The sequence below is a fragment of the Cebidichthys violaceus genome, unplaced genomic scaffold (assembly GCF_023349555.1).
Source record: "Cebidichthys violaceus isolate CVI_PGR_0920_01 unplaced genomic scaffold, fCebVio1.0.p SCAF_1, whole genome shotgun sequence".
NCBI lineage: Eukaryota > Metazoa > Chordata > Actinopteri > Perciformes > Stichaeidae > Cebidichthys > Cebidichthys violaceus.
Window position 1 is genome coordinate 13057045 of NW_027176262.1, and position 144179 is coordinate 13201223.

Genomic DNA, 144179 nt, shown 5'->3' on the forward strand with positions numbered 1-144179 from the left:
AGGTGTGGTGACTGAAACGTGCAGTGAAGATGAATGGATGATGGACAGAAGGCTGAGTGAATAGACAAATAGATAATGGACTGGATGGTTTGATAGTTGGATAGATGAATAGATAGATGGATGCCATATGGATGGATGATTGTTAAATGAGTGGATGGATGATGATGGACAAATGGATGAAAAAATGAATGGATGAATATATAGATGGGTGGTAGGATGGACAAAGCAATATATAGAGGGACAATCAGTGGCTGGGTGGATGGAGAAAGGGATGGATAGAGAGATGGATGAATGGGTTAAAACAGGACACTGTAACTTTCTGTTCCAGCTAATTTGGACCTGTTCTCACAAAGAAGGAAAAGGCAAGTCACTCAATACAAACTATGAAATACCTTTATCACACATTAACATGAAATTACATGATGTGCCTTCATCCAAACATTCAGGACACATTACATAATATTGAAAACACTTAGATCTGTCTTAGATATGTCTGCACACTGTCCTGGAAGACAGTTTAGAAAATGCAAACTGAAGATGAAATCTGTTCTACTTAATTGTATTGTCCTGTTTTTGCTTACCGGTGACCGCCAGCGTAGGTAGTTACACTAACGACTCACAATACAGCTACTCACTAGGTTAGCTGTGGAATCAAAACATGTGCGTGTGTGTTCTGCCTGGAACTGTCTCACCATAAGATGCTGGGTCTGGTAAGCATCATTTCCTCCTCCAATTGAATCACAGAGAAAAAAACGTGCTCCTTTCCACAACAAAATAAATTAATGAGGTGTTGCATGCATGTCGACCTCTGGCTTGATTTTTTAATGCTCCAGCATCCGCTTACTGATGGGAACTTGAACAAAGAATGTCACAATTTTCCAGAAGAGAACTCGTGCTTCACTTAAAATTTTGACTAGAATCACGAAACATGTGGAGCCCAGGGAGGTATGATCTTGGCTGTATTGATTTCACTCTTTCACCCCAAATTGAAAACAGAATGTTAGTGGTGACAGAGACTTGAATGTGAAGTTTAAACTTTAATCTGAAGATAACTGATTATGTAAAAGATCACATTTAACGTTGTGTGTGTTGTCGTATTTCAAATATGCAGCCAACACTGTTGGTCCAACTCCACGAAGAAACTCTGGACAGCAGCGTGTATGTGTGTGTGAGAGAGAACGTAAGATAGATGCATATTTTGTTACTTACACGGTCTGATTGCCGATAATTGTTGAGTGCTCCTTCTATAATTATTACAGTCTGTTTTCATCGATTGATAAGTATCAATTCTGTAAGAAATGTTAATCACCAAATTATTTAATGAGCCAGAACATGTTTTCAGCCATGCACGTCACGATGTCCGAGAGTTTTGCCTTCCAGGACGTCAAGTCCTTTTTTGTGTTTGATCTTACTTTCAGAAAAGCAGTGATGCAAAGCAGGTGTTGACTTCCACAATGGTAAATGCTGTTCAATGAGCCGGAGTTGACCCTGAGTGTAAAGACTTAACATGGAGACAAAGACAGGCCGGCTGCACAGGCTTCTAGCACATGTAAGTGCATGTAAGCTTCCCCGACTTCCCCGACATTAAAAGCATGAATTGAACAGTTTAGCAGTAAGCATAGATGCTTCTTGTTACTCTCAGCTAATATACAGCTGATTTATGTGGTTTGATTAAAGCAAAGTCCTTCAAAATAAACAGGACTCAAACAAATTTCAAAGTAAAGTAAGACAACAATTCAGTTTACCTATTACTTTCTTTATTAAATTATATACTTTTTGAAGGAGTGCATTGCTTATGAATGACCTATTTACCCAGATGTTGTAAAATATAATGTGGTGAAAGACATTTGACAGGCATTAAGTAACACACCCACAGATATGGTAGAGTGGAAATCTACACAGAAACAGACAGAGCTTTCCCAATCCTGTAGACAACACATGAGTCTTGTGGAACATTGTGGAATTTGAAGATATTTTCTGTGTTCTCATGCAGAACATTGCTGGACAATGAATCTAAATTTCATCAAAATGATAATATGGCACAATACAAAAACATAAGAAAACATCTTTGATTGGTACAGATCCCCGCAAAAATCACAACATAATCATTTTATAATTTTTTCCATTAATATGAGAATAATGATTTGTAAAAATGAACATTCCCTCTAGTATATTGTGAATCATATCGCAATTGCAATATCAGAAAATAAAAAATTATCACAATTAAATCTTTTTTCAACAATTTCTATTACTTTTCATGTTTACAAACAAATGTAACATAATGCATGCTTCGGAGGAGAGACTTTTTGAACGAGTGCATTGTTTTCCTCATAGCCCTTTTTGTAAAATTCATTATGTCAAGACCACAACGACACCAAATTCTTGGGAAGAGATACTGGAAGCAGTGGGATGCAGTCAGGAAGAGGCTATGATGGCAGGTTTTGCTCGTGGACATTTGGAGCACTTACAGTATAAACACTTCAGCCTACACATGCAGATAGAAAACACACTGTATAATCTAGTTAGTATATATATAGAATATTGAGGCCATTACAAATCTTCTAATCTATGCATTGTAAGCATAGAAATGAAAAATGAAAGACTAGAAATTCCAGACTACTTCTGCTGAACCCTTTAGCAGATGTACATTATTTGCCACAAAGTGAAAGAGAAAATACTCTACCAAAGTGAAATATCACTTCAGTCTTCCCATGCTCTTCAAGACCGGAAGAAGAAAGGTTACAATTCGTGGTTCCCCTTTCTAGTAGTGTTGAAAGAAAAAAACATTTTCACTTCTCTTTTCATTCTCTTTCGCTGCACCAGTATTAGACAGTTAATACAATTTAGAAGCTGAGACACTGTCATTCACTGCTCTCTATATAATAGAAACTGAATAGAACACATTCTAATCATCATCATTTTGTGTCATCACTGTCAGAGTCCCACCAACACGTTCTCATTCCAACTCGTCACATACTGGCTCTTTGTCAGACCTTGGCCTCACTTTCTAACGCATTGGGTATCCCAGCGCATGGTTGCAGTAAACACATAAATTACGTTGTGAATCCAAACAATGACACTTGCTTAGGTTTAGGCAACAGAACCACTTTAACTTGAAACCATATCGAACATCGGTCTGCTGGTTGAAAGTCCTGTGTTTGTTTGATCCATCCACCCTGTGTGGGTCATTATGACACATCAGAATCCGGAGCATTTTCTCAGAGCATCTTATGAAGACGCAGATAGTTTTATATTGTAGTTTATTGAACGCCTGGTCTCATACAGACGCTAAAGGGTGACTTGTGTGTCGATAGCATACGCAGAGAGGCGTGACATACCGTCGGTAGTTGACACTCTGGGAATGAGATGGGGCTGGTCGCACAATGTTACATTTCAGTCGGGTTTCCATCAGATATGATCAACATTTAGCCTGCAGCAGGTCTCCGTACATTAATGTACTAAAAGGCACTACTCTCGTCTGTAAATTAGTCAAGACGTTGCTTGTCTATTCCAGTTTGTTGAGCTTCTTTCAACTATAGGTGAGCCTTGACCTTTGACACAGCAGTTGACAAAACAAAACTCAACTCAAGGTCTAGGTACTTGTTCTGGAGCTTTTGACTGTACCTTGTGGTCTTCATCAGCAGATAAAGCTAAATTACCATGGATATGTATGCTCAAACTTTTTGTTATGCTTGAGAGCTTTTAGGAGAAAACTAAATTGATTGATTGAATCAAATGTAAAATACTTTCTTGCATCCAGAATGTGTTTTAAAAAGTTCTCAGAGTGATTTTGGTGCTATAGTTTAGCACTTTTCACTAAATACATTTGTTCATCAGCCAATATGGTATTTTGGACTGGATTTTGAGGTTACTAGACACACATCACAGCTTCATACAATTCAAGAAACAAACAGAAAGCCATTGTGGTGTGTATTTAGTAAACTGGACCTGGGAATTTCCAATTTAAAACCACTTCACTGACGTATTGATAGAGTAATAACGTTCTGAGAACCAATCTTTGAAGGCCACGGGAGGATTTTCTCAACATTCATAGTTTCTTCTATGAGCATCGATTTGCTTTATTGATTGAAGCTCATAGTTTCCCAGGGATGACTCATCCATAATCCCATTTTAAATCCCATCATCATTTTCTGAATAGTGGCTATTATTACATTGTGTTTTATTAACATTTGGTTTAAATCCACCATCCGTCAACCCAGAGTGATTTTCATTTTGAATCAACTCAACTCATTTAGCGATAGTGAGCTACAGTCATCAAACAGCACAATCAGGCAGTGATAGCACACAGCAATGGCTGAAATGTTGTGCAAGAGACAGTCTAATCACTATGTAATCATGTATGTGGTCAGTGATATCACAAAATGTTATGCTGACAATCTCAGTCTGGTATTCTGTAGAGAGCTCTTTTCGTGACGTCCTTTAGTCTCAGCTTCTTCCCTCTGGCTGTGAGACTCCTTAATTCATCCTCCACCCTCCACATATGTTTTCATTTATTGTAAAACAAGTTCAACTGCTTTTGAAGATTAATTTTAGAGAATTAAACTGAACACATTTTTACAAATTAACAGCAGTCATCTACCCAAAAACTTATTAGGGTGCAAAAGTTGCAGAAAAGGCACAAAGGACAGTGTGATTAAGTACAGTTTGACACATAAATGTGACTGAAAAGAAAACAAGCGCATCTTACTTGAGAATGTCCTTGAAATTATATATATATTACTTAATTTGCCACTGGTCTTCTTTATCAAATTGTAACGGGTGGTGTATGGACCCAATTGCAGTACAAAGCACTCAGAAGACAGAGGTAAAAAGTTCAACGTTTTACTTAGACTCCGGCAGACAGGCAAACGGTTTAGAAACCGGCAAACAGGAATCAGGAGAGGACAGGCAAAGTTCTTGGTCAGGGACGGAAGGCTAGGTCGAATAACCAGGAGGCAGATGAAGCAGGGAATCAGGGACAGGCGAGGTCGGTACCGGGAAGACAGGCAGGAGAACGCTGGAAAGACTCGCATGGCAAAGAACAATCTGGCAAAGGAGTGAGTGTGGAGCTGGTGACTATATGCTGGGCTGATTGCATGTGATGAGAGGCAGCTGTGTGCACAGGTGAGTGGAGTGAACTGACGAGGTGGGCGTGGCTGACAGGTTGAGTGGGGCAGAGGCAGGATCAATGGAAAATTACTGATGGCTGGATGACTGAACTGTGACAGAACCCCCCCTTCAAGGGACGGCCCCTGACGTCCCCAAAACAAGTCCAAGGAACCAGGGTGGGAGGAGGGGGAATTGGAAGGTGGGCTAAAACTCGGGAGAACCCGAGAACTCCCCATCCTCAGGCTGTGAGGAAGGCGAGTTCGCCGGCGGGTCCACTGCCTCCTCCTCAGACAGGGAGTCCTCCCACTGGTCCGGGGCAGTGGAAGGGCCAGCAGCAGGTGTCCTATGGCGACGGCCCCTGCCGATGTTGCTGAGGGAGGGCTGGTCCGGATGTTGCTGGTGAAAGTCTCGGATGAGACCCCGGTCCACAATGTGTTGAGCAGGAACCCAGGATCTTTCCTCCGGACCGTAGCCCTCCCAGTCGACGAGGTACTGGCAGCCCCTTCCACGTCGGCGAGAGCGGATGATGCGGCGCACAGCATAGATGAGTCCCCCTTCAATGAGGCGAGGGGGGGGGGTGGGGGTGGAACAGCAGGCACCAGCGGGCTCTCGCTGACCGGCTTGACCTTGGACACATGGAATGTCGGGTGCACCCGCATAGACCGAGGGAGCTTGAGCCGGACTGCCACCGGGCTGATGACCTTCTCGATGGCGAAGGGCCCGACAAACTTGGGAGCCAGCTTGTTGGATTCCACACGCAGAGGAAGGTCACGGGTGGAGAGCCAAACCTTCTGGCCCACCTGGTACTCTGGAGCTTGAGAGCGACGACGGTTGGCTGCTGAGGAGTACCCGTCTGCCGCCTTCAGGAGGGAGGCCCTAGCACGGGCCCAGGTCCGACGACAGCGACAGATGAAGGCTTGAACTGAAGGGCAAGAGGCTTCCCCTTCCAGGGCTGGGAAGAGAGGAGGCTGGTAACCGTAGGCACACTGGAAAGGAGACAAACCGGTGGCGGAGCTGGTCAGGGTGTTGTGGGCATATTCCACCCACAACAGATGCTGGGACCAAGAGGATGGGTTCTGTGACACCATACACCGGAGGACCGTCTCCATTTCTTGGTTCATCCTCTCAGTCTGGCCATTAGATTGAGGGTGGTACCCGGATGACAGACTGGCGGTGGCTCCCAAGAGGCTGCAGAACTCCCGCCAGAACACTGATGAAAACTGGGGCCCTCTGTCCGAGACCACGTCAACAGGAATCCCATGAAGGCGAAAGACATGGTTGAGGAGCAGCTGGGCTGTCTCTTTAGCTGACGGGAGCTTAGGCAAGGACGCAAAGTGGGCCATCTTAGAGAAGCGGTCCACAATGGTAAGGATGGCCGTCTTCCCATCCGATGGTGGCAGGCCTGTCACAAAGTCCACTGAAATGTGGGACCAGGGGCGATGTGGCACCGGGAGAGGCTGCAGGAGGCCGGATGGGGCTTGGCGCGATGGTTTGTTCTGGTTGCAGGTCTGGCAGGCTCTGACATACTCCCGGGTGTCCTCCTGTAACGTGGGCCACCAGAAACGTTGTAGAAGGACATCCCGGGTTCTCTGGATCCCAGGATGGCAGGTCAACCTTGAACCATGGGCCCACTGGAGTACATCCGACCTCAGAGCTGCAGGCACGAACAAGCAACCAGTAGGGCATGCACTCGGACCAGGCTGACCCTCTGTGGCAGCTCTCACTCTCTCCTCAATTTCCCAAGTCAGGGATGCCACAACACACGGGAACGGAAGGATGGTGTCAGGAGCATTGGCGCCATCATCCTCCCTCTGGAACTGACGCGACAGAGCGTCAGGTTTGACGTTGCGGGAGCCGGGTCTGTAGGAGAGGGTGAAATTAAACCTGGTGAAGAAGAGGGCCCATCGTGCCTGTCGAGAGTTGAGTCTCTTCGTGGTTCGGATGTACTCCAGGTTTTTGTGGTCCGTCCAAACCAGGAAGGGCTGCTTGGTTCCCTCCAGCCAGTGCCGCCACTCCTCCAGGGCCAGTTTAACAGCTAGGAGCTCCCGATTACCAATGTCATAATTTCTCTCAGCTGGGGAAAGACGCCGAGAGAAAAAGGCACATGGGTGGAGCTTCTGGTCACTGGCTGCTCGCTGGGACAGCACAGCCCCTACACCCATGTCAGATGCATCCACCTCCACGACGAACTGCCGTTCGGCGTCGGGGACTTGGAGGATGGGCGCAGAACTGAAGCGGTCCCTCAGGGTCTGAAAGGCCGTATCTGCAGGATGGGACCATCGGAAGGAAGTCTTGGAGGATGTCAGGGCTGTGAGAGGGGCAGCGATGGAGCTATAGTTGCGGATGAAGCGCCTGTAAAAATTGGCAAAGCCCAGGAACTGCTGCAGCTTCTTACGGGTTTCAGGGACTGGCCAACACCTAACTGCATCCACCTTGGCAGGATCCATCTCCAGGTGACCCGGGGTCACAATGTAACCCAGGAATGACACCGACTGTGTGTGAAACTCACTTTTCGGCCTTCACGAAAAGGGAGTTCTCCAGCAGGCGTTGGAGGACCGTCTGGACATGGTGGATATGCTCTTCGCGGGACTTGGAGAAAATGAGGATGTCGTCTAAATAGACGAAAACATACTTGTTGATCATGTCTCTGAGGATGTCGTTGACCAAGGCCTGGAAGACTGCCGGGGCATTGGTGAGGCCGAATGGCATCACCAAATATTCATAATGTCCGGTGGGCGTGTTAAAAGCAGTCTTCCATTCATCCCCCTCTCGGATGCGGACAAGGTGGTAGGCATTACGGAGGTCGAGCTTGGTGAAGGTCATGGCCCCTTGAAGTAACTCAAAGGCTGAGGAGATGAGGGGAAGAGGGTACCGGTTCTTTACAGTGATGTCATTAAGTCCCCGGTAATCAATGCAGGGGCGCAGTGTCTTGTCCGTCTTCTCCACAAAGAAGAATCCTGCCCCAGCAGGAGACGAGGAAGGTCGGATAATACCGGCAGCCAGGGAGTCATTTATGTAAGACTCCATGAACTCCCGTTCAGGACCAGACAGGGAGTACAGACGCCCCTTGGGAGGTGAAGTGCCAGGCATCAGGTCAATGGAACAGTCATAAGGCCGATGAGGGGGCAATGAAGTCGCCTTAGCCTTACTGAACACCTCCCGGAAGTCATGGTACTCGGCAGGAACTCTGGACAAGTCAGGACAGGAACTGGAGTGCGTTGTCTGCTGGGGTACGGAGGCCTCTTTAAGGCAGACCTGGTGGCAGGAGTTCTTCCAACCAAGGATGGCCCCTGTGGCCCAGTCGATGTGGGGGCTGTGTCGACGGAGCCAAGGGTAGCCTAGGATCAGTGGAATGTTGGAAGATGACAGGAGGTGAAACCGGATGGTCTCATGGTGGTTACCGGAAAGTAGCAAGTGGACAGGAGAAGTCTGGTGAGTGACAGTCCCCAGAAGATGGCCATCAAGGGCTTTGGCAGGAATTGGGGTGTCAAGCGGAACCCTCTTAAGTCCCAGTTGTATGGCTAAGCTCTCGGCCATAATGTTGGCATCTGCACCAGAGTCTATAAAGGTGGGCAGGGTGTGTGCACCACCAGGAAGGAGGAGCTTGACTTGGAATAGGGGGCGTAAGCTTGAGGAGGAAGACTTTGCTGCCGTGTGACTCACCAGGACTTCCTCACTCACTGGTGAGCCCTGTTTCTTTAACGGGCAGCGGGCTGGGTCGAGACGACCATGAGTGTTCTGTCTCCTCTCCCTTCTCCGGGCCTGGATGCGGAGGTCCAGCTGGACAGTAAGTTCAATGAGTTTATCAAGTGTGGAAGGTAGAGGATAGGAAACCAGTTCATCCTTGATGTAGTCTGCCAGACCATGCAGAAAAGCATCGCGCAGAGCCGCAGTGTTCCAGTCGCTCCGACGGGCCCTGGTCCGGAAGTCAATGGAGAAGTCAGCCACTGACTGGTTCCCTTGGTGCAGGGAGAGCAGATCACGGGCGGCATCAGATCCGGAAGCGCCCAACCCGAACACCTTGCGTAGTTCCTCAGAGAAGGCCTGGAATGATGCACAGGCGGGAGTCCGCCTCTCCCACTCTGCTGTTCCCCAGAGGAGGGCTCTGCCGGTCAGGTTGCTGATTACGTAAGGATAGGATTTCCATCATATCGCTCAGGGGTTCCCACTCGGGGCTTGGAGATCATCCTGGGCTGTGGCAGAGCTGGAGCAGGAGGTTCCGGTGTGGGGACTGGAACTGCAGGAGGGCGAGTGGACATCTGCTGTTGCAACTGGGTGGAGAGGGCTGCAAAGGCGTTGGCGTTGGCCTCTGCAGCTCGTCTGGCGTATGCATCAGCCTCCTCCATTCTCTGCTGATGTTGCATGAGCGCGTTCTCAATCCTCTCAAACCGATTCTGTGGTGAGGGTGGTCCTGCTGGGTCCATGTCTGGCCAGATTGTACTGTAACGGGTGGTGTATGGACCCAATTGCAGTACAAAGGACTCAGAAGACAGAGGTAAAAAGTTCAACGTTTTACTTAGACTCCGGCAGACAGGCAAACGGTTTAGAAACCGGCAAACAGGAATCAGGAGAGGACAGGCAAAGTTCTTGGTCAGGGACGGAAGGCTAGGTCGAATAACCAGGAGGCAGATGAAGCAGGGAATCAGGGACAGGCGAGGTTGGTACCGGGAAGACAGGCAGGAGAACGCTGGAAAGACTCGCATGGCAAAGAACAATCTGGCAAAGGAGTGAGTGTGGAGCTGGTGACTATATGCTGGGCTGATTGCATGTGATGAGAGGCAGCTGTGTGCACAGGTGAGTGGAGTGAACTGACGAGGTGGGCGTGGCTGACAGGTTGAGTGGGGCAGAGGCAGGATCAATGGAAGATTACTGATGGCTGGATGACTGAACTGTGACACAAATCATTAAATGGAAAATTAAAGTTCATCAGATATTTGCGTTAAGTAAAAATGTGTCTAGTATTACATCTGGTCTCAATGCAGTGGTACGTGCTGCAAATGAATGCAGAGGTTGTGTGTTCTTCTAGTGCAATTTCCAGAAAATACATGAAGGGGGGCATCCCGGTGAAGTGGTTAAGATGGATACCACATAACCATGGCTATGTTGCATGTCATAACCCTGTTTCTCTCCCTCGACTATCCAATACACACAGGAATGGCCAAAAAAAGGATCTTAAAAAAAAAAGAAAGACAAGATTTAGGTGTTCTCATAATAAATATGTTGTTTTTCATATCTGACACATCCATCAAATATGAGTTAACATACTGTTTTCATCTCAAAGGCAAAACTTACACAAAGGAAACATAGTACAGTGTATGTGGTCACAGGTGCCCCCATCCCATTTCCGAACAACATTACGAAGTGGCCTCTTGGACACCCTTCTAGTTGAGAAAATGTGTTGAAGTGCATTCTCGGGTACTTTCTGCATGCTGGTGACCCACCCTGTGCAGCTGGTGACCTTTCTATATTTTTCCACCGCGTCCTTCAGACAGACTGAGTCACACTCACTAAAACAATTGAAGTAGATGGTAGTCTGAACAAAAAGTCTTGTAGAGCAGTGCTTTCTTAACTGCGGGGTCAGGACGTCTCAACGAGTTGAGAGATGATTAAGAGGGAAGCACATATTTATGCTGTACAGTTTTGTACAGGGGGTCACGAGCAAAACAAGACTGTTGTAGAGGACATCATTTTAAAGAACAGGTGTTTGTAACATGCTGGGCAGATAAGCCAGCCTTTGATCAAGTTTAACCAGGGACGCAGTGTCTGTGTCCAAGAACAAGCACTCAATCGCTGAAATCAAACATACACACCCTAAAAACATACTATGTATCTATGTTTGTTTCAGTAGAAGCTAGAACAGCCAACAATGGTACAGTGGTTGTTGTAGGATGTAATGATTTAAAGTGACATGACACACGAAGTGTGCAGAAAAAAGCACATAATTTTGGTTTGGCAAAATGCAAAGTGAGAAAGGGTGGCAAGAAGCACATGATAGTGAACCATGTCAAAACGGCAGACGTAAGACGAAGAGGGAGATTCTGTTGTAAATGTTTTTGGAAGGGGAGGTATTGTGCGTATACATTAGTTGAACTGTTCAAACATATTATTCCCGAAATTGTAACACACTCAGCAGAGCAAAGTTGACATAATACTCCACAACCACCTCCCCCAGGTAAATAATGAGAATGAAAAGGTTTCTCAAGCTAAGGGGTGGTTAGGTTACACGTGTACACAGTTATGGATAGTGGGTGTGGTGCACCCAAGCAAACACATTAATGTCTTACAATACAATTCATGCACGCATACATGCACACACACTGACACCCATATTCACACACACAAGCCTTATTTATGTATTTAAGAAGAACTGAATTAAAATAAGCTGAATGTATTGAAAATTCTGCTGTTTTTAGTTATATTGTCTCTTCCTTGTCTCAGCCTCACTGTGTGTCCCAAATAAGATGCTAGCAATAGAGTTAGAGGATGTTTAAACAACACCACCTAGTGTTGAAGTTATTGTCAAATCCTCTGCTACCATATGATGTTTGTGGATTTATTTAATGTTTATGGGCCACAGTGTGTATGACTGCCTAGAACTTGACAAACTGAACCTTTACTAATGTAATATTTCAAAGGTATTTCATTAAAGATACCAGTGTGGATCAAAGGCTTGGTAAAAAACTTAATTTATGGCCAACAGTCGTAGAAAGTAATTAAGTACATGTATATCCTGTTGGGTAGTGTATTCTATAATATTGCATCAAATTCTATGAAGTCATGTATGTATAATTGTAGAACTATAGCAACTATGTCCAATTGTAGTGGAGTTAAAAGTTAAATATTTCCCTGAAATAGTATAAAGCAGCACAAAATTTAAATATTCACAAATATAACTAGAAAATGCATTTCCTGCTGAAAATGCGTTGGAATGCTGAAAGCTGAAATTAATTGCAAAAACATTGCTGAAAATACAGAAATGAGAGACTACCGGTCTGAAAAATGTTGAAGCTCGAAAGCATTTAAACTGCACTGCTGAAAACCCTTCTATTTGAAACGTCTAACTATGGTGTCTGTAGCTGAAAGTATGAGAAAGAAGAAGGCTTTGAAAGTTGAAAAACTTTAACAGGATTTGAAGATTTTCTCCATAGATATCCCATTACAAACAAATTGCAAAAAGCTTAATAATTCAAAAAGTTTAAAGATTACAAATATGAAAAATATCACCCCTCTCCTGAAAAAGCTGAATATTTTGATATTCGAACAGCTTCTGTGGCTTAAAAAATGTCAGCAGTAGTGATATTTGTAGTAGTAGAAGTTGTAGTTGTAGTAGAAGTATTAGTAGTAGTAGAAGTATTAGTAATTAGAAGAAGCAGTATAAGTAGTAGTATCAGTAGTCGTAGTAATAGCTGTAGTAGTGGTCGTAGTATTTAATATAACAGTAGTAGTAGTAGTAGAAGAAGAAGTAGTAATAGTAATGGCAGTATTTGAAGTGATAGCAGTAGTATTAGTACTAGTAGCAATCGTACTAATAGCTGTAGTAGTATTGGTACTGGTAGTAGCATGAATAGCAGCAGTAGTGGTAGCAGAGAGAGAGCCAGAGGGAGAGAGGGAGAGACAGAAAGAAAGACAGAGAGAGAAACACAGAATGACAGGATGACAGAGATAGAGAGACTGAATGAATGAGTGTGAGAGAGTGAGAAAGACAGACAGTTATTTGTACTGAGTGAGTGAGATAGGCAGGCAGACAGACAGTTATTTGTACTGAGTGAGTGAGTGAGACAGGCAGACAGACAGTTATATGTACTGAGTGAGTGAGGGAGACAGGAGGACAGACAGTCATCTGGATTGAGTGAGAAGAGCAGACAGACAGTTATATGTACTGAGTGGGAGAGAGAGACAGGCAGACATACAGTTAGATGGACTGAGTGTGTGGGAGAGAGAGACAGACAGACAGACAGCTAGATGGACTGAGTGATTTGGAGAAAGAGACAGGCAGACAGACAGTCAGATGGACTGAGTGTGTGGGAGAGAGAGAGACAAGCAGACAGACAGTTATATGAACTGAGTGAGTGAGTGAGACAGGCAAACAGACAGTTATATGAACTGAGTGAGTGAGTGAGTGAGTGAGACAGGCAGACAGACAGTTATATGTACTGAGTGAGTGAGTGAGACAGGTGGACAGACAGTCATCTGGATTGAGTGAGAAGAGCAGACAGACAGTTATATGTACTGAGTGAGTGGGAGAGAGAGAAAGGCAGACAGACAGTCAGATGGACTGTGTGTGTGGGAGAGAGAGACAGGCAGACAGACAGATGGACTGAGTGATTTGGAGAGAGACAGGCAGACAGACAGTCAGATGGACTGAGTGATTTGGAGAGAGACAGGCAGGCAGACAGTCAGATGGACTGAGTGTGTGGGAGAGAGAGACAGGCAGACAGACAGTTATATTAACTGAGTGAGTGAGTGAGACAGGCAGACAGACAGTTATATGTACTGAGTGAGTGAGTGAAACAGATGTACAGACAGTCATCTGGATTGAGTGAGAAGAGCAGACAGACAGTTATATGTACTGAGTGAGTGGGAGAGAGAGAAAGGCAGACAGACAGTTATATGAACTGAGTGAGTGAGTGAGACAGGCAAACAGACAGTTATATGAACTGAGTGAGTGAGACAGGTGGACAAACAGTCATCTGGATTGAGTGAGAAGAGCAGACACAGTTATATGTACTGAGTGAGTGGGAGAGAGAGACAGGCAGACAGACAGTCAGATGGACTGAGTGTTTGGGAGAAAGACACAGGCAGGCAGACAGACAGTTATATGAACTGAGTGAGTGAGTGAGACAGGCAGACAGACAGTTATATGTACTGAGTGAGTGAGTGAGTGAGTGAGTGAGACAGGTGGACAGACAGTCATCTGGATTGAGTGAGAAGAGCAGACAGACAGTTATATGTACTGAGTGATTTGGAGAGAGAGACAGGCAGACAGACAGTTATATGGAGTGAATGAGACAGGCAGACAGACAGTTATATGTACTGAGTGAGTGAGTGAGGCAGACAGACAGTTATGTACTGAGTGTGTAGAGAGAGACAGACAGACAGACAGAGAAAGCGAGTGTGTGTGTGTGTGTGTGTGTGTGTGTGTGTGTGTGTGTGTGTGTGTGTGTGTGTGTGTGTGTGTGTGTGTGTGTGTGTGTGTGTGTGTGTGTGTGTGTCATTGGTTCCCATGGTGACGACGCAGCAGTTGGAGAGTCTGTGAGTTTATAAACATTAGTAATTAGCTCAAGCACAAACACCTGTGAGCCTGCCGCCTTTTCATGAGAAAAAAACTGGAAAACACCTGTCAAACAAAACCACAAAACTACCATAACCATAGCCCCTATTTCTCCGATATTAAAACTGAAGTGCAAGGATGACTTGAAGAACAGATCATGCGAATATTGGATCTGTAGTGTAAAAAAAAGTGGCTTCAATGGCGATTTAGAAATGGGGTACGGTTGTCTGTGCAAGACTTTTTTGAAGTACGTTTTAACATTGGGGTCTATGGAGGAGAAAGTTGGTTTTCCTCTCAAGTAAATTCTTTTGAGCCAAATGTGTAAACCTGTGGGATTCCAAAGTCATATGTCTACGACAAGGACAAGATTAGCTACGTTTCCATCCAAAAATTATGCATGTAGAGTGAAAATTGAGGAGTCAGTCGCAAAAGACAAATATTTTTTTCACAGGAATCTCAGGCTTCTCTTCACTCTAGCAGTGACATCACGCACTCTAAGCTGCGCAATACACACCCATTATAAAAGCAGAAAAGGACTGAAAAACACATGAAAGCAAAAATGCTACTATTCAAAAAGTGTAAAAGATATCAAAATGATTATAACATACAATCATTGGTCAGGGTTTTCTCAACATTTGAAAGTTTAAATGGTGTCTGTAGCTGAAAGTATGAGGAAGTAGAAGGATCTGAAAGTTGAACAAGTTTAAGAGGATTTAAAAATATTCTCCATAGACATCCCATTCAAAAAATAAGTTGCAAAAAGCTTAATAATTCAAAAAGTTGAAAGATTAGAAAAATTATGAGAAATAGCACGCCTCTCCTGAACAAGCTGAACATTTATATAGTTGAATGGTTTCTGTAGCTTAAGAAATGTGGAAGTTATTAAGTGCCAAAATACGTACGGAAGAAATAGTTGAACTAGAAAATGCATTTCCTGCTGAAAATGCGTTGGAATGCTGAAAGCTGAAATGAATTGCAAAAACATTGTTGAAAATACAGAAATGAGAGACTACCTGTCTGAAAAATGTTGAAGCCCGAAAGCATTTAAACTGCACTGCTGAAAACCCTTCTAGTTGAAACGTCTAACTATGGTGTCTGTAGCTGAAAGTATGAGAAAGAAGGCTTTGAAAGTTGAAGAAGTTTAACAGGATTTGAAAATTTTCTCCATAGATATCTTATTCAAAACAAATTGCAAAAAGCTTCACAATTCAAAAAGTTTAAAGATTACAAATATGAAAAATATCACCCCTCTCCTGAAAAAGCTGAATATTTTGATATTCGAACAGCTTCTGTTGCTTAAAAAATGTCAGCAGTAGTGATATTTGTAGTAGTAGAAGTTGTAGTTGTAGTAGTATTATTAGTAGTAGAAGTATTAGTAATTAGAAGAAGCAGTATAAGCAGTAGTATCAGTAGTCGTAGTAATAGCTGTAGTAGTGGTCATAGTATTTAATATAACAGTAGTAGTAGTAGAAGAAGTAGTAATAGTAATGGCAGTATTTGAAGTGATAGCAGTAGCATTAGTACTAGTAGCAATCGTACTAATAGCTGTAGTAGTATTGGTACTGGTAATAGCATGAATAGCAGCAGTAGTGGTAGCAGAGAGAGAGCCAGAGGGAAAGAGGGAGAGACAGAAAGAAAGACAGAGAGAGAAACACAGAATGACAGGAAGATAGAGATAGAGAGACTGAATGAATGAGTGTGAGAGAGTGAGAAAGACAGACAGACAGTTATTTGTACTGAGTGAGTGAGACAGGCAGACAGACAGTTATTTGTACTGAGTGAGTGAGACAGGCAGTTATATGTACTGAGTGAGTGAGGGAGACAGGAGGACAGACAGTCATCTGGGTTGAGTGAGAAGAGCAGACAGACAGTTGTATGTACTGAGTGAGTGGGAGAGAGAGACAGGCAGACAGACAGTTATTTGTACTGAGTGAGTGAGACAGGCAGTTATATGTACTGAGTGAGTGAGGGAGACAGGAGGACAGACAGTCATCTGGGTTGAGTGAGAAGAGCAGACAGACAGTTGTATGTACTGAGTGAGTGGGAGAGAGAGACAGGCAGACAGACCGTCAGATGGACTGACTGTGTGGGAGAGAGAGACAGACAGACAGACAGACAGTTATATGAACTGAGTGAGTGAGTGAGACAGGCAAACAGTTATATGAACTGAGTGAGTGAGACAGGCAGACAGACAGTCATCTGGATTGAGTGAGAAGAGCAGACAGACAGTTATATGTACTGAGTGAGTGGGAGAGAGAGAAAGGCAGACAGACAGTCAGATGGACTGAGTGTGTGGGAGAGAGAGAGACAGGCAGACAGACAGTTATATGAACTGAGTGAGTGAGTGAGTGAGACAGGTGGACAGACAGTCATCTGGATTGAGTGAGAAGAGCAGACAGACAGTTATATGTACTTAATTGAGTGGGAGAGAGAGACAGGCAGACAGACAGTCAGATGGACTGACTGTGTGGGAGAGAGAGACAGGCAGACAGACAGTTACATTGACTGAGTGATTTGGAGAGAGAGACAGGCAGACAGACAGTTAGATGGACTGAGTGATTTGGAGAGAGAGAAAGGCAGACAGACAGTCAGATGGACTGAGTGTGTGGGAGAGAGAGACAGGCAGACAGACAGTTACATTGACTGACTGTGTGGGAGAGAGAGACAGGCAGACAGACAGTTATATGGAGTGAGTGAGTGAGTGAGACAGGCAAACAGTTATATGAACTGAGTGAGTGAGACAGGCAGACAGACAGTCATCTGGATTGAGTGAGAAGAGCAGACAGACAGTTATATGAACTGAGTGAGTGAGTGAGTGAGTGAGTGAGACAGGTGGACAGACAGTCATCTGGATTGAGTGAGAAGAGCAGACAGACAGTTATATGTACTTAATTGAGTGGGAGAGAGAGACAGGCAGACAGACAGTTACATTGACTGAGTGATTTGGAGAGAGAGACAGGCAGTCAGATGGACTGAGTGTGTGGGAGAGAGAGACAGGCAGACAGACAGTTATATGAACTGAGTGAGTGAGTGAGTAAGAAAGGTAAACAGACAGTTATATGAACTGAGTGAGTGAGTGAGACAGGCAGACAGACAGTTATATGTACTGAGTGAGTGAGTGAGTGAGACAGGTGGACAGACAGTCATCTGGATTGAGTGAGAAGAGCAGACAGACAGTTATATGTACTTAATTGAGTGGGAGAGAGAGACAGGCAGACAGACAGTCAGATGGACTGACTGTGTGGGAGAGAGAGACAGGCAGACAGATAGTTACATTGACTGAGTGATTTGGAGAGAGAGACAGGCAGACAGACAGTTAGATGGACTGAGTGATTTGGAGAGAGAGAAAGGCAGACAGACAGTCAGATGGACTGAGTGTGTGGGAGAGAGAGACAGGCAGACAGACAGTTACATTGACTGACTGTGTGGGAGAGAGAGACAGGCAGACAGACAGTTACATTGACTGAGTGATTTGGAGAGAGAGACAGGCAGACAGACAGTTACATTGACTGAGTGATTTGGAGAGAGAGACAGGCAGACAGTTAGATGGACTGAGTGATTTGGAGAGAGAGAAAGGCAGACAGACAGTTAGATGGACTGAGTGATTTGGAGAGAGAGAAAGGCAGACAGACAGTCAGATGGACTGACTGTGTGGGAGAGAGAGACAGGCAGACAGACAGTTACATTGACTGAGTGATTTGGAGAGAGAGACAGGCAGTCAGATGGACTGAGTGTGTGGGAGAGAGAGACAGGCAGACAGACAGTTATATGAACTGAGTGAGTGAGTGAGTGAGTGAGTGAGACAGGTGGACAGACAGTCATCTGGATTGAGTGAGAAGAGCAGACAGACAGTTATATGTACTTAATTGAGTGGGAGAGAGAGACAGGCAGACAGACAGACAGATGGACTGACTGTGTGGGAGAGAGAGACAGGCAGACAGACAGTTACATTGACTGAGTGATTTGGAGAGAGAGACAGGCAGACAGACAGTTAGATGGACTGAGTGATTTGGAGAGAGAGAAAGGCAGACAGACAGTCAGATGGACTGAGTGTGTGGGAGAGAGAGACAGGCAGACAGACAGTTACATTGACTGACTGTGTGGGAGAGAGAGACAGGCAGACAGACAGTTACATTGACTGAGTGATTTGGAGAGAGAGACAGGCAGACAGACAGTTAGATGGACTGAGTGATTTGGAGAGAGAGAAAGGCAGACAGAGTCAGATGGACTGAGTGTGTGGGAGAGAGAGACAGGCAGACAGACAGTTACATTGACTGACTGTGTGGGAGAGAGAGACAGGCAGACAGACAGTTACATTGACTGAGTGATTTGGAGAGAGAGACAGGCAGACAGACAGTTAGATGGACTGAGTGATTTGGAGAGAGAGAAAGGCAGACAGACAGTTAGATGGACTGAGTGATTTGGAGAGAGAGAAAGGCAGACAGACAGTCAGATGGACTGAGTGTGTGGGAGAGAGAGACAGGCAGACAGACAGTTACATTGACTGACTGTGTGGGAGAGAGAGACAGGCAGACAGACAGTTACATTGACTGAGTGATTTGGAGAGAGAGACAGGCAGACATACAGTTATATGGAGTGAGTGAGTGAGTGAGACAGGCAAACAGTTATATGAACTGAGTGAGTGAGACAGGCAGACAGACAGTCATCTGGATTGAGTGAGAAGAGCAGACAGACAGTTATATGAACTGAGTGAGTGAGTGAGTGAGTGAGACAGGTGGACAGACAGTCATCTGGATTGAGTGAGAAGAGCAGACAGACAGTTATATGTACTTAATTGAGTGAGAGAGAGAGACAGGCAGACAGACAGTCAGATGGACTGACTGTGTGGGAGAGAGAGACAGGCAGACAGACAGTTACATTGACTGAGTGATTTGGAGAGAGAGACAGGCAGTCAGATGGACTGAGTGTGTGGGAGAGAGAGACAGGCAGACAGACAGTTATATGAACTGAGTGAGTGAGTGAGTGAGAAAGGTAAACAGACAGTTATATGAACTGAGTGAGTGAGTGAGACAGGCAGACAGACAGTTATATGTACTGAGTGAGTGAGTGAGTGAGACAGGTGGACAGACAGTTACATTGACTGACTGTGTGGGAGAGAGAGACAGGCAGACAGACAGTTACATTGACTGAGTGATTTGGAGAGAGAGACAGGCAGACAGACAGTTAGATGGACTGAGTGAGTGAGTGAGACAGGCAAACAGTTATATGAACTGAGTGAGTGAGACAGGCAGACAGACAGTCATCTGGATTGAGTGAGAAGAGCAGACAGACAGTTATATGAACTGAGTGAGTGAGTGAGTGAGTGAGACAGGTGGACAGACAGTCATCTGGATTGAGTGAGAAGAGCAGACAGACAGTTATATGTACTTAATTGAGTGGGAGAGAGAGAGACAGGCAGACAGACAGTCAGATGGACTGACTGTGTGGGAGAGAGAGACAGGCAGACAGACAGTTACATTGACTGAGTGATTTGGAGAGAGAGACAGGCAGTCAGATGGACTGAGTGTGTGGGAGAGAGAGACAGGCAGACAGACAGTTATATGAACTGAGTGAGTGAGTGAGTGAGTGAGACAGGTGGACAGACAGTCATCTGGATTGAGTGAGAAGAGCAGACAGACAGTTATATGTACTTAATTGAGTGGGAGAGAGAGACAGGCAGACAGACAGTCAGATGGACTGACTGTGTGGGAGAGAGAGACAGGCAGACAGACAGTTACATTGACTGAGTGATTTGGAGAGAGAGACAGGCAGACAGACAGTTAGATGGACTGAGTGATTTGGAGAGAGAGAAAGGCAGACAGACAGTCAGATGGACTGAGTGTGTGGGAGAGAGAGACAGGCAGACAGACAGTTACATTGACTGAGTGATTTGGAGAGAGAGACAGGCAGACAGACAGTTATATGGAGTGAGTGAGTGAGTGAGACAGGCGGACAGACAGTCATCTGGATTGAGTGAGAAGAGCAGACAGACAGTTATATGAACTGAGTGAGTGAGTGAGACAGGTGGACAGACAGTCATCTGGATTGAGTGAGAAGAGCAGACAGACAGTTATATGTACTTAATTGAGTGAGAGAGAGAGACAGGCAGACAGACAGTCAGATGGACTGACTGTGTGGGAGAGAGAGACAGGCAGACAGACAGTTACATTGACTGAGTGATTTGGAGAGAGAGACAGGCAGTCAGATGGACTGAGTGTGTGGGAGAGAGAGACAGGCAGACAGACAGTTATATGAACTGAGTGAGTGAGTGAGACAGGTGGACAGACAGTCATCTGGATTGAGTGAGAAGAGCAGACAGACAGTTTTATGTACTTAATTGAGTGGGAGAGAGAGACAGGCAGACAGAGTCAGATGGACTGACTGTGTGGGAGAGAGAGACAGGCAGACAGACAGTTACATTGACTGAGTGATTTGGAGAGAGAGACAGGCAGTCAGATGGACTGAGTGTGTGGGAGAGAGAGACAGGCAGACAGACAGTTATATGAACTGAGTGAGTGAGTGAGAGAGAAAGGTAAACAGACAGTTATATGAACTGAGTGAGTGAGTGAGACAGGCAGACAGACAGTTATATGTACTGAGTGAGTGAGTGAGTGAGACAGGTGGACAGACAGTCATCTGGATTGAGTGAGAAGAGCAGACAGACAGTTATATGTACTTAATTGAGTGAGAGAGAGAGACAGGCAGACAGACAGTCAGATGGACTGACTGTGTGGGAGAGAGAGACAGGCAGACAGACAGTTACATTGACTGACTGTGTGGGAGAGAGAGACAGGCAGACAGACAGTTACATTGACTGAGTGATTTGGAGAGAGAGACAGGCAGACAGACAGTTATATGGAGTGAGTGAGTGAGACAGGCAAACAGTTATATGAACTGAGTGAGTGAGACAGGCAGACAGACAGTCATCTGGATTGAGTGAGAAGAGCAGACAGACAGTTATATGTACTTAATTGAGTGAGAGAGAGAGACAGGCAGACAGACAGTCAGATGGACTGACTGTGTGGGAGAGAGAGACAGGCAGACAGACAGTTACATTGACTGAGTGATTTGGAGAGAGAGACAGGCAGTCAGATGGACTGAGTGTGTGGGAGAGAGAGACAGGCAGACAGACAGTTATATGGAGTGAGTGAGTGAGTGAGACAGGCAAACAGTTATATGAACTGAGTGAGTGAGACAGGCAGACAGACAGTCATCTGGATTGAGTGAGAAGAGCAGACAGACAGTTATATGAACTGAGTGAGTGAGTGAGACAGGTGGACAGACAGTCATCTGGATTGAGTGAGAAGAGCAGACAGACAGTTATATGTACTTAATTGAGTGGGAGAGAGAGAGACAGGCAGACAGACAGTCAGATGGACTGACTGTGTGGGAGAGAGAGACAGGCAGACAGACAGTTACATTGACTGAGTGATTTGGAGAGAGAGACAGGCAGTCAGATGGACTGAGTGTGTGGGAGAGAGAGACAGGCAGACAGACAGTTATATGAACTGAGTGAGTGAGTGAGTGAGTGAGACAGGTGGACAGACAGTCATCTGGATTGAGTGAGAAGAGCAGACAGACAGTTATATGTACTTAATTGAGTGGGAGAGAGAGACAGGCAGACAGACAGTCAGATGGACTGACTGTGTGGGAGAGAGAGACAGGCAGACAGACAGTTACATTGACTGAGTGATTTGGAGAGAGAGACAGGCAGACAGACAGTTAGATGGACTGAGTGATTTGGAGAGAGAGAAAGGCAGACAGACAGTCAGATGGACTGAGTGTGTGGGAGAGAGAGACAGGCAGACAGACAGTTACATTGACTGAGTGATTTGGAGAGAGAGACAGGCAGACAGACAGTTATATGGAGTGAGTGAGTGAGTGAGACAGGCGGACAGACAGTCATCTGGATTGAGTGAGAAGAGCAGACAGACAGTTATATGAACTGAGTGAGTGAGTGAGACAGGTGGACAGACAGTCATCTGGATTGAGTGAGAAGAGCAGACAGACAGTTATATGTACTTAATTGAGTGAGAGAGAGAGACAGGCAGACAGACAGTCAGATGGACTGACTGTGTGGGAGAGAGAGACAGGCAGACAGACAGTTACATTGACTGAGTGATTTGGAGAGAGAGACAGGCAGTCAGATGGACTGAGTGTGTGGGAGAGAGAGACAGGCAGACAGACAGTTATATGAACTGAGTGAGTGAGTGAGACAGGTGGACAGACAGTCATCTGGATTGAGTGAGAAGAGCAGACAGACAGTTTTATGTACTTAATTGAGTGGGAGAGAGAGACAGGCAGACAGAGTCAGATGGACTGACTGTGTGGGAGAGAGAGACAGGCAGACAGACAGTTACATTGACTGAGTGATTTGGAGAGAGAGACAGGCAGTCAGATGGACTGAGTGTGTGGGAGAGAGAGACAGGCAGACAGACAGTTATATGAACTGAGTGAGTGAGTGAGAGAGAAAGGTAAACAGACAGTTATATGAACTGAGTGAGTGAGTGAGACAGGCAGACAGACAGTTATATGTACTGAGTGAGTGAGTGAGTGAGACAGGTGGACAGACAGTCATCTGGATTGAGTGAGAAGAGCAGACAGACAGTTATATGTACTTAATTGAGTGAGAGAGAGAGACAGGCAGACAGACAGTCAGATGGACTGACTGTGTGGGAGAGAGAGACAGGCAGACAGACAGTTACATTGACTGACTGTGTGGGAGAGAGAGACAGGCAGACAGACAGTTACATTGACTGAGTGATTTGGAGAGAGAGACAGGCAGACAGACAGTTATATGGAGTGAGTGAGTGAGACAGGCAAACAGTTATATGAACTGAGTGAGTGAGACAGGCAGACAGACAGTCATCTGGATTGAGTGAGAAGAGCAGACAGACAGTTATATGTACTTAATTGAGTGAGAGAGAGAGACAGGCAGACAGACAGTCAGATGGACTGACTGTGTGGGAGAGAGAGACAGGCAGACAGACAGTTACATTGACTGAGTGATTTGGAGAGAGAGACAGGCAGTCAGATGGACTGAGTGTGTGGGAGAGAGAGACAGGCAGACAGACAGTTATATGGAGTGAGTGAGTGAGTGAGACAGGCAAACAGTTATATGAACTGAGTGAGTGAGACAGGCAGACAGACAGTCATCTGGATTGAGTGAGAAGAGCAGACAGACAGTTATATGAACTGAGTGAGTGAGTGAGACAGGTGGACAGACAGTCATCTGGATTGAGTGAGAAGAGCAGACAGACAGTTATATGTACTTAATTGAGTGGGAGAGAGAGAGACAGGCAGACAGACAGTCAGATGGACTGACTGTGTGGGAGAGAGAGACAGGCAGACAGACAGTTACATTGACTGAGTGATTTGGAGAGAGAGACAGGCAGTCAGATGGACTGAGTGTGTGGGAGAGAGAGACAGGCAGACAGACAGTTATATGAACTGAGTGAGTGAGTGAGTGAGTGAGACAGGTGGACAGACAGTCATCTGGATTGAGTGAGAAGAGCAGACAGACAGTTATATGTACTTAATTGAGTGGGAGAGAGAGACAGGCAGACAGACAGTCAGATGGACTGACTGTGTGGGAGAGAGAGACAGGCAGACAGACAGTTACATTGACTGAGTGATTTGGAGAGAGAGACAGGCAGACAGACAGTTAGATGGACTGAGTGATTTGGAGAGAGAGAAAGGCAGACAGACAGTCAGATGGACTGAGTGTGTGGGAGAGAGAGACAGGCAGACAGACAGTTACATTGACTGAGTGATTTGGAGAGAGAGACAGGCAGACAGACAGTTATATGGAGTGAGTGAGTGAGTGAGACAGGCGGACAGACAGTCATCTGGATTGAGTGAGAAGAGCAGACAGACAGTTATATGAACTGAGTGAGTGAGTGAGTGAGTGAGACAGGTGGACAGACAGTCATCTGGATTGAGTGAGAAGAGCAGACAGACAGTTATATGTACTTAATTGAGTGAGAGAGAGAGACAGGCAGACAGACAGTCAGATGGACTGACTGTGTGGGAGAGAGAGACAGGCAGACAGACAGTTACATTGACTGAGTGATTTGGAGAGAGAGACAGGCAGTCAGATGGACTGAGTGTGTGGGAGAGAGAGACAGGCAGACAGACAGTTATATGAACTGAGTGAGTGAGTGAGTGAGTGAGACAGGTGGACAGACAGTCATCTGGATTGAGTGAGAAGAGCAGACAGACAGTTTTATGTACTTAATTGAGTGGGAGAGAGAGACAGGCAGACAGAGTCAGATGGACTGACTGTGTGGGAGAGAGAGACAGGCAGACAGACAGTTACATTGACTGAGTGATTTGGAGAGAGAGACAGGCAGTCAGATGGACTGAGTGTGTGGGAGAGAGAGACAGGCAGACAGACAGTTATATGAACTGAGTGAGTGAGTGAGAGAGAAAGGTAAACAGACAGTTATATGAACTGAGTGAGTGAGTGAGACAGGCAGACAGACAGTTATATGTACTGAGTGAGTGAGTGAGTGAGACAGGTGGACAGACAGTCATCTGGATTGAGTGAGAAGAGCAGACAGACAGTTATATGTACTTAATTGAGTGAGAGAGAGAGACAGGCAGACAGACAGTCAGATGGACTGACTGTGTGGGAGAGAGAGACAGGCAGACAGACAGTTACATTGACTGACTGTGTGGGAGAGAGAGACAGGCAGACAGACAGTTACATTGACTGAGTGATTTGGAGAGAGAGACAGGCAGACAGACAGTTATATGGAGTGAGTGAGTGAGACAGGCAAACAGTTATATGAACTGAGTGAGTGAGACAGGCAGACAGACAGTCATCTGGATTGAGTGAGAAGAGCAGACAGACAGTTATATGTACTTAATTGAGTGAGAGAGAGAGACAGGCAGACAGACAGTCAGATGGACTGACTGTGTGGGAGAGAGAGACAGGCAGACAGACAGTTACATTGACTGAGTGATTTGGAGAGAGAGACAGGCAGTCAGATGGACTGAGTGTGTGGGAGAGAGAGACAGGCAGACAGACAGTTATATGAACTGAGTGAGTGAGTGAGAAAGGTAAACAGACAGTTATATGAACTGAGTGAGTGAGTGAGACAGGCAGACAGACAGTTATATGTACTGAGTGAGTGAGTGAGTGAGACAGGTGGACAGACAGTCATCTGGATTGAGTGAGAAGAGCAGACAGACAGTTATATGTACTTAATTGAGTGGGAGAGAGAGACAGGCAGACAGACAGTCAGATGGACTGACTGTGTGGGAGAGAGAGACAGGCAGACAGACAGTTACATTGACTGAGTGATTTGGAGAGAGAGACAGGCAGACAGACAGTTAGATGGACTGAGTGAGTGAGTGAGAGAGAAAGGTAAACAGACAGTTATATGAACTGAGTGAGTGAGTGAGACAGGCAGACAGACAGTTATATGTACTGAGTGAGTGAGTGAGTGAGACAGGTGGACAGACAGTCATCTGGATTGAGTGAGAAGAGCAGACAGACAGTTATATGTACTTAATTGAGTGAGAGAGAGAGACAGGCAGACAGACAGTCAGATGGACTGACTGTGTGGGAGAGAGAGACAGGCAGACAGACAGTTACATTGACTGACTGTGTGGGAGAGAGAGACAGGCAGACAGACAGTTACATTGACTGAGTGATTTGGAGAGAGAGACAGGCAGACAGACAGTTATATGGAGTGAGTGAGTGAGACAGGCAAACAGTTATATGAACTGAGTGAGTGAGACAGGCAGACAGACAGTCATCTGGATTGAGTGAGAAGAGCAGACAGACAGTTATATGTACTTAATTGAGTGAGAGAGAGAGACAGGCAGACAGACAGTCAGATGGACTGACTGTGTGGGAGAGAGAGACAGGCAGACAGACAGTTACATTGACTGAGTGATTTGGAGAGAGAGACAGGCAGTCAGATGGACTGAGTGTGTGGGAGAGAGAGACAGGCAGACAGACAGTTATATGAACTGAGTGAGTGAGTGAGAAAGGTAAACAGACAGTTATATGAACTGAGTGAGTGAGTGAGACAGGCAGACAGACAGTTATATGTACTGAGTGAGTGAGTGAGTGAGACAGGTGGACAGACAGTCATCTGGATTGAGTGAGAAGAGCAGACAGACAGTTATATGTACTTAATTGAGTGGGAGAGAGAGACAGGCAGACAGACAGTCAGATGGACTGACTGTGTGGGAGAGAGAGACAGGCAGACAGACAGTTACATTGACTGAGTGATTTGGAGAGAGAGACAGGCAGACAGACAGTTAGATGGACTGAGTGATTTGGAGAGAGAGAAAGGCAGACAGACAGTCAGATGGACTGACTGTGTGGGAGAGAGAGACAGGCAGACAGACAGTTACATTGACTGAGTGATTTGGAGAGAGAGAAAGGCAGACAGACAGTCAGATGGACTGAGTGTGTGGGAGAGAGAGACAGGCAGACAGACAGTTACATTGACTGACTGTGTGGGAGAGAGAGACAGGCAGACAGACAGTTACATTGACTGAGTGATTTGGAGAGAGAGACAGGCAGACAGACAGTTATATGGAGTGAGTGAGTGAGTGAGACAGGTAAACAGTTATATGAACTGAGTGAGTGAGACAGGCAGACAGACAGTCATCTGGATTGAGTGAGAAGAGCAGACAGACAGTTATATGAACTGAGTGAGTGAGTGAGACAGGTGGACAGACAGTCATCTGGATTGAGTGAGAAGAGCAGACAGACAGTTATATGTACTTAATTGAGTGGGAGAGAGAGAGACAGGCAGACAGACAGTCAGATGGACTGACTGTGTGGGAGAGAGAGACAGGCAGACAGACAGTTACATTGACTGAGTGATTTGGAGAGAGAGACAGGCAGTCAGATGGACTGAGTGTGTGGGAGAGAGAGACAGGCAGACAGACAGTTATATGAACTGAGTGAGTGAGTGAGAAAGGTAAACAGACAGTTATATGAACTGAGTGAGTGAGTGAGACAGGCAGACAGACAGTTATATGTACTGAGTGAGTGAGTGAGTGAGACAGGTGGACAGACAGTCATCTGGATTGAGTGAGAAGAGCAGACAGACAGTTATATGTACTTAATTGAGTGGGAGAGAGAGACAGGCAGACAGACAGTCAGATGGACTGACTGTGTGGGAGAGAGAGACAGGCAGACAGACAGTTACATTGACTGAGTGATTTGGAGAGAGAGACAGGCAGACAGACAGTTAGATGGACTGAGTGAGTGAGTGAGAGAGAAAGGTAAACAGACAGTTATATGAACTGAGTGAGTGAGTGAGACAGGCAGACAGACAGTTATATGTACTGAGTGAGTGAGTGAGTGAGACAGGTGGACAGACAGTCATCTGGATTGAGTGAGAAGAGCAGACAGACAGTTATATGTACTTAATTGAGTGAGAGAGAGAGACAGGCAGACAGACAGTCAGATGGACTGACTGTGTGGGAGAGAGAGACAGGCAGACAGACAGTTACATTGACTGACTGTGTGGGAGAGAGAGACAGGCAGACAGACAGTTACATTGACTGAGTGATTTGGAGAGAGAGACAGGCAGACAGACAGTTATATGGAGTGAGTGAGTGAGACAGGCAAACAGTTATATGAACTGAGTGAGTGAGACAGGCAGACAGACAGTCATCTGGATTGAGTGAGAAGAGCAGACAGACAGTTATATGTACTTAATTGAGTGAGAGAGAGAGACAGGCAGACAGACAGTCAGATGGACTGACTGTGTGGGAGAGAGAGACAGGCAGACAGACAGTTACATTGACTGAGTGATTTGGAGAGAGAGACAGGCAGTCAGATGGACTGAGTGTGTGGGAGAGAGAGACAGGCAGACAGACAGTTATATGAACTGAGTGAGTGAGTGAGAAAGGTAAACAGACAGTTATATGAACTGAGTGAGTGAGTGAGACAGGCAGACAGACAGTTATATGTACTGAGTGAGTGAGTGAGTGAGACAGGTGGACAGACAGTCATCTGGATTGAGTGAGAAGAGCAGACAGACAGTTATATGTACTTAATTGAGTGGGAGAGAGAGACAGGCAGACAGACAGTCAGATGGACTGACTGTGTGGGAGAGAGAGACAGGCAGACAGACAGTTACATTGACTGAGTGATTTGGAGAGAGAGACAGGCAGACAGACAGTTAGATGGACTGAGTGATTTGGAGAGAGAGAAAGGCAGACAGACAGTCAGATGGACTGACTGTGTGGGAGAGAGAGACAGGCAGACAGACAGTTACATTGACTGAGTGATTTGGAGAGAGAGAAAGGCAGACAGACAGTCAGATGGACTGAGTGTGTGGGAGAGAGAGACAGGCAGACAGACAGTTACATTGACTGACTGTGTGGGAGAGAGAGACAGGCAGACAGACAGTTACATTGACTGAGTGATTTGGAGAGAGAGACAGGCAGACAGACAGTTATATGGAGTGAGTGAGTGAGTGAGACAGGTAAACAGTTATATGAACTGAGTGAGTGAGACAGGCAGACAGACAGTCATCTGGATTGAGTGAGAAGAGCAGACAGACAGTTATATGAACTGAGTGAGTGAGTGAGACAGGTGGACAGACAGTCATCTGGATTGAGTGAGAAGAGCAGACAGACAGTTATATGTACTTAATTGAGTGGGAGAGAGAGAGACAGGCAGACAGACAGTCAGATGGACTGACTGTGTGGGAGAGAGAGACAGGCAGACAGACAGTTACATTGACTGAGTGATTTGGAGAGAGAGACAGGCAGTCAGATGGACTGAGTGTGTGGGAGAGAGAGACAGGCAGACAGACAGTTATATGAACTGAGTGAGTGAGTGAGTGAGTGAGACAGGTGGACAGACAGTCATCTGGATTGAGTGAGAAGAGCAGACAGACAGTTATATGTACTTAATTGAGTGGGAGAGAGAGACAGGCAGACAGACAGTCAGATGGACTGACTGTGTGGGAGAGAGAGACAGGCAGACAGACAGTTACATTGACTGAGTGATTTGGAGAGAGAGACAGGCAGACAGACAGTTAGATGGACTGAGTGATTTGGAGAGAGAGAAAGGCAGACAGACAGTCAGATGGACTGAGTGTGTGGGAGAGAGAGACAGGCAGACAGACAGTTACATTGACTGAGTGATTTGGAGAGAGAGACAGGCAGACAGACAGTTATATGGAGTGAGTGAGTGAGTGAGACAGGCGGACAGACAGTCATCTGGATTGAGTGAGAAGAGCAGACAGACAGTTATATGAACTGAGTGAGTGAGTGAGTGAGTGAGACAGGTGGACAGACAGTCATCTGGATTGAGTGAGAAGAGCAGACAGACAGTTATATGTACTTAATTGAGTGAGAGAGAGAGACAGGCAGACAGACAGTCAGATGGACTGACTGTGTGGGAGAGAGAGACAGGCAGACAGACAGTTACATTGACTGAGTGATTTGGAGAGAGAGACAGGCAGTCAGATGGACTGAGTGTGTGGGAGAGAGAGACAGGCAGACAGACAGTTATATGAACTGAGTGAGTGAGTGAGACAGGTGGACAGACAGTCATCTGGATTGAGTGAGAAGAGCAGACAGACAGTTTTATGTACTTAATTGAGTGGGAGAGAGAGACAGGCAGACAGAGTCAGATGGACTGACTGTGTGGGAGAGAGAGACAGGCAGACAGACAGTTACATTGACTGAGTGATTTGGAGAGAGAGACAGGCAGTCAGATGGACTGAGTGTGTGGGAGAGAGAGACAGGCAGACAGACAGTTATATGAACTGAGTGAGTGAGTGAGAGAGAAAGGTAAACAGACAGTTATATGAACTGAGTGAGTGAGTGAGACAGGCAGACAGACAGTTATATGTACTGAGTGAGTGAGTGAGTGAGACAGGTGGACAGACAGTCATCTGGATTGAGTGAGAAGAGCAGACAGACAGTTATATGTACTTAATTGAGTGAGAGAGAGAGACAGGCAGACAGACAGTCAGATGGACTGACTGTGTGGGAGAGAGAGACAGGCAGACAGACAGTTACATTGACTGACTGTGTGGGAGAGAGAGACAGGCAGACAGACAGTTACATTGACTGAGTGATTTGGAGAGAGAGACAGGCAGACAGACAGTTATATGGAGTGAGTGAGTGAGACAGGCAAACAGTTATATGAACTGAGTGAGTGAGACAGGCAGACAGACAGTCATCTGGATTGAGTGAGAAGAGCAGACAGACAGTTATATGTACTTAATTGAGTGAGAGAGAGAGACAGGCAGACAGACAGTCAGATGGACTGACTGTGTGGGAGAGAGAGACAGGCAGACAGACAGTTACATTGACTGAGTGATTTGGAGAGAGAGACAGGCAGTCAGATGGACTGAGTGTGTGGGAGAGAGAGACAGGCAGACAGACAGTTATATGGAGTGAGTGAGTGAGTGAGACAGGCAAACAGTTATATGAACTGAGTGAGTGAGACAGGCAGACAGACAGTCATCTGGATTGAGTGAGAAGAGCAGACAGACAGTTATATGAACTGAGTGAGTGAGTGAGACAGGTGGACAGACAGTCATCTGGATTGAGTGAGAAGAGCAGACAGACAGTTATATGTACTTAATTGAGTGGGAGAGAGAGAGACAGGCAGACAGACAGTCAGATGGACTGACTGTGTGGGAGAGAGAGACAGGCAGACAGACAGTTACATTGACTGAGTGATTTGGAGAGAGAGACAGGCAGTCAGATGGACTGAGTGTGTGGGAGAGAGAGACAGGCAGACAGACAGTTATATGAACTGAGTGAGTGAGTGAGTGAGTGAGACAGGTGGACAGACAGTCATCTGGATTGAGTGAGAAGAGCAGACAGACAGTTATATGTACTTAATTGAGTGGGAGAGAGAGACAGGCAGACAGACAGTCAGATGGACTGACTGTGTGGGAGAGAGAGACAGGCAGACAGACAGTTACATTGACTGAGTGATTTGGAGAGAGAGACAGGCAGACAGACAGTTAGATGGACTGAGTGATTTGGAGAGAGAGAAAGGCAGACAGACAGTCAGATGGACTGAGTGTGTGGGAGAGAGAGACAGGCAGACAGACAGTTACATTGACTGAGTGATTTGGAGAGAGAGACAGGCAGACAGACAGTTATATGGAGTGAGTGAGTGAGTGAGACAGGCGGACAGACAGTCATCTGGATTGAGTGAGAAGAGCAGACAGACAGTTATATGAACTGAGTGAGTGAGTGAGTGAGTGAGACAGGTGGACAGACAGTCATCTGGATTGAGTGAGAAGAGCAGACAGACAGTTATATGTACTTAATTGAGTGAGAGAGAGAGACAGGCAGACAGACAGTCAGATGGACTGACTGTGTGGGAGAGAGAGACAGGCAGACAGACAGTTACATTGACTGAGTGATTTGGAGAGAGAGACAGGCAGTCAGATGGACTGAGTGTGTGGGAGAGAGAGACAGGCAGACAGACAGTTATATGAACTGAGTGAGTGAGTGAGTGAGTGAGACAGGTGGACAGACAGTCATCTGGATTGAGTGAGAAGAGCAGACAGACAGTTTTATGTACTTAATTGAGTGGGAGAGAGAGACAGGCAGACAGAGTCAGATGGACTGACTGTGTGGGAGAGAGAGACAGGCAGACAGACAGTTACATTGACTGAGTGATTTGGAGAGAGAGACAGGCAGTCAGATGGACTGAGTGTGTGGGAGAGAGAGACAGGCAGACAGACAGTTATATGAACTGAGTGAGTGAGTGAGAGAGAAAGGTAAACAGACAGTTATATGAACTGAGTGAGTGAGTGAGACAGGCAGACAGACAGTTATATGTACTGAGTGAGTGAGTGAGTGAGACAGGTGGACAGACAGTCATCTGGATTGAGTGAGAAGAGCAGACAGACAGTTATATGTACTTAATTGAGTGAGAGAGAGAGACAGGCAGACAGACAGTCAGATGGACTGACTGTGTGGGAGAGAGAGACAGGCAGACAGACAGTTACATTGACTGACTGTGTGGGAGAGAGAGACAGGCAGACAGACAGTTACATTGACTGAGTGATTTGGAGAGAGAGACAGGCAGACAGACAGTTATATGGAGTGAGTGAGTGAGACAGGCAAACAGTTATATGAACTGAGTGAGTGAGACAGGCAGACAGACAGTCATCTGGATTGAGTGAGAAGAGCAGACAGACAGTTATATGTACTTAATTGAGTGAGAGAGAGAGACAGGCAGACAGACAGTCAGATGGACTGACTGTGTGGGAGAGAGAGACAGGCAGACAGACAGTTACATTGACTGAGTGATTTGGAGAGAGAGACAGGCAGACAGACAGTTATATGGAGTGAGTGAGTGAGTGAGACAGGTAAACAGTTATATGAACTGAGTGAGTGAGACAGGCAGACAGACAGTCATCTGGATTGAGTGAGAAGAGCAGACAGACAGTTATATGAACTGAGTGAGTGAGTGAGACAGGTGGACAGACAGTCATCTGGATTGAGTGAGAAGAGCAGACAGACAGTTATATGTACTTAATTGAGTGGGAGAGAGAGAGACAGGCAGACAGACAGTCAGATGGACTGAGTGTGTGGGAGAGAGAGACAGGCAGACAGACAGTTACATTGACTGACTGTGTGGGAGAGAGAGACAGGCAGACAGACAGTTACATTGACTGAGTGATTTGGAGAGAGAGACAGGCAGACAGACAGTTATATGGAGTGAGTGAGTGAGTGAGACAGGTAAACAGTTATATGAACTGAGTGAGTGAGACAGGCAGACAGACAGTCATCTGGATTGAGTGAGAAGAGCAGACAGACAGTTATATGAACTGAGTGAGTGAGTGAGTGAGTGAGACAGGTGGACAGACAGTCATCTGGATTGAGTGAGAAGAGCAGACAGACAGTTATATGTACTTAATTGAGTGGGAGAGAGAGAGACAGGCAGACAGACAGTCAGATGGACTGACTGTGTGGGAGAGAGAGACAGGCAGACAGACAGTTACATTGACTGAGTGATTTGGAGAGAGAGACAGGCAGTCAGATGGACTGAGTGTGTGGGAGAGAGAGACAGGCAGACAGACAGTTATATGAACTGAGTGAGTGAGTGAGTGAGTGAGACAGGTGGACAGACAGTCATCTGGATTGAGTGAGAAGAGCAGACAGACAGTTTTATGTACTTAATTGAGTGGGAGAGAGAGACAGGCAGACAGAGTCAGATGGACTGACTGTGTGGGAGAGAGAGACAGGCAGACAGACAGTTACATTGACTGAGTGATTTGGAGAGAGAGACAGGCAGTCAGATGGACTGAGTGTGTGGGAGAGAGAGACAGGCAGACAGACAGTTATATGAACTGAGTGAGTGAGTGAGAGAGAAAGGTAAACAGACAGTTATATGAACTGAGTGAGTGAGTGAGACAGGCAGACAGACAGTTATATGTACTGAGTGAGTGAGTGAGTGAGACAGGTGGACAGACAGTCATCTGGATTGAGTGAGAAGAGCAGACAGACAGTTATATGTACTTAATTGAGTGAGAGAGAGAGACAGGCAGACAGACAGTCAGATGGACTGACTGTGTGGGAGAGAGAGACAGGCAGACAGACAGTTACATTGACTGACTGTGTGGGAGAGAGAGACAGGCAGACAGACAGTTACATTGACTGAGTGATTTGGAGAGAGAGACAGGCAGACAGACAGTTATATGGAGTGAGTGAGTGAGACAGGCAAACAGTTATATGAACTGAGTGAGTGAGACAGGCAGACAGACAGTCATCTGGATTGAGTGAGAAGAGCAGACAGACAGTTATATGTACTTAATTGAGTGAGAGAGAGAGACAGGCAGACAGACAGTCAGATGGACTGACTGTGTGGGAGAGAGAGACAGGCAGACAGACAGTTACATTGACTGAGTGATTTGGAGAGAGAGACAGGCAGACAGACAGTTATATGGAGTGAGTGAGTGAGTGAGACAGGTAAACAGTTATATGAACTGAGTGAGTGAGACAGGCAGACAGACAGTCATCTGGATTGAGTGAGAAGAGCAGACAGACAGTTATATGAACTGAGTGAGTGAGTGAGACAGGTGGACAGACAGTCATCTGGATTGAGTGAGAAGAGCAGACAGACAGTTATATGTACTTAATTGAGTGGGAGAGAGAGAGACAGGCAGACAGACAGTCAGATGGACTGAGTGTGTGGGAGAGAGAGACAGGCAGACAGACAGTTACATTGACTGACTGTGTGGGAGAGAGAGACAGGCAGACAGACAGTTACATTGACTGAGTGATTTGGAGAGAGAGACAGGCAGACAGACAGTTATATGGAGTGAGTGAGTGAGTGAGACAGGTAAACAGTTATATGAACTGAGTGAGTGAGACAGGCAGACAGACAGTCATCTGGATTGAGTGAGAAGAGCAGACAGACAGTTATATGAACTGAGTGAGTGAGTGAGACAGGTGGACAGACAGTCATCTGGATTGAGTGAGAAGAGCAGACAGACAGTTATATGTACTTAATTGAGTGGGAGAGAGAGAGACAGGCAGACAGACAGTCAGATGGACTGACTGTGTGGGAGAGAGAGACAGGCAGACAGACAGTTACATTGACTGAGTGATTTGGAGAGAGAGACAGGCAGTCAGATGGACTGAGTGTGTGGGAGAGAGAGACAGGCAGACAGACAGTTATATGAACTGAGTGAGTGAGTGAGTGAGTGAGACAGGTGGACAGACAGTCATCTGGATTGAGTGAGAAGAGCAGACAGACAGTTATATGTACTTAATTGAGTGGGAGAGAGAGACAGGCAGACAGACAGTCAGATGGACTGACTGTGTGGGAGAGAGAGACAGGCAGACAGACAGTTACATTGACTGAGTGATTTGGAGAGAGAGACAGGCAGACAGACAGTTAGATGGACTGAGTGATTTGGAGAGAGAGAAAGGCAGACAGACAGTCAGATGGACTGAGTGTGTGGGAGAGAGAGACAGGCAGACAGACAGTTACATTGACTGAGTGATTTGGAGAGAGAGACAGGCAGACAGACAGTTATATGGAGTGAGTGAGTGAGTGAGACAGGCGGACAGACAGTCATCTGGATTGAGTGAGAAGAGCAGACAGACAGTTATATGAACTGAGTGAGTGAGTGAGTGAGTGAGACAGGTGGACAGACAGTCATCTGGATTGAGTGAGAAGAGCAGACAGACAGTTATATGTACTTAATTGAGTGAGAGAGAGAGACAGGCAGACAGACAGTCAGATGGACTGACTGTGTGGGAGAGAGAGACAGGCAGACAGACAGTTACATTGACTGAGTGATTTGGAGAGAGAGACAGGCAGTCAGATGGACTGAGTGTGTGGGAGAGAGAGACAGGCAGACAGACAGTTATATGAACTGAGTGAGTGAGTGAGACAGGTGGACAGACAGTCATCTGGATTGAGTGAGAAGAGCAGACAGACAGTTTTATGTACTTAATTGAGTGGGAGAGAGAGACAGGCAGACAGAGTCAGATGGACTGACTGTGTGGGAGAGAGAGACAGGCAGACAGACAGTTACATTGACTGAGTGATTTGGAGAGAGAGACAGGCAGTCAGATGGACTGAGTGTGTGGGAGAGAGAGACAGGCAGACAGACAGTTATATGAACTGAGTGAGTGAGTGAGAGAGAAAGGTAAACAGACAGTTATATGAACTGAGTGAGTGAGTGAGACAGGCAGACAGACAGTTATATGTACTGAGTGAGTGAGTGAGTGAGACAGGTGGACAGACAGTCATCTGGATTGAGTGAGAAGAGCAGACAGACAGTTATATGTACTTAATTGAGTGAGAGAGAGAGACAGGCAGACAGACAGTCAGATGGACTGACTGTGTGGGAGAGAGAGACAGGCAGACAGACAGTTACATTGACTGACTGTGTGGGAGAGAGAGACAGGCAGACAGACAGTTACATTGACTGAGTGATTTGGAGAGAGAGACAGGCAGACAGACAGTTATATGGAGTGAGTGAGTGAGACAGGCAAACAGTTATATGAACTGAGTGAGTGAGACAGGCAGACAGACAGTCATCTGGATTGAGTGAGAAGAGCAGACAGACAGTTATATGTACTTAATTGAGTGAGAGAGAGAGACAGGCAGACAGACAGTCAGATGGACTGACTGTGTGGGAGAGAGAGACAGGCAGACAGACAGTTACATTGACTGAGTGATTTGGAGAGAGAGACAGGCAGTCAGATGGACTGAGTGTGTGGGAGAGAGAGACAGGCAGACAGACAGTTATATGGAGTGAGTGAGTGAGTGAGACAGGCAAACAGTTATATGAACTGAGTGAGTGAGACAGGCAGACAGACAGTCATCTGGATTGAGTGAGAAGAGCAGACAGACAGTTATATGAACTGAGTGAGTGAGTGAGACAGGTGGACAGACAGTCATCTGGATTGAGTGAGAAGAGCAGACAGACAGTTATATGTACTTAATTGAGTGGGAGAGAGAGAGACAGGCAGACAGACAGTCAGATGGACTGACTGTGTGGGAGAGAGAGACAGGCAGACAGACAGTTACATTGACTGAGTGATTTGGAGAGAGAGACAGGCAGTCAGATGGACTGAGTGTGTGGGAGAGAGAGACAGGCAGACAGACAGTTATATGAACTGAGTGAGTGAGTGAGTGAGTGAGACAGGTGGACAGACAGTCATCTGGATTGAGTGAGAAGAGCAGACAGACAGTTATATGTACTTAATTGAGTGGGAGAGAGAGACAGGCAGACAGACAGTCAGATGGACTGACTGTGTGGGAGAGAGAGACAGGCAGACAGACAGTTACATTGACTGAGTGATTTGGAGAGAGAGACAGGCAGACAGACAGTTAGATGGACTGAGTGATTTGGAGAGAGAGAAAGGCAGACAGACAGTCAGATGGACTGAGTGTGTGGGAGAGAGAGACAGGCAGACAGACAGTTACATTGACTGAGTGATTTGGAGAGAGAGACAGGCAGACAGACAGTTATATGGAGTGAGTGAGTGAGTGAGACAGGCGGACAGACAGTCATCTGGATTGAGTGAGAAGAGCAGACAGACAGTTATATGAACTGAGTGAGTGAGTGAGTGAGTGAGACAGGTGGACAGACAGTCATCTGGATTGAGTGAGAAGAGCAGACAGACAGTTATATGTACTTAATTGAGTGAGAGAGAGAGACAGGCAGACAGACAGTCAGATGGACTGACTGTGTGGGAGAGAGAGACAGGCAGACAGACAGTTACATTGACTGAGTGATTTGGAGAGAGAGACAGGCAGTCAGATGGACTGAGTGTGTGGGAGAGAGAGACAGGCAGACAGACAGTTATATGAACTGAGTGAGTGAGTGAGTGAGTGAGACAGGTGGACAGACAGTCATCTGGATTGAGTGAGAAGAGCAGACAGACAGTTTTATGTACTTAATTGAGTGGGAGAGAGAGACAGGCAGACAGAGTCAGATGGACTGACTGTGTGGGAGAGAGAGACAGGCAGACAGACAGTTACATTGACTGAGTGATTTGGAGAGAGAGACAGGCAGTCAGATGGACTGAGTGTGTGGGAGAGAGAGACAGGCAGACAGACAGTTATATGAACTGAGTGAGTGAGTGAGAGAGAAAGGTAAACAGACAGTTATATGAACTGAGTGAGTGAGTGAGACAGGCAGACAGACAGTTATATGTACTGAGTGAGTGAGTGAGTGAGACAGGTGGACAGACAGTCATCTGGATTGAGTGAGAAGAGCAGACAGACAGTTATATGTACTTAATTGAGTGAGAGAGAGAGACAGGCAGACAGACAGTCAGATGGACTGACTGTGTGGGAGAGAGAGACAGGCAGACAGACAGTTACATTGACTGACTGTGTGGGAGAGAGAGACAGGCAGACAGACAGTTAGATGGAGTGAGTGAGTGAGACAGGCAAACAGTTATATGAACTGAGTGAGTGAGACAGGCAGACAGACAGTCATCTGGATTGAGTGAGAAGAGCAGACAGACAGTTATATGTACTTAATTGAGTGAGAGAGAGAGACAGGCAGACAGACAGTCAGATGGACTGACTGTGTGGGAGAGAGAGACAGGCAGACAGACAGTTATATGAACTGAGTGAGTGAGTGAGAAAGGTAAACAGACAGTTATATGAACTGAGTGAGTGAGTGAGACAGGCAGACAGACAGTTATATGTACTGAGTGAGTGAGTGAGTGAGACAGGTGGACAGACAGTCATCTGGATTGAGTGAGAAGAGCAGACAGACAGTTATATGTACTTAATTGAGTGGGAGAGAGAGACAGGCAGACAGACAGTCAGATGGACTGACTGTGTGGGAGAGAGAGACAGGCAGACAGACAGTTACATTGACTGAGTGATTTGGAGAGAGAGACAGGCAGACAGACAGTTAGATGGACTGAGTGATTTGGAGAGAGAGAAAGGCAGACAGACAGTCAGATGGACTGAGTGTGGGAGAGAGAGACAGGCAGACAGACAGTTACATTGACTGAGTGATTTGGAGAGAGAGAAAGGCAGACAGACAGTCAGATGGACTGAGTGTGTGGGAGAGAGAGACAGGCAGACAGACAGTTACATTGACTGACTGTGTGGGAGAGAGAGACAGGCAGACAGACAGTTACATTGACTGAGTGATTTGGAGAGAGAGACAGGCAGACAGACAGTTATATGGAGTGAGTGAGTGAGTGAGACAGGTAAACAGTTATATGAACTGAGTGAGTGAGACAGGCAGACAGACAGTCATCTGGATTGAGTGAGAAGAGCAGACAGACAGTTATATGAACTGAGTGAGTGAGTGAGACAGGTGGACAGACAGTCATCTGGATTGAGTGAGAAGAGCAGACAGACAGTTATATGTACTTAATTGAGTGGGAGAGAGAGAGACAGGCAGACAGACAGTCAGATGGACTGACTGTGTGGGAGAGAGAGACAGGCAGACAGACAGTTATATGAACTGAGTGAGTGAGTGAGAGAGAAAGGTAAACAGACAGTTATATGAACTGAGTGAGTGAGTGAGACAGGCAGACAGACAGTTATATGTACTGAGTGAGTGAGTGAGTGAGACAGGTGGACAGACAGTCATCTGGATTGAGTGAGAAGAGCAGACAGACAGTTATATGTACTTAATTGAGTGAGAGAGAGAGACAGGCAGACAGACAGTCAGATGGACTGACTGTGTGGGAGAGAGAGACAGGCAGACAGACAGTTACATTGACTGACTGTGTGGGAGAGAGAGACAGGCAGACAGACAGTTACATTGACTGAGTGATTTGGAGAGAGAGACAGGCAGACAGACAGTTATATGGAGTGAGTGAGTGAGACAGGCAAACAGTTATATGAACTGAGTGAGTGAGACAGGCAGACAGACAGTCATCTGGATTGAGTGAGAAGAGCAGACAGACAGTTATATGTACTTAATTGAGTGAGAGAGAGAGACAGGCAGACAGACAGTCAGATGGACTGACTGTGTGGGAGAGAGAGACAGGCAGACAGACAGTTACATTGACTGAGTGATTTGGAGAGAGAGACAGGCAGTCAGATGGACTGAGTGTGTGGGAGAGAGAGACAGGCAGACAGACAGTTATATGAACTGAGTGAGTGAGTGAGAAAGGTAAACAGACAGTTATATGAACTGAGTGAGTGAGTGAGACAGGCAGACAGACAGTTATATGTACTGAGTGAGTGAGTGAGTGAGACAGGTGGACAGACAGTCATCTGGATTGAGTGAGAAGAGCAGACAGACAGTTATATGTACTTAATTGAGTGGGAGAGAGAGACAGGCAGACAGACAGTCAGATGGACTGACTGTGTGGGAGAGAGAGACAGGCAGACAGACAGTTACATTGACTGAGTGATTTGGAGAGAGAGACAGGCAAACAGACAGTTAGATGGAGTGAGTGAGTGAGACAGGCAAACAGTTATATGAACTGAGTGAGTGAGACAGGCAGACAGACAGTCATCTGGATTGAGTGAGAAGAGCAGACAGACAGTTATATGTACTTAATTGAGTGAGAGAGAGAGACAGGCAGACAGACAGTCAGATGGACTGACTGTGTGGGAGAGAGAGACAGGCAGACAGACAGTTACATTGACTGAGTGATTTGGAGAGAGAGACAGGCAGTCAGATGGACTGAGTGTGTGGGAGAGAGAGACAGGCAGACAGACAGTTATATGAACTGAGTGAGTGAGTGAGAAAGGTAAACAGACAGTTATATGAACTGAGTGAGTGAGTGAGACAGGCAGACAGACAGTTATATGTACTGAGTGAGTGAGTGAGTGAGACAGGTGGACAGACAGTCATCTGGATTGAGTGAGAAGAGCAGACAGACAGTTATATGTACTTAATTGAGTGGGAGAGAGAGACAGGCAGACAGACAGTCAGATGGACTGACTGTGTGGGAGAGAGAGACAGGCAGACAGACAGTTACATTGACTGAGTGATTTGGAGAGAGAGACAGGCAGACAGACAGTTAGATGGACTGAGTGATTTGGAGAGAGAGAAAGGCAGACAGACAGTCAGATGGACTGACTGTGTGGGAGAGAGAGACAGGCAGACAGACAGTTACATTGACTGAGTGATTTGGAGAGAGAGAAAGGCAGACAGACAGTCAGATGGACTGAGTGTGTGGGAGAGAGAGACAGGCAGACAGACAGTTACATTGACTGACTGTGTGGGAGAGAGAGACAGGCAGACAGACAGTTACATTGACTGAGTGATTTGGAGAGAGAGACAGGCAGACAGACAGTTATATGGAGTGAGTGAGTGAGTGAGACAGGTAAACAGTTATATGAACTGAGTGAGTGAGACAGGCAGACAGACAGTCATCTGGATTGAGTGAGAAGAGCAGACAGACAGTTATATGAACTGAGTGAGTGAGTGAGACAGGTGGACAGACAGTCATCTGGATTGAGTGAGAAGAGCAGACAGACAGTTATATGTACTTAATTGAGTGGGAGAGAGAGAGACAGGCAGACAGACAGTCAGATGGACTGACTGTGTGGGAGAGAGAGACAGGCAGACAGACAGTTACATTGACTGAGTGATTTGGAGAGAGAGACAGGCAGTCAGATGGACTGAGTGTGTGGGAGAGAGAGACAGGCAGACAGACAGTTATATGAACTGAGTGAGTGAGTGAGTGAGTGAGACAGGTGGACAGACAGTCATCTGGATTGAGTGAGAAGAGCAGACAGACAGTTATATGTACTTAATTGAGTGGGAGAGAGAGACAGGCAGACAGACAGTCAGATGGACTGACTGTGTGGGAGAGAGAGACAGGCAGACAGACAGTTACATTGACTGAGTGATTTGGAGAGAGAGACAGGCAGACAGACAGTTAGATGGACTGAGTGATTTGGAGAGAGAGAAAGGCAGACAGACAGTCAGATGGACTGAGTGTGTGGGAGAGAGAGACAGGCAGACAGACAGTTACATTGACTGAGTGATTTGGAGAGAGAGACAGGCAGACAGACAGTTATATGGAGTGAGTGAGTGAGTGAGACAGGCGGACAGACAGTCATCTGGATTGAGTGAGAAGAGCAGACAGACAGTTATATGAACTGAGTGAGTGAGTGAGTGAGTGAGACAGGTGGACAGACAGTCATCTGGATTGAGTGAGAAGAGCAGACAGACAGTTATATGTACTTAATTGAGTGAGAGAGAGACAGGCAGACAGACAGTCAGATGGACTGACTGTGTGGGAGAGAGAGACAGGCAGACAGACAGTTACATTGACTGAGTGATTTGGAGAGAGAGACAGGCAGTCAGATGGACTGAGTGTGTGGGAGAGAGAGACAGGCAGACAGACAGTTATATGAACTGAGTGAGTGAGTGAGACAGGTGGACAGACAGTCATCTGGATTGAGTGAGAAGAGCAGACAGACAGTTTTATGTACTTAATTGAGTGGGAGAGAGAGACAGGCAGACAGAGTCAGATGGACTGACTGTGTGGGAGAGAGAGACAGGCAGACAGACAGTTACATTGACTGAGTGATTTGGAGAGAGAGACAGGCAGTCAGATGGACTGAGTGTGTGGGAGAGAGAGACAGGCAGACAGACAGTTATATGAACTGAGTGAGTGAGTGAGAGAGAAAGGTAAACAGACAGTTATATGAACTGAGTGAGTGAGTGAGACAGGCAGACAGACAGTTATATGTACTGAGTGAGTGAGTGAGTGAGACAGGTGGACAGACAGTCATCTGGATTGAGTGAGAAGAGCAGACAGACAGTTATATGTACTTAATTGAGTGAGAGAGAGAGACAGGCAGACAGACAGTCAGATGGACTGACTGTGTGGGAGAGAGAGACAGGCAGACAGACAGTTACATTGACTGACTGTGTGGGAGAGAGAGACAGGCAGACAGACAGTTACATTGACTGAGTGATTTGGAGAGAGAGACAGGCAGACAGACAGTTATATGGAGTGAGTGAGTGAGACAGGCAAACAGTTATATGAACTGAGTGAGTGAGACAGGCAGACAGACAGTCATCTGGATTGAGTGAGAAGAGCAGACAGACAGTTATATGTACTTAATTGAGTGAGAGAGAGAGACAGGCAGACAGACAGTCAGATGGACTGACTGTGTGGGAGAGAGAGACAGGCAGACAGACAGTTACATTGACTGAGTGATTTGGAGAGAGAGACAGGCAGTCAGATGGACTGAGTGTGTGGGAGAGAGAGACAGGCAGACAGACAGTTATATGGAGTGAGTGAGTGAGTGAGACAGGCAAACAGTTATATGAACTGAGTGAGTGAGACAGGCAGACAGACAGTCATCTGGATTGAGTGAGAAGAGCAGACAGACAGTTATATGAACTGAGTGAGTGAGTGAGACAGGTGGACAGACAGTCATCTGGATTGAGTGAGAAGAGCAGACAGACAGTTATATGTACTTAATTGAGTGGGAGAGAGAGAGACAGGCAGACAGACAGTCAGATGGACTGACTGTGTGGGAGAGAGAGACAGGCAGACAGACAGTTACATTGACTGAGTGATTTGGAGAGAGAGACAGGCAGTCAGATGGACTGAGTGTGTGGGAGAGAGAGACAGGCAGACAGACAGTTATATGAACTGAGTGAGTGAGTGAGTGAGTGAGACAGGTGGACAGACAGTCATCTGGATTGAGTGAGAAGAGCAGACAGACAGTTATATGTACTTAATTGAGTGGGAGAGAGAGACAGGCAGACAGACAGTCAGATGGACTGACTGTGTGGGAGAGAGAGACAGGCAGACAGACAGTTACATTGACTGAGTGATTTGGAGAGAGAGACAGGCAGACAGACAGTTAGATGGACTGAGTGATTTGGAGAGAGAGAAAGGCAGACAGACAGTCAGATGGACTGAGTGTGTGGGAGAGAGAGACAGGCAGACAGACAGTTACATTGACTGAGTGATTTGGAGAGAGAGACAGGCAGACAGACAGTTATATGGAGTGAGTGAGTGAGTGAGACAGGCGGACAGACAGTCATCTGGATTGAGTGAGAAGAGCAGACAGACAGTTATATGAACTGAGTGAGTGAGTGAGTGAGTGAGACAGGTGGACAGACAGTCATCTGGATTGAGTGAGAAGAGCAGACAGACAGTTATATGTACTTAATTGAGTGAGAGAGAGAGACAGGCAGACAGACAGTCAGATGGACTGACTGTGTGGGAGAGAGAGACAGGCAGACAGACAGTTACATTGACTGAGTGATTTGGAGAGAGAGACAGGCAGTCAGATGGACTGAGTGTGTGGGAGAGAGAGACAGGCAGACAGACAGTTATATGAACTGAGTGAGTGAGTGAGTGAGTGAGACAGGTGGACAGACAGTCATCTGGATTGAGTGAGAAGAGCAGACAGACAGTTTTATGTACTTAATTGAGTGGGAGAGAGAGACAGGCAGACAGAGTCAGATGGACTGACTGTGTGGGAGAGAGAGACAGGCAGACAGACAGTTACATTGACTGAGTGATTTGGAGAGAGAGACAGGCAGTCAGATGGACTGAGTGTGTGGGAGAGAGAGACAGGCAGACAGACAGTTATATGAACTGAGTGAGTGAGTGAGAGAGAAAGGTAAACAGACAGTTATATGAACTGAGTGAGTGAGTGAGACAGGCAGACAGACAGTTATATGTACTGAGTGAGTGAGTGAGTGAGACAGGTGGACAGACAGTCATCTGGATTGAGTGAGAAGAGCAGACAGACAGTTATATGTACTTAATTGAGTGAGAGAGAGAGACAGGCAGACAGACAGTCAGATGGACTGACTGTGTGGGAGAGAGAGACAGGCAGACAGACAGTTACATTGACTGACTGTGTGGGAGAGAGAGACAGGCAGACAGACAGTTACATTGACTGAGTGATTTGGAGAGAGAGACAGGCAGACAGACAGTTATATGGAGTGAGTGAGTGAGACAGGCAAACAGTTATATGAACTGAGTGAGTGAGACAGGCAGACAGACAGTCATCTGGATTGAGTGAGAAGAGCAGACAGACAGTTATATGTACTTAATTGAGTGAGAGAGAGAGACAGGCAGACAGACAGTCAGATGGACTGACTGTGTGGGAGAGAGAGACAGGCAGACAGACAGTTACATTGACTGAGTGATTTGGAGAGAGAGACAGGCAGTCAGATGGACTGAGTGTGTGGGAGAGAGAGACAGGCAGACAGACAGTTATATGAACTGAGTGAGTGAGTGAGAAAGGTAAACAGACAGTTATATGAACTGAGTGAGTGAGTGAGACAGGCAGACAGACAGTTATATGTACTGAGTGAGTGAGTGAGTGAGACAGGTGGACAGACAGTCATCTGGATTGAGTGAGAAGAGCAGACAGACAGTTATATGTACTTAATTGAGTGGGAGAGAGAGACAGGCAGACAGACAGTCAGATGGACTGACTGTGTGGGAGAGAGAGACAGGCAGACAGACAGTTACATTGACTGAGTGATTTGGAGAGAGAGACAGGCAGACAGACAGTTAGATGGACTGAGTGAGTGAGTGAGAGAGAAAGGTAAACAGACAGTTATATGAACTGAGTGAGTGAGTGAGACAGGCAGACAGACAGTTATATGTACTGAGTGAGTGAGTGAGTGAGACAGGTGGACAGACAGTCATCTGGATTGAGTGAGAAGAGCAGACAGACAGTTATATGTACTTAATTGAGTGAGAGAGAGAGACAGGCAGACAGACAGTTACATTGACTGACTGTGTGGGAGAGAGAGACAGGCAGACAGACAGTTACATTGACTGAGTGATTTGGAGAGAGAGACAGGCAGACAGACAGTTATATGGAGTGAGTGAGTGAGACAGGCAAACAGTTATATGAACTGAGTGAGTGAGACAGGCAGACAGACAGTCATCTGGATTGAGTGAGAAGAGCAGACAGACAGTTATATGTACTTAATTGAGTGAGAGAGAGAGACAGGCAGACAGACAGTCAGATGGACTGACTGTGTGGGAGAGAGAGACAGGCAGACAGACAGTTACATTGACTGAGTGATTTGGAGAGAGAGACAGGCAGTCAGATGGACTGAGTGTGTGGGAGAGAGAGACAGGCAGACAGACAGTTATATGAACTGAGTGAGTGAGTGAGAAAGGTAAACAGACAGTTATATGAACTGAGTGAGTGAGTGAGACAGGCAGACAGACAGTTATATGTACTGAGTGAGTGAGTGAGTGAGACAGGTGGACAGACAGTCATCTGGATTGAGTGAGAAGAGCAGACAGACAGTTATATGTACTTAATTGAGTGGGAGAGAGAGACAGGCAGACAGACAGTCAGATGGACTGACTGTGTGGGAGAGAGAGACAGGCAGACAGACAGTTACATTGACTGAGTGATTTGGAGAGAGAGACAGGCAGACAGACAGTTAGATGGACTGAGTGAGTGAGTGAGACAGGCAAACAGTTATATGAACTGAGTGAGTGAGACAGGCAGACAGACAGTCATCTGGATTGAGTGAGAAGAGCAGACAGACAGTTATATGAACTTAATTGAGTGGGAGAGAGAGAGACAGGCAGACAGACAGTCAGATGGACTGACTGTGTGGGAGAGAGAGACAGGCAGACAGACAGTTACATTGACTGAGTGATTTGGAGAGAGAGACAGGCAGTCAGATGGACTGAGTGTGTGGGAGAGAGAGACAGGCAGACAGACAGTTATATGAACTGAGTGAGTGAGTGAGACAGGTGGACAGACAGTCATCTGGATTGAGTGAGAAGAGCAGACAGACAGTTATATGTACTTAATTGAGTGGGAGAGAGAGACAGGCAGACAGACAGTTACATTGACTGAGTGATTTGGAGAGAGAGACAGGCAGACAGACAGTTAGATGGACTGAGTGATTTGGAGAGAGAGAAAGGCAGACAGACAGTCAGATGGACTGAGTGTGTGGGAGAGAGAGACAGGCAGACAGACAGTTACATTGACTGACTGTGTGGGAGAGAGAGACAGGCAGACAGACAGTTACATTGACTGAGTGATTTGGAGAGAGAGACAGGCAGACAGACAGTCATCTGGATTGAGTGAGAAGAGCAGACAGACAGTTATATGTACTTAATTGAGTGGGAGAGAGAGAGACAGGCAGACAGACAGTCAGATGGACTGACTGTGTGGGAGAGAGAGACAGGCAGACAGACAGTTACATTGACTGAGTGATTTGGAGAGAGAGACAGGCAGACAGACAGTTAGATGGACTGAGTGATTTGGAGAGAGAGAAAGGCAGACAGACAGTCAGATGGACTGAGTGTGTGGGAGAGAGAGACAGGCAGACAGACAGTTACATTGACTGAGTGATTTGGAGAGAGAGACAGGCAGACAGACAGTCATCTGGATTGAGTGAGAAGAGCAGACAGACAGTTATATGTACTTAATTGAGTGGGAGAGAGAGAGACAGGCAGACAGACAGTCAGATGGACTGACTGTGTGGGAGAGAGAGACAGGCAGACAGACAGTTACATTGACTGAGTGATTTGGAGAGAGAGACAGGCAGTCAGATGGACTGAGTGTGTGGGAGAGAGAGACAGGCAGACAGACAGTTATATGAACTGAGTGAGTGAGTGAGTGAGTGAGACAGGTGGACAGACAGTCATCTGGATTGAGTGAGAAGAGCAGACAGACAGTTTTATGTACTTAATTGAGTGGGAGAGAGAGACAGGCAGACAGACAGTCAGATGGACTGACTGTGTGGGAGAGAGAGACAGGCAGACAGACAGTTACATTGACTGAGTGATTTGGAGAGAGAGACAGGCAGTCAGATGGACTGAGTGTGTGGGAGAGAGAGACAGGCAGACAGACAGTTATATGAACTGAGTGAGTGAGTGAGTGAGTGAGTGAGTGAGACAGGTGGACAGACAGTCATCTGGATTGAGTGAGAAGAGCAGACAGACAGTTATATGTACTTAATTGAGTGGGAGAGAGAGACAGGCAGACAGACAGTTACATTGACTGAGTGATTTGGAGAGAGAGACAGGCAGACAGACAGTTAGATGGACTGAGTGATTTGGAGAGAGAGAAAGGCAGACAGACAGTCAGATGGACTGAGTGTGTGGGAGAGAGAGACAGGCAGACAGACAGTTACATTGACTGACTGTGTGGGAGAGAGAGACAGGCAGACAGACAGTTACATTGACTGAGTGATTTGGAGAGAGAGACAGGCAGACAGACAGTTATATGGAGTGAGTGAGTGAGTGAGACAGGCAAACAGTTATATGAACTGAGTGAGTGAGACAGGCAGACAGACAGTCATCTGGATTGAGTGAGAAGAGCAGACAGACAGTTATATGAACTGAGTGAGTGAGTGAGTGAGTGAGACAGGTGGACAGACAGTCATCTGGATTGAGTGAGAAGAGCAGACAGACAGTTATATGTACTTAATTGAGTGAGAGAGAGAGACAGGCAGACAGACAGTCAGATGGACTGACTGTGTGGGAGAGAGAGACAGGCAGACAGACAGTTACATTGACTGAGTGATTTGGAGAGAGAGACAGGCAGTCAGATGGACTGAGTGTGTGGGAGAGAGAGACAGGCAGACAGACAGTTATATGAACTGAGTGAGTGAGTGAGTGAGTGAGACAGGTGGACAGACAGTCATCTGGATTGAGTGAGAAGAGCAGACAGACAGTTTTATGTACTTAATTGAGTGGGAGAGAGAGACAGGCAGACAGACAGTCAGATGGACTGACTGTGTGGGAGAGAGAGACAGGCAGACAGACAGTTACATTGACTGAGTGATTTGGAGAGAGAGACAGGCAGTCAGATGGACTGAGTGTGTGGGAGAGAGAGACAGGCAGACAGACAGTTATATGAACTGAGTGAGTGAGTGAGTGAGACAGGTGGACAGACAGTCATCTGGATTGAGTGAGAAGAGCAGACAGACAGTTATATGTACTTAATTGAGTGGGAGAGAGAGACAGGCAGACAGACAGTCAGATGGACTGACTGTGTGGGAGAGAGAGACAGGCAGACAGACAGTTACATTGACTGAGTGATTTGGAGAGAGAGACAGGCAGTCAGATGGACTGAGTGTGTGGGAGAGAGAGACAGGCAGACAGACAGTTATATGAACTGAGTGAGTGAGTGAGTGAGAAAGGTAAACAGACAGTTATATGAACTGAGTGAGTGAGTGAGTGAGACAGGTGGACAGACAGTCATCTGGATTGAGTGAGAAGAGCAGACAGACAGTTATATGTACTTAATTGAGTGGGAGAGAGAGACAGGCAGACAGACAGTCAGATGGACTGACTGTGTGGGAGAGAGAGACAGGCAGAGACAGTTACATTGACTGAGTGATTTGGAGAGAGACAGGCAGTCAGATGGACTGAGTGTGTGGGAGAGAGAGACAGGCAGACAGACAGTTATATGAACTGAGTGAGTGAGTGAGTGAGTGAGACAGGTGGACAGACAGTCATCTGGATTGAGTGAGAAGAGCAGACAGACAGTTATATGTACTTAATTGAGTGGGAGAGAGAGACAGGCAGACAGACAGTCAGATGGACTGACTGTGTGGGAGAGAGAGACAGGCAGACAGACAGTTACATTGACTGAGTGATTTGGAGAGAGAGACAGGCAGACAGACAGTTAGATGGACTGAGTGATTTGGAGAGAGAGAAAGGCAGACAGACAGTCAGATGGACTGAGTGTGTGGGAGAGAGAGACAGGCAGACAGACAGTTACATTGACTGACTGTGTGGGAGAGAGAGACAGGCAGACAGACAGTTACATTGACTGAGTGATTTGGAGAGAGAGACAGGCAGACAGACAGTTATATGGAGTGAGTGAGTGAGTGAGACAGGCAAACAGTTATATGAACTGAGTGAGTGAGACAGGCAGACAGACAGTCATCTGGATTGAGTGAGAAGAGCAGACAGACAGTTATATGAACTGAGTGAGTGAGTGAGTGAGTGAGACAGGTGGACAGACAGTCATCTGGATTGAGTGAGAAGAGCAGACAGACAGTTATATGTACTTAATTGAGTGAGAGAGAGAGACAGGCAGACAGACAGTCAGATGGACTGACTGTGTGGGAGAGAGAGACAGGCAGACAGACAGTTACATTGACTGAGTGATTTGGAGAGAGAGACAGGCAGTCAGATGGACTGAGTGTGTGGGAGAGAGAGACAGGCAGACAGACAGTTATATGAACTGAGTGAGTGAGTGAGTGAGACAGGTGGACAGACAGTCATCTGGATTGAGTGAGAAGAGCAGACAGACAGTTTTATGTACTTAATTGAGTGGGAGAGAGAGACAGGCAGACAGACAGTCAGATGGACTGACTGTGTGGGAGAGAGAGACAGGCAGACAGACAGTTACATTGACTGAGTGATTTGGAGAGAGAGACAGGCAGTCAGATGGACTGAGTGTGTGGGAGAGAGAGACAGGCAGACAGACAGTTATATGAACTGAGTGAGTGAGTGAGTGAGAGAGAAAGGTAAACAGACAGTTATATGAACTGAGTGAGTGAGTGAGTGAGTGAGACAGGTGGACAGACAGTCATCTGGATTGAGTGAGAAGAGCAGACAGACAGTTATATGTACTTAATTGAGTGGGAGAGAGAGACAGGCAGACAGACAGTCAGATGGACTGACTGTGTGGGAGAGAGAGACAGGCAGACAGACAGTTACATTGACTGAGTGATTTGGAGAGAGAGACAGGCAGACAGACAGTTAGATGGACTGAGTGATTTGGAGAGAGAGAAAGGCAGACAGACAGTCAGATGGACTGACTGTGTGGGAGAGAGAGACAGGCAGACAGACAGTTACATTGACTGAGTGATTTGGAGAGAGAGAAAGGCAGACAGACAGTCAGATGGACTGAGTGTGTGGGAGAGAGAGACAGGCAGACAGACAGTTACATTGACTGACTGTGTGGGAGAGAGAGACAGGCAGACAGACAGTTACATTGACTGAGTGATTTGGAGAGAGAGACAGGCAGACAGACAGTTATATGGAGTGAGTGAGTGAGTGAGACAGGCAAACAGTTATATGAACTGAGTGAGTGAGACAGGCAGACAGACAGTCATCTGGATTGAGTGAGAAGAGCAGACAGACAGTTATATGAACTGAGTGAGTGAGTGAGACAGGTGGACAGACAGTCATCTGGATTGAGTGAGAAGAGCAGACAGACAGTTATATGTACTTAATTGAGTGGGAGAGAGAGAGACAGGCAGACAGACAGTCAGATGGACTGACTGTGTGGGAGAGAGAGACAGGCAGACAGACAGTTACATTGACTGAGTGATTTGGAGAGAGAGACAGGCAGTCAGATGGACTGAGTGTGTGGGAGAGAGAGACAGGCAGACAGACAGTTATATGAACTGAGTGAGTGAGTGAGTGAGTGAGTGAGACAGGTGGACAGACAGTCATCTGGATTGAGTGAGAAGAGCAGACAGACAGTTATATGTACTTAATTGAGTGGGAGAGAGAGACAGGCAGACAGACAGTTACATTGACTGAGTGATTTGGAGAGAGAGACAGGCAGACAGACAGTTAGATGGACTGAGTGATTTGGAGAGAGAGAAAGGCAGACAGACAGTCAGATGGACTGAGTGTGTGGGAGAGAGAGACAGGCAGACAGACAGTTACATTGACTGAGTGATTTGGAGAGAGAGACAGGCAGACAGACAGTTATATGGAGTGAGTGAGTGAGTGAGACAGGCAAACAGTTATATGAACTGAGTGAGTGAGACAGGCGGACAGACAGTCATCTGGATTGAGTGAGAAGAGCAGACAGACAGTTATATGAACTGAGTGAGTGAGTGAGTGAGACAGGTGGACAGACAGTCATCTGGATTGAGTGAGAAGAGCAGACAGACAGTTATATGTACTTAATTGAGTGAGAGAGAGAGACAGGCAGACAGACAGTCAGATGGACTGACTGTGTGGGAGAGAGAGACAGGCAGACAGACAGTTACATTGACTGAGTGATTTGGAGAGAGAGACAGGCAGTCAGATGGACTGAGTGTGTGGGAGAGAGAGACAGGCAGACAGACAGTTATATGAACTGAGTGAGTGAGTGAGTGAGTGAGACAGGTGGACAGACAGTCATCTGGATTGAGTGAGAAGAGCAGACAGACAGTTTTATGTACTTAATTGAGTGGGAGAGAGAGACAGGCAGACAGACAGTCAGATGGACTGACTGTGTGGGAGAGAGAGACAGGCAGACAGACAGTTACATTGACTGAGTGATTTGGAGAGAGAGACAGGCAGTCAGATGGACTGAGTGTGTGGGAGAGAGAGACAGGCAGACAGACAGTTATATGAACTGAGTGAGTGAGTGAGAGAGAAAGGTAAACAGACAGTTATATGAACTGAATGAGTGAGTGAGACAGGCAGACAGACAGTTATATGTACTGAGTGAGTGAGTGAGTGAGACAGGTGGACAGACAGTCATCTGGATTGAGTGAGAAGAGCAGACAGACAGTTATATGTACTTAATTGAGTGAGAGAGAGAGACAGGCAGACAGACAGTCAGATGGACTGACTGTGTGGGAGAGAGAGACAGGCAGACAGACAGTTACATTGACTGAGTGATTTGGAGAGAGAGAAAGGCAGACAGACAGTCAGATGGACTGAGTGTGTGGGAGAGAGAGACAGGCAGACAGACAGTTACATTGACTGACTGTGTGGGAGAGAGAGACAGGCAGACAGACAGTTACATTGACTGAGTGATTTGGAGAGAGAGACAGGCAGACAGACAGTTATATGGAGTGAGTGAGTGAGACAGGCAAACAGTTATATGAACTGAGTGAGTGAGACAGGCAGACAGACAGTCATCTGGATTGAGTGAGAAGAGCAGACAGACAGTTATATGAACTGAGTGAGTGAGTGAGTGAGTGAGACAGGTGGACAGACAGTCATCTGGATTGAGTGAGAAGAGCAGACAGACAGTTATATGTACTTAATTGAGTGAGAGAGAGAGACAGGCAGACAGACAGTCAGATGGACTGACTGTGTGGGAGAGAGAGACAGGCAGACAGACAGTTACATTGACTGAGTGATTTGGAGAGAGAGACAGGCAGTCAGATGGACTGAGTGTGTGGGAGAGAGAGACAGGCAGACAGACAGTTATATGAACTGAGTGAGTGAGTGAGTGAGAAAGGTAAACAGACAGTTATATGAACTGAGTGAGTGAGTGAGACAGGCAGACAGACAGTTATATGTACTGAGTGAGTGAGTGAGTGAGACAGGTGGACAGACAGTCATCTGGATTGAGTGAGAAGAGCAGACAGACAGTTATATGTACTTAATTGAGTGGGAGAGAGAGACAGGCAGACAGACAGTCAGATGGACTGACTGTGTGGGAGAGAGAGACAGGCAGACAGACAGTTACATTGACTGAGTGATTTGGAGAGAGAGACAGGCAGACAGACAGTTAGATGGACTGAGTGAGTGAGTGAGACAGGCAAACAGTTATATGAACTGAGTGAGTGAGACAGGCAGACAGACAGTCATCTGGATTGAGTGAGAAGAGCAGACAGACAGTTATATGAACTTAATTGAGTGGGAGAGAGAGAGACAGGCAGACAGACAGACAGATGGACTGACTGTGTGGGAGAGAGAGACAGGCAGACAGACAGTTACATTGACTGAGTGATTTGGAGAGAGAGACAGGCAGTCAGATGGACTGAGTGTGTGGGAGAGAGAGACAGGCAGACAGACAGTTATATGAACTGAGTGAGTGAGTGAGTGAGTGAGACAGGTGGACAGACAGTCATCTGGATTGAGTGAGAAGAGCAGACAGACAGTTATATGTACTTAATTGAGTGGGAGAGAGAGACAGGCAGACAGACAGTCAGATGGACTGACTGTGTGGGAGAGAGAGACAGGCAGACAGACAGTTACATTGACTGAGTGATTTGGAGAGAGAGACAGGCAGACAGACAGTTAGATGGACTGAGTGATTTGGAGAGAGAGAAAGGCAGACAGACAGTCAGATGGACTGAGTGTGTGGGAGAGAGAGACAGGCAGACAGACAGTTACATTGACTGACTGTGTGGGAGAGAGAGACAGGCAGACAGACAGTTACATTGACTGAGTGATTTGGAGAGAGAGACAGGCAGACAGACAGTCATCTGGATTGAGTGAGAAGAGCAGACAGACAGTTATATGTACTTAATTGAGTGGGAGAGAGAGAGACAGGCAGACAGACAGTCAGATGGACTGACTGTGTGGGAGAGAGAGACAGGCAGACAGACAGTTACATTGACTGAGTGATTTGGAGAGAGAGACAGGCAGACAGACAGTCAGATGGACTGAGTGTGTGGGAGAGAGAGACAGGCAGACAGACAGTTACATTGACTGACTGTGTGGGAGAGAGAGACAGGCAGACAGACAGTTACATTGACTGAGTGATTTGGAGAGAGAGACAGGCAGTCAGATGGACTGAGTGTGTGGGAGAGAGAGACAGGCAGACAGACAGTTATATGAACTGAGTGAGTGAGTGAGTGAGTGAGACAGGTGGACAGACAGTCATCTGGATTGAGTGAGAAGAGCAGACAGACAGTTATATGTACTTAATTGAGTGGGAGAGAGAGACAGGCAGACAGACAGTCAGATGGACTGACTGCGTGGGAGAGAGAGACAGGCAGACAGACAGTTACATTGACTGAGTGATTTGGAGAGAGAGACAGGCAGACAGACAGTTAGATGGACTGAGTGATTTGGAGAGAGAGAAAGGCAGACAGACAGTCAGATGGACTGACTGTGTGGGAGAGAGAGACAGGCAGACAGACAGTTACATTGACTGAGTGATTTGGAGAGAGAGAAAGGCAGACAGACAGTCAGATGGACTGAGTGTGTGGGAGAGAGAGACAGGCAGACAGACAGTTACATTGACTGAGTGATTTGGAGAGAGAGACAGGCAGACAGACAGTTATATGGAGTGAGTGAGTGAGTGAGTGAGACAGGCAAACAGTTATATGAACTGAGTGAGTGAGACAGGCAGACAGTCATCTGGATTGAGTGAGAAGAGCAGACAGACAGTTATATGAACTGAGTGAGTGAGTGAGACAGGTGGACAGACAGTCATCTGGATTGAGTGAGAAGAGCAGACAGACAGTTATATGTACTTAATTGAGTGGGAGAGAGAGACAGGCAGACAGACAGTCAGATGGACTGACTGTGTGGGAGAGAGAGACAGGCAGACAGACAGTTACATTGACTGAGTGATTTGGAGAGAGAGACAGGCAGTCAGATGGACTGAGTGTGTGGGAGAGAGAGACAGGCAGACAGACAGTTATATGAACTGAGTGAGTGAGTGAGTGAGAAAGGTAAACAGACAGTTATATGAACTGAGTGAGTGAGTGAGACAGGCAGACAGACAGTTATATGTACTGAGTGAGTGAGTGAGTGAGACAGGTGGACAGACAGTCATCTGGATTGAGTGAGAAGAGCAGACAGACAGTTATATGTACTTAATTGAGTGGGAGAGAGAGACAGGCAGACAGACATTCAGATGGACTGACTGTGTGGGAGAGAGAGACAGGCAGACAGACAGTTACATTGACTGAGTGATTTGGAGAGAGAGACAGGCAGACAGACAGTTAGATGGACTGAGTGAGTGAGTGAGACAGGCAAACAGTTATATGAACTGAGTGAGTGAGACAGGCAGACAGACAGTCATCTGGATTGAGTGAGAAGAGCAGACAGACAGTTATATGAACTTAATTGAGTGGGAGAGAGAGAGACAGGCAGACAGACAGACAGATGGACTGACTGTGTGGGAGAGAGAGACAGGCAGACAGACAGTTACATTGACTGAGTGATTTGGAGAGAGAGACAGGCAGTCAGATGGACTGAGTGTGTGGGAGAGAGAGACAGGCAGACAGACAGTTATATGAACTGAGTGAGTGAGTGAGTGAGTGAGACAGGTGGACAGACAGTCATCTGGATTGAGTGAGAAGAGCAGACAGACAGTTATATGTACTTAATTGAGTGGGAGAGAGAGACAGGCAGACAGACAGTCAGATGGACTGACTGTGTGGGAGAGAGAGACAGGCAGACAGACAGTTACATTGACTGAGTGATTTGGAGAGAGAGACAGGCAGACAGACAGTTAGATGGACTGAGTGATTTGGAGAGAGAGAAAGGCAGACAGACAGTCAGATGGACTGAGTGTGTGGGAGAGAGAGACAGGCAGACAGACAGTTACATTGACTGACTGTGTGGGAGAGAGAGACAGGCAGACAGACAGTTACATTGACTGAGTGATTTGGAGAGAGAGACAGGCAGACAGACAGTCATCTGGATTGAGTGAGAAGAGCAGACAGACAGTTATATGTACTTAATTGAGTGGGAGAGAGAGAGACAGGCAGACAGACAGTCAGATGGACTGACTGTGTGGGAGAGAGAGACAGGCAGACAGACAGTTACATTGACTGAGTGATTTGGAGAGAGAGACAGGCAGACAGACAGTCAGATGGACTGAGTGTGTGGGAGAGAGAGACAGGCAGACAGACAGTTACATTGACTGACTGTGTGGGAGAGAGAGACAGGCAGACAGACAGTTACATTGACTGAGTGATTTGGAGAGAGAGACAGGCAGTCAGATGGACTGAGTGTGTGGGAGAGAGAGACAGGCAGACAGACAGTTATATGAACTGAGTGAGTGAGTGAGTGAGTGAGACAGGTGGACAGACAGTCATCTGGATTGAGTGAGAAGAGCAGACAGACAGTTATATGTACTTAATTGAGTGGGAGAGAGAGACAGGCAGACAGACAGTCAGATGGACTGACTGCGTGGGAGAGAGAGACAGGCAGACAGACAGTTACATTGACTGAGTGATTTGGAGAGAGAGACAGGCAGACAGACAGTTAGATGGACTGAGTGATTTGGAGAGAGAGAAAGGCAGACAGACAGTCAGATGGACTGACTGTGTGGGAGAGAGAGACAGGCAGACAGACAGTTACATTGACTGAGTGATTTGGAGAGAGAGAAAGGCAGACAGACAGTCAGATGGACTGAGTGTGTGGGAGAGAGAGACAGGCAGACAGACAGTTACATTGACTGAGTGATTTGGAGAGAGAGACAGGCAGACAGACAGTTATATGGAGTGAGTGAGTGAGTGAGTGAGACAGGCAAACAGTTATATGAACTGAGTGAGTGAGACAGGCAGACAGTCATCTGGATTGAGTGAGAAGAGCAGACAGACAGTTATATGAACTGAGTGAGTGAGTGAGACAGGTGGACAGACAGTCATCTGGATTGAGTGAGAAGAGCAGACAGACAGTTATATGTACTTAATTGAGTGGGAGAGAGAGACAGGCAGACAGACAGTCAGATGGACTGACTGTGTGGGAGAGAGAGACAGGCAGACAGACAGTTACATTGACTGAGTGATTTGGAGAGAGAGACAGGCAGTCAGATGGACTGAGTGTGTGGGAGAGAGAGACAGGCAGACAGACAGTTATATGAACTGAGTGAGTGAGTGAGTGAGAAAGGTAAACAGACAGTTATATGAACTGAGTGAGTGAGTGAGACAGGCAGACAGACAGTTATATGTACTGAGTGAGTGAGTGAGTGAGACAGGTGGACAGACAGTCATCTGGATTGAGTGAGAAGAGCAGACAGACAGTTATATGTACTTAATTGAGTGGGAGAGAGAGACAGGCAGACAGACATTCAGATGGACTGACTGTGTGGGAGAGAGAGACAGGCAGACAGACAGTTACATTGACTGAGTGATTTGGAGAGAGAGACAGGCAGACAGACAGTTAGATGGACTGAGTGAGTGAGTGAGACAGGCAAACAGTTATATGAACTGAGTGAGTGAGACAGGCAGACAGACAGTCATCTGGATTGAGTGAGAAGAGCAGACAGACAGTTATATGAACTGAGTGAGTGAGTGAGTGAGTGAGACAGGTGGACAGACAGTCATCTGGATTGAGTGAGAAGAGCAGACAGACAGTTATATGTACTTAATTGAGTGGGAGAGAGAGAGACAGGCAGACAGACAGTCAGATGGACTGACTGTGTGGGAGAGAGAGACAGGCAGACAGACAGTTAGATGGACTGAGTGAGTGAGTGAGACAGGCAAACAGTTATATGAACTGAGTGAGTGAGACAGGCAGACAGACAGTCATCTGGATTGAGTGAGAAGAGCAGACAGACAGTTATATGAACTGAGTGAGTGAGTGAGTGAGTGAGTGAGACAGGTGGACAGACAGTCATCTGGATTGAGTGAGAAGAGCAGACAGACAGTTATATGTACTTAATTGAGTGGGAGAGAGAGAGACAGGCAGACAGACAGTCAGATGGACTGACTGTGTGGGAGAGAGAGACAGGCAGACAGACAGTTACATTGACTGAGTGATTTGGAGAGAGAGACAGGCAGTCAGATGGACTGAGTGTGTGGGAGAGAGAGACAGGCAGACAGACAGTTATATGAACTGAGTGAGTGAGTGAGTGAGTGAGACAGGTGGACAGACAGTCATCTGGATTGAGTGAGAAGAGCAGACAGACAGTTATATGTACTTAATTGAGTGGGAGAGAGAGACAGGCAGACAGACAGTCAGATGGACTGACTGTGTGGGAGAGAGAGACAGGCAGACAGACAGTTACATTGACTGAGTGATTTGGAGAGAGAGACAGGCAGACAGACAGTTAGATGGACTGAGTGATTTGGGGAGAGAGAAAGGCAGACAGACAGTCAGATGGACTGAGTGTGTGGGAGAGAGAGACAGGCAGACAGACAGTTACATTGACTGAGTGATTTGGAGAGAGAGACAGGCAGACAGACAGTCATCTGGATTGAGTGAGAAGAGCAGACAGACAGTTATATGTACTTAATTGAGTGGGAGAGAGAGACAGGCAGACAGACAGTTACATTGACTGAGTGATTTGGAGAGAGAGACAGGCAGACAGACAGTTAGATGGACTGACTGATTTGGAGAGAGAGACAGGCAGACAGACAGTTACATTGACTGAGTGATTTGGAGAGAGAGACAGGCAGACAGACAGTTAGATGGACTGACTGATTTGGAGAGAGAGACAGGCAGACAGACAGTTACATTGACTGACTGTGTGGGAGAGAGAGACAGGCAGACAGACAGTTACATTGACAGTGATTTGGAGAGAGAGACAGGCAGACAGACAGTTATATGTACTGAGTGAGTGAGTGAGGCAGACAGACAGTTATATGTACTGAGTGTGTAGAAAGAGACAGACAGACAGACAAAGAGAGAGAGAGAGAGAGAGAGAGAGAGAGAGAGAGAGAGAGAGAGAGAGAGAGAGAGAGAGAGAGAGAGAGAGAGAGAGAGAGAGAGAGAGAGAGAGAGAGAGAGTGTGTGTGTGTCATTGGTTCCCATGGTGACGACGCAGCAGTTGGAGAGTCTGTGAGTTTATAAATGTGGCGAGAGGCGCACTATATTTTAAAGGTGATATATACCAACACGCCACCTTAGGAATTTCACCTAAAGAATGAGGTTTGCCCACAGTATACAAACTCAGAGGGCACAGAGGTTCATTCTACAGATTTTAGGCGGAGACGTGGTTATAATACAAAAAAAACATTCTTTATTTTCAACCCCAAAGGTTCACAGGTAACATGAAAAGACACAATACTAATAAAAGAGCAGCGGGTTATAAAAGGGGCTCATAAAAAGAGGGGCTCAAACAAGGGACGTAGAGCTTCGACTTACCAGTGGTGAGAGGTGAACCAGTGCAGGGAGGGTCCCAAAGGAAAAAAGAGGCACGCCGATCACACGTGTACCACACCACACTCACTCACACAGCCACACGTGAGGATAGGGATCGGGAGTAACACAGCACACAACACACTAAGGGGGACCAAACACCTGGAGGCACCTCTCCCACCACCGTAGATCGGAAATGCACCTACGGGAATCAAGGGGACAATTATCAAAAAGGAAAAACAACCAAAACAACCAAAACAAACAAACAAAACAAACCAGACAAACAAAACAAACAAAACAATGCCGGAAGGCGAAACGACGGTCACGGCAACAGACGCCGTCTAGGTCAGGCCAGCGCCGGGGAGAAGCAAAACGGTCAGGTGACTGAATCACACAAGTGCCAAAAGACAAAACAGCAGCTTCCTCTGAGGTGAGCGGGCTACGTTCCACCCGAACTCAGCCAATCGTCCCCGATCGGGCGCTATTTGGTATGCTCCAGACGGGGGGGGGTAGGAGGTCAGGTGCGCTGCCACCGGCGGCGACACCGATCCGCAGGTTGGGAGGGAAGCCCAGCGAGGTAGTCTGCGACCGCGGCAAAGTCCAGCAAACCGGAAGTGGGGCCGTGCTTGACGTCAGGGGGGGAACTAGAGGAATCCCCGTCCCCTTTATATGACACCCGCCCACTGTGATTGGCTAGGGCGGGGTTTTTGATTTGGAGGATACGCTGGGACCCAGCGAATAGCAAGGCTTCCGTCTGCTACATTAACATTAGTAATTAGCTCAAGCACGAACACCTGTGAGCCTGCCGCCTTTTCATGAGAAAAAAACTGGAAAACACCTGTCAAACAAAACCACAAAACCCCCATAACCATAGCCCCTATTGCTCCGATATTAAAACTGAAGTGCAAGGATGACTTGAAGAACAGATCATGCGAATATTGGATCTGTAGTGTAAAAAAAAGTGGCTTCAATGGCGATTTAGAAATGGGGTACGGTTGTCTGTGCAAGACTCTTTTGAAGTACGTTTTAACATTGGGGTCTATGGAGGAGAAAGTTGGTTTTCCTCTCAAGTAAAGGCTCTTGAGCCAAATGTGTAAACCTGTGGGATTCCAAAGTCATATGTCTACGACAAGGACAAGATTAGCTACGTTTCCATCCAAAAATTATGCATGTAGAGTGAAAATTGAGGAGTCAGTCGCAAAAGACAAATATTTTTTTCACAGGAATCTCAGGCTTCTCTTCACTCTAGCGATGACATCACGCACTCTAAGCTGCGCAATACACACCCATTATAAAAGCAGAAAAGGACTGAAAAACACATGAAAGCAAAAATGCTACTATTCAAAAAGTGTAAAAGATATCAAAATGATTATAACATACAATCATTGGTCAGGGTTTTCTCAACATTTGAAAGTTTAAATGGTGTCTGTAGCTGAAAGTATGAGGAAGTAGAAGGATCTGAAAGTTGAACAAGTTTAAGAGGATTTAAAAATATTCTCCATAGACATCCCATTCAAAAAATAAGTTGCAAAAAGCTTAATTCAAAAAGTTGAAAGATTAGAAAAATTATGAGAAATAGCACCCCTCTCCTGAAAAAGCTGAACATTTATATAGTTGAATGGTTTCTGTAGCTTAAGAAATGTGGAAGTTATTAAGTGCCAAAATACGTACGGAAGAAATAGTTGAATAAAGATTCGAAGAACAATACTTGGAATGCTGAATCAGCATTCCAACAAATGCCTCAAGCGGTACTTAATTACAGTACTTGGAGTAAATAGATTTAGTTGCTCTCCATCAATGGAGATAATGCTGTAGATTGTGAGGCTTACTGTAAAATAAAACAGATACCCAAATATTAGCAAATACCGGACGTTCCCTACATGTATGATTTATTTAAAGTGCATCTGATGAAACCAGCATAACATTTAAAGAACTATAATTCTCACTGCTCTCTGTAACAACTATATTATCATACAGCACAGAGGGAGCTACACCAGTGACGAGTCAGGGGTAATCACACCTGCATGTGCCTGTGACACTACAGTTCTACTGTCCTGCTGAGTGTGCTCCTGTTTCAAAATTCATTTTCCTTATCTACTTAACCAAACGATTAGCATGTCAACGCACATCCAATCACATTTACCTGCCCCAGATAACGCCTCATTCCATTGGCTGAGGGAGTTGCCTGTCAGCCAGAAGTCGAGGGCCCCTTGTTTGCGTCTGTGTGTGTGATAGATCCTGACCCTATAGCTGACCTGGATTACCACAGGCTCCAGTAGCTACCTCATGAGCCACTAAATATAGCCTGCGCCTGAGATAGTTCTCCAGTTAAGAACTGGAGTGACTTGCCCTGTCCCAATCTGAGACTGCCTGGACAGGTTAATGTTCCTTCACCGGCAGGGAAAAGGGTATAGTGCAATACTGAAAAGTGGCATTTGTGAACGCCATTGGCTTCAAACCAATTGAAACAGGATGCGTGTCAAATCTATAATGACACGCAATGTCATTATAATATTGTTAGATTAGAGATGACAGTGAAATGCAGGTGAAGTAAAGCTCAGTTTATTAATTTATGTAAAATATATCACATCTTTACATTTTTGAGATACCTTCAGAAGTTAACAGTCCATTCACTTCCCTGACATCCGGATCAAAAGTTAACCGATTTCAACACCTCAAGCAGAGCAGTATTTAAGTTTCATGCTTTGAGGATATCAAGAGACACCTCAGCTAACCAGCTTCTTAAATTCAGCCAACTGTTCAAAAACCTAAACCATCTCACTTCTAAAGCTGAATTCTTTGCTACAACCCCGTTTCATCCCTAATCTTGGAAGTCCCACTCGAACAGCCCAAATTAAACACATCACCCCCACCACCAGTTTTTGTGAATATACAGTATATGTATTTTGTTCAGTAAAACAGCAAGCAGATTGAAGATTGAATCACTGGACTAATCGAAGATCAGACACCAACAAGGACAACAAATGAGTGTAACATATGAGTTGTTATAGCAGCAGCAAGAGTGACATTTAGTTTATTTTTCTTCTTTTTTTTACAACATAACCGTTTTTTTAATATCCACATGGTTTATACCAAAGTGCAAATATGTTCAACTGCATGTACTTTTATACGCTATTATATTAAGTTGTTGCATTATATTCTAATGAATTACGAGTCTTGCAAGAAGGTTGAGGCGTTTTAGAGTATTATGGCACATTTCAAAACCAAAAGGGAAAACATGTCACAGGTAATTTACTACAACACTTTTTACGATACACTAATATATATATGGATATATTTGGTGACCAAAGTTTGTCATTAATACATTAATATTTGAGGAACACATTTATAAAGCATTACATCAATATTGTATCAACAGGATATCTGAACATTGCAGAACAAATATATTAACTGCAGTCCAGTACAAGTGTTGTTTTCACAATAATCCTCCTGAAGCAATATCAGATACTAGCGTCTCCAATCAGTGCTGCAGGCACGCTGTTAAAGCCCACGACTCAAAACCAGACAATACATCACCCCCGAGAGGAGAACATCGTTTGCGCTTTCCAGTCTGTCGCTCTTGCCTGAACTCTTCAAGGTATAGGACTGCAACCGAGCACCAGCGAACACCCTACACCGCAACTATTTGCTCTTGCAATAACCAATGGTGACACAAATTTTACAGATATATAGCTATATAGTAATGTATATACCTCCAGTGTGTACACAGTCTGACCGCTACTTCTGATCAGAGCCTCCTTGTTGTGACAAGAGACCGCCACAGAAAGGGTGCATGCACGAAGAGTACTCAATTCAGTATTTAGAGTTCTTTGTTAAATATCGGAAAGAATGAAATAGCCAACTTCTCTATACCAACTGTGGCAAGGGCTCCAATCCCTCTGCCTTTTCAGTGTTGCTCTTTCCTCTAAATTAATCAGGAGCTGGGTGACTCAGCAGAAACTTGGTCTGAAGTACAGGGCTTCGGCCCTCTTAAAGGTCCATTAACTTCTCTAGGGATTATTCTGTTGGTGTTTGCTAAACAGATACCGTAGAAGTATTTGGATGTACTTAAGCGCAAATTGTTTGATTATATAGTGATTTTGGGGGGGGAAGTTGGTTTATCATCTGATAATTGTTCTTTTTTTTGTGGTTCTTAAAAACAGTGATCTCAGGAGGACAAGCAACGTTGAGAGAAATGTGTTGTTCTCTTCACTTGGCAGTCATCATCTGGACAAACTCTGTGAATAGAACAGAAAACAATGCTTTAATGGCAGATGCTGAAAGTGAAGTTTTCTTACAAGAAATTATGCAAAAGCCTATCATAAAGGTTATGTTGCAACTGAAATCTTAGTAACAACAATAAATGTGTTCCTCGTTCCAATAAGATTTCAGTAAAAACACAAAAAAATAAAAAGGTATGACACCTTTTCAGGAAGGAAATAACCATAAAGAGCATCTCACCCTCATAGTTGACCTGACCATCACCATCAATGTCAGCCTCGCGGATCATTTCGTCCACCTCCTCATCGGTGAGCTTCTCCCCTAGGTTGGTCATGACGTGCCGTAACTCTGCTGCACTGATGTAGCCGTTACCATCCTGCCAATGAACAACAGAGGAATCATTGTTATTGTATCTATTTATCATGTCATATAGCAGCTAAACGTTGAATACCACTGAAGAAGGTTCCAGTGTCCTACTATGATGTTCTAGGTCAGTATAACTTCTGAGTTTTTCACTATTCTTTACTAACTCTGAGGCCAGTTACATTCATGTGAACTTTACTTCTTTAGCCGCACCTGTACTTAGAGCTCAATGCTAAACATTTGCATGCTGAAGATTATCGTTGAGCTAGCAGAGAGACACCAATGAAAAGCCTTCAAATGGACCAAAGTGCTGGTCAAAGGAAAACATAACAGCGTGACAAATCTCTCTCTAAACATACTGGAATATATCACATGAAGAGAATTGAACATGTTAGTTTTTTCTTGCCGTCACAAGGATACAATTGCGGCAAAAAACAGAGTTCCTTGTTTTGTTGAGCGGTGCTAGTTAATATCGGCAGTCTATTCAGTCTTAACATACTTTGTCAAAGACTCTGAAGGCTTCTCTGATCTCCTCCTCGCTGTCTGTATCCTTCATCTTCCTGGCCATCATGGTCAGGAACTCAGGAAAGTCAATTGTACCATTGCCTACACAGTCATACAAACAGAATGAGGTCAGATCAGAAGTGTGTCTTTGGTCACACAAAAACTGAGCATATCAATCCAAAAAGACTTTAATGGCACAAAACATAAAGGAAATACATTTTAATGAACTTCCAAAACAGATGTGGCTTCAAGAACAAATTGTATTCCATCGAGAGTAGAACTGATACATGTAGACTGGTGATACTAGACACATTTTTAGCTCATCTCAGGATCCGGTGTCTGCGTATAAAATATGTTTAAAGCATATAGGAGTAAGATTCTGGCATTTCACAGAGGTGCCAAGGAGGGATAAAGTACAGTCACCAGTGGAAATTGTCAATTTCTTAAGGATGATATAAATTATGGTAATTTAGAGCAAAGTGCTTCAGCAGATACACTAAATATCTACACTGTGTATATATTGGTGAAACTTTCCAGTAGTTTTTTTAAGGCTAGAGGAACACTATACATGAATATTACCTTTACAACTTTAGTAATTCTAAGTTTCAATAAGTGAAATTTTCTTGTGCGTTTGATCCTCACCATCAGCATCCACCTCATTGATCATGTCCTGCAGCTCAGCCTCGGTGGGGTTCTGTCCCAGAGAGCGCATCACAGTCCCCAGCTCCTTGGTCGTGATTGTACCATCACCGTCCTTGTCAAACAGCGAGAACGCCTCCTTGAACTCTGTGCATTTACAGAAATAACACCGTTAGTTTGCCACGAGCATTCATGTCGATAAAGACCCTTCACTTTCAGTCTTTCAGGCAGTCTGAATAGAAAACACACGCTAAGCATAACAGGGCCTGTGCATGACTAACTCAACGCTAGGAAGGAACTAAACATGTGAAGCGCTTGCAAAATATCTCAAATTGATGTGCATATGTGAGCTTTCAATGTGACTCAAAACCCGTCATATTTTAATTTTAGACATGCCAACCACTTATCTTAACAGACCTCTGGTTACTTAAATCTCTTAAGACACTCTAGTTCCTCGGGTTTGGTGTAGAATTAGGGCGCTAAACCTAAAACAAACCAAACATGCCCTCACCAGCAATCTGCTCCTCAGTCAGCTGATCAGCCTGTTAACAAAAGAATAAGACATTGATAAAACATTGATATTCAATGATGAAAATAATATGTTGGGCGGCCCTGTTAATGATAAATGTATAGTTCATCATTTGAATGTTTTAGCTCTGTAGAATGATGCAATGTATGTTTAAAAAAAACAGTCAAATGTTAAATTGAATTGGTTAGTTGAATTTTCAGGTACTTTTATTTTATATTAGGCTAGGACAGACATAAAACTGATATAAAACTAGACAAAATAAAGATTGCCAACACAAAATTGCTTCAATCCAGTACTCTAGTCTAGTCTAGTTCGGAGTTCCTTGAAAACCATGAAGTTCCTAAACAGGATATGTTATGGTAGAGTGTTCAAGATTCAAATGTTCAAGATTTGTTTTTAATGTAGTGCTCTGTCATGATTAGAAGCTAAATCCTAAATAACAGATAAGATAATATCCCAAACAAAATGTATATAGCAACAGGAGTAAGTTGCTACTTGTCTATTTCTTTTTTCCAACATTGAGCACAGCTGCCACACCTGCTGTTCTTTGTGAGGAAGGAAACTACAGACTTTTAACAGTCACCTTTTATGCCTTCAGTGGGTGAGTGCTTGATCCTACCCAAAGCTTTCATCTCTTTAATCATTGTACTGTAAGATTTTAAAATCAGTTCCACCCAAAATGAATCTTTTCAGGCCTAATAAGGAACACCTGCAGCAGAGCAAACGTCTCTGTTAAATCAACATACACAGATCTATGCCAATGCAAATGCACTCTAAAAACCAATTCAAAACAGATGACATCATCTCACAGCTGGGCCTAAGGAGCTAAAGACTATCCTAAAACATGCAAAGCAATAAAAACACGGTCCTTTATTAGGAGGGCGCTTAGTAAATGACACATTCATCTCTTTGAAAGATTATATTTAATAAAATACCAGATTTGGTAGTAGTCTTTAGATACAGCCATTTAGTTAGTTTGTTAATGTTTTTGTATCAATGAGAAACACTCATTACTATTTAACACAAACCCACAATGCTAAGATTAGTGTGACGATGTCATCCAAACCTGCTGCTCTTATGATTGGTTTTACCTTTGCACACACGCAACCAATTTTTCAACTTCATTGGATACGTCACTCTGCCGTCCTCTTTAGGTCTTACCGGGCCTGTCTAAGTCAGTCAACATGCCCACTTCAGGCTGAGAAAGTGCGATGAGGGATGGGTATAAATACTCCACAGCCCGAAATACACACGACTGCTATAATTAGTGAGACACGAACAGGGTCGCCAATGTAGCACACTGAATATCACCATAACTAACCACCTCATTGTATCTATTTTTTACAGAACAGATGAGAGGCTTGTTTTTATCATTATAGACCAACCCCCATGCCAACTGTTGCTTTAAAGTGGTTGCTGCTTTGTGTCTGTGAGTAGTCCTTTTTATTGTCAGGAAATGATTCTCAGATGACTTGGAAACAACTGGCATGATCAGACACAACAATAACTGTGGCATTCAATAAAACCTATAAGTCTACAATAATATAGTGCTTACTAAGGGCTTATTTATCTGAGGACAATCAAAAGTTGAAATTGAATCACATGAACCCATATAGTTACAGAGCCAATCCATGAAATAAACAATAATCTTGTTTCCATTGTCCATTTGCTCTTGCACCAGATACACAAGAAGAAATGAGTTTCAAACAATCCCTTGCTTTTTCAAAAACCAAGGAGATTAAAGCTAACATTTCTGTAGCTCGGAGTGGTGGTAACGCCACGTGTTCTTCTTCGAGTCAAATTCAATGAGTCACCGTGTTGGTTGGGGCGGGGGGGTTAAAAAGAAGGGGAGCAAGACAGACTGCAGAGCGTTGACTCTGTCCACTGCCAAGCAATTCAGTGGTGCTGAAGCAAGCAGTGTCTGGATCAGACAGACCGTGGCACCGTTCAGTGTGAGAGGATTTTAGGACTGCTGTGAAAACGCTAAGCAAAACAGTAGTGCTGCTTTTCAACTCATCAGTAAACAAGAGATCATGTTCCCTTTCTAATGTCAAGTCAAGAGAACTGCTAAGGCTGCAGGTGATTTAAAAAAAGAAAAAAAAAAAGCATACAGACAAGCATGCGATTGAATAGGATATTGTAGTTTCCTGAACTTCTATCACAGATCATGTGTCTGTTCTTTCACAATACAGACAACATATATACCCGCAGTGCACCCTCAAAAAGGGGAATATTTTGGAGGGTGCACTGCGGGTCCTGACAGCCTACTGCACCAAGCATGGTTTGGTTCAATGCGGGGGGAAGGGAGGCTCGGAAGGAGGGGTGGAGAAGAGGATCATTCAGCAGGAGCAGAATGCGGTTCAACGTTATGGCGCAATACGTAACGGAGGAGATGCTGTCATGGTGGTGTTGTGAGAAGACGTAGCCCAAAATGTTGCAACATAACAGTCATGATTTCCATGCATTATGACAAAAAAATTGTTTGAAAGCGATGAGCAGCTAACTACTACCTGTGAGTTTATGTAATCGCAATTGGTGGCGATTACAACCTCTTTTTTTTTCGCTTGTTGCGCATGTCACACTACATTCAAAGCGCACTGCTGATGTGCCTGCAAGAGGTAGTAGTGCTGTACTACCCGTGTTGCTGCCACTTATGTGGGATGTCAAAATGATTGGTAGCAAGAGTTTTGATATGTGTCTTGGGAAGATTAACGACATGTTTCGAGATCACGTTAACGCTGGACGGTCTATTTTTACAGAGAACCTCCTTCACCACCACGCCCACTCAAAGGGACTCAAAGTAAACGATAAAAACGATGCAAGTCTTGATTAGATCATGGAGGTTAAACCACAGTATTTACAAACACTTGAGAAAAACAGCTTAATGATTGATATGACACGAGTACAGCAGACAACAGGCCGCCTGTTTCCTCCCGCAACACAACGTGTAACGTTACATTACGCAGCGCAGATGACAGATAATAATAAAGACAAGAGTTTTCTCTGTTCACTGCAGAGTAAGTTAACGTTATATAGAAACCCACTGACCAACAGTGATAATCGGTCACTACTAATGTAAAGTAACCCTCCACCGCATGGTTTCCTGCATTTGTCCAACGTTAGCTTGTAAAAACACCAGAAAGCTATCGTTAGCTCGGGTGTAGTCGTACGTTGTGTAACTATAAAACGTTAGCGGAGGATGTGATTTAACGCACTATTGATTTAGTTAGCTAACGCTACTTGATGGCGCAAAGCAGTATAACCAACGTTAACGTTAGCTAACATGGCTAACGTAGCTAGCCAACGTTACTCACCATTGTCCCGGTGACGTTTCAAGCTTCGTGAAGATGACAAAACGACCGATGCAAGGTTTTCTTTTGACCTTGCTTGGACGGCAGATATTCTGATAAAGTACTTAAATGATATCAAACGTTATTACACTATATGTCTCGGGAAATCTGTGGCGAATCTGTATCCCTGTGTTGCACCAGAGTGGCCGGAAACCTCAATCCAGCGACACCGGTGGGCTATGGCTCTGTTTCAGCACTGTATCCCTCCGCCTGTAACGTTACATCTTTGGTCCTCCCTCTCAATGTATGCAAAAATACTAAATACTGATCATATCAATGTGTTTTAATTGCAAAACATGTTCACTGCGCATTACTGAATGCCCATTCGACATATAACACAGCGCAAAACCACAATAGCTGTTGCTCTATTTAAACAAAGTGCGCAAAGATACAACCCCACCACCTTGCCTGAGAAGGGACAGTGTGGATTAACAAGGTCTCATAGAGTTGCTATAGAGGCCCCTCGTTCCGGAAGTGTTTTTCTCCTTTATGTATTCCAATTGAAATTATTTCTTTCAGCAGTATCTTTATTGTCACTCTCCCGTATAATACAATTCTAATAAACTATTTCTGTCTTTTCACAAATCTCAAAAATCTCTGCATGTCTGGCTGGCAGCTCTCCCTGGATGTCAATACACACAAGATGAAGCTCAACCTCAAGTATCTCCTGTCCATGTCCTCCCCATTACCATTGAGAACCCTGTTTTGTCTCTGGTTTGGACCTCAAAGAACCTGGGTGTGATCCTGGATGACCTACTGGGACTGGTTCCTCTAAATTAATTCTCCACAACACCAGTAGCATACGTCCATTCCTTGCCCAGGAGGTGACACAGGTTCTCGTTCAGATTCTTGGATTCTTATGGATAAAAGGGTCAGCCAAATAGATGTAATTTAAATAAAGTATAATGTAATGTAATGATGATTTTATGTGTGAACAGAACAGTTACGAATTCAAAACGTTGCGATGTTGCTGTTGTGGCACCACAATTGCTGAATCCAACCTCAATTGACATAAAAATTAAAAGCAAACTAATTTAAACTGCAGATTTTCTTTATCTCAAGCGTAATCTGTAGCTCCTGCCTGTCGTTGTCACACACGTGACAGATTTTTAAGCTCAGTGATTGGATGTTTATTGCAGAAATGAACCTTGGGAGTCAAAGTTAATATCTCCCCTGAAACACAACTTGTACCTTTGATTATTTATCAAAGAACCAGATATTTTCAACGTAGCTCTTAATATTTTGGACTGATGGTTTAACCAAGTGAGTTTTATCTAAGTTCTTGAAGTGGCCCAACTGTGACTTTAAAATCTCGTGCAGCAAGCATTGTAACGTCACAACAAGTTTGACAGCTAATCATGGTTGAATATGCAACAAACACAAGAGTGACGTGGAAACTTGAAAACTCCAGGTCACATGCACAGAGAGTAGACTTTTCAGTGAACTAGGAGACATCTTGTGTTCAGTACTTACATTTTCAAAATGAACAATATTTGCATATTCATAGATTCAGAAAGAGTTGATGTAACGTGGCTCTGCACTGGGCACACTACTTGTCATCCATCATATGTTGACCTCTTGTGGTCAGCACAGTGATATGCAGATGACAACCCACTTTATATACTGTTGTTGATCCTGATGATCTCACCCAACTTTACAGCCTTGTAAACTGCATCTCTGACAATTTATGGATGCCCAAATATTTCCTAAATCCAACTCAGAAATTACACAAAATGTATTTGAGTTGACAATCCACAGCAAAGAGAAAAGCAGTGCCCACCATATATTAATTAGGATGTTGTCATTGAGTTTGATCTAACTTTCCAGCTGCATATAAACAACATCCCAAAAACAGAGTTCTATTATTTAAAGACTATTGCCGAGGCCTGGCCTTGAGTGTGTGCCTCTTTTTTATTAGAGTATGCTCAATTACTGCAGTGCATTGTTCGCAGGTCTCCAAAAAATGTCTAGATGAGTTCTAGGTAATCTGTAGCAGAATGCTACTTCTACGGATTAATTGGAAGAAAGAAAAGACCTCACATCAGCTTCTAAAGTCCCGGCACTGGCTTCAGTTAGAATACATGTTAAGATTCTATTACTTTTCTATATCTGTATTAATGGGTTTGTCTCTGACTATTTAGTTTAAAATGTCTTTCATTAGACTTTACAAATGTTAGTAGAGCCCTCAAATCCACAGATTCTATATTGCTAACTAAAACTAAGACAAAGACCTATGGCAGGGGTCAGCAACCTTTACTATCCAAAGAGCCATTTTTCCCTATTTTCCACCAAATAAATTTTGTCTGGAGCCGCAAAAGCTATTTGATATTACAGCTTATAAAGTTTTAAATATAGTTATATTATATATACACAAATTATAGTTAGTTGTATTTATGAAAATAGACAAAAAAGACAATTCTTGACATTGTATTGCTATTTTACCTGCTATAACAATATCAAACTTATGAAGAGAAGAGTTTGCTGCAGCAGTTGAGAAATCGCTCTTTTTCGCTCATCTCCAGCGTGATACTTTTCAGCAAATGCTGTGTGTTTGTTCTGGAAGTGTCTTTCTACATTACATTTTTTGCACATATCAAGCATACAGGTAAGCCGGCATCATTTGCAGTGAAAGCAAATGAATACGTCCACGCAGAATTAAACAATCTATTTTCCTCGATGACTTCTTTTTTTTTATTTATCCATTGATAGTTTACCGAGGTTGGGGGTCTGCAAATCATGACTGGCCACCTGCAGGGAAAGGTGCTTGACAGCGACGTAATAGGATGTCACATTTTAGTTGACAAAATATTAAAACATTTTTTATTTTCAGTGACACAGTAGACACCCACATTCACTACTTGATTGGTTCTTAGCAGTCACGACGTGTCCTTCCCTTATTCGTCACACCCCTATCACGTGACCCTTACCCGGAAATTCACAAACAACAGCCTTGGTTATCTATCGACCACCAGGTTAATTTAACATGGACAACTGATTACAGGCTTGCTGACCTTGTTGTCTTTACTAGCTGCTGTTGTCCAGTTAAAGTCTGCATGTCTGCGGAGGAAACAGCTGTTATCAGCGGCGTTATCAGACCTGCGGAGCGGTCTTCTGAAGTCAGGTTAGCGGCTTTGAGCAACCAATCTACTTCCTGTTTACACCGGCCCCACCCGCGTGCCCAGTGTACGTGAATAGTCACGTGACATTCGTTTTCAGGCGTTGTAGTCTGGACGGAGATCGTCTGGAAAAAACGATGCTGAAATGCCGCGTGGACGGAGATCGTTTTTGTTTGTTAAAACTTTTTTTTTTTATTAGAGTGGATGTAGACTCAGGGAGTCACAACAGAGGGGCTGAAGAGCCGCATGTTGCCGACTCCTGACCTATGGCAAAGCTGCTATCTTCAGTTAGTTAGTCTCTTACCCAAACTGTGGAATTTATGCCTCTGGATCCAAGGGCAGGAACATCAATTAAGGTTTAAAAGCACCTACTAAAAACTTTAATCATTGCTTACTCACTTATTTACTAACTTACTTACTTATCTTTTTATATTTTTTACTGCTGCTTTGTATAATTTGAACAAGATATTTTATTTGAACAGGTTTACTGTCCTGCACGTCAGTGACTAGTTTTTTCATGTGAGTTAAAAGGCACTCCAGCAGAGGGAAACATTGCTCTGGTATTGCTTACCTAGCAGCCAAAGCAGACAGTGACACCACATTGCATCAGAAATGAGTTGGAGAATGCCGAAGAACAACAACAAATGGATGATTGCGGGAAACCCCAATTCAATAATTTTAATAACTAGCTGCTTGCGTAATTTCCACCCATGACAGACCACAAATAATGCTCAGCTTGTTGGGTACATCTTCAGTAGGTGTACACTACAGATAGATAGACGCATGATTTCACAGGAACAATTACATCATCGTAGGATCAGCCAGAGGGCTAACGGTGACACCACACTGCATCAGATATGAGTTGCAAAATGTTGAGGAATAACAACAAATGGAGGATAACAAACATGTTTTTGTGAGCTCTGTCATCAGTGCAAAGTTTGGCTGATTTTTAAGTCTTACAGCTGCAGACTGTGTAGATCACTCTTGTCTAGTCCTCACACGATCACAAGGATGAGAATCCTGTGCAGGATAATTTTCCACGTTCCAAATGGAAAGAAATATGTTGTTAAAAGCTATAACTGGTGATGCAGGTGGATCTAGTGCTACCCAGCAACATTCAACTTGCTGAGAAACTTCTAATTCAATATTCTATGTGTAAATCTTATACTATGTAGGTTGGATAATGGATTTCTTGACAAACAGTTCCCCACCGTGTCAGGGTCACTGCTGTGTTGTCCTCCAAATTTCACTACTCCACATGATCTCCATAGGGTTGTGTAATTTCTAATCTTGTACACAAATACTTACGGACACAATTATTTCACAGGCATGTTTTGAAAGTTGCCGATGACTTGCTGACCACTTGTGTGTCTTGATTTAGTTTCATTTAAACATAAATGCACCAACAACCAAATGTGTGGTAGATGATTTTTACAAGTTTTCACAGAAGTAGCTCAGTCATCTGAGATAGACAACATTAACAACAGCATTTTAACCCTTTGATCACTAAATAGAGGTACAGATTGTTGTGTTTGTTATTATGTGTTCAGAAATAATTTAATTTTGCCAGGTAGGCAGTGGTCTAGCATAGATTACATTCCTTTCATATGAACTAATATCCTGCTCTATCTCTCTGTGGCACACCGTTTCCACCTGCGCCTCATCACAGAGGCATTTTCCAATAGCATTTGGAACAAAGGAGTGCCACATCATACGGTGGCCTGAACTGAAAACTGCTTGTATCTGGCGTCTATGCAGAGTGTCATCTTCACAATAGCATATAGGTGGCTCAGAGTCAGAAGAACAGAGTTTGAACAGTGGTCTGAGTTGCAGCCTATAGTGGCGGATACAGCTATACATCCAAGCCATTGTTCTCAGCATCCAGTTCAGCCCCTGTTTGATGATCACAGAGATGGTGTTAAAGAGGGAATAAGTGCAGCACACTCCCAAGAGCATCAGGAGACAATTTGCAACCTGGTACGCCCAGGTGTTCTCATGGTGCTCTCGCTGGCCACTAACAAAGTCCCCAAAGCCCACCGTGCTGAATGCCACAAAGCAGAAGTAGAGGGACTCCATATAAGTCCAGCCCTCCATGGTTGAATAGAGAGAAGCAGCCCCACATGCAACCAACAGGACAACAACAAAAAGGATGAGTGTGACTTGGTATACAGATGGTTTCCATTCTTCATTTTTGTTGACATCACTGGCTCGGCCCTCCAGTCCGCTGTGTCCAGTTCTTCTGTGGCACCAGAATATCAACAAGCTCAGTAATGTTATGACTCTTTCCAGGAAGAGATTGAAGAAGAGTATGGTAGCTGAGCAGCCCAGCAACCCATAGAAAACAAGCAAGACCTTCCCTGTCACAGTGGAAGGGGCCGTCACTCCAAACCCTAAGAGAAACACTTAAGGTTAAAGGTCTCATCTGTGATTACACACGCCGTCATAACATTGGTGTCTTTTCACAGAGGATTGTGTAGCTGCCACAGGAAATGTCTTGTGTTAAACAATTGCTTAGAAAGTATGACAAGTCAACATACCCTTTTATGCCCTGTAAGGATGTTAGAAGTTTAAACTGTGTACATTTCAAAACAACAAATGGCCTGTATTTTGATGGGAGAAGATATGGAACAAAAATGCAAATGTTAATGTTTATGAAACATTAAGAAAATTACTGAAAAAGTGATCAGAAATCTACATTCAATAAATGGATTATCAAGATAAATGACATCCATATTTGTTTATTTCCCGGCAAACTTATTTAGGTATTTTTTGGCCCATAATATATGATTTAGTTTGTATGCTGATTCCCAATAAAATAAATGTTTACTGTTGTGCATAACAATATGTAAAGGCCCAGTCTATTTTTGGCCAAAGCTGTTTTGACGCTTCCTCCAAGTTTCTCTGAACTAAAACTTGACCTTTGGGTCAGCAGTAAGTAAAGTGGGAGGTTGTGGCTTCCCTCCTTCCCTTGGTTTGTTTTTTACAAGTTAATGACCGGATTGTATTGAAATGTGGTCAACATTGTCCGAGGAAACATAAATCTATTATTGTTGATGATGTCAAGACTTGAAAAGTAATTTTCAACATGTCTGTTTCTGTTTTTTGTCAAATGTGATTGTTGTCTCCTTGCTGCACAGAATCCCTGATACTTAGTCGTAATACACTGTGGTTTACTCTAACATCCCACTCATTGAAAAGAATCCGGTGAGTCATTTCCTTGGTCAAGTTTTTCCTTTCCGCCGCATACCAAACAACTCCTCTGTAATATTCCTGTGGTTTCAGACATTCCATCTGGTCTCAAACTTCTGAAGGCATATTTGGGAAATCTGGAGGATATCACAGATCCTGATATTGTTATGGAATTGATACGGTCAGATCGACGTCATAGTATATGGCCCAATCCCAATGTCCCCCCTAAAGCCTCAAACCCTGAACCCTCAAGGACTTAATGACGTCACCTGGTAAGTGGTTGAGTGTGAGAGATTGTGAGGCCTTGAAATGGTGTAAATATGAATGGGACAGCACTTTGCTGCAACATAACACATTACCATGAAAATGACAAAAAATTTTGGGTATTTATTTTGTACTTTGTACTTGTCACAGGGTGTGGTGGTGGACTCAAGACGAGCCAAACGGGCGGGTAGATATGACAATGACCTGGCAAAGAGTTGAATGCACTTATTGTAAGTTGCTTTGGATAAAAGCGTCTGCTAAATGACTGTAATGTAATGTAAAGAACTACTCCGAGGCCGAGAGTCAGTATCCACAGCCGGGTGGGTGAAGGGGGTCCAGAGGAGGGACGGCTGGATCCAACCGGCCACAGGGCTCTGGGGGAACGGGCAGGAGGGCTCTGGACACGGGTGCTCCGGCGGACGGCCGGACTGCCGAACTTACTTCGGACACAGGTGCTCAGGCGGACGGCCGGACTTGGGATGAGACGGGGAACTGGGCTCTAGAGGCTGGGGATCGGGAGGACGGAACTCTAGGGACTGGGGATCAGGAGTGGAACCGAACTCTAGAAGACAGGGATCCGGAGGGGAACTGAACTCTAGAGGACGGGGATCAGGAGGGGAACTGAACTCTAGAGGACGGGGCTCTGGGGAACAGGATTCAGATTCCCGGAGACGGGGCTCCGGGGAACAGGATTCAGACTCCCGGAGACAGGGCTCCGGGGAACAGGATTCAGACTGTGGCCCAGCGGGGTCAGGAACTGGAGCCCGCTGCGGTTCAGAGGCGGCTGGAACTGGAACTTGTTGCATCTTTAACCCTTGATGTTTCTGAGTAAATTTAATATAACAGGCTGAACACACGTGAGCCGTCCTCTTTGTTTACCTTTTTTTTTTACTTCTCCATGCGTCCACTGGTTTCCCTGTGTTTAACATCACGTTGCTATGACTTGTGGGTAATTCCCTTCGGCAAAGTCAGCATCCAATGCTGACTTACTGAAAGGGTTCATAAAGGGCTCAAAATGTCTGCCAGAGAGTCCTCAAACACTCAACGATTTGAAAGTGGGACAGTTGTAATGGTAAAAATATGCATAAATAACTGTGTGTCCTTGCTCTGAACCAGAAACTTACATATCAGCTATTAAATGAAAAGGCTACTGAAAAAGTATCAGAAACAACTATCTGGGAACAGCCTGTGCTCGTGATATTTTTTGTTACCTTATGTACCGAAGCTGAGGGAACTCAGCAGAATACAACGAGATAAGCCCTAGGTGGTGTGACTCCCTTAAAGAGATAACAACTGTATAAAGGATGTTGAACATTGTTTTTCGAAGAAGGCTTTTTCAACAGACTGCTGTGATACGTGCTCTGTTGTACAATCTTCCGCTTGCAAGCAAATAAACGACAAGACAACTTTGATTCTCATCAAGACTCTGTTTATTTCAATTGATTGAACTACAAATTCTTCTCCCAATTTACATGGAAACTTTCCAGAACAATTTGGTGTCAGAAGTGGGATCGTTTGAAGCTCAATCGGGACTCCGAGGACGTTCGGGTATGTGCACTTCAGGATCCACCAAAAAGCGTTTCTGCCCCATACCTCGTCAGACAAAGAGAGAGGGGACCGGCGGCCAAAGGGGAACTGATTGACTTCACAACGATCCAGACAAAGAAATTATTTTTTCATATTGGGTAAGAAGTTGAAATTCCAATCATTCATTTTATACGGGACGACGAAAGTCTTACCGAATTAGATACAAATTCAAGTAATATTGTAGAACAAACAGAGACGGGAAACAAAGTTTGTTTATTTGTTTGGTCATTTGTGATTATATTGTGTGTCACATTATTACTAAAGATCTTACTTGGTTAATCATTTTGTGTCATTATACTCCATAATTGAAGTGTTTACGGTGGAAGACAGAATTGAGTTTACGAAATGACGGTTGAACTTTAAATACAAAACATTTAAAGATCGTAATCCAGATATCTTGACCATGTTTATAAGTCTGTAATAAGACCACTTGTAAATAAGACCACTTTTAATATAAGTGTGAATTGAAGTGTGAATTCAGATACGGTTTTTGCGCAGTTTTACCAGGTAAAGAAACTAAGACTTATAGTGACGACTATATTTTAACAGATAAAAGTACTTACCACGCCTGAAAGATGGGTGGAAAACAGAGTAAACCTGTCCCAGAAGGATCGATAGTGGACATGATGACACAAAAATACGGTGACGGATGCATATCATTTTTAAGTTATTGGTCATCCGAATTTGGTTTTCCAACAGGTGGTTCTTTAAGTTCCACTAAACTTAAAATGTTGAGAGGGGATTTAGAGGGACGGTGCATGTGGAGGGGAGACGACTTCCACCCCTGTGACTCTGCGAAATAAAGGAAGTGATACACACTCACACATGCATAACACACACACACACACACACACACACACACACACACACACACACACACACACACACACACACACACACACACACACACACACACACACACACACACACACACACACACACACACACACACACACACACCGCCGCCTGCAATGAAGAAAAGCTTTCTGCACTAACGCACGAACATTCACACCCACACAAGAGCAACAGACAGCACTCACTGACATCATCAGTCATTTAGAACAGCAACAGAATGACAAACACACACACACTTATGCAAAATTCTCTGACAACTCATTTAAAGTAATGCCTACCACAGAGGTTGTAGTAAATGGTCAAAAATTATCATTTCTTGTTGATTCTGGGGCTACTCATTCGGTAATACAACAAAAGTATTTTCCAAATCAGAGTATGAGTGGTAGATATGTGTATTCTCAAGGGGCATCGGGTTTAACTGTAACTGAGAAATTTACTGTTCCCATGACTAGTGTGCACACTGACCTTACCGACCCTGACCCAGACATTAAAGTGAAACATTCATTTTTGTTATCATCTTTCTGTCCAATAAATCTAATGGGGAGAGACCTCATGTGCTCCTTTGGCATCTGTTTGATCTCCACTCCCACAGGACTTAAAGTGGTAAGACAACGAACTATTACAATTACCATACAACAATGGAAAATTCCTTTCGATCAAGCAAAACAAATGACAGACTTGGCTGACACTCGTGTGTCACCTCAAGCACAGCGCATGCGCACTGACCACCTGCATTGCACAGCACATGTGTCAACAGGACCTGATGACGAATATGAAAAGGATTTTTACTACAATTTGAATGACCACATTGTATGTGCCACACTCTTTTGGTCTTCGTATAAATCCGCTATTTCTGTTTTGTTGTCTTATATCCAGGATCACCTGTTCCAGGTGCCACACTCCTACCCACACATCTCGCTGTCCAAATCTGTGACGATCAGTGGAGAGACTTGGGCCCTTTCGTTAAATCCTGTGAAGCATTGACTGACTGGCAGACAACACGTGACCCTCTGGTTATGCATTCACCATCAACCGGGTTCTATAAACAATCATTTAATCTGACAACAGCCACTCTCAGATCTGTTTATGTTTTTGATGACTCTGATACATCAAATGATACACACACTGACACGTTTGTAACTGATGTCTCCTCTATTTCTCCTGCCCTTAGTGCTGTTCCTTCATCGCTCTGGGCATCGCATAAATATGACGTGGGACTGATCAACAACTGTCAACCTGTGGTCATCACCCCTCGCTCAGATTTCCGTCCACATAAACATCAATACCCACTGCGCCAAGAGGCCATTGACGGTATTACACCGGTTTTTGAGTCACTGCTTAATGCAGGAGTGATTGTTCCATGTCCTGATTCACCAGTAAGAACACCTATTTTTCCTGTTAAAAAGATCAGAGATGCAGGCAAACCAACAGAGTGGAGATTCGTTCAGGACTTGAAAGCAGTAAATGCAGCAGTCCACGCGAGAGCTCCAAATGTTCCTAATCCTTATACCATTCTAGCACAGGTTCCTCCTAAAGCAAAATGGTTTTCTGTTGTTGACCTCTCCAATGCTTTTTTCAGTGTCCCAGTGGACAAAGACAGTCAGTTCTGGTTCGCCTTCAACTTCAATGGTAAGCCTTACACTTTCACTCGTCTTTGCCAAGGCTACACTGAATCTCCAACCATCTACAATGAAGCACTCAGGGAAAGCTTAGAGGGCCTCACCCTGTCTCCAGGGTCCGCTCTTCTGCAGTATGTAGACGGCTGTCTCATTGCAGCACCAACACAACAACAATGTCAAAAAGATACATTAAAACAATTAAAACATCTGGCAGCAGAAGGCCATAAAGCCAGCCTGTCCAAACTGCAGTTTGTATCTCAAAATGTACATTTTCTTGGTCATGACATTTCAGGTGAGGGGAAAACCCTATCTCCTAAGCGCATTGCATCAATAGTGACGCTTCCAAAACCAACAACTAAGAAACAAATGATGTCTTTCTTAGGGATGTGTTCGTATTGTCGTTCGTTCATTCCTAACTACTCTCAAATGGAGCAACCTCTGTCTGAGTTAATTCATGGCAAAAACCTAACTGCGCATGACAAAATCATTTGGACAACAGCAGCCTCTCAAGCCTTCACGAAAATGAAATGCGCGTTACAAACTCCGCCTACACTGGGTTTACCAGACCCACACAAACCATTCACTCAAACAGTCGATGAACGCTCAGGTTGTATGACATCTGTGTTATTACAATCTCATGGTGACAAATTGCGTCCGGTAGCATATTTCTCCGCAAAAGTCAATCCTGTCGCTGCAGGCCTGCCACAGTGTCTCCGTGCAGTGGCCGCGGCTGAAAAAGCACTAGCCGCCTCTCGCGATATTGTGGGTTATGCGCCGTTGACCCTTTTAGTCCCTCATTCTGTGTCTTTGATCCTTCTCGAACAGAAGTCATCACATCTTTCTGCAGCGTGATATTTGCGTTATCACACATGTCTCTTGGACATGCCAAACGTAACTGTTAAACGCTGTACTAATCTTAACCCGGCATCATTACTTCCTATTCCTGGTGATGGTGAGGAGCATAACTGTTTGGCTGAGCTTCAAGCTCAGTGCACTCCTCGACCTGACCTACTGGACACTCCTCTGACCAACTGTGACCTGGTAATGTATGTTGATGGATCTGCCTCTCGCGATTCACAGACTGGTACTAATCTTGTTGGTTTTGCTGTCGTTTCTGACTCAGCTGTGCTCTGTTCTGGTCCTCTTCCATGTCACCTCTCAGCCCAGGCAGCTGAGCTCATCGCACTCACTGAGGCTTGTAAACTCGCTAAGGGTAAAACAGTCACCATTCACACTGACTCTCACTATGCATTCGGTGTAGTTCATGACTTTGGTGCTCTGTGGAAACACAGACACTTTCTGAAATCAGATGGCAAACCAGTTCTACATCACACACTCATTGCAGAACTGTTGGAATCCATTTTGCTACCAACTGAAATTGCAGTATGTAAATGTGCTGCACACACTTCTAACACTGATGACATTTCAAAAGGAAATGCTTGTGCAGATGCTGCTGCAAAAGCTGCTGCACAGCTTCCTCTTCACATTTCTGCTGCTGTCAAAACCCACTCATTTGTTACAGTCCCTTCTTCTCTTTCAGCCATGCAGTCACTCTCCACACCAGATGAGAGGCGCTTTTGGGCCTCAGCTGGCTGCAAGTTCACTGATGGACTGTGGTCTGGACCTGACAGCAAACCTTGTTTGCCTAAATATTTCTTTTCTCATTATGCAAAATTAACACATGGTTTTGACCATGTGTCAAAAGGGGGAATGTTAAGTGCACTTAGTGAGACTTGGTTTACAAAGGGGTTCACAGCATATGCACACAAATTTTGTCAATTGTGTGTAACTTGTGCAACTCACAACACAGGCAGACCTACAGGGGTAACCAGACAAGCTGCACACCCACCACCAACACGTCCGTTTGAACACATTATGATGGATTTTGTCGAATTATCTCCATCTCGTAATGGTAGACATGTGGTCTAAGTGGGTTGAAGTTTTTCCATCCAGCAAGCAAACAGCTACAACAGTAGCAAAAGCTCTGATTGCTGAAATCATTCCCCGATGGGGTATTCCAACTAAGATATCAAGTGACAATGGTTCTCATTTTGTAAATCAGGCCATAATAGAATTAAGTGCATATGTGGGTATTGACTTAAAAACACACTGTGCTTACCATCCAGCCAGTGGTGGCGCTGTAGAAAGAGAAAATGGAACACTCAAGACCAAGTTAGCAAAATGTTGCGCTGACACAGGTCTCCCTTGGACAAAAGCCCTGCCTCTAGTGCTGATGTACATGCGAATGAGAAAACGAACACGCAGCAATCTGAGTCCTTTTGAGATTTTGTTTGGTGCTCCACCTCATGTAGGTACCGAAGCACCGAGAGCTCCTCTTCCATCCACCGCACTATGCGCACATGCCAGTGCAACGAAATAGGAGCCCTCTACCAGTGACACACTGCTCTGTGTCACCATCGAGGGATCTACGTGACGTGCGGTCACCAACGCGGGTGAAGCAAGTGACCTTCGAGGGAGCTATCCATTCGGCACCACACCCAAAAATACACATATAGTTGCATACACACATTTAGAATCTAAAGAGTGGTAAAACAGTGTCTCTGACAGTTTTGTGGAAACCTCACGGTGTCAACGTAAGCAAAACTGATCACACAAACCAGTTGCTCGGGTGAATTCCATACAAACTGGTTGGCTGTTAGTACTCTCTCTCATGATGGAACGACATCGACCATGGAATCCGTTATTCCGCTATGGTGGCGCTCGTGTAACATTATGTGTAATATTTTTGGTTTCATTCTTTGTTGTTCTGCCTTATATTTTGATGCATGTACATCACATTCGTAACCCTCCTTACAACTCGACCGACACAGACCGACCCGACAATATAACAACCGCCTCACCTGCCACACTAACAACACCGTCCGCTGCAACAATCAAACTATCTAAACGAAATAGACGCGCAGTAGTCAAGAATCTGAGACATAGTTGGTTGGATGGTAATGTACAACACCCACATGTCTACTCCTCAAATATGTGGTGGAGATATGCACAATATGTGGCCAAAACACAAAAAAGGACAAACTGTTACGTCTGTTCCATGATGCCAGTCATCGCATCAACCCCGTGTTAAAGCCACAAAACCTTTAGGACGAACAGAAAGTTGTTTTGTCAGCCTGGCATGCGTGGGACACTACTCGAACTACGCAGCATGGCCGGTCATGAATAGCACAGAATGTGAACAACCACACTCAGTCGAAAGGTTTCGAGGCAATAGTGCTTCCTCGTCACAATTTGATACTCAGGTACAGTATGCTCCAGGGTTAAGATTCAAGTATTGTTATGCACGGAACGGTTCCACGTTAATGGGAAACCTCAATCCTGTGTTATGTGACTACGTATTCATAAGGGGAAACACAACGTCAGACCCTGACTGCAATACTACTAACGGAGTATACAGATATTCCTGTGCGAATATGACTGGACACAATGCCACCTATTGTAAAGATTTGGCTGCGAAAGAGGACGCCGACAACACTCCGTTTTATTTAGAAAAATGGTCATGCGACGGTTACAAATATGTTCCTAAAAATCAACACGACTGTCCTGCTGGTTATAATAGCGCCACCGTTAACTGTTCAGTGATTCCAGGGGCTAGTAGCACATATCCGGTGTCAGGAGGGTGGTGGTTATGTGGACATTCCGGCTACGTATCTCTCAGACCCGATTGGGGTGGCGTTTGTGCACCAGTATCGCTGTCGGATCATACCATCATATTGTCCGCAGTCCAATTAACTACAAAACGTCAAAAACGTGACATTGGCCGCTATCACAGGCATCAAAGAGGAATTAACCTCCATCCGTTTAATGGTAATGCAAAATAGAATGGTGTTGGACCACATAACGGGAGCTCAAGGGGGCGTATGTTGTAATGGTATTTTTTACGTAATATATATATATATATATATATATATATATATATTATATATATATATATATATATATATATATATATATATGTTTTTACTTAATATATATTTCTATTGAGTATATTAGTATATTGTATGCATGCATAAGTACTTCTGCTCTGAACTTTGTTGAACTGCACCACTGTGTCTTTGTTGTGGGAAAGAAGTATTCTCTCTTGCCTGTTCACATAGATAACTGTGTTTTGAGACAGTTGTGTGAGAATATCCCAGCGCCAAAGCCTTTAGGCCTCTTGTTTTGGTTGCTGGCCGTTTGTTTTGCTTGTTGTTCCTATCAGTTTGAGACCAAAAGTCTGAGACCGAGATGTCTGTAACATTGGCCATCGGCCCCCACCTTTGCTCATTCTGCATAAAGAAAGCTTGTTCATTTTTTTCGAGGTTCTTCCTCACTGAGACTGTACGCATTCTGATGTGATGATTGAACCTTTTCTGCGCAGAAAATAAATATACAGAAGGGAACCTCTGGTCTTTGGTATTCTTTATTTCAGCAGCAAAAGACTCACGCAAAGCGGGTACAGGATATTTTTTTCCGCGACAATTGCCGTCACGAACAGGATCCTTGAGAGATCGTCGGGAGACAACGGGGGACGGAGAACTGATCATTCTGCCTCTACCTCTATACATAGCCTGAGAGACGAGAGGACGGACCCCAGCGGCTCCTGATCATCTTCACTGGGATCCTGAATGACCTGTTGAATCCGACCAACTACAAATTCGCATTTGGTGAGTCGTTGAAATTGTGAAGAAAGAACAGAAAACTTTATGCAAAGCTATCTGATATTATGCACATTGGGGTTTTATTATGTGTTTTTTGGGGTTTTATTGAGGATGTTGGCGCAACTCGTATTTTTTAGTAATTTAGCATTTTTCTGAGCAGTGACGATTGGGTAGCTGGAGAATAAGGGTGAGTGTTTGGGATTTAGAGCTAAACACTGAAGTCCTTTGACCCGTAGACAACGAGGCAGGGATGAGTGTCTAGCGTTGCATGTTGCAGACCTTCGAGGAGGTAGACGTTGAGCACTACAGTCCTTGGACCTGTGAGACGTGTTAAGAATTTAAGTTTAGAAGCATGTTTAGGATGATTAAAAACACACCTTGAGGAATGAATTAAATATTACAATGTATTAAAATGTCACAGGATATTGATTTGTGGAATGTATTATATGTTTACAGTATATTTACTTGAAGAAGATAGTATATGTGCATCATGTGTTTACCTATTGGATGTATGAACTAAATGTATAGTGATGAGCTGTGAGGGAGAGACAGGGATTTTGAGAGAGGCTTTACAGATACTACCGTGACCATATGGTGATGAGTTTCAAGAGGCCGACTACAGGAATGCTAAAAGGTGTGAACACAGCGGGGGAAGGACAAGCAGAGATGTTGAGGAACACAGCCCTATGGAACAAGGGGCGGACCAGGCCAAGGAGGTCAACCGAGAGTGGACACTGTCCGAAGCCAGGAGGGAACAGTTGGATTTCAGCCAATCACAGAGCTGATAATGGACTTTTACAGTTTCAGGAGGAAACTGTAGAGTATAAGACATTGTTGCCGAGGATTTCTCTGGAGTTATCGACGCTGCCATTTTGCAGTAAACCAGAGGACTGGGCTGCTGGGTGGAGCGTGATTTAACTCTGATCCGTGGAACATATTTTATCGATAGTGTACTTCAGTTTGAAATTGTTTAACTTCTGTTAGTTATTAAATATTTTTGATTGTAAATCGGAACCAGCTGGTTATTTGATACGACTCTGTTGACGAAAAGTACAGTAGAGACCGTGAGCTGCGGCCTTCCATAGCGAGAGAGGTAGAATCCCAACAGACGAAAGTCTGTAAGTAAATGTTGTCTAAAAAAGGAGAACTGTAAAACAGGGATGAGTGTCTAGCGTTGCATGTTGCAGACCTTCGAGGAGGTAGACGTTGAGCACTGCAGTCCTTGGACCTGTAAAACGAAGGTCTGTAAGTAAATGTTGTCTAAAAAAAAAGGAGAACTGGAAAACAAGGATGAGTGTTTAGTGTTGCATGTTGCAGACCTTGGAGGGAGGTACGCTAAGCGCTGAAGTCCTTTGACCTATGCTGGGAAACAGAGGTGAGCATTTAGTGCCTGGTCCATCTTGGGGTTAGGCGGTAAGCGCTGAAGTCGCTTGACCAAAGAGACAAAGAGTCCGTAAGGACAACTGCGTCTATATAACGGCTTAGACTGGGAGTCTAGAGCAACGGCTTTTATTCAGATTGTGCCAGAAACAAATCTTGAAACTCACGGTGACGACTGTGTTTATATTGTTTAAAGAGATACGCGCGATAGACCCATATAAGTGAAAAAGTGAAGATATGGGGTCTAGTAAGAGTAAATGCCAGGTTACTCCGCCTGATGGGCCCAATGTCATGTTCATGAAAAACAAATATGGGGAGGTGAGTTGCCAACATCTGAATGAATGGGTAAACGAATGGAGCTTTCCTGCGGGAGGCTCATTCAGTCTGAATCAGATCAGGAAATTATACACAGAGTTAGAAAAAAAAGAAGAAGATATGAAAAAGGGAAAGAAAATAAAGGTGAAACATTTGGAAATGATAGAGAGTCATTAACTGAGTCTAGAAATGTGGAAAACAGAAGCGGAGCGTAGGGAAAGGAAGACAGTATGCAAAATGATGCCGAAGTTAAATGCAATAGATGGAAAAAGAACAGATAAGCTTCCTGAAAATTCTTCTTCTTCTCTCTATCCCTCGCTGCACAGGCTGAATCCCGATCTCGACACATGTCCACCGTAAACACCTCCGGTCTACAAGGGCAAGTCATCAGATTTGTTACCATCACAAATATTGGAGTCATCACAGTAACCGTGATACGGCGTGAGGATGCACCGGACCAACCAAGCACTTCCGAAGGACATTCCTATGAAACAAGAAGCAAGGTGAAGAACCCATCAACAACACAAATGCCCATGGTGCAAGTCGCAGGGCCGAGGGAGATCATAATGGTCCACAGACCATGGACAGAGACATGACAGACGCGCTGGTTCACCTGCCAAATGTGGATGCGTCAGGACAAAAGTTTGGAAGAGCCCTGATGTATTTCTGCCAAGAATTCAGTCCTACTGAAGGTGAACTCAGACGTCTGCTGTTGAAGAAAATGGGACCAGTGAACTTTGCCAAAATCCGCAAATATTGCCAAGATGATAACCGACAAATAAATGAGGATTTTATGCACAGGGACAACGGGGAGTACATTGCCATGGTGAGAGGATTGATAGATGGCATATCGGAGGAGTTTCCACAAAAGGTGAATATGTCCACCATTGTCTCCTGCAAACAAAGGCCAGACGAAACTGTCGCTGAGTACTACAACCGCCTATTGTCCATTTTCAACGAGCACAGTGGCCTAACTGAGCCTGAAGATAGGGGGAATGAAGCCTCTAACTGGGAAAGCCACTTCTGTCAATGCTTCCTAGGAGGACTGTTACCACCCCTCTCAGCCGCAGTAAAGCTCAGCTGTGTAGGCTACGAAGAAGCACGCCTCACTGAAATCGTCCGCCACGCCAGTCATGCGGAGAAACAGGCAAGCGCGGAGAAGAAAAAAAAGGCAGAGGCAAAAGAAAAACAACTACACCTCGCTCAGCTCACGATGGTGCAGGCTGTGACAGCAGCACAAGGCCCAAACAATCAAAACAACCAACCCAGCCAGGGTTCCAACAACCAACCCAACCATGGCTTCAGACGTCAGAGAGGCCGAGGAGGAAGAAGAAATTGGAATCAACGCCCTTCTTCCTGGTACAACAACCAGGACAGAGATGAGTGCGTTATCTGCCATGAAAGAGGACATTGGGCTGCTCAATGCCCTCACAAACAGCATGGTCAAGCCTATGGCCAATCCTATGGCCCATCTAATCGCCCATCTTATGGCCCATCCTATGGCCCATCCAATCGCCCATCTTATGGCCCATCCTATGGCCCATCCAATCGCCCATCTTATGGCCCATTCTATAGCCCATCCTATCCCCCTACATCAGATTGACTGGCGGAGACGGAGACATGTGGAGAGAGACGGAGTCATCCTCCTGCAGCAACAGAGAAGGGAAGTGAGACACACACACACACACACACACACACACCCCTGCACACACAAAGCTCAGGCAATGAAGACCTTGCTTTACTAACCACTCGCACACACACTGCAGAACAACTGAAACACATACAGGAGGCTATTGCACATCTAGAAAAGGCATCAAAGCCAGCGGAAGGGACATATACAAAATACACCACTGAACCATTTAAAAAGCTACCAGAAACAACTTTAACAGTAGGGGGAACAGACATAATTTTTCTTGTTGATTCAGGCGCTACACACTCAGTTGTAAGAACAAAAGATCTGCCTAACCCAAAACTTAGTGGACGCTATGTCTATTCTGTGGGGGCCTCCGGATTGGTAATTAAAGAAAAATTCACTACTCCAATGACGTGTGCACACGAAGAAAAAACTCTCCCTCTGGCCAAAACCAAGCATGCATTTTTATCATCAGAATGTTGTCCTGTGAACCTGCTAGGCAGAGATTTAATGTTGATATTAGGGATTAGTTTAATCTCCACACCTGATGGTTTGAAAGTCGTACGCAACCCTCCTAACATCATGACCATGGTCCAGTACTGCCCAAACACGCCTTTGTATGTTTATCAATGGCGTATTCCTATTCCAGTGGCTCAGGACATGAAAAATCACTGTTCCCCGGTCGTTAGCCACTCTGCAAAGCACATGAACCCCGAACACATGCACTGCACAGCACATGTCTCTGTTGGTAGAGATGACACATTTGAAGAAGTGTTTTTTCATGATTTGAATGATACTCTCCAGTGTTCTACTATGTTTTGGTCTGAACAGAGGTGTGCAGTTTCAGTGACTCTCACGGATGCTCAACAGCGAGTGTTCAAAATGGACTCCTCCTACCCACACGTCTCCCTGTCCAAAGGTCCTGCGGATCAGTGGAGAGCCTTGGGGCCATTTGTACTGAAATGTCAGTCCATCACAGATTGGGAACTGACAGGTAAGCCTCAGGTGATGTATTCACCACGCACAGGTATTTACAAGAAATCATTCTACGTACGCACATCCGCCTTACGCTTGGTGTATTTGTTTGATGATGACGCACCACACACTGACTCATTTCTTGCTGACACCTCCAGTCTCCCTCCGGCCTTACAGGAAGTTCCCTCTTCGCTCTGGGCGGCGGGTAAATATGACGTGGGCCTCATCAGAAATGCGCAACCTGTGGTCATCACGCCTAAATCATCATTTCGGCCCTGCCAAAATCAATATCCACTGAAACAAGAAGCTATTGATGGCATAACTCCTGTGTTTAACTCTCTTTTGCAGGCACACTGTAAAATGTAATAAGTTGACTTTACTTAAAAAAAGTCAGGAAACCGATTGCCTTAAAATTTCTAAGTAAAGTAGCTCATTAATTTTAAGTTGTTAAAGCTTAAAATAACTGAGTTAATGCAACTCATGTCATTGCAGTAAAGTGTAGTATAGTCAACTCAAAAACATTAATTAGGTTGACTATAAATTGTCAATTCAGACAACTTAAAGATCTGAGTTATATTAAGTCAGCAGTACTAAGAAGAACAAGTTATCCTTACAAGTCCAAGCATTCACATTACTAGGAAATTATCAGGAAACCGATTGCCTTAAAATTCTCAAGTAAACTGAACTACAAACTCTAAGTTGCTGAAACAAAAGACAGAGAACAGTATATAAATGGAAGACAGAGTTTATTTTTACGAAAAACAAACGTCTTTGAGTTTTTATCTTCAAACAGTTTGTTAATCTCAAACTAAATGCAAACAAAAATGCTGGACATGTTGCCAGATTAAGTTCTGAAATAGAACAACAGATCATAGTCGCCCTTATAATGTAAAAAATTGAAACAAATGCATTTTTTTGGAATGCAGACTATAGTTCACTCTGATTAACACAGTTTTGTTAGTCTTGTGTAACAGTTTAAAGCAGCAGTTTATAAAAACACCTTTTTAATCATATTTGCTCAAACTGTCACTATATCCTGACATTAAAGGAAGAGACCAGATTCCCCTGCTTCCTTTCAGTGCTCCTGCAGTTGCAAGATTCCACCATGCCCACAGAAAAACAACCAACTCGATGAGTCTCCAACACAGCTGTCAATCACTACTTGTGAATTCCAATTTAACTGTAAAACTATAGACAGTTTACCAAATATGAATCAATATTCTGTTACTTTCTTTATTTCTCACCTCAAATGTTTTCAGAAACGTGCGTCAGTGTACTGTTTTGAGATTATGTTTGTTACCTGGCTGCCATTAGTAGGTAGGTTGACAGTTGGGAAAACAGGCCAGAGTTAACTTTCTAATTTTACAGCTTAACAGTACACTAAAGTAGGTGTCTGAGGTGAGAAATAGCCAATGCAGGACCACAATCTTGCATTAGAGAATCCTCAGCTCTGATTGGTTGTTCTACTTTGGGTGTGGTGGAATCTTGCAAATGCCATTTGGAACACTAAAAGGAGGTAGAAGATCCTGACTTTTTTTACAGATCGTCTGTCAGGATATAGTGACAGTTTAAGCACATATCGCAAAGTAGTTATTAACTGCAGCTTTTGAAAAAGGGAATTTTTTTTTTTACAAGTTTCTCACATAAACAATACATTTCTTTTGGGCTTTTTTCAGTTTTTTGTATTCAAATAGTAGAATGAACTGAACTTCTGCAAACCAAGCTATCAAATTACTAAAGAAAAATAGGATACCTTTACCGGCAATATGTCTTTATGTCTATATCTTGACATGAACTTCCTCAACTTTTATAAAATCAAAATGCCTTTCATCACTACTGATGAAAAATCATGAATTGCTCTCTTTTGACTACAGGTACAGAAACAACAGATAAACAAAGTCAATAGTCAACTGGACTAAATGACCAAAAAAACGTTTCCATATAAGTAAAGCGTTCCATTGGAGATGGAAGGGTAAAGGTCTCAGGCCTGAGCCAGCATGTCACCATTCACATCGTGAACTCACTGCATCAGTAGATTTTTGAGTGACTGTATTTTAGGTTTTAGGGATTTCTGTCCAAGTGAGAGAAGCACTCTTTGAATAAACTCAAAGGTGTACCTGAGTTGTTGAGGGTACTCCAAATTCAGGGCGTAAATAAGTCCGAAGAGTAGGCACATGGCATGCGGAAGATTGTCTCGGTCATCCATCACCACTGTTCCTTCCAAAACGACTGCAGTAGCTGTAGACTCCAGGTGCAGTGAGTGAGAAGAGGCCACACTGTCTTCGGCAATCACTGTCAGGATCCCCATGGAGGTGTGGGACATGTCTGGAGCGTCATCGCAGTCCTAACAACAATAGCAGCATTAAAACCACAATTGCATGTCAAATGCCAGTTTGCATTTCTATAGTAGAACACACTGATTATATTTGTGCCTTACAGCAAAACAACGCTCCACAAAAGCAACCAATCAGAGCATTGAAGAGACACAGTAACTGACAGGAAGCTAGATTCAGATATTATTAGATAATCCCTGCAGAGTGAGTAAATACTGCATTTATTGATTGATCATTTAATTCACTGATTGGTTGCAAATACCTTGCATTGGGCAAGAACTGCAACCAACTGGAAAGACGGTAGATACTACTAAAAGGGTCCTAACCAGGGATAGGTGATCAGTGCATCAAAAATGAAAGTATAGCAGCACTGATTCAGGCTGAGTGGAAGAGAAGTAACTAATACCAAAAGATGAACAGAATGAACGCATTAGATAGATTGGGCATCCTGTGGTGTGGAATTAAATAATTTTGACAAAAGACTACTTACAAAGCAGATCTTGAAGAAGTCTGTGTTCTCATCTCCATGGATGACAGGAAGGCGGTTCGCTTCCCAGTAACATACTCTGTAAAAATAATTTAAAACACAAAAGTACAATCAATTGACAGCTCTGCAGACACAATGTGGTGCCACTACTTTGGTCACCAAATACACATACATTTTTTTTTACTTTGCTTGAGAAACCTACCCCTGGTGTGACTTGTTGCAGATATTCCTGAAGTTTGTGGCCGACACTCCCCCCCTTGGACTTGAAAATCTCAAGGAAGCGAGGAGTGTATTTGTCAAGTTCTTTGAAGAATTCTGCTTGCAGGTTTTTGCTTGATAAGCAACAGAACTCTGCCAGAATCTAAAGGACAGAGTAGGACAAATTAAGATGGTCATATTTTGCAATGATCAATTCATAAAATCATTTTTTAGGACTACTTTTTCAGTAGTATGACAGTAAAGCTAATTCTGTGACATCATTATACATGACAAATAATTAAAATACATTTTAACTAAAAACTTGAACGTGAACAATTTTGATTTACCTGACTCTCCGTAAAGAGTGCTGGCCACCTTTCAACTGTGTCTTTTAATGGAGGCTCCAAGTTCACCAACTCCTTTCTTCTCAAGGCAAACGTTGAGTCCATATTCTTGGATATCAGAGCAAAACTGCAAAGAGGACAATGAAATATCACTGGGATTTCTTCAGCTCCACTCATCTGCCCATCATGAACGTCACGGGAGTGAATTCTTGTTAAATGCACTTTGAGGGCATTAAATGACTTGAATGAACACAAACAATCTGTGTGGAGGCATGGAATTGGGGTCAATCTGGCGTAGCTTCCATGTTTTAAGCGGTAGTGTTTGAAAAGTTGAGCCCTCCTTTTGGACGAAAACAAGCAGTACTTACACTTCCAATTCATTGCCAGGTTTCTGCAAAGCCTACAAAAGAAACAACAAAAGCAATCAGTCAAACTGCAAATAAATCAGTCAAGTTGCATGTATATAGCTAACTAGCTATCAGTTTAATAGAAGATTTCAAGATTTTAAAACTTAAATCACAAATACTTGTCTTTGCTAGCCATGATATATATAGTGTGTTTTTTTTCTCTATTATTCATAGGTTTTTGTTTGATTGTAAAGACTCAATTGCCCATCCACAAGTGGTAAGCTGAAAGTTTACCACTTGCTAATGAACTTGTTAATAGTTATATTGTACATCATTTCCAGTAAATATCACAATATAAGATGTTATTTTAACGTGAAAAACGCAACGTAACGCTTGCTGTTGCGACACAGTGTCACTCTCTGTGGCCGAGAGGTCCGCCATCATATGGTTGTTGTAGAATTATTCCTCATTCATTTTAACTGAACGTTACATTTCATCGTCATTCACTAACAATAATGTTCTGTACATCCCGTAATGCGGTATTTTTAATGCATGCGAATCAGACAGCCACGGTTATTAATATAACCGCCACCGTCCGGTCTGCCTTTTAAAATATGCTTCAGTAACATCAAGAGAAATAAATGAAACGTGACATAATATGTTAAGTGCACTATACATTACTTCCAAATTGGTAAACGGATAAGCAGATGTAACATTTTGACTCGTTTCCCGATAAGGTTGCTTCTCTAACGGTCCCATTTTACTGTGCAGTTGACGGTTGTCGGAGCCACGGACTTAAAAAAGAAAAGAAAAGACATGCTTGCTGAATTCAAGAGTGGCCCTGAAATATCGACACAATTGCCCTTGCACCCGCTAAAAAGTACGCTGTGTCTCCCGAAACTCAAGTGGTTGTTAAATTTGCACTTATTGTAGCGGGGTTTAGCACGGGCTAGCGTTAGCTTTAACGTTCGCTAGCTTTCAAAATCGAAGACATAATGTTAACCTCCAAACCCCTAATTAACAGGTACAAGGCCGACTAGGTTTGCTAAAAAAGATAGCCAGTGATATTTTATTTCATTATGTAGCTGAAACTTACCTTCAAATAACTTGACAAAGCAGCGCTTTCCTCCCGCTTCGAGCAACCGCCATTACGCCTCAAGAAAAGAACGTCTTCAGTGGTCAAGTGGTGAACTGCGCATGTGTAGTCACCGAGTGCGGCCGAGTTCGGTCTCGTGTTTCTCCGGACTTTGCGGATGCTTCCACCTTACTGATTTTATTATATTAAAGGTTACTTGAGCTGATAAGTTTCATAACTTTACTCACCAGAAAGTGTTCTTTACCAAGTGTCTTTAAGTATAGTCAGCTAATTAAGCAGAAATAAGTTACGGTCACTTATTTTTTTAAGTAAGGTCATCAATTACATTTTACAGTGCAGGCGTAATTGTCCCCTGTAATAACTCACCTGTCCGCACTCCCATCTTTCCGGTAAAGAAAATCAGAGCTCATGGAGCACCGACAGAGTGGAGGTTTGTTCAGGATTTACAGGCAGTAAATGCAGCAGTACATCCCAGAGCCCCTACTGTGCCTAATCCATACACCATTTTGTCTCAAATTCCACCTGGTGCAGTTTGGTTTTCAGTTGTTGATCTGTCCAATGCATTTTTCAGTCAGTTTTGGTTTGCCTTTAACTTCAATGGAAAACCATACACATTCACTCGGATGTGCCAAGGCTACTGTGAGTCACCAACTCTCTATAATGAAGCTCTTAGGGACAGCCTAGCGCCCCTTCTGTTAACTCCAGGTACTGCAATGTTGCAATATGTTGATGATATCTTGATTGCCTCTCCCACACAGAAGCAGTGCGAGGAGGACACAGTGACACTTTTGAAGCACCTCGCTGCTGAAGGCCACAAAGCCAGCCTGTCTAAATTACAGTTTGTAAGACAACAGGTCACTTTCTTGGGGCATGACATTTCCGGTGAAGGGAAGACTCTGTCTCCCACACGTGTTGCTGCCATTGTTAATCTACCAAAACCTCAGACAAAGAAACAGCTTATGTCAGTTTTGGGAATGTGGTCCTACTGCCGCACATTCATTCCAAATTATGCTTCCCTTGAAGCCCCTCTGGGAGCATTGATCCATGGAAAAGGCCTCTTATCACATGACAAACTGACCTGGACTCCTGAAGCAGAAGCAGCTTTTACCGACTTAAAGCTACTTCTACAGTCAGCACCGACTTTGGGCCTACCCGACCCCACACGACCTTTCACCCAAGCCGTCGATTAAAACAATGGGTGTATGACATCAGTGCTACTGCAACAACATGGCGACAGATTGCGACCAGTAGCGTATTTCTCCGCTAAACTTGACCCAGTCGCTGCTGGACATCCGCGGTGTCTCCGAGCAGTGGCTGCAGCAGAAAAGGCATTGTCAGCATCTCGCGATATCGTTGGTTATGCTCACGTTACATTGCTCGTTCCACACACCGTCTCTCTGATTCTACTCGAGCAAAAGACATCCCACCTGTCCGCCGCCAGGTGGCTTCGATATCACACCATTTTACTAGACATGCCGAATGTAACCGTGAAACGCTGCAATGGACTCAACCCTGCCTCTCTCCTTCCTGGTCCGGACGACGGTGAGGAGCATAACTGTTTGGCAGAACTCCAGGTTTTGTGCACTCCTCGCCCCGACCTCACTGAGACTCCATTGGGTAACTCAGATCTTGTTTTGTATGTTGACGGTTCCGCATCGCGGGACCCATACACAGGTACTAACCATGTTGGTTTTGCTGTTGTTTCAGACTGGTCCACCCTCGTGTCTGGTTCTCTTCCTCACCACTTCTCTGCACAGGCAGCCGAACTGGTGGCTCTCACAGAAGCATGTAAGACCGCAGAGGGTAAAACTGTCACCATTTACACAGACTCCAGATATGCCTTTGGTGTCGTGCATGATTTTGGAGCGTTATGGGCTCATCGCAAATTTCTAAAATCTGATGGCAAGCCTGTCCTTCACCATGAAAAAATTCGAGAACTACTAGACGCCATTTTGCTTCCCTCTGCCATTGCAGTCTGCAAATGTGCAGCACACACACATAATACAGACACTGTCTCACGGGGGAATGCAAGGGCGGATGCAGCTGCCAAAGCAGCAGCTCAACTACCGCTGCTGAACTTACCAGATCCTAATTTTCTCTCACATACAATGGTTTCACAGCCGCCTTCCTCTCTCTCAGCTCTCCAATCCATGTCGACATCAGCCGAGCGGGCCTTGTGGTCTTCCTGCGGAGCCACATACACAGACCATGTCTGGTGGGGACCTGACGGTAAGCCGTGCCTCCCCAAACACCTTTTCCCTCATTATGCTAAGCTATCACATGGCTTTGACCACGCTGGAAAGGGCTGTATGTTAGACTTAATCAACACTCATTGGTTCAAAAAAGGCTTTTCGGCCTATGCACAAAAATATTGTCAAGCCTGCATAACATGTGCCACACATAATGTAGGCAGACCCGTAAAAGTTTCTCAACAGGCCGCACATCCACCTCCCACTCGACCCTGCGAACATCTGATGATGGATTTCATTGAACTAACTCCACCTGAAGGTAAGAAATATTGTTTGGTCATAGTGGACATGTGGTCCAAATGGGTAGAGGTTTTCCCTGCCTGAAAACAAATGGCTGCAGTGGTAGCAAAAGCCCTGCTCCAAGAGATAATTCCCCGCTGGGGCATCCCAACAAAGTTATCAAGTGACAATGGCTCTCATTTTGTTAACCAGGCCTTCCAAGAGCTCAGCACCTATTTAGGTATTGACCTCAGAAATCACTGTGCATATCATCCAGCGAGTGACGGCGCAGTAGAGCGAGAGAATGGAACCGTGAAAACAAAATTGTCAAAATGCTGTGAAGAGACAGGTCTTCCCTGGACCAAGGCCTTGCCCATTGTTTTGATGTACATGAGGATGAGGAGGAGAACACGCACAGGGTTGAGTCCATTTGAAATCTTGTTTGCCATACCTCCTCATGTGGGTGTAGAAAGTGCAAGGGAGCCCCCTCCCTCACATACGGTGTGTGAAAATGCAATGTTAACCTACTGTATAAACCTCTCTCGTGCTTTGTCCAGTATCAGACAGCAGGTGGCAGCAGCACTACCACTCCCAGCCGCTGAGCCGCTCCACTCACTGCAACCTGGGGATTTTGTGGTCGTGAAGGACTTCCGACGGAAACACTGGAAAGCTAAGCGCTGGCATGGACCGTTCCAAGTCCTCCTAACCACTCACACAGCAGTAAAGGTAGCGGAGCGAGCGACCTGGATTCACGCGAGCCATTGTAAGAAGCTACCTGCACCTACAGACTCACCTGAGCAACCGGATGCACATACTTACACCCAGGCGTCTAAGGATTCATAGACAGCCCAACGTTGAACCTACACAACAGAGAGGGTGAGCCAAGCGCCACTCCTGTTGCACCGCTGAAAGACACATACACCACACAGGGAACGCCAGAAAACCCACTGATAAAAATCTTTTGGGGAAAACCCCCCAAAAAGAAACAACGATGGATCGACCACGGCCATGGCACCCTTTTAGACTGCCAGGGCTGTGTGGCCTGAGAGGCACAGTGTGTTTTTTATTGTGTTTATCCTGCATAATTGTGATACCCATTCTGTTGATTCACCACGACTGGTCATCTGAAACTGTTACTAATCACACTCTGAGTCTTATTACAGCCGCAACACCGACACCGCCCCCTAGCGCATACAACGACGAACGCATCCTGACACGACATCGACGTGCAATAAAATCAATGTCCCTAACTGATGGTTGGTTACAACGAAATCTATGGTTTCAACACCTTAATTATTCGGTCCGCACATCAGTGAATTCCTCTTGTCTCGCCTGCCAAGGTTACCGCACCAAATTAACATTAGTGGCTCACCTTCCATGTAAAAAAATCTACACTCACTACCCACCAAAAACACCAGGGGGCTCCCAAAGCTCCCAAGCTGGTAAAGAAATGATAGAAGACGGTTCTTATGGTAATCGATGGAAACGCGATGCATTTGACGCAGGTCTTAGACCATATCCTGACATATACTGGTACTGCGGCAGAGGCCACGAAGGCCGACGATCCCTCCCAGCCAACTGGAAGAGAGTGTGTGCTATTACCGTACTCGCACAGCAGGTAAACATACTCCCGGCTCACGCACCACCTTCCAAACATCACATCTCCAAGTGATCTACTATTCCTCTTGGCTCATTTGACAAACACGTGTACATTGACGCAATAGGAGTTCCACGCGGGGTACCCGATGAGTTTAAGGCCCGGAACCAGATAGCAGCAGGATTTATCTCCTCCATTTGCTGGTGGTGCACTACCAACAAAAATGTTGATTGGATCAATTACATTTATTACAACCAACAACAATTCATAAATTACACCCACGAAGGGCTTAAGGGCCTTGCAGGTCAACTGGCCGCAACATCACTCATGACATGGCAAAATCGTATGGCGCTCGACATGGTAATTGCAGAAAAAGGCGGTGTTTGCGTTATGTTTGGCGACTCATGTTGTACTTTCATCCCTAACAATATAGCCCCAGACGGTTTGATTACTCGCGCGGTCGAGGGTCTCCGCTCTTTGCGTGAAGAGCTCGCAGAAAACTCAGGCATAAACAACCCTATCAATGATTGGTTTGACAAAACGTTCGGTAAGTGGAAGACCCTGGCCATCTCTGTTGTATCCGCCCTAATTGCGGCTATCTCCTTACTGGCACTCTGCGGATGCTGTATTATCCCCTGTATTCACGGCCTTGTAGTGCGAGCCATTGACAAATCAGTGTCCCATCAATTCGTCCTGCATCTCCCCAGGCACTCTAATCAGACAACTGCGCTATTAGACATTTTTCCCAACTACGACACAGACTCATCCTTGTCCGACTCCAGCAACGATGACGAGACGAATGTGTAAATATTTTGTTTCTTCCACAGGCTTGCATTTACTACAGTGGTGCTTACACCACACAAAAACAGCTAAACAGCATTTTCCTACGCTAGGATTAGTGATGTCTGTAACTAAAATCGTTATTGACTGATGTTCTCATCTCTAGTGTAATATATATATACTATTGTGGTGATCTAATGTATTATGATCAAGGGGAGGAATGTAATGGTATTTTTTACGTAGTATATATATATATTAGTATATGTTTTTACTTAGTATACATTTCTATTGAGTATATTAATATATGTTTCTACTTAGTATATATTTCTATTGAGTATATTAGTATATTGTATGCATGCATAAGTACTTCTGCTCTGAACTTTGTTGAACTGCACCACTGTGTCTTTGCTGTGGGAAAGAAGTATTCTCTCTTGCCTGTTCACATAGATAACTGTGTTTTGAGACTGTTGTATGAGAATATCCCAGCGCCAAAGCCTTTGGGCCTCTTGTTTTGGTTGCTGGCCGTTTGTTTTGCTTGTTGTTCCTATCAGTTTGAGACCAAAAGTCTGAGACCGAGATGTCTGTAACATTGGCCATCGGCCCCCACCTTTGCTCATTCTGCATAAAGAAAGCTTGTTCATTTTTTTCGAGGTTCTTCCTCACTGAGACTGTACGCATTCTGATGTGATGATTGAACCTTTTCTGCGCAGAAAATAAATATACAGAAGGGAACCTCTGGTCTTTGGTATTCTTTATTTCAGCAGCAAAAGACTCACGCAAAGCGGGTACAGGATATTTTTTTCCGCGACACCACCCATACGGACTCACGGACTTTGAGGCGCGCTCCCGCGAAGTTTGTGAGGGTTTTGTTGTGTCCCACTGTCAAATAATCGAGTGTTTGAGGGCTCTCTCGCAGACATTTTGAGGCCTTTATGAGCCCTTTCCCTAAGTTGCCTCAGTGATTTACCCACAAATCATTGCAATGTGACGTTAAACACGGGGTAACAAGTGGAGGCATGGAGAAAAAAGGTAAACGTGGATGGCTCACGTGTGTTCAGCCTGTCTTTACTCAGAAACATTAAGGGTTAAAGATGGAACCAAAAATAAACTTGAAATCAGAGGATGTTTATTTATTCATTCTCAAATGTTTGATTTTGTCATTGAAGCCGTTTTGACAAAAATTAGTAAACAGATTATATGAAATGACCTCTCATCTTGTGAGGAAAGAGCCTGAAGACGTTCAAATCAGGGAGTACAAAGTATAAAATAAATACACACAATTATAAATCATATTTGTTGTCATTTTTATGGTAATGTGCTGTCCCATTCCTATTTACACCATTTCAAGCTCTCACAGTCTCTCACACTCAACCACTTACCAGCTGATGTCAGTAAATCCTTGAGGGTTCTGGGTTTGAGGCTTTAGGGGGACATTGGGATTGGGTCATTCTCATTAGCCTCAGCTGCACTTTGTGTTAAGCATTAGTTAGCAAATGTAAGCATGCTAACACATTAAACTCAGACGGACAGAGAACGTGGTAAACATACTTGCTAACAAGTAACATAATTATTGTGACCATGTTGCCATATAAGCATTTAGTTAAATAAAAAAACATGTATGCCTCAGTACAGCCTAACAGAGACAATTACATGGCTGTGAACTGTTTTTTTTAAAGATTGTTTTGGCACTGAAGAGGTAAACAGCAAATGAGGGAAGAGAAAAAGATCCCTGGCCATAGTACAACCTGCGTCATTACAGTCATGTGGTATGTGGTGTAACCACTCTGTTACCACAGAGCTGCAGCTGTAGATTCTTAGCCTTGTTTTAGCACAGCCGTCATTATCAGACAAAGCAGTAGCCTATCCCAAGTTCAAAAGTTTACAAAATGAATGGAAGAATGGAAGGAAGGAAGGAAGAGAGGAAGGAAGGAATGAAAGGCAGCTCTTTAGTGAGGGAATACAAATGTGGGAGTCATAACCATGAGTCATATGTCATGTGTTTGATCTTGGGAAACAAAACAAAAAACGCCAGAAAGTCTGATTTAGTGTCACAAATCCCATCGGTTACATCATGAGATGATTGCAGTCAGTAAATATGGAAGTTGTTGTACAAAGGAAATTGATCCAGGCTCAGTGCCATCTGTCCCTCAGTTTCCACAGTGACAGAGAGTGCCTAAAGATAGTGGTTTGATTTAGACGGCTGTAAATTGATTCTCAGAGACAAGGCTGGCTTAATTTGTAATGTTTGCCCTATGCTCTAGGTTCAGGTGAAATATGGATTTGGATGGATTGCAGTGGAGTTAAAACATCTCTACCCTGTCCCATCCCCCCAAATCAATATGGCTTGCTCTGTCTAATATGATTAGTTTAATTGTGTGTTACTTGGAAATGGTATTGATTGGTTGTCAACGGGTCCTCTCTGTTTCAGTTAACAATTGTCCTTTATTGTATCTGTGTATCTGTCATTTTGCATGACATAACATTTTGGCCGCAGCAATCAGAACAAAACAACTATCACTTGGTAATGGGGCTTGTCTTGCATAATTTGTTGAAGTTATCAACTTTTCAAATTCTGCACTTCACATTTAACTTAAAATTCAAGTTTTTCACAGGCTGATCATTCATTAAAACCAAGCCACATATGAATGTGTGGGATTTGAAGAAAATAGCAACTGAAACTGTAAGTATGGAGATAAAACAGCAGATGTTACCATTTTCAATATAGTATTATATCCTGACTCACCAATGGTGGAGACTACAGTACCCACGAAGTAGAAGGCACCTGGGATGTCCCATAAGGCTCTGCCTTGTTTTGTCCGGATGCCTGCAGTCCTAGCCTCTTCATAGTGGCGCAATAGGGATTTCAGCTCTTCACAACTAATGTTATGCTCATGACTGAAGTCTCTTAGCCTCGTTTCCCAGAGCTGGTGGGCCTTTAGCTCTGCTGGTCTCTCCAAGGAGGAAAATATGGCTGCACCAGCCAGCATGTAAAGAGCAATGAGCACAGAAAGCAGGTAAAAAGAAGCAGTTTCCCTGCTGGGGCTCAGGGATGGGCAGCAGCAGAAGAAAACTTTCTTCATTGTCTCTTGTTAAGGCTGCAGATGGATTTTCTTCGTTGTGTGCTGTAAAGTCATGTGCTAAGTAACAGCATCAAGATGAACGATATTTGCTCAGTTGTTTGACGCCATCAGTATACAGGTGCTGCAGAGGAGAAAGTTGTTAGTCTAGTTTGCTCTTCTCACTGTCTATATATTTAATCCATGTAATTCTGTCTTATTCTATGCAAGTAACACTACTTACACAACAACAGTTTCCCCATCCGAAAGTGAGTTGGTACTCGTTGCTTCTGGAATTGGAGGTGGTTTCAACGATGGCTTTAATGATCTGTATATGGCTACTGCTTATCACCAACTCAATAATCCATCTTTACTCTCCTTTTATGAGCCACAAACATACTCAAACATATACACTCCCGCTTTGTCTTAGTCTTCACATAAAACAGACAACATGTGTCTACTTCCTGAGTTTGTTTCAGATATATCATTGTGCTTTCAGGTCCACACTCACCATCATTGTGTCAAATTATCCTTCTTATGTCTTATCTGAGAAGAGAATTTCACAATACATTTTGAGTGTGTTTATGTTGAAGCTGTCAAGGTTTCCAGTTGATCCGATTTTATTTAGCATCCTCACACCACGTTAAACAAAACAGTCCCTAATGACCTTGTTCCTATTGAAACACTAGTCAGCTGAGCAGTCTTGTATATTGTTTTGGGCAAGTTGATAAATGTCACATTTAAAAGGATTTTGTTTATTCATCATAAAAAAGTCAGTTGGCAGCAAGAAACACAAAATATGTGGGACACCTTCTGAAGAAACCATCACTTGACCCCTCTGATGTCAAGAACTTCCGGGGAAGGGTTGCCCGCACCGGGACCTGTCCATCACCATTGATGATACCGTGGTGACGCCAACTCGGACTGCGAGGAACCTGGGTGTGACCCTGGATGACCAACTGTCATTCTCGGCAAACATTTCATCCGTTACACGCTCCTGCAGATTCCTGCTCTACAACATCAGGAGGATTCGTCCCTTCCTGACTGACGAGACGGCGCAGGTTCTCATCCAGGCTCTTGTCATCTCCCGCCTGGACTACTGCAACTCTCTACTCGCCGGAGCCCCGGCGTCGGCCATCAGACCTCTGGAGCTTGTCCAGAAAGCCGCAGCTCGCCTGGTGTTCAATCGCCCCAAGTTCTCCCACGCAACTTCGTTTCTCCATTCTCTACACTGGCTACCTGAAAGAGCTCGCATCCAGTTTAAGACTCTGGTGCTAGCCTACAGGGCAGTGAAAGGAACAGCTCCTTCCTATCTCCAGGCCATGGTCAAGCCCTACACCCCCGCCCGACCACTTCGCTTTGCTGCCTCGGGGCGATTGGTTGCCCCGTCGCTCAGAGGTCCTGGCGGCCGATCGACCCGGTCACGGCTGTTTTCTGTCCTGGCCCCACAGTGGTGGAATGAACTTCCCACTGACGTCAGGACAGCAGAGTCGCTGCCCATCTTTCGGCGCCGGCTGAAAACCCACCTCTTCAGGAAGTGCTACCCTGAGCCTTCCACTTAGCGCTTATTGTTTTCATACTAGCTTGTTGCACTTATTGTATTCGTATTACTTATAGCACTAACTGTTTTTCTTGTTTCTGCCCTGTACTTTGGCTCTGAGTTATGCTCTGCTTCATGCTCTTAGATGCTTGTTTGGAAAAGGAAATGTACTTATGACTTCTGGTGACTAGTAGTTCTTTTGATTACCAATGTTGAATGCACTTATTGTAAGTCGCTTTGGATAAAAGCGTCTGCTAAATGACTGTAATGTAATGTAATGTAACACCAAAGTGGTTGTGGTTACTTTTAAATGACTAAGTCCATAATGGCATGTTAAGCATTTCAGTGTTTCCATAACTGCTGCCAAATGTCTGGTATTTTCTCTTGTATAAGAGGACCTTATTTATTCAGACCTTCCAGTCGGCAACATAAAAATGTGTTTCATGAAGAATGTGTGACTAACTGGAATTGAACGATACGTGCTAATTTAGGACAAAGGTCAGCTATCAACAAGTGAAAAATGGTATTTAGATATTTACCTCCTTAACTTCCTCGTCCATTGATACCTTCATATCATTCCACTCTTGAAAGTTATCATCTGCTTATGTCTACAGAAAATAACAGTGTGAAAGGAATGCTTTGGATTTAAACCTGCAAACACTATTGAATTTATTCAGTAGATAGTGGGCATTGATTAAATACGTTCTGGGTACCTATAACAAGACTATGTTGCTAAAAGGCAAGAAGACAATTGGGACTTTTTTAATTGTATGAACTAACCAAATACCTAATTTATTATATTTATAATTTATGCAAGTTTATAGTTTATAAACATTTAGAGTCATCAATGTCATCAATATGACTTAGAAGTGGCATTTCCTAGTTACATTTTACAAGGAGTCGTTGATTAATCTGTCAAATATTTCTGGGGCCGAAGTCTTTGGTGGGTTTAGCCAATTTTACTAAACTGTTTTTCTAAAATTAGATTTTCAAATGCAAAAAATGTACTCAATAGTCACTCTGACAAAGTCCATCCAATTAAGTATGTGTTGTTTATAGAATTTGATTCATATCACAGTTTGTTCTCTGTAAATGGATTGGAAATTGAAAATGCATGCATGCAAACCCATCAGGGGTTAAAAAGGTGACAAAGATTCGGCCCTCCACAGGGATTTTTATCTCTGGCAAAGTCACTCATTTATCCATAAAATGTTAAAAAAAAAAATAGTTTGCCTTCAAAAAGTATGCTACTTGTGATGGAGTCCTATTTCTTTATCAACTTTAAGGCAATCAGAATCGACATCAGCAAAAGAAGAAAGTTAAAATTCCTAACACTTTCATATCAACACATTGCACACGCTTATTCCAACTACACACTGACAATCTTCAAAGCTGAAAAGTTGTATAGCCTATTGTAAAAAAGGCATAGAATAATACAAAAATAAAACCTGTGCATTATGAGGAGCTTCATTACTTCCACCTTGGCTATATGACAATGTAAACGCCAATTACATTCTTCCGGGGGGAACTCGCACTTTTAACGGAGCAGAGAGCCGCTTCTGAAATATGTTGCGGTGCGTCTAGTGAAATGGCCACCCCCTCAAATTCAAAAAGTAATTGTGTCTGCAAGAATCACGTAAGTGACTTATTTTGGATTGAAAATGGCAAATTCTGCTGAGAGGTGACAAGTTTGCATGCCTGGAAATTATGTTCTTGAAAAATACTCTCTATTTTGTGTTTCAGTTTAAAAGACGAAATGCAAAACACCAGCCAGGTAGGTTGAATGGAACATAAGACGAGCTGTAATAAAAAGGTGGTTCCAAAAACTAAACTAATGAGCAACAAAAACTGAGGAGCAGGCTGAGTACAAATTACAAAGGAAAAATACCAAAAAAACTAAAATGAAGACTAACCAATATTGCGTGAGGAACACAGACATGGACTAATTAACACAGGCGAGATTAAAAAAAAACAAGTGGGGAAAAATGACAAAGGCAGGAAGTACAGCAAGACATGACACACGAGGAGAGAGAACTTTCAAAATAAAAGAGGGAACAGACTAAGCAAAAAAACTAGGATGATGACACTGTGAGTAACAAGGTTGTAGAGAATAGTGCACAAGCAGACTTACATGGTAAAACCACAATTCTAATTATATATCTCCTGCAGTTTAATTGGTTATGAACCAAAGTGAGCTGGTCTAAGGCATGAAACCATAAGAAATTCACAGGCTGAAAATGAGTCCCACTCTCCGAGTGAACGTTTTTTTCACAGACTATTTGATGACATTGATTGAATGTTCACATTTAGACCGTATTTCACTGGGATTTGCAATAGGTCATTTCTACATTGTGCAAATAATGGTATATTGTCATATTAGATAACTAAGATAAGATAAAATAAGCTAAATTTACAGGATTACAGCAGCCTACAGTATAGTGCAAACAAAAGAAATAGTAAAAAAACAAGATCAAAACAAGCATTGTAAATAAGTAAATAAGTAATAAAACAGTAAAGAATATTAAATAAATAAAAAGTCCACAATAACTAAAATATTATATATACAGACAGAATAATTGAAGAGGCATGTCAGCCAAGACAGCCCAACAGTGTTCAGCACCTTCAGCATCTCAGGGCGGATCTCATCCACCCCCGGCGCCTTGCCACCTAGGAGCTTTTTCACTACCTTAGCGGCCTCCGCCAGGGATATAGGTGCCCCCGCTCCCGAAGTCTTCAGGGGCTGCCTCCATGTTTGTCGGGTTCCTCAAAGTGCTCTTTCCACCGCCCGACGATGTCACTCGTCAGGGTCAGCAGTTCTTCCCCCGCTGAGAACAGCCTGGGGTAGGCCATGCTTTCCCTTCCTGAGCCGTCGGATGGTTTACCAGAACCTCCTTGAGGCCAACCGAAAGTCCTTCTCCATGGCCTCCCCGACTCCCATGGGGGTCGGGATCAGTGCCCATGGACTGGCAGGGGTGGTGGTTCCCATTTTCAAAAAGGGGGACCGGAGAGTGTGGTCGAATTATCGGGGTATCACACTACTCAGCCTCCCGGGGAAGGCCACCGCGACCCAAACCCGGATAAGCGGAGGAAAATGGATGGATGGACAGAATAGTTGTTGTATTGCACAGTGTATTTATATTGCACAGATTGTTAGTGTTGTGTGGTCTACTGGTGTTGTTAGTGTTGTGTGGTCTACTGGTGTTGTTAGTGTTGGGTGGTCTACTGGAAGCACAGCTGGTTGACATTGCAAACAATAACAACATCCCTTTCCTTCTTTGAATGTCGTTGTCAAAGCCACACAGGAGCTGGTTTCAGGCGGTCTGCCATATTTAATTTATTAATCTACAAATACGAGTATTAAAAATAAATATTCACTTTAAAACATTTTTGAACGTCTTCACCGTTGACCATAACCGTTTTCTAAACATCTCTTCAATGGAAAAATGCTCACTGGGATAGTACATGGTATAATACTGTAGATCGTTGTATGTTGCTGTATGCCAAAAACAACAATGTTTTGACCCTCTTCTTGTTTGTACTCACTTCCCCCCCATTCAAACCGCATGTAGCCCCACTTGCTTTCTGTAGTGTATTTTACATGTAAAATGGCCTAAAAACACAATTGTATAATGTTAAGCTACAGTGACAGCCCATAAAGACAGTCGCCAACATTAACTATGCACACGTTTATGTTTACTGTTAGCCCATGATGCTGTACACTACAAGCTAACCTGCTTATGCTAAAAGCTAGCAGCCTCGCCCGCATCGTGAGCAGCATAAAATTATACTTATGGTGCTAATTTTGGTTTGCATTATTGAAATCAGTAGTTCAAGTACTCCCAAAGTATGGAGTTAGCGTGAAGCCTCACGTTTATTTGGTCAGCTCGTTCACTTCGCTCTGCAAGTCTGGTGAGGAGTCTCTGGACCTGTGCTGGGCTCACTAGCTTGTGTACGATGCCGTTCTCTACACTGGCTCCCTGTAAGAGCTCGCATCCAGTTTAAGACTCTGGTGCTAGCCTACAGGGCAGTGAAAGGAACAGCTCCTTCCTATCTCCAGGCCATGGTCAAGCCCTACACCCCCGCCCGACCACTTCGCTCTGCTGCCTCGGGGCGATTGGTTGCCCCGTCGCTCAGAGGTCCTGGCGGCCGATCGACCCGGTCACGGCTGTTTTCTGTCCTGGCCCCACAGTGGTGGAATGAACGTCCCACTGACGTCAGGACAGCAGAGTCGCTGCCCATCTTTCGGCGCAGGCTGAAAACCCACCTCTTCAGGAAGTGCTACCCTGTGCCTTCCACTTAGCACTTATTGTATTCATACTAGCTTGTTGCACTTATTGTATTCGTATTACTTATAGCACTAACTGTTTTTCTTTGTTTCTGCACTGTACTTTGGCTCTGAGTTATGCTCTGCTCCATGCTCTTAGATGCTTGTTTGGAAAAGGAAATGTACTTATGACTTCTGGTGACTAGTAGTTCTTTTGATGTTGTATGCACTTATTGTAAGTCGCTTTGGATAAAAGCGTCTGCTAAATGACTGTAATGTAATGTAATGTACGAGCATGGCTCGGCATGTCTTGGGAGTAGCTGACGAGGGAATGAGATGCAGGTGAGGTGGGTGAGAAATGCCAGGCAGAGCAGCAAAGCATGGCAAAGTAGGAACCAGGTCAGTGGATGGGTGGGGGAAGTCAGGTAACTGCAGGGCTGATGAAAGAAGTGGGAACAGTTGAGTTGATTGGAGAGGCAGTATTGTTGATTGATGATGTAAGAAGGGAAAGCCTGAGGGCATCTGAAGTCTGACAAGTTCTTAGCTACTAAGAACTTTAACTGACAGAAGATACCGTTTAGATATAATTTTGCACACATTTTTAATAAGGTGCAAAACAGTGATTAACCCAAATGTATTTTTGGATGGTAAACATTGTTTACCATTTGATTGTTCCCTGTCAACACCATAACAGTGGAACAAAGTACTACAGTTATTGCTATGATGTTTGCTTGCATTGAGAGAAAGAACCACATCATGACAAGATCCTACCTTTTTGCAGATTTTCTTAAAAAGAGTTTAAATTTGTTACATGTGGATGGAAACCTTACTAATGTTAGCTAAAATTAAACTATTCAAATAAGAGCCACATAAAAACATCAGGCAAACAATGTCAAAGTATTCACAGTAAGCCTCCAGCGCCCAAGCTCAAGCTTCAATTAAGTAAAATATCACACAACAGGTTTGCTTATATATGGTTTTTATTTAGATAAAATGGATAAAACAAAGCACTCACATGAGGCCCTGTCATATATATATAAAACATACTTAAACATGCAATATTATGAGTTAATGCTGCTTAAAATAAGTAAAGAAACTGAAAGTATGAAGATATAGAAAATAATTTTGGTAAAATTAAAAAAACAGTACAGGAATGAACAGTACAACAAAATATAGCTCAATCTTTAAGTGATTGGGGGTTTAGTTCCAATTAGCATATTTGACTCCCTGATGTTTTTGAAGAATTGCTTATCAATTACTAGCTTTATAAATAAGGATGTGAAAAATCCTGTCATTTATATTTAAACATACAGTACATCTGTATGAGTGACTTGAAATTTTAAAATAATAAAGTATAAAAATAACAACATAATATTCCAAAACCCAAAACACATTAGCTAATAGCTTTTTAGCTTATTTGAAAATCAAGCTACAAATTAATATATTCTTACATGTTACCAGACAGTCAGCAACTTTTTTCTGCAGAGATTTCAACTTTTACTCAAAGTCTTGAAAAGTATACTTCACAGTGTAAAGATGAATATGTTACCAAACACCATGTTAGGCAGTGTTACAGTGATTACTGAACATTGGTAGCTGCAACCACCATTCATCCAAAAAAATTTGGTATGTCATTCCTAGAACTCGCACCGTTTTTGGTCATCCTGTTGTGAATTACAGAGACATTTTGAACTAGATTATTTCATAAACATGCAAGAGTTTAAAAATAGGATTACGGATAATTTGAGCACTGAATTCTTTGTTAGATGCAATTTGCCTGATTGTTCTAATTCTGTCGTCCCTTTCATGTGAATTCAATCAATCAATCAAAGCTATATTTCAGACTCAGGGTCCAGATAAGACTAAATAGAATACAATTACATACAAAAGCACAATAAAAGTACATAGGCCTAGCAATGCCTTACCAAGAGACAGCTGTATCAACGTCTCCACAGCTGGGACTGGTAGCGTGTGGTATTAAACTTTTATGTTTGATAAAACCAAGATGATTTAATTTTCAGAGTCATTAAGCCAGCAAATAACTTTATTTGATTTAGTGAAGGTTTAATTCTTCTTTTTTTTTTATGTTTTTATGATGATTTTTAACTTTTGCTGTTTTGTTTTTTTAAGTCTGTGATCTGTGCCATCTTGGCCAGGATGCCCTTGTAAAAGATATTCAAAATATTATATATTATCCTGGCTTAATAAAAGTGAAATTTAAAAAAATGTAATAGTGACTACAGTTTGAATCCAAGCAAAACATTGTAGTTAATAATTGAAGTGATGCTCTGCTACTTCAACATTGTGGAGAGTTGCCTTATTTGATGTCTGTCAGTGAACAGACTGTTTGGGACGTGTGGACTTTGTGAGGAGGCTGGAGGTGGGAGATGATGGCTAGCCTCCGCTAAAAGACAAGGAATATTCCCTCTGATAATTCCACAGATGGGCTGTTTACACATTGTGTTATCTAGCTGGCAAGGATCTGGGAATATTTAGGAGTCAACAGGCTTTGTTCAGAGTTAGAAGAAGCCTTGCAGATTCCCTATGAGGACGAGTCTTATGGAGTCGGGTCTAAAGGATCCAGTTTAATTGGCTGGCAATTTGTTGGTTGTAATTTGACTGTAAATGAGGGTTTTTTTTTAAACTCAACAATTGTAGGTTGGCTGCATGTTGTGTTTTTTTTAAGTAATGAACGATGATTCAAGTAAATTGTCCAACCCTGACTATACAGGAACAGATTAACTGGTGGTGGTAACAGGGCGATAACACTTGGAAATAATGGAATGGAGGGAATGGAGAATAGAGTCATGGCTGAAATCAGTGAAGACATTAACTTTATCAAAGAAGTAGCTCTTCCCAGGGACCAGTTTCAAGGTGCTGCAGTGATCAGGTGTTTGCAGGATGTGAGGCAAGGCCAGAGGTTTCATAATGGCCTGTCTTCCATGGATTCTCCACACATTGTTGAACATGATGCCATGCAGGGAAACACTTTCCACAGTCCCGATTTGCACTAAACAAGGACATAAACAAACACGAAATTTACAAATTCACATATATTCATAAACAGTATCTGTTAAAAAATTCTAAATGTATAAACTGATATCTTACTTTCATCACAAAGATCTGCTTCGTTCAGATTGTTCACGGACAGAAGTTTGGATTCTGAAAAAAAACATTATACATATATTATTGCTAAGATGCAGAAACTGGAATATACAGGACGTGACAAAATGACACAGATGAAATACTCTTTTGTGAGGCAATGTCCAAGCACCGCAAAACTGACCTTTAATCTTCTCACTCCGATGTTGTCCTGGTTGAGGTACAGGACTCAGCTTCCCTGCACAGCATGACCACAGGGAGGTGTTGTAGTAGAGGTGACCACAGCATCCAAATCCCATCTTGGCAGAGTAGAGCACCTCCATGTCCTCACTCAAACAGCACACATTCTGTTTATAAAGTAGTTATAATAAACCCTGTCACAATAATGGTCAGTGAAAATATGCTTGTTTGCCATCTTACTGATATGCCGACTCCTTGTTGTCCACAGTATACAAAATATTGAGTTAAATGATTCAGAGCACACTTATATGAATCTCATCACCAGGCTTATGAGCAGAAGTGGTGTGACTAGTTCACCAAACCAGATGGTTGAGTTCTGGTATATAATATTGGAAATGATTAATTTTAGGCATAAGCCTTGTTAAATATACATAGACACTAAAGTTGAAATTGGTTGTGTTTATTTTCAAATTAGAGATGTTTTGTTCTAGTTAGTGTAAGATTCTCTGCAGGACTATTGCTGCCAATATCTACGGAGGAGTCCATAAAAGACTGAAAAAGTGTACTTTCTACGTTCAGGAAAAAGAAAAAAATAATTAAGCTCAGGAGGCATCCTGATTAGATACCCGAACCACCTCAGCTGACTCCTTTCGACACAAAGGAGTAGCGCCTCAACTTCAAGTTCCCTCCTGATGTCCGAGCTCCTTACCCTATCTCTAAAGCTGAACCCGGCCACCCTACGGAGGAAACTCATTTCAGCCGCTTGTAGCCGCGACCTTGTTCTTTCGGTCACGACCTAGAGTTTGTGACCATAGTATTATCATTATTATTATCATCAATATTATTATTATCATTATTGTTATTATCACTAAAACCTACCGGTGCAGTTTGCAGAATGGATCCACAGCACTGCGCCTCATGTCCAATAGTCAGGTTGTGCAGCGTCCCTGTGCAGCACTTCATCAGTGGGTCTTTAATGTTGTAGGCTTTTACCCCACAGCAGTGAGTGTTTTCTTTTCTGAGATGTCTGGGTGGACAAAGAAAGCTTGTTGTTAATATCAAATCAGGTGAGTGGGCTAAAGAAGTTGTTATGAAAACAGATCATTTTACATTCAAAAGAGGCTGAGCTAGAATATGCTTTTAAGTATGCTGGATGTCAGAATAAAAGATAACTTTATGAACAGTGTCTACACAGGCTGTGAGGTAAAATAAGCATGTCAGCAGCACAGCTTCAGTACTGTGCCACAGTATTTAAACAGACCTGAAGCCTGGAACAATTCTTTGGGCTGCTGTTACATGCGTAAAACCGGAGTAAAACTCAAGCCGTTACATGGCTGGTGTAGATAGCTGTAGTCTGTTCCATCAGACAAGCATGAGACACATGATGTCAATGTTATCAAGTTGATCTGGCCAATATTTCAGAAAACAATTTTCAACACATCTGCCAGACACAGAGCAAGCCTCTGCATGTGTCTCAGAGGCTGTTTGTCAAGTGACTTCAATGATCACTCTTCTTCAAGCTCTGGTGTGGTCTCCACCAAATCCTCAGAAAAATATCTAGGTCTTTAGATGGCCAGATTTTCTTCACCAACTATTCACAACTAATTCACATGCAAAAGTATATGACAAACAACCACAAACAAAGCAGACATTCGTCAGAGCAGCCGTGAAGCCAGACACAGACATTCCTTTGCTTAGCAATTTTAAAGGTTGCCAGTAACATTTAAAAAAAGGCAAGGGGTCTGTGTATCTGCTGGAATGTCTGTCTGTCTCGGAGACAGTATGAAACTAGCCTGGGAGAATTTTTCCATGCCACTCCTGTCTGAGTTTGTCTGCATCCTCTCTCACTGATTTCCACACAGACTCATTCTTTAGCTTTTGAAAACCCACTGTGAACAGCACACAAAACACATAACACACCAAGCTGATTAAAGAAAAGGTTACAACCTCTCACTAAATATCATCAGTATTTACCTGGATAGGCGTAAACACACATGCACAAATAATCACCTTTGTCCATCGCAGCAGATCTCAGTGTGAGGCTGACTGACTTTTGTCCAGGAGCAGTGTTGTCCACGTAAGCCATGAAACTGAGAACAAGAAATAGTCCCTTTAGCTTGGTTACAAGGAATGCTGATCTCTGAACATTTCTCTCCATCTCTACGTTGTGCCAAGCCATATAGCATCTCTCAGCAGCATTCGAAGAATCAGAGAAAATAAAGTGTGCAGCAATACAGACTCAAGCAGGCACAGTCATACACACATTCAATGCACATATGGAAACATATGTATGCATGAATTCTGACAAAAATACAGACCCAAAACAAAAAGATGTAATATAATTTTGCAGGTGATTAATGTAAATGACGCTAGCGTTAGCAGTGCGTTTATCCATTAGACAAAAAACACACACACTTGCTGTATAAAAGGAGCTGGGAGGAGCCCTGAGTCCTCTCAACAAAGCTGATCCAATACAGCAGAGTTTTTTGCAGTATTATCTGAGATGTACTGCTGTTAGTTCCAAGACTAAAAAAATATTCTTTGCATAGATTATATTAAAGAAATGTGCTGCATTTCCTTAAACCAGCATTTGTATTGATTAAAAATGTTGTCAGAAGACAAATAAGGCAGCAATTTTGTCTTCCAAGTTCAATTACATTTTTGAGAAGGGTGTGACGTGAACCAATTCTTTACAAACCCTCAAATCTCTCTGAAAACTGTGGTTTACGTTTTAAACTAAAAAACAGGAAAAATACTCCACCCAGCTGACCAAATCAGAAACAGTGGGTGTCATTAATACATTACTTGATCTATCGAAGGCTTCCTCTCAGATACACAGCCATCCCAGCAGACATGTGTATGTGGGTTATACACAGAGGGGGCATCGGCAGGTCTACCTAAACAGACCAAACGGGATGGGGTGGAGGGGTGAAGAAAAAACTGTTGCTTTATCAGACAAAGGGAGTGGGAAAAAATGACATCTGGGAAAGGTGACTCAGAAGATTAGACAAAGGCAAGAGTATGGAATTTGTGGAAGGGAAAATTGAGAAGTTTGAAAAAAATCAGCAGGCATGCCTGTTAGGGAGTTTACCATCAGCTGCAGTTTAACATCTTGTTTTTCAAGACACACCCTCATTGATACACAAACGTGAGAGCCTGTCTTTTAACCTTCTGATGCAACGGGTGGGAAACCATGTGTGAGTTCCTGTCATTCGTTTTTTGTATCAAGCTAAACATTAAGAAGAAAAAAAACAACTGAAGTAGCAGAGAGCCCTCAGATAGGATAATGATCCCAGATCTGTAAGACCAAAAGCCAATAATCTCCCATCTGATCTGTCATGCCTCTCCTCTGCCCATGTGTTACTTTCCAGCTGTACAGATTAATAAAGAGGGGTTTTCGCGCTCTTTCGTCCACTGCCCCATATTTCCAAGATCCAGGTCTGAACAACAAGGAGACAGGAGCTGAGTAAAGCACTTTTGTTATGCACCAGGAGTCATTAGTCAGATGCAATATTAGTAACCTCAGGGGACAGTGAAGAGCCCACTGAGGTTTATGTTTCACATTCTAATGCTGCCAAACAACTCTTGTCACAAGTCATCCTGCCCTCTGTGCCCACATTATACAAATTGTGATATTGATCTTGTAAATAGAAAATGCAATAAAATGAATATGTTTCTAATTTATGCTTCGACATACTTTAAGGTCTGGAAACTTATTTCCTCTGGAGAGTCAGAGGAAAGGAAGGGCGTCATTCAGTTTAGAATGAAAAGTGATTTCCTTAACTTTCCATGCATTCCAAAAGAAAAGAGCAAGAGTTCACACACCCAAGATCACAATGCTGTTGTTCTAAGATGTTTCAGATGTTCCAACTACTCTTTCTTCAGTGTGCAGTTAATTAATTAGATTCAGACGGGAAACTTCGGGTAGCTTAACAACGGCTCCTGACACAGTAGCATGCTAGTCTTTCCCTTCACAGTTGCCCCTGAGGGTGTTTACAGGTGCTATAGAAATTACCTAATAACTTCAACAAACGGCTCTAGAATCATATAATGCCTCATGCTCTTCAGGGGGAATTTGTGGTGCGAGTAGTTAATCCTTTGACACACTCGCACACACAACATAATGATGACGTGATGTCCCATCATATAATAACTGACAGATGCAACACCCACACACTCAAAACCAACTCAACCACTTTTCATACCTGGGGCACAGCGGAGTTTCTTACAGCAGCGAAAGTTACTCGGATTGTAACATGATGATCCACAAAGATTTGTGTCTGGCTCAGTGCTGTGATGTGCAAAGACAGGCAAAAGTAATGTAAAAAGTATGGACACACAATTCTTTGTACAGAAAAATGATCAAAAGTGTTTATGACTTCAACCCATTAAAAGTCACTTTATCAACAATATAATCACTGGATTAAAGGTTCATTGTGAAGTTTTTGACCTCTAGTGCAAGACGCACACTGGTGACATGGTGAACGTGGATGGTTTCACGCATACAAATAGAATGAGAGTAGAACTAACATTCCAATGTAAATCAAACGTAGCAGGATGGTCAGACAGGCAGCTATTTTAACGTGAACCGTTTCCATTGCAACCGTTAGCGGGCTAACTTCCGTATAAATCGACTTGTGGCAAGTCGCAGACTCACTCTTGCAAAACAATGGCCTCTTCATCTAGGGTGTAAATATGTAAGAAAGTGTATAAATCGGCCTGCTGCTTGCTTGCTTTGCAAGAATGTTATGGGGAAGGTATTGCTTTCGACATGTTTGTTAGACCACAATGCATATTGGTGAGCAACTCTCAATGCATTAACATTACAAGAAAACAACTCATTGGTACTCGGTAACTGAGTATAGCGACCCAAACTGGGTCAATATTTAACCACGCAATTCTTACTGTGAAGGATGATTTGAAGACTGTCAGTGTGTGGGAAAAATAAAAGTTTTGTTGGTCCCAGTGAGTAGTTAATAGTAAGATAGTTTGAACCTTTGGTTGACTTACCAGTTGGGTTGAAGTTCGGGTTTCTGAAAAAAATGAACAGATCACAGAAAAGTAAATTTCTCATACGGCAACCCACTACTTCGCTGCTCTGTCCCTGTTCTTCACTGATCAATGCAACAACATGACTAACGCTTTAAACATTATTATGATCCATCTGCATCCTCACACTCAAATTAATTAGCCTCACAATGGTAAGCTTTATTAAATAACTACTGTGGATTGCATTATATTGTCTGATTATTTTATCCACCCAATATTTATTATAATGTGTTGCAGATAGTAGATACTGTCGATGTATAAAGTTATTGTTGTGGTGCAATCAATTTTGGACAGCTTCAAAACAGCTCACTTGTTGTCTCACTGTCTCTCAATGTTAATCACATAAACTGAAAATGGCAGTTTGTTTCTTACCTGTTGTTCCACACCTGTGGAGATAAAGCACATAAAGTGTCTTGAGCATATGATTAGATAAAGCAGAAATATCAACAGGAGACAGTGAAGACAGTACGTGGGCAGCTTATCCTCCTATCTAGACAAAATTGAAGTGCTGTCAGTGACTCATCCTGCATGTTCAGACATTTGCCGTATTTCCTCTCCTCTGTCTCTGTGCCTAACCAAGATGAAGAGCACACCGGCCATGTCATGAGAATAAACTGCAATAATTTCTTCTCAAATGAATTAAAATAAAATAAATAAAAAGGCATTATATTCAAGAAGGGTCTACAATCATCAACATGTCTATGTAATAATTTAAAGTTCCTTCTTTCTAATTTCATCAGGGTATTGCGTTGGGAAGATGAGCTGCAAATATTGAAAAAATAAGTATGAACCTGTGAGAACAAAACAGATTTCAAAGATTTACATGAAACTACGTTTAGACGCACCCGACTCCTCTACACAGCTAGAACTGATGGGTTGTATCTTGAGACCTTCTCTCATCAAACAGCAGCGCTGCTTGTTTGTGTCGAACTGGTTCTGTCCACAGCACTGGTGATCACTGGAATTTCTCTTCAGGATTGTCTTATTGTTATTCGGACCACAACACAACTGTGTGTCATTAAACGCCTCTGTGGAAAAAAACACAGCTGTTATGAGTCAGAGTCTTTCACCAAGATACTGTGCTTCGATTCAGCTCTACTCACGTTTACCACAGCATTGGGCATTTGATGCAGGTTTGGCTACAACAGTTGATTGACAGCATAGTTCATGGAATTCGTTGTAGGCCTTTGTTCCACACTGAGCTGTAAAGACAAATATCCCGTCAACATACAGGATCGCGCACACATTAATTAGCAGGAAGTTCTTTGTTCCTTGTGCATTGATAACTATCGGCTTTCTAAGATTTCCATGACAATGGAAGATGTGTGAAGGCCCCTATACACAGTGCTATTTTCATGTCTCAGATGAAGATCGATAATCATTAGAGAAATGTGATAAAATCCTTGGTTGTCAATTGTAAAATACCATATTTAATATATAGTTTGAACCAAAAGACTGCCTTGAGACGGGATCACACAAGAGCTTGTTTCCTTCAGCATTTCCTGAACATAAGAGCAGTGCAAGTTTATCGACGTCTCTCTACTTGCATATTTGTTTATATATTTACATCATATTTTGAATAATACACATGAACCTGAGATAACAATGGTAAACAGATTTCAAAGATTTGCATGCAACTTCATTAGGCAGATAAGGGACGATGTTTAGACGCACCTGACTGATTCATGCAGCAGCTGGAACTGATGGATTGTATCTTTAGATCTTCTTCCATCCATGAACAGCAGCAAGTAGTCTTAGTGTCAAACTGGTTCTGTCCACAGCACCGGTGGTCACCAGAATTTCTCGTCAGGATTGTCTTATTGTTAATCAGACCACAACACATCTGCTTGTCCACATCAAAAGCCTCTGCAAAAAAAGATCTGGATGATTCTTCAAACGGTATCACTTTTAGCTCAGCCACAACTAAGATGACAAACTAATAATGAATTTCTGAAATTTTGTACCAGGAAAACATTGTATTTAGATGTGAGGAATACCCAACAATGTGGTGAGATTCTAAGCTCTTTAGCTTGAGTTTAACACTCTGTAAACAAAAATCTGCACCATATGTGTCTGGCTATGTGTCTGGCTGACCAAAGGGTCGGCAGTTCGATCCTTGGCTGGGACGTGAGCTGAGTCGTAGTGTCCTTGAGCAGTCCCTAGCGGCTCCCCGGGCGCCTGTCATGGGCAGCCCACTGCTCCCTGGTACAGGGATGGGTCAAATGCAGAGAAAAATTTCCCCCTCAACGGGATAAATATAGTGTAATAAATAAATAAATAAACTGTCTGGTTACTAAAAAAACTAATAGACACCTGCCAGCCAATCAGAAGAATCAAGTATTTGTTGTGGGAATGGTATATTACAATAAGTAAATCTAAGGAAATTGTATCAAGTAAGTGTATACTGTTTATATGACACCTTACATCCATTGTGTCCAGCTTAACTCACCTTTACCACAACATTGGGCCATTGGCGCAGGTTTGACAACGACTGTTGACTGACAGCATATTTCATTGAGTTGGTTGTAGGCCTTTAGTCCACAGCAATCTGACACCTTTTCACTAAGACCCTTTGTAACAGCTGGAAAAAAGGAGATCAATTTAACATACAAAGAGAGATGGAGTCAAGCTACAGACACCAGCACCACAGTAACAGCTGAAGTGCCATGTGATACAGTAGGTGCTAGGCAGTGCTGGGAAGTTCCCACGTTTAAAAATAGGCCGGTTCAATGAGATGCCCAAAGTGCAATACAACACACATGGTCTCCGGACCTTTTCTTCTATTTGTTCACAAACTGGAGCAGCACAGATGTCTGCCAGAGGGGAGGCAATGGGAACAAGATGTGTGTTGGTTCCTTTTACTATGAATGCATGTATATACAGTGCATGTGAACAAATATTCTGAACTGCCAAAAATAACAGCTTTGATTATGTGAAATCACCTAAAATACAAAAGGCAATAGTAATATCTTTTTTTTATCCTATTTGAGTGGTAGCACACAGATGACCCTATGAACAATGACTATTTATTGGAAGCCATATAGATTAGTCATAAAGTGTAGTGATATTGTAATGAGTAGTTACTTCTGTTTACAGAAGTAAAGCAATATATTCAGTTAGCAGTTTACTGGTTAAAACTAATACAGTATTAGAAATGTTTACTGTCTAACTCAATAAAATGTAACAGCACCACAAACTGTAGACTCCAAAATAGCCGAACAGTTGAATCAAGACCACTCAAACAGTTTCAACAAAAACTGAACATTATACCCCTCATAAAGGTAGAATATATTGCAGGACTGTTTTAATAGACTGCACTAGTTTTACCTGCATGAGTTCATCTAAAAAACTGGTGATTAAGAATATATATTGAGGTAAATATTATACAGATTTTCATAGCATAGGCAGTTAATGAACCTCCTTAAACAGGAAATAGAATTCAACATACAATATACTGTCTTTGTCAGGCAACCTCAAAAGGTTTACTTCATAATTCTTCATTCAACCCATTGTGCCTGCAGGGCTAGGAGATGTACAGTTGTGGTCAAAAGTTTACATACACTTGTAAAAAACATAATGTCATGGCTCTCTTGAGTTTCCAGTTATTTCTACAACTCTGATTTTTCTCTGATAGAGTGATTGGAACAGATACTTCTTTGTCACAAAAAACATTCATGAAGTTTGGTTCTTTCATGACTTTATTATGGGTTAACAGAAAAAGTGACAAAATCTGCTGGGTCAAAAATATACATACAGCAACATGAATTAGCAATTTTGGTGACTTAGAAAGTTGTGTCAATGAAATGAGCTTCATAGCATGGCCTCTTAACTTCTTGTGAGTGATTATGAGTGACTACAGCTGGTGACTTCTCTGAGGCCATTTAAATAGGGCTCATTGAATACAAACGCCCACAAACGCTACAATGGGAAAGTCAAAGGAGCTCAGCATGGATCTGAAAAAGCGAATCATTGACTTGAACAAGTCAGGAAAGTCACTTGGAGCCATTTCAAAGCAGCTGCAGGTCCCAAGAGCAACAGTGCAAACAATTGTTTGTAAGTATAAAGTGCATGGCACTGTTTTGTCACTGCCACGATCAGGAAGAAAACGCAAGCTATCACCTGCTGCTGAGAGAAAATTGGTCAGGAGGGTGAAGAGTCAACCGAGAACCACCAAAAGCAGATCTGCCAAGAATTAGAAGCTGCTGGAACACAGGTGTCAGTGTCCACAGTCAAGCGTGTTTTGCATCTCCATGGACTGAGAGGCTGCCGTGCAAGAAGGAAGCCCTTGCTCCAAAAGCGGCACCTTAAGGCTCGACTGAAGTTTGCTGCTGGTCACATGGACAAAGATAAGACCTTCTGGAGGAAAGTTCTGTGGTCAGACGAAACAAAAATCGAGCTGTTTGGCCACAATGCCCAGCAATATGTTTGGAGGAGAAAAGGTGAGGCCTTTAACCCCAAGAACACCATGCCTACCGTCAAGCACGGTGGTGGTAGTATTATGCTGTGGGGCTGTTTTGCTGCCAATGGAACTGGTGCTTTACAGAGAGTAAATGGGATAATGAAGAAGGAGGATTACCTTCAAATTCTTCAAGATAACCTAAAATCATCAGCCCGAAGGTTGGGTCTTGGGCGCAGTTGGGTGTTCCAACAGGACAATGACCCCAAACACACATCAAAAGTGGTAATGGAATGGCTAAATCAGGCTAGAATTAGGGTTTTAGAATGGCCTTCCCAAAGTCCTGACTTAAAATCCCATTGAGAACATGTGGACAATGCTGAAGAAACAAGTCCATGTCAGAAAGCCATCAAATTTAACTGAACTGCACCAATTCTGTCAAGAGGAGTGGTCAAAGATTCAACGAGAAGCTTGCCAGAAGCTTGTGGATGGCTACCAAAAGCGCCTAATTGAAGTGAAAATGGCCATGGGACATGTAACCAAATATTAGCACTGCTGTATGTATATTTTTGACCCAGCAGATTTGATCACTTTTTCTGTTAACCCATAATAAAGTCATGAAAGAACCAAACTTCATGAATGTTTTTTGTGACAAAGAAGTATCTGTTCCAATCACTCTATCAGAGAAAAATCAGAGTTGTAGAAATAATGGGGAAACTCAAGAGAGCCATGACATTATGTTCTTTACAAGTGTATGTAAACTTTTGACCACAACTGTACGTCATTAGGCAAAGGTTTCAACACTAGATGTCTATCTGATGGTGCTGTAGCTAAATTTAAAGAAGCGATTCCATCTGCATTTAATTTAATACCATGTCTCAATATAACAGAGGACTCCTATGCTAACTTTAGTCCATCCCAGATTGATCATCTTGTCGATAGTGCTACAGGCTCACTGCGAATGACATAGGGAAAAACTTGAAAGGATATAGCGTCCCCCTGTTAGGAAGAATTTCGGTTAGTTTGGCAAGATAGTCTTAAAACATATAAGAAGGCCCTCTATAATGCGAGAGCAGCCTATTACTCATCGTTCATAGAGAAAAATAAGAACAACCACAGGTTTCTCACAGCTCTGTTGAGCCGTGTATTCCTTTGGATCACAGTAGTAATGACTTTATGAACTTCTTTAATGAAAATATTCTAACTATTAGAGAGAAAATCTCCTGCCCTCAACTAGTATCGATCTATCCTCAAATAGAGGAACCTTAGAAACAGCTGTGAACCCTAATATATATGACTTCAACATTTTCTATGTCTAAACCTTCTACCTGTCTCTTAGACTTCATCCAGACTAAGCTGCTTAAAGAAGTTTTACCTTTAGTTAGCACCTCTTTATTGATATTATCAATCTGTCTTTACTAACAGGCCATATACCAAAGTCCTTCAAATCAATTAAACCTCTTCCTAAGAAGCCCACTCTTGATTTATTTTTTATTTTTATCGTATCAACTGTTTTTTTTCTTTCGTTTCATCTGTTGTACTGTTTTATCCGGGTTTAACTATAACCTTAGTTGTCATGCTTTGTTGGGCCTCTGTGTTGAGCTTTTTGTTGTTTTATTGACTACTGTAACGGTGTGTTTACAGATCTCTGTAAAAAGTCAATCAGAACGCTGCAGCTCGAGTCCTCACTAAGACCAAGAAAGTGGATCACATCACTCCATTTCTGAGGTCTTTGCATTGGCTTTCTGTCCAACAAAGAATTGACTTTAAGATCCTGCTGTTGGTTTATAAAGCACTGAATGGTTTAGGGCCAAAATACATCTCTGATCTGCTGCTACCTTATGAACCATCCCGACCCCTTAGGTCTCCTGGGACCGGTCTACTTTCTGTTCCCAGAGTCAGAACTAAACATGGAGAAGCATCGTTCAGTTCTTCTGCTCCACATTTCTGGAACAAAGTCCCAAAAAGCTGGAGGTCTGCTGAGACCCTCAGCTGCTTTAAATCAAGATTGAAGACTTTTCTGTTTGCTGCTGCCTTCAATTGAACCAGATTCAAGCATATTAATACATTTCCTGCATTTCTGCATTTTAACTACTGTATTTTATTTCTTACACAGGTTTTTAGTGTTTTAATGACTGTTTTTAATGTTTCTTAATTGTTTATAAATCTCCTTTTTTGCCTTGTGTTTTGACGCTTTTAATGGTTTTATGTGAAGCACTTTGAATTGCCTTGTTGTTGAAATGTGCTATACAAATAAGCTTGCCTTGCCTTGCTTTTGCTGCTTTGTCTGTCAAGGCACTTGCTAAATAAATAAAGTTATTATTATCATTATTATTGATCCAGAGGTGTTGGCTAACTATAGACTGATCTCTAACCTTCCCTTCCTCTCTAAGATCCTTGAGAAAGCAGTTGCAAATCAGTAGTGTGACTTTCTTCATAATAGAAACAATAGTTTATTTGAGGATGTTCAGTCAGGATTTAGAGTGCATCATAGCACAGCTATGGTGAAAATGACTAATGACCTCCTAATTGCATCAGACAAAGGACTTGTCTCTGTTATTGTCTTGTTGGACTTTAGTGCTGCGTTCAACACTATTGACCATTACATCCTATCACAGAGACTAGAACATTTCACTGGCATCAAAGGAACTGCACTAAACTGGCTTAAGTCCTATTTATCAGATGGATCTCAGTTTGTATATGTGCACGATGAAACCTCGATGAAGACCAACGATAGTCATGGTGTTCCACAAGGTTCTGTGCTTGGATCAATCTTGTTCACCTTATATATGCTTAATTTAGGCAATATTATCAGAAAGTACAGCATCAACTTTCATTGTTATGCAGATGATACTCAATTATATCTGTCGATCAAACCAGCTGAAACCAACCAGCTCACTAAACTGCAAGCATGTCTTAATTAAGGACATAAAAACCTGCATGACCTGCAACTTCATGATGTTAAATTCAGACAAAACTGAAGTTATTCTACACAGCCCAGAACACCTCCGAAATCAGTTATCTAATGATAGCTTCTCTAGATGGCATTGCGCTGGCATCCAGCACCACTGTAAAGAATCTCTGAGCTATCTCTGATCAGGATTTGTCTTTTAACTCCCAGATAAAACAAACTTCTAGGAGTGCCTTTTTTCACCCACGTAACATTTAAAAAAGCAAGCACATCCTGTCTCAAAGCGATGCAGAAAACATTGTTCATGCATTTGTTACTTCTGGACTTGACTAAAGCAATTCCGTATTATCAGGCTGGTCTAATAAGTCTCTTAACTCTCCAGTTGATTCAGAATGCTGCAGCACGTTTACTAAGAAAAACTAAGAAAAGAGATCATATCTCTCCTGTATTAGCTTCTCTGCACTGACTCTCTGTAAAATCAAGAATGAAATTTAAAATCCTTCCCCTCACCTACAAAGCCCTAATTGGTCAGGCACCATCATATCCTAACCGTAACCCTAAATGCAGGGTTACTTGTGGTTCCTAGAGTCTTAAAAAGTAGGAAGGGAGCCGGAGCCTTCATTTATCAAGCTCCTCTTCTGTGAAACCAGCTTCCAGTTTCAGCCCGGGGGGCAGACACTCACCACATTGAAGACTTAAGACTTAAGACTTTTCTCTTTGATAACGCTTATAGCTAGGGCTGGCTCAGGTTTATAGTTAGGGCTGGCTCAGGTTTGCCTTAGTCCACCCCTAGATATGTTGCTATAGACTTTGACTGCCGGGGGACTTCCTACACTGAGCTCCTCTCTCCTCTTCTCTCTCTCTTCTGTATGAATTCATGTCCCATTAATGCACATTACTAACTTTGCTTCTTCCCTGGAGTCTTTGTGTTTTCTTGCCTCCCAAGTAGTCTATGGATCGTGGTTATATCTGGACCCTGGTCCTGCCTCCTGCCGTGACCCTGCTGACACCTACTGCTACTATTATTATTATTATTAGTCAAATTACTATTTCTATTACCAATACCATTAATGCACATTACTAACTTTGCTTCTTCACCGGAGTCTTTGTGCTTTCTTGCCTCACAGGATTCCATGGATCGATCATGATAATATCTGGACCGTGGTCCTTCCTACTGCCATGAACCTGCTGACTGAAACCCACTGCTACTATCCTTATTAATTTTACAAATTACTATTATTACCAATACCATTGCTGATTTTACTATCATTGTTATTCAACTATATCCACTGCTGTTGTTATTATTAGTCGTCATCATTTTTCCATCATTATTATACTTACTACTCTCATTATTTGAAAGATGTATGTTATTTGCATTGACTGTGTTGTAATTCTATTGTGTTGTTCATTCTGTTCACATGACATCTATTGCATTGCTGTCCATCCTGGGAGAGGGATCCTTCCTCTGTTGCTCTCTCTAAGGTTTCTTATTTTTTTCTCCTTGTTAAAGTGTTTTTTGGGGGAGTTTTTCCTGTACCAATGTGAGGGTCCAGAGGATGTCTTATGTGTACAGATTGTAAAGTCCTCTGACGCAAATTTGTGATTTTGGGCTATACAAAATACATTTTATTAAATTGAATTGAATTGAAATTGAATTGAAGAGTCTATTACCCCTTACTGACAGTGTAAGCGCTGTTTTATATTTACAGTTGCCATGGTTATGACACAAATATCACGGCCACGCTTTGTGCTTTCATTCTATTTCTAGACAAGTCAGCATAAGCTTCTTGATGCTGCCTGAAGAAGAGCACTGAAGTTACAAGTTGCAGTCCAGTGTTGCTGCCACTTTTAGCCTTTTAGTGTTATTTATGTGTCTTAGATAATGTCTTTATGTATATTATTAAAGTTCCTCACCGCATACAACAGCTCCCCTCCTTGTTTTAGGAGATTTAAATCACAAATCAACATTTAATTTTCTTTCTGTTTGACACAAATGTGTGATTATTACCTGTTGTGGTGTTTCCATCTTTTACAACTTTACAACAAGTGGCTTCTTCGGGGTTGAAAGCCTGCCCTCCACAACATGACAGCCCTGCCCCTGGATAAAGATGATTCTCACAGCACACGGCCTCGCGGATGTCATACTTTATTTCCATACAGGTTTTTCTGCAAGACAGTCATTAGTATTGCATATACATTAAAGTAAATAAGGAACAAATTATGTTAATTTACATATAAACCTAGCCTTATTTCATGTATTTGCCCATTTCACCCTTATCCTTTGTAATACTGCCCTCTGATGGACTGTTGTGAAAACACTCTTAGAATAGTTGCACAGGTAACAATTAGGAAAATACACATTTCCATCCTTGCTGTGCGAATGAACAGATTACATATTACACAAACATAACTTATTCATCTTGGAACCATGAATGTGCTCTGTAATTAAAATGACAAGATGTCCACTCAAGGTGATATTTTATTTGTCCAAGTGGATATTTTAACCTGATGATAAACTTGAGAAAAGCTCATAGGGTCACTACTTAGGATGGATCTCTGGGAACTATTAATATACAACATTGTATGGCAATACATTTTGAGATACAAGGGACAAAGACTATAATGTATAGGGTCCAAAGGTTTGGAGGGGCCCACGAAAATTGCTTGTAATAATAATTTTAAAATCATTATCACACCATTACAAATAAGGCTTCTGCAAAGAGTAATGGTTGAATAAATAGACAGAGAGATGCTCTAGAATAAAAAAAATAGCTTTATGCAGGTGCTCCAATGGCCCCGCCCAACCTTTCTGCGACCTTAATGGATCGATCCGCTTCTCCCAATATTTTCGTTTTGAGAAAGCCTTAAGTTCTGTCCTGGTCTTGATAAAGCCAGTCATGCATTTTCAAAAGACAAAATTGGGTTTGCAAAAGAGAAAAGAGAAACTGAAACTAAAAAAACACGTTTGTATCCAACTCGTAACAAACTGACACATTGTCTGACCTTGGCATAACTTTTTAAAAGCACTGGGTAGCCCAGCCCAAGGTCACAATAAACACATGTTTAACTTGGGAATTCAAACAAAAACACTTCCTTAGGTTTATGCAACAAAACCACTTAGTTGGGTTAAGGAAAAACAACACTGTTGGGCTTAAAATAACAATGTAAACTAAGTTAACAATGAAATTTAAGTACAGAAAACACGTCACAAACATTATGTAACTAACTCAACACCAGTCTCCTGGTTGAAAGTCCTGGGCAGATGGAGGAAAATGTTGCGTTGCAGCTTGCTGCACGAGAGGGCAGGGGGAAATGTGAGCAGCCTGGGCAATAGTCAATAGCTTAAACAAAAATTCTGATCGCAAAGAGGATCCCTATGTTATAATAAATAACAAAAACATTTTTAAAAATGTCTAAAGACAAGACAAAAAAAGATGGAGCTCAACCCATATGTGTAGCCTCCTTACCACAGGAAGAATTCCCCTTTCCTTTTCACTTAATTAATTGTTAAGGGTAGGCCTATAATTCCTTTATTGGTTTAAAGGGCAAATCTATGTTGCTGGTCCTGCAATCTGCTATTTGAAACTGGAGAACACTTTAGCAGCCTAAAATGAATGAAAGTTACTTTGAGGAACTTTTAACTGACTCAAAGTAATACTGATGCATCTATACGTAAACCAGACCATCAGCGAGAAGATTTGCTATATAGTTATTTTCAATGCTTGCTATCGGTGCTTAAAAAAGAAAGAAAGAAAGTGTTGTAAGGCTATCCGTATAATATAAGTGCAATGGTGGGAAGGAGCTGCATTAATTGACTATCACAATGATCAATGAGGCAAAATGAGTATGGAAATGATCTAACAAAAACGGCACTCCAAGACCATATATGGAGGGGGAGGGGGCCCTCAGGCGCCGCCTACAGAGCAGAATTCATTGCTACGCCCCTGACGCCACTACACACATGTTTATACTTCTGGGCTTCAGAGCAGTTTCACCAGTATTCATTCTCCAGCCCCCAACTAATGGCCTTAATCTTCAAAGGACTAGCCAAATGTCTTCACTTTGCGAAAATGCCTACCTCCCAAAGCATTGAAAGCGTACCAGTCCTCACTAACACACACACACACACACACACACACACACACACACACACACACACACACACACACACACACACACACACACACACACACGCACACATCTCATTGGGAACACTCACCGGTTGCTGTCACTTTTAGAGGCTGCAGTCGCTCCCATGGCAGCCTCTGTGCACAAACACAAAAGTCACAAGTTATGAGTCATTGGCAATATCATTATAGCATGTGTTAACCTGGCCACATTTTTTTAACATTAGATGAACATTAAGTAAAGTCTCCTCCTGCTGTAGTAGCCAATGCAATCACACAGATTACCTTTCTGATCAGCATATTGAGTGTATTAGATTACCAGCAAGTTTTTATGTGTAGGCTATAGTTTTTTATTTTGAATGGTCATTATACCTTTTCTTAATTTCTATTCATGACATTTTGTACTTGATTTAAGTCGCATCCATTAGCCTACAGAGAAAGAACATGAGTCACGAGAAGAAGTTTATTTGCGTCAGAAAGGAACAAAAAAAAGTGCTGAAACTGCAGACGAGAAGAAGTTGCGTCAGAGCTGGCACTCTGAGACCGAGCTGCAGCCGTATATTATGTTTACAGACCCTTTTTTAAATGTAAAGGGAAACAGTAGGTTCACTCAGAGTATATATTTTGACTCTATATATTTACTTGAGTAGTCTTTAATATTCTAGCAGTTTAATGTTTCTCTTCATGCATTTCAGGCTATTCCCTGTCAGCGGATTCTAACTCAAAACATGACACAACCGGTTCTCCGGGGTCAAACCGAGAGCACCACCTGACGTTATACTGCACCTCCTTCCAATTTCAGAACACAAGGGGGAAAAAGCGAAAAGACGAGACATCTAAGGGCATTGAAGAAAGAAAAAGAACTCCGTCCGCTGTCTATTCACTTTTAAGAACTTGAGGTGTGCTGTGTGAAATGCAAAAAGCCCCTTTTGCAGACACAGCAATTTAAAATCCATATCGGTTTTTAAATGTGGAATCATTGCGCACATAAAAGCTGACTGATCATCTGCTCTCTAAAACCACCAGACCATCACTGAAACATTAATTTCCCCCTTGACTCCTCTCTCCTCACCACACTCACACACACACTCACACACACACACACACACACACACACACACACACACACACACACACACACACACACACATTAGCATCTCAGACGTGGAATACTTGAAAAAACACATCTGAGACAACAATATGTTCTGGGATGACTCAATGAACAAGAACACTGAACGAGCTTTTGCAAATTAAGTAAAACCAATCAACAGTATTACCACTTACCAGCACAGACAGTGGTGAAGCCGCAAATCAGATAAACTGAAAGAGTGTAACCAGAGGCATGATTATATTGGTAACAAGCGGTCAGTGTCATTAATCCAAATTCATTAGTGCTAAATTGCGCCCCTTGCCTACCCAAGCCGAGAGTCAAAAGTGGGATCATCTTGGAACCTGTTTGGATCATCTGACTGCTGCTGAGAATGTGATATGTAGAGATTCAAATAAATGAACCGACGCCTAAATAGAACCAATGAGCCACTCCTCCAACCTAAAATAGGCTATGGCACTTAAAAACCTGTGGAATCAGGGTCACGTGACGCATGTGAAACACTAGACTGCCAATTGAGTGTATACCTGCATAAACATGTAGACAACACAGAAATGTTTGTTTTTATAATCCGACTTCATAGAAATGTGATATGTTGATAAAGATCATTTGTTACAGGCTATGTGAAATGTACAGTTGGGGAACAGATTAAGGCGAGAAGGCTATCAAATGCGTTTTTGTTTTCACAGGAAGGCTGTAAACCGCTAAACATTAACAAAGCACTGAGGTGTTGGCTTTAAGGTGTTTGGTGCATTTAGGTGGAATGAACTTCATCTTCACCACCCTGTGGTGGTTGAATGAAAAATGACACCGGTCACTTCTCTTTTCTGTCTTCCCAGTGGATGACATATTTTTAATTCTAACGGACATCCAAGTCCTCGTATACTACATGTGCAGGCATTGACTCATTCACCGGTCTATCCGGTAGTCGGACCTTCCGGCTGCTGTCAGCTGTTCCTCGGACAATTACTCATTTCCTACATGCTATGAAGAGAAACCACCATGTAAACACTCTGCTAAATCCTTCATTTGAAATTGACTCGAGACAAACGGAACACATCTGATCAAAATCATGTTTTTAAGAACAAAGCATCCATCAACTGTACTGTAAAATATTTCCTCTGAAATGTAATGGAGGACAAACAGAAATTACTGTTCTTATGAAAATGACGCATTTGAGTGTGACTGTACTCATGTTTCAATTTATTTATGTTTTATGTTAGCCTGATAAGTTATTACGGTATTGTAAAACTGCTTCCCGTATGAGGTTGCAAGCAAAAACCCCATAGTGGACTAGTGGAGTACGGAATAAAACAAATAATTAGGCCTGTACAAAACTGTTCCAGGAATATCTGAGCATACAGAACCTACAGTGTCGGTGTTATTGAGCAAGGGCGATGTCATCTGTTTTTCGCTTAAGCAATAAAAGAAAAGAAAAGAAAAGAAAATCGTATCGTACAAACAATTTGCCGTCTTAAAAATAAGTCGAATTAAAATGCGCAAGCTAAAATTTAAATAGAATGGATTTTTGAAGCTATACATTTCTTCCCTAGATGATTCTGTTCACAGTGCGCACTTAGCCCATCGTATCACTATAGGTAAAACGAGTAAAGCAGTTTAAATGTGTTTGGCAGCTGAATGCATTCAAAATAATAAATATAACCTAAACCACAGCTTTCGTTTGTTTCCTTATTTCCTGCAGTGATTAATTTAGTCTCTTTAGAAAGCGCGGATCTGCTGAGGCAGGTTGGGACATATTTCAACCGCAGCAACAAAATAACGAAAATGTGAATGCAGTTGTAGCAGCACGTAGGATGTGAGATTATGTTGAAAATAAAAGCGCAATTAATGATAATTTAAAACAAACATATTACTGTTGTTCATATATTCAATGTCTCTGTATTTAAATTCATAGCGATGCTTTGACGGAGCGCGATGAGGCGCCTCGAGATCTCATGACGAGATCTCATGTTAGGACATCTTTACTTTCACTTTTTTCATATACATCAATGTTTGTTTACGTGCAGAATATTAAGTCTTCATTCTTATTGAAGAAAATAAAACGAAATACTAGGCCTACTAAAAAAATAGTAGTATTATTATTCATAATATTCACATAATACTAATAATACTACTCCTGATAATAATCATTGACTAAAGATAAGATACCTTTAAAGGTGAACCTCTCCTCGTGGAAAGTTTTTGATCTCCTGCAATTTGCAGGTAGGACAAAACGAAACACTTTGTCAAACAGATCTCCACTGCCTTGGGTGACTAATTCTCAGACGTACCTGTTACTGAGTATGGACATCATATGACATCTGTGCGCAGGAGCATTAAAACTAAATAAATAAATACTTTTAATAGACTATAAATAAACTAATAAACTAGGCTATTGGGAAACGCAACCCATGCACTCATCATTCGTTAGGACTTTGGTTGTATTCCTAGTGTGGCGCGATGCAACAAAACATTAATTAATCTCAACCATATCTATTTACCAAATTAAACCAGACAGAGGTTCACATTTAGTCACTTAGAAGATTTTTGCATTTGGGACAAATAGGGCATCAAATATCACCGAGGCCATCTTCTGGATTCATCTCCTGTGTTAGTTTTGTTTGGACATTTTCGTTGTCAAAATCCTCCTCATGCTCACCGTGTCAGCGTTTGGGTCCTATTCTATGAAGGTAGATTTGTGTCTTTATTACGCAAACAAAAAAATATGTTTTGAAAGCAAATTTCTCGCACTGCAATCAAAAATCAAGTTTGTAAGTGAAAATATATAAACTGATAATACATTATTTGTTAGTTTTGCTTATGAAACTATAATTTTTGGTTGCAAAACAAAAACCTTTGCTTTCAAAACGAAAAGCTACGGTTTCAAAACCAAAACCAAAACGTAAAGCTACGAGTTGAGTTTGGACGTAGTGGGCGGGGCATACGCTGCTGAATGCGCCAGGAGTTTCTATTGGTGGGTTCGACTTACGTTACATGCAGGCAGAAAGTGAAGCTTCATGTCAACAACACCTCATGTCGTTCTTTAAAAAAAGAGACTCTACGACACTAACAACATGAAAACAAAGTGAAGTGCTGCCATATTTAAAATAATTGTGACAAAACAGAGCAATATAATGTCAACTTACCTCCATGCCGCTCATCACAGTAACCTCTACAGTGGAAGTAGATGCCGGGATCCAAGTCGAACCCACCAATAGAAACTCCTGGCTCATTCAGCAGCGTATGCCCCGCCCACTACATCCAAACTCAACTCGTAGCTTTACGTTTTGGTTTTGGTTTTGAAACCGTAGCTTTTGGTTTTGAAACCGTAGCTTTTGGTTTTGAAACCGTAGCTTTTGGTTTTGAAACCGTAGCTTTTGATTTTGAAAGCAAAGGTTTTTGTTTTGCAACAAAAAATTATAGTTTCATAAGTAAAACTAACAAATAATTTATTCTCAGTTTATATATTTTCACTTACAAACTTGATTTTTGATTGCAGTGCGAGAAATTTGCTTTCAAAACATATTTTTTTGTTTGCGTAATAAAGACACAAATCTACCTTCATACTATTCCTTTTCCTGACATTATGGAGAGGAACCATTCAAAAAAAATGTTTGTCTTTCTGTTTATTACTATCCCAGCAAGGAGATTATGAGATTGGTCTTGTGAGTAAGTGGGCGTGTGTGCATCTCTGTGCCTGTCCATGGCAAATCTTGCATATTGCTGCAAGAAAATGCATAATATTTTGGGTGCTCATTTATAGCGGCATGTTTTATACTGCCAATGACTGCCTGCTGACTCTTCACCTCAAAGTAATGGCACTTTTTTATTTTTGCTCTTTTATATTTTTTTGGATGGTATGTTTAGCAAACAGCTAACACAACTACAACTTCAAACACTGAGTTCCTTGCCGCCACTGCTAAATGAGGAGACAGCGAGGTGAGTTTGATTTTGGTTTTGTCAAGTTTGTAATTGTTTTATACGACTTTGAGTCGAGTGTCTAAGTAGGTAACCACAAAAATAATCCTCAGCACTCATAAAGTTGTCTTGCTTCCCAGCTGCTGGCCAAAAATGAAGGGAAAGTCTGTGGTATTACAAGCAAATGTTAATACATTTATTCCGTGCCTTTTTATTGGACATCAACCTCACATTTACATGCATATTGTCAAAAAAATAGACTTGTGCTTATGCCCATGAGAGGCAGCTAAGATGCCACTGTTGCACCAGTTTTATTGTAAAACAAATTGTTAGGTTTCATCAGTACAGAATGGGTGGAACATGAATGATTTGTACATAAAACAATATTAAAATCCTCTATTTTAAGTCTTATAGGTCCATCTCAAGTGCATTATTGTGATAACATTCAGACATTTGTTGTGTGCATGATGTGTTGGGAAAGTACATTTATTAAGGGCATTTCAGTCAGGAGGACTCTCGTCATAGATTTTAACCATTTATTGCAACAAATGGAAATACAGTTAAACTTGGAGCTGATGGCTCCACTGCTTTAATGCTCTCGGGATTAGCCAGCAGCTACCAAGCCAAAACACTAGTTACATTGTCTTGGAATGTTTGCATGCTGACTCACTGTCACGTCTTACTGGGAAACTGATATTAGTAACAGCTCTACTTTTTCCTATTGTATGACAAGTCAAAGTGTCTGCTGAGAAGAAGAAGAAACTTTAATCCTCTCTCACTCGTGGTGAACAGCAATAGTAGTAGAGTATGACATGATCACTTAGCAAAATAAAACCGTACCTATCCCTAGCTATCAGTAATGTGTGCAAATGTTCTGTCTGATTTTTGATTTCAGTTTGTTTTATAATCCATCACCTGTAGAAGTCTGTGCTTGCTCTACACTTAAAACGGGTCAGCGTTATAATGACTTCAGAAGACATCAGTGAAGGTTTCACATATGTGATTAACCACATGCTGTGTCTAAATGACAAAGTCCAAAATAAAAACTACCAGTGTGTATTTGCTCTGTCAAAGGCACACATCCTTTTCACTCTTGAATTCCAGTCCGAAAAATGAATGACACTCGTTAAGTAAAAGGAGAATTTTTTTGCTGGCAGATTTGCGAGTTTGACACGTGGTGTAGATGAACGAGGGAATATGTCACCCAGTGCAGCAGTGTGGCTCATGAATGTGTTTTAATAGTTTTGGGACAACAATGGAAGTCTTTAGCACTGAAGAATAAGACACATGCTCTGGCTAAACAGGAAGTACTTAAGTATAATCAATTCATTTTTGGTTTTTGGTTCTTTCATTCATTTTTTGACAAGAAAAATATAGAATATTGTCAGACTTGACAGTCTTTAAAGTGGACAGGAAAAGAACAATACACGTTTGAATTAGTAAGCCTGTAGAGATGGAAGTGGTAAGTTAGTGACTGTTCCACATCCAGTCACTTCAGTTACAGTACTTTTGTACAAGAGCAATCAGTTCCTCGCCCTGGTTTGAAACTGATTCAAGAAGTATGCAGTATTCTGTGACTAAGTGTTTATGAATGCATCTGGGAAAGAACAATCCCCGACCACGTCACTAAACATCTGCAGTCCTTTATACAAAAAATACCCAATACTGATCCTAATAACACTGTTCGGGATTTTATGTGGACTCCTATTCTGTTAATGTTACAGATCTGCACTGTCATCACCATGATCTAATTGAGGAAGGTATTTAGTAGCTATTGTAAGACAGATGAGTCACGCTAATCTTTCTACTATTTTGAGACAGCATATTATGAGAGCTTATTAGAGATAGCCAAGAAGGTTAAAACTTTAAGTGTGTGACTTAATTGGACATTGAAAGCCATTAATTATATTTTACGTGATTATGTTATCCTTGAAATCATTCTGATTGTGTATGTTAAAACATGAAAACATACTGCTGAAAATTGGTGTAGAGTTGTTTTTATCATTTAGTTATTGTCACCTGGTTAGATCAGAGTTGTTTTTTGTTTTTCTTTACTTTATGCATGGTGACACTTCTTACTGCAAACATGACAGATTTGCTGTAGACAGGTTGAGAGCCTGCTGTTTTTTTGTTGCTGCAAAACATGGACAACCTGCTCACATCCAGCTGCCCACAGACAATTAACTTATGATGGTATTCATAAAATCCCCTAACCATAATTGTTTATTACTTTTGCCATAAAATAAAAGAAGAACAATAATTAACGGTTAGTGGCACTAATTCTTCTGTTGGGTGCCATTAAACCATTGCAGAAGATGTGTCAGCGAGAAGACATAATAAAAAGAGTGCCAGTCAAATTTCAAACAATAGAAAATGTGATTGACATACTGTATTTATATTTATTTCATATATTTATGTAAGAAATGCTACAGTCTCCCTCATTGCTCCACACAGTTTTCATCTGAAGTCATTTTTTGGTTCCTTCAATGGAGAGACAGCAACTTTTAAGACCCAGCCAAAAACTTTTTTACAATATTTTTTAAATTTTTTAGAATTTCCAGGATTACCACTAACATTCTTTTATGCGCAAATTGAACATTTGCATAAAAACAAGTGGCTGTAAATGGACCTGATGACAGCAATAGCATTTTTAATATAGTAATGATACTGACATTCTTAGTACCGCTAAAAATTCCTTAAGATGTGTAACAAAAAATATATGAATATGACAGCTATTGTAAGTCTCATCTCAGCATTTGAAAACATTACATTACAAACATTACAATCCAGCAAACATTTAATTTATTTCCAATCTAATCGTCACAAAAAGTCTGAGTCTAGAGTTTTCCATTCCTCCTATATTGGTTTCAAATTGTTCCTCATTAACACAGTTATTTGTCTCAACACTGCTGAGATGTGACCATCTGATCTGGCTGCAGCCTGTGATGGCAAAATTCCACTGTGACTTATCTATCTGTTTTTATTGTCAGACCACTCAGTGTTTTGGCCCTTTTTGTCTTGTGAGATAAAACTCCAAGGTTTTAGAACCCCCAGTTATAAACAAGGTTAATGACTGTCAGACATGGTCAGTGAGGGTCCTCTCTGATTGATTTATACTGTGTGTTTCTTAATCAAGGACATGCTATTGTCAGCTTAGTTAAGGGGCTGAATGGGGATGCAGACAGGACCATTCAGTGGTTAACCATTCAATAGTTAACCACTGAATGGTCACTGTTGTCCAGATGTCCTAGTGATGACTCCTCCTACCCCAATCTGTGCTCAAGCCCTTTATAAGTCATACACAACCAACACTCTGGGTTCCTTCCTCCTTCAGACCGCATTGCATTCTGTATGACGATTGCACCTTCTCTGTGCAGAGAATAAATACTTTAAAGACAAGCTTCTTTTCTCAATCTTTCTTAATTTCAGTATAATAGCACTCACTCTGTACTAGGGGTGCAAAGGATCACAAACCTCACGGTTCGGATCGTACCGAGGTTTTTGAGTCACGGATCGGATGATTTTTCGGATCAGCAAAGAAAAGGGGGGGTGGACAAATATAACTTTGCTTTCCATTTATTAATTAAAGAACTTCAAGAACACTTAAAGCAAATAACTTTGGGCTATAGTCTTACATGAAAAAAAAATGTTTAAGATATTTATTTTCAAAAAGATGAGAATATCTACAATTGTCTGGGGAAAGGGTAGCGCCAGATGTGTGTGTGACTCTCACAGAGGGTGTCTGCAGCACCGGACTTTGAATCTCCACTCCGCCGTGATGAGCTGTCACAGTCTTTCCTTGGGTGCGTGGGATTTCGTAGCGTGGCTCAAGCACTTTAACAAGATTTTGAAATCCTTTGTTTTCAACAACGGAGTATGATCTCATGTCTGCAGCAATAAAGACCCCAATAGATGTTGTAATAGCTTTAGCCCGGTCTGATTCTGACACAAACGGTTTCTTAAATGATGCAGTGATACATTGTTGTTGTTGTTGTTGTGGCTTGGCCACAGACAAGACAACCCTGACAGACCAGGGTGGTGGCGCTTCATGTGTGGACATTACATTACATTACAGACATTTAGCAGACGCTTTTATCCAAAGCGACTTACAATAAGTGTATTCAACATGGGTATTGAAGAGAACTGCTAGTCACCAGAAGTCATAAGTGCATCTCCTTTTTTAAACAAGCATCTAAGAGCATAAACCAGAGCATAAACCAGAGCAAAAGTACAGTGCAGAAACAAACTAATACAATAAGTGCTAAGTGGAAGGCTCAGGGTAGCACTTCCTGAAGAGGTGGGTTTTCAGCCTGCGCCGAAAGATGGGCAGTGACTCTGCTGTCCTGACGTCAGTGGGGAGTTCATTCCACCACTGTGGGGCCAGGACAGAAAACAGCCGTGACCGGGTCGATCGGCCGCAGGGACCTCTGAGCGACGGGGCAACCAATCGCCCCGAGGCAGCAGAGCGAAGTGGTCGGGCGGGGGTGTAGGGCTTGACCATGGCCTGGAGATAGGAAGGAGCTGTTCCTTTCACTGTCCTGTAGGCCAGCACCAGAGTCTTAAACTGGATTCTTACAGGGAGCCAGTGTAGAGAACGGAGAAGGGAGGTTGTGTGGGAGAACTTGGGGCGATTGAACACCAGGCGAGCTGCAGCTTTCTGGACAAGCTCCAGAGGTCTGATGGCCGTCGCCGAGTAGTGAGTTGCAGTAGTCCAGGCGGGAGATGACAAGAGCCTGGATGAGAACCTGCGCCGTCTCGTCAGTGAGGAAGGGGCGAATCCTCCCGATGTTGTAGAGCAGGAATCTGCAGGAGCGTATAACTGATGCAATGTTTGCTGAGAATGACAGTTGGTCATCCAGGGTCACACCCAGGTTCCTTGCAGTCCGAGTTGGCGTCACCATGGTATCATCAATGGTGATGGACAGGTCCCGGTGCGGGCAACCTTTCAAGGTCAAATGAGGAGAGGAAAGAAAGAAGAGGTTCTAACTTATCAGTCTGGATGTTGAAGTCACCGAGCAGGATGAGTGCGGAGCCATCGTCATGGAAGTGCAAGATTAATGTGTCAAGCTCCTCCAGGAACTCACCAAGGGGGCCTGGTGGGCGATACACAACAGCAATGGTGAGCTTGACTGGATAAGTGACAGTAACAGTATGAAATTTGAAAGAGGACGGGGAGAACTGTAGAGCAGAGACAAGAGAGTATTTCCATTTTGGGGAAATTAGCAGGCCAGTACCATCACCTCACCTCGCAGCTCTGGGAGTGTGAAAGAAAGAGTACACATCTGACAGAGCTGCGGGTGTGGTGGTGTTTTCTGGTGTGATCCAGGTCTCAGTTAGAGCAAGAAAGTCAAGTGAGAGCAAGGAAGCGTAGCCTGAGATGAACTCAGCTTTTGGCACTGCCAACTGGCAATTTCAAAGCCCCCCTGCCACCACTTGCTCGCCATGAGCTGAGAGAGTAGGATAGATGAGATTAGTGGGGTCACGGCACCTGGGAGTGACCCAATGTCACGGAGGAACGGAAAAAGCATGAGCGGCAGTAAAACTTTGTTTCACACTGTGATGATTAAACTGTACAAAACAAAATGCACCACTACTCGGTAGACTACTATTATATAGTTTTTTCCACCACAAGCCGTACATGTCAGAGAGATAAAGCAATCACTGAATACGCACATGATCCCATTTACAGCTAAGTCAACACATTCATTTTCAGTAGTTTATCTATTGGACTTGAGTACAAGCTAAAGAGAGGGACACTGCAACACCACTTCGCTGTGTCAGATTCTGCATTTAAACAGTTATCCCACAAAATATGACACTTGTAAACTCAGTTGCATTATCACTTTTTTCACCCAAAGTTGTGTGAAATGCAAATGTCACAAAAAAAATACAATCGTTGATGAACATCTGTAGAGTCAGTTCAGGTTCTACATGACTTTATGTTGAATACTGGCCTTGACACTTTTACACACTTGACACTTTTACACTACACTTACATCTCACTTGTTTATAGTCCTGTTATCTGTTCGTTTGTGCACTTTATTTTATACTTTACTTTATTTTATATTTCTCTGTACATTTTAATATGTTCTACTTTGCACTGTGTTGATTGTTGTTGACTGTTAAATGTTATGCACCTCCCGTCATGTCAAATTCCTTGTATGTTCGACATACCATGGCAATAAACGGTTCTGATTCTGATGATGCAGCTCTTCATACAGCCCATAAAAATGTATTATTGTTAATGTTGAACAACGGAAATATTTCTGTTTAATCATGTAGGAAACAAATATCTGCAAATTAAATATAGTATGATCACCGTCATCATTCTTCCTGTCCATACTGATCCAAGTGGCTATCTTCCAAAGTTACCTCCAAAGGGGATTTCCTCTTATATTTGAAGTACTGTACATTAGGAAGGGATCTCTTAACGTCCAATTTGAACAGGAAGCAAAACCTGTTTCAAGGCCACTGATGTTATTTTAAAACTGTTGTGTAAAAAAATTGCACTTATCTTTTAAAATTGTCGGTTTTAAGCTATTTTGGTGCAGTTTTTGGGTTAGGTATTACATGTAATACATTATCTCCTATGCGATAGTTCTCTTGAAGACATGCTTTGATTCAGTTGCATGTATTTCCCCTCTTCTGTCACCGGCCTTTCACTGTGCTGCAACGCCACTCACATGAATACCTTGTATCTTTTCACAACAATTCATGCCTTACTTACGTGGAACTCACTCAGCTGCATTTCGTTTGATATAGCTGTTGAAAAGAGAACTGATTGTTTGTGTATGCGGGGGAATTATTGGCAGAATTACCAGCTTCAGAATGGACGGGAAACAATGAAACCATTGTGATATCAGTCTAGTTTTATAGCCCTCTTGTGTGTCGAGTCTGGTAAATCATCATGTACAGTAGACAAGATATGCTGTTTGAAATCTTTCATATATTGTATGGACTGCAGAGGGTCCCTTTGCATGTAGGCGCAGGAGGCAATGGGGATGTGTACATAGTGGACAAACAATCACTTAATCTGAAGATTGTCAGGTTCCATTAATTAATGCTATATATTTAGACTCCTGCCATATTCAAACAGAAGAATGGGACATTAATTAAAGAGGACAATTTTGGCATAATATACACCAAGGCAAGGCAAGGCAAGAAAGTGATAAACACATTAATGCATTAATCATTTAAATCCCATTCTGCATAATGATTAGACTTATGACATACTTTATACTTTAAGTATATTTCGAATAATTTAGTACTTTTACTTAAGTTAACATTATCTTCAAACTTTATCTTCCAACAGATTATTTCTACACTGTGGTATTGCTACTTTTACTTAAGTATAAGATGAGAACTACCACCACCATCTCGTTTTGCTGCCTTCACAGGCTTATTACCGCCGCTAGGCGGCGGTAATAAGCCTGAGAGCTACTTTCCTACCAATAAATCCACCGAAGAAGAAGACGACGTGCCCGCTGGCTGGTACTGCTGATGTTGATAACTGGAGGAAACAGTGAGTAAATGTGTATATTAACAATATGAAGGTTTAGTGAAGCGTTAGTTCGTCTATTGCACTTTATTAGTCTCTACTGTGAGGAAGAAAGCTTGCTTTGCGGTTACAGCGTGTCCAAATAAACGTTGTGCCATTTTGTTTTGATCAAGAGTTGTCTGAGCAATTAGCAACGTGCTCTAACCAAGTTGCTAAATTAAAGTAAAGTTTAAATGTCAAACGTTGGCTGTAACAGCGGTTCAAGCTACAACGTTAGCCGAGGATTAAAAACCTGTAGCTTGTTGTAAATACACCACGTGAAGCTTTCTAAGTGTAACGTTAGCAATAAATCCAAACATCATGGCTGACGAGTCTTTAAAATGTACACGAGTTGTAGTATTGACGTCAAATCCTTTCAATGTTTTCTGAAGCTGATGGTGGTAAACTCATGACCTATATTGATATGGTTGCCTGCTTCAATTTAGTCATTTAGTAAGCAAGACATTGTCCAAAAACAGAAGTATAAACGGTGAAGAATGTCTATCACAACTTCCTAAAACACGAGGCTGAACTGTCTTAAACCCCAAGTTATTGAATACATAATGTTATAAAACAGAGACGGCAGTAAAGCTTCACATGGGATGGAAGCTTCTTGATATGTGACTAATACAATTAATCGATTATCAACATTATTTTCACACGTTATATCAATTTATTTTCTGTCCAACTAAATGTTTGCATTGTTTTTGAGTGCTTCGAGGTAATGCATGCACATCCCAATATGATATCAAGTGTGTGGGATAAAAAAGGTGCCTCACTGGCATTCCAGATGTTCCCCAAAAGACAATTTATTAATTATAGTGACATTTGACTTATTCAGTGTGAGGGCATCTTCTGCTCTTGAGATTATCACAGTGCATTCATCGTTTGTAATTGATTTAATCGAATCACAAAAATGTGAAATCTTTTAATCATTATTTGAATTTCTTGGTCATCTGTGTGAATGGTCTATACGCCAAATTAATGTGTTTACAGTAGGTATTATGCCTGGTTAAATTTGTGTTTAATTTTTAATTGGCATTGGCAGAAAGACTCATGATGGCGACGCCGGTGTCTGTTCTCCGCCTGCCAAAAGGTCCCGACCCCAACAGCCGCGGATTTGACCCCAAATCCCCCCGTTTCATCGCTCTCTGTCGAACCTCCATTCCCTCTTCTGCTCCGTCTAACGCAGATGCTGAGCAGCTGCCGAGAGAGCAGCATGCCCGATCCTTGCTGAGAGAGAGTTTCCTCCGATGTCTCCTGGCCATGGCCAATAAGAAGATTCAGTTTCACATGTATGAGCGGGTGAAGGTGGAGGCCACGTTTAGAGCATCTGACATCGACGTGCTGAACTTTCAGGTGTCGGACCTGCACACTCCCATCGGGGTGCAAAAAGAGGCTCTGATCAGGTGTCAGGATGTGATTTCATTCACTTTTGATGCGTGAACACTTTTGTTTTGTTTCCTGTTTAAACAGAATATGCCATTTGGGATGAGAGGCACTTGGGAGTCTCGTTTGTTGTTGCAAGTGAGCCCTGTTTTCACACTGTGAGATAGTTTATACAATGCGTTATATTTTTTTTTTTTTTAAGGTGTGGTTGTACATAGCTGTTTTCAGTCTGTATACTTCAGTCTATCATGCTGCTCTGTGAGATCGCTTTCAGACGCTGACGAGCAGTCCCGCCTTTTAGCACAAGAGGGAGTCATAAGCCTGTGTTGAGATGTGATGGAGAGATACTTTCTGTAGAGCGTCAACACTGCTGTCTTGCTTTTTCAGATGCAGAAAGAGGTTGTTACTGTACTCGAGTTGACATGTTGTCTTTTGTCATATCATTCTTTAACTGAGGCAAATGAAACATTGCACTTAATGTTTCTTTTGAGTGAAACACTTTTCTATTTTAATGTCTATTTTGTATTTTTTGTTTGGAAAAATAATCAAGACACCTGGAAAGATTAATGTCTGATAAAGATTGATGTTGCTTAAGAAAATAAGTTGTAACTGACGTGTGTAACCCCCAGACCACCCCATCCATCAAAACAATCGTTTTTCATAATCATCTTAAAAACAAAAGGTTTTGTTGTCAAGAGCAACGTGAGTTTTCCTGTTTGCACTGCTTGGGGATAGTTGTCCATAACGCTAATAATGTAGTCGAGTTTGTCAACAGTATCACCAGGTCAGGTCGATCAATGGAAAATAAATCTGCAACAATTTTGATAATTAATTGTTTGCATCACTTTTCAAATAAACTTTGTAGTAAATTGAATCGCAGAATACTCTGAAAACACCTCGGGCTCCAGGAAAGTATAGTCATTGTTCTGTGGTGTCTGATGGACCAAATTGGTAATTAAAAAAAATAATCTGTAGATTAATGGATAATGAAAATGATTATTGAATGCAACCCTGTTCACTATAATGGCAGATTTAGCATCTATGTGGTCGTTTTGCATCTCTTTGTAGTCATTTGTCGTCTCTGTAGTTGTTTGCATCTCCTTGCAGCTACACTGCTGTAGTTGATTTGCATATCTTTGTGGTAATTTTGGATCTTGTTCCGCTCCCTTGAGGTAGTTGTGCATTACTTTGTGGTCATCTTGTGTGTCTCTTTGTGGCCGTTTTGTATTGTTTGTGTTTGTTTTGCATCTTGTTTTATACGGGTTTTGTGTCTTTCTATGACGGTTTTGCATTGAGTCCCTTTAAACAGCTGTTCAGGCATAGGCGCCCCGTGATCTCTTGAGCCCCAGGGCCTGTGTGCAGTTGGCCTATTCAATACTCCATACATGAATACAGAACTTAAGTAAATTCTGAACCTGAGAACACCAGAAGGAGCTATAACTTAGTTTTGTTGTTTTCAGTCACTGATCTAAGACATTTACAGAGTGGGCTATTAACCCAAATCAAAGTAATAGGCCCTCTAATATACTGAAGACCTAGATGGATCAGGTGAATTCATATCATTCTTCCTGAATGTTTCAGTAATCTAACACAAACTGAGCCCACGTCTGATGGCAGCACAGATATTCATTATAGTCACTTATTTAAATCCTTGTTGATAAATAATACAGAAGAGCAGGATTCTTCATTGTTTAGCACCAGCCTCATGGGGAGGAGGAGCGGGCATCAATACTATTTAATCTTACTAAAAGGTGTATTTTGCGAGTTCCCAATAAGTCATTTTATCTGAGTGCCATTAGGCGGGCGTGCTGTGCCTGTGTCTCTTTTTGTACCTGAATTATCTGACCACTCAGTGGAGACAGTCATCACTGAGGCAGTGACTCATCCTTCCTCGCTCCCTCTCGCCCTCCCTAATCCGAAATATGACTTAAACCTTGCATGACGTCATCGAGTCTGTGTGATTCAATCAGGAAGCCCTCAAGGACAACCAATGTTAATTTCATATACACAAGCCTGCTCCCGCAGTTCTCACTCTCACCTCTGTGATGAGTATCCACATCAGCGGCAGCACATACTGTACATCTATGCATTTCCATAACTTTTTTGTTGTACTTGTACAGTAGGTATGTTACAGATGACATTTTTACTCAACACATAACCAGCTAATAAAATATGATGAATTGTGAAGATGAGACTGCCCAACAGTATATAAAGTAGTTAAAAGTAGTTCCCCTTAAAGCAGCTACACCATTAAGTCCCTTGCGGTCTAATTACATTGTCATATTACTATTTTTACTTGAGTAGATCTGGATCTGAATTCTTCTTAGACAATTGAACGTACTTTAACTTGTAAATCATTAGTACCATGTTTAGTTAGTTCTTTAATTGGGAAATAGTTTTTGGTGTCACCAGATAAACATTAAAAACCAACACGAGACAGTGAGAACATACACTGAGTCAAAGCATCAACAAAAAACCTTTGAATAACATTAATACGGATACAAAGAAAGAACGGAGGGGGGGCAGGGTGTGAAATTAACTTATTTATTTAATCAGTAGTGCTGATTTTTGAGTTAATAGATTTAGAAATTATATTCTAATCTGGCCATAATAATGTCCACATTTCTAATTTAATGATGTTGGCCAAATGCTGCCATAATATAGGACTTATTGGCTCATATTGTGTCACCTGTAAAGCTGCTAATCAATATGATTTATATTAACAATGGATGAGGTGACTGTGCATAATGTGAAAGGGGTCTTTCCTAGTGATTAATGCAACAAGTATCAATACATCAACAGCTAGAGTGTCTAAGCATCTTTCAGCTCATTGCTTTGGTTTTCCAGTTTTGTGTTTAAATAAACCACAGATCGTTTTTATTCTACTGTAGAGAAATTACATGTTTAAGATTTGAACGGTTTAGTGAGAATATATATGTTTTAAAAGTGGATCGGCCATAAGAATGGTCTCTTCTGAAGAGCTCGAGCTGGATTCATGTTCTCTAATTTGTACCCGGGCCCCGGGACACACTGTCTCAATGTTATCTACTCTTACTGTTTGTCTTTCCTGACAGTCTGCTTCTCCCCGATTTCAGTGGAAAAACATTCCTACCTCTTAGTATGCATGTGTATTTGTGTGTGCGTGTGTTGGTTGTGTCAGTTATGATGGTCCAAGGAATCTGCCCTGTATAACAGCGCTGGCCAACAGGAAGCACATTCCGCTTCTTCCTGTTTGTGGCCCTCTCTCACTTCCTGGTGAGTGTCTGATAACTTACAAAACCACTTAATCAC

General features: G+C 43.1%; 4 protein-coding genes and 3 long non-coding RNA genes across 9 annotated transcripts; 3 read left to right on the plus strand and 4 right to left on the minus strand.

Annotated features, from left to right (window-relative positions):
• Nucleotides 1-62007: 62007 nt before the first annotated feature.
• Nucleotides 62008-69256, minus strand: calm3a (calmodulin 3a (phosphorylase kinase, delta)). Its single transcript, XM_068711350.1, has 6 exons — nt 69032-69256; nt 65700-65730; nt 65192-65335; nt 64545-64651; nt 63923-64058; nt 62008-63699 (listed from the first exon to the last, which is right to left on the minus strand). The coding sequence occupies exons 1-6, from the start codon at nt 69032-69034 to the stop codon at nt 63671-63673; spliced, it is 450 nt and encodes a 149-aa protein (XP_068567451.1). The 5' UTR covers nt 69035-69256; the 3' UTR covers nt 62008-63670.
• Nucleotides 69257-70711: 1455 nt separating this feature from the next.
• On the minus strand, nt 70712-101391 carry si:ch211-261a10.5 (potassium channel subfamily K member 13). Its single transcript, XM_068736412.1, has 3 exons — nt 101055-101391; nt 74045-74573; nt 70712-70757 (listed from the first exon to the last, which is right to left on the minus strand). Exons 1-3 carry the CDS (start codon nt 101389-101391, stop codon nt 70712-70714), a joined length of 912 nt encoding a protein of 303 aa, XP_068592513.1.
• Nucleotides 75340-78189, plus strand: LOC137872883 (uncharacterized). Its single transcript, XR_011102900.1, has 2 exons — nt 75340-75644; nt 75787-78189. It is a non-coding gene; the product is annotated as an uncharacterized lncRNA (long non-coding RNA).
• On the minus strand, nt 89389-94023 carry LOC137872866 (uncharacterized). 3 transcript variants are annotated; one of them, XR_011102897.1, is made up of 5 exons: nt 93467-94023; nt 92392-92423; nt 91684-92131; nt 91485-91560; nt 89410-91005 (listed from the first exon to the last, which is right to left on the minus strand). It is a non-coding gene; the product is annotated as an uncharacterized lncRNA (long non-coding RNA). The 3 variants fall into 3 exon arrangements; XR_011102898.1 differs by having other exon boundaries at nt 89412-91005; nt 91485-91842; nt 92027-92131; XR_011102896.1 differs by having other exon boundaries at nt 89389-91005; nt 91485-92131.
• LOC137872877 (uncharacterized) lies at nt 94029-99043 on the plus strand. The gene is made up of 2 exons (XR_011102899.1): nt 94029-95254; nt 95606-99043. It is a non-coding gene; the product is annotated as an uncharacterized lncRNA (long non-coding RNA).
• A 6824-nt stretch (nt 101392-108215) lies between the features above and the next one.
• Nucleotides 108216-112777, minus strand: si:ch211-195m9.3 (uncharacterized). Its single transcript, XM_068720953.1, has 5 exons — nt 112464-112777; nt 111333-111480; nt 110458-110620; nt 110280-110333; nt 108216-110181 (listed from the first exon to the last, which is right to left on the minus strand). Exons 1-5 carry the CDS (start codon nt 112637-112639, stop codon nt 109910-109912), a joined length of 813 nt encoding a protein of 270 aa, XP_068577054.1. The 5' UTR covers nt 112640-112777; the 3' UTR covers nt 108216-109909.
• A 26647-nt stretch (nt 112778-139424) lies between these two features.
• Nucleotides 139425-141762, plus strand: gemin7 (gem (nuclear organelle) associated protein 7). The gene is made up of 2 exons (XM_068711393.1): nt 139425-139484; nt 140548-141762. The coding sequence occupies exons 1-2, from the start codon at nt 139463-139465 to the stop codon at nt 140943-140945; spliced, it is 420 nt and encodes a 139-aa protein (XP_068567494.1). The 5' UTR covers nt 139425-139462; the 3' UTR covers nt 140946-141762.
• Nucleotides 141763-144179: the final 2417 nt, after the last annotated feature.

Bases quoted from the DNA above. Each gene is read 5' to 3' on its own strand.
- si:ch211-261a10.5 (XM_068736412.1), bottom strand. From the start codon at position 101,391: ATGAAGAAAGTTTTCTTCTGCTGCTGCCCATCCCTGAGCCCCAGCAGG. The intron at 74,574-101,054 runs GTGAGTCAGGAT...TGTTTCTCTTAG, and splicing joins TACTGTAGTCTCCACCATTG to GGTTTGGAGTGACGGCCCCT. The intron at 70,758-74,044 runs GATGTATAGCTG...TATTTGGGCATC, and splicing joins ATGCTGAGAACAATGGCTTG to CATAAATTGTCAGAGATGCA.
- calm3a (XM_068711350.1), bottom strand. The intron at 65,336-65,699 runs GTGAGGGCATGT...GTAAATGCACAG, and splicing joins GACTGAGGAGCAGATTGCTG to AGTTCAAGGAGGCGTTCTCG. The intron at 63,700-63,922 runs GTGAGATGCTCT...TTCTATTCACAG, and splicing joins TGGTCAGGTCAACTATGAGG to AGTTTGTCCAGATGATGACT.
- si:ch211-195m9.3 (XM_068720953.1), bottom strand. From the start codon at position 112,639: ATGCTATATGGCTTGGCACAACGTAGAGATGGAGAGAAATGTTCAGAG. The intron at 110,621-111,332 runs GTAGGTTTTAGT...CTTTATAAACAG, and splicing joins CCATTCTGCAAACTGCACCG to AATGTGTGCTGTTTGAGTGA. The intron at 110,334-110,457 runs GTCAGTTTTGCG...GTTTTTTTTCAG, and splicing joins TCGGAGTGAGAAGATTAAAG to AATCCAAACTTCTGTCCGTG.
- gemin7 (XM_068711393.1), top strand. From the start codon at position 139,463: ATGTTGATAACTGGAGGAAACA. The intron at 139,485-140,547 runs GTGAGTAAATGT...TGGCATTGGCAG, and splicing joins GTTGATAACTGGAGGAAACA to AAAGACTCATGATGGCGACG.